The sequence below is a fragment of the Marmota flaviventris genome, chromosome X, assembly GCF_047511675.1.
Source record: "Marmota flaviventris isolate mMarFla1 chromosome X, mMarFla1.hap1, whole genome shotgun sequence".
Taxonomy (NCBI): domain Eukaryota; kingdom Metazoa; phylum Chordata; class Mammalia; order Rodentia; family Sciuridae; genus Marmota; species Marmota flaviventris.
The window spans coordinates 99,806,823-99,951,001 of NC_092518.1; positions in this window are offsets into that span (position 1 = coordinate 99,806,823).

Genomic DNA, 144,179 nt, shown 5'->3' on the forward strand with positions numbered 1-144,179 from the left:
TGGTGTTTATGCCAACATATTGGAGTGTTGAGCCTATATTTTCTTTTAGAAGTTATTTCTGGTCTAATTCCTAGGTCTTTGATCCACTTTGAGTTGATTTTTGCAGAGTGAGAGATAAGGATCTAGCCTCATTCTTATGAATATCCAGCAACATTTGGTAAAAAAGGTTATCTTTTCTCCAATGTACATTTTAGGCACCTTTGTCAAGGGTCATATGAATGCAATAATGTGGATTTGTCTCTGTCTTCTACTCCATTGGTTTTCACGACAATACCATGCTGTATTTGCTATGTGATATATTTTTTAGTTGTAGTTGGACAATATCTTTATTTTACTTATTTTTATGTGGTGCTGAGGATTGAACCCAGGGCCTCACATGTGCTAGGCAAGGGCTCTACCACTGAGCCACAATCCCAACCCCCATGTGATATTTTTAATGTGATCAAACCTTCCATTTTTTTTCCTCATAATATCTTCTAGGTTTTAAATGTTATCTTCAAAGAAATATAATCAATCAATAAATATATCAGAAAATGTTCAACATCTCTAGCAATTAGAGAAATACAAATTAAAATTACACTGAGATTCCATCTCAATCCAGTCAAAATGGCAATTATCAAGAATAGAAGTATCAATAAATGTTGAAGAGGATGTGGGGAAAAGGCATATTCATACATTGCTGGTGGAACTGCAAATTGGTGTAACCACTCTGGAAAGCAGTATGAAGATTCCTCAGAACACTTGGAATGGAATCACCATTTGACCCAGGTATGCCACTCCTTGGTTTATACCCAAAGGACTTAAAATCGGCATATTAATGTGATGCAGCCACATCAATGTTTATAGCAACTCAATTCACAATAGCTAAACTATGGAACCAACCTAGGTCCCTTCAATAGATGAATGGATAAAGATACTATGGTATATATACACAATGGAATATTACTCAGCCTTAAGAATAAAATTATGGCATTTGCATGTAAATGGATGGAACTGGAAAATATCATACTAAGCAAAATAAGCCAAAACAACTGCAGGCTGAATGTTTTATCTGATATACAAATACTTATTCACAGTAAGGGGAGATTTAAAGAAGAATATAGGTACTTTGGTCTAGACAGAGGGGAGTGAATGGAAGGGAGGGGGCATGGGGGTAGAAAGGATAGTAGAATGAATTGAACATATAACCCTATGTGCATATATGGGTATATAACCAGTGTAATTCTCTATCATGTTCAATCAGGAGAAATTATACTCCATTTCTATATGATGTGTCAAAATGCATTCTACTGTCATGTATAACTACTTAGAACAAATAAAATTTATTTTTCTCCAATATTTTATCCTAGTTCAGGTAATTGGTGTCTACCTTGTCGCAAGGACTTTTCTGTACTGATAAGCTACTGAGATCTGAAGGATCTTGCCTGTTTTTTTTTTTTCTGAACTACATTCCTGTGACTTAAGCCCTATTACCAGGTTCCAGACTTCTCTTGGTGCTGCCTGCTGGCTTAGATCTTTGAATATTTTGCTCCTAAACTCTCTGTAGGTTGTTTTGTGTACACCTGTTGGGAAACTCTTTCACCCACTACCATCACTATGTCAACAGCACAACTATACCATATGGCTGTTATTGCATTTCCTTGGAGACCATATTTCTTCTATCTGGCAAGGTCTATTCCCTTTGTTTGAGAATCAATTCCACAGAATATGCAGTATGCAATGTATCCTGCTTTTGCTAATCCTTTAGTTCCTAGTCCTGGGGCCGAAAAAATCAGAATGCCACACAGGAGTGTCATAGAAAAGCTGCATATCCAGACCCTTTGAAGTTGTAGAATATATAAAGAACATCATTTTTTCACTATGAAGAAGTTTATAAGGGAAAAATGATGAAAATCAATATTATGAGGAAGGTAGTAGAGAGAAGGAATTGGGCATGTTTAGAAGAAGAGTTAAATAGTTAGAAATAATTGTGTCTGTGTAAATTAACAGAAAACAAGGCTGGGCACTATGGTACAAACCTGTAATCCCAGTTACTTCAGAGACTGAGAAAGGAGGATCATATATTCAAGGCCAGCCCCAGCAACTTAACAAGACGCTGTCTCAAAATAAAAATAAGGAGAGTAACTAAGAACAGAGTAGGGTCGAAGAGCATGAGAAGAAGATTAACATTAAACAGGGATGAGAGGTGGGAGGGAAAGGGAGAGAGAAGGGAAAATGCATGGAAATGGAAGGAGACCCTCAGAGTTATACAAAAGTACATACAAGAGGAAGTGAGGGGAAGGGGAAAAATAATACAAGGGGGACAAACGAATGTCAGTAGAGGGGGCAGAGAGAGAAGAGGGGAGGGGAGGGGAGGGGGGATAGTAGAGGATAGGAAAGGCAGCAGAATACAACAGACACTAGTATGGCAATATGTAAATCAATGGATGTGTAACTGATGTGATTCTGCAATCTGTATATGGGGTAAAAATGGGAGCTCATAACCCACTTGAATCAAATTGTGAAATATGATATATCAAGAACTATGTAATGTTTTGAACAGCCAACAATAAAAAATTAAAAAAAAAAAAAAAAAACTCTACAGGGGTGTAGGTCCATGGTAGAGCATCCCTCTCCATTACCAAAAGAAAATAATGAAGTCCTTAGAAAACAATCAGAAATATCTTAGGCAGAAAAAGGAGAATTTGTTATAACAAGTTATCTCATGGAACTCAAGGATATGAATGCAGGTCATCTTAGGAACGGAACTTTTGGCAACTCTCATGTTTGTTTGGAGAATGAAGTAGATGGGTAAATACAAAGACTGGCTTTCTTGACTTTTGAGATGATGAAACAGAAAAATGATCATTTAAAAAGAAATCAGTTTTTGTTATGCAACTCTCTGATTTAAAACCCTCTCATGGATTCCCCTTGCCCTTAGAATAAAATCTAAAATCTTTAATATATTCTATAAAGCCCTATATTATCTGATCCACACCTACCTCTCCAATCTCATTTACTACTACTTTTTTATTTTTTTAACTTTGCTTTTTCATTTTATGTTTGCCTTGCTCTTTCTAAAGTTACGCTATTCATGAATATACCTGTTTATTGTCTAATACCTTCTTGGTTGTGAGCTACATGAGAACTAAGACAGTTTGTCCTTTTCACTCTTGTAGTTCAGTATCTAAAATTATGTGTGGCATATACTAAGGACTTAATAAACATTTGCTAAATCAGTTTTAAAAGGGCAGTATGATTGAACACTGAGAGTTAGACATCATTAGAGTAACCTGGCATTAAGAAGAAAAAAAGGCATAAATAATACATTTTAAGTCATATTATCTTGCATTTTTTGAATACTCATTGGCACCATTTAAAGAACTTTACCTTTGTTAACTCATTTATACCTCTGAAGAACGTTATGAAGTGTATGCTTTTATGATTCCCATTTTAAATTTGTGGAAGATGTGGTGTGAAAATATTGAGTGGCTTATTCAAAGTCAAACATCTGGTGAAAGGGAAAGGGGATTTGAGAGATGGACCTTGGTATTCAGAGTCCACATATAACACGATACATTAACTATCCACCTGCCTTCCTTGGTTGCACAGCAACACAGGTAGCAAAACAAAACTTGATCCTGAAGCAAATACTCCTTTGTACATTCTCTAGCCAGAGTTACCTTTAAAACACAAATGTGAGTCTTAACTTAAAAGGATCATATAAGTAAGCATACCCAAAAGAAAAATTAAATGATATGAGAGGTGGGAACCAAGCAGTTCTCAACACAAGTCTCCAAAATGGAAGTCACCAACTTTAGGAACGATGAGTGAGCTCATTGGAAAAAATGTGATGGTAGATTTCATTTTACTGTCTGTAATTGGTAGCCTTTTAGAATAAAGTCAAAGCTAAGATCTTAAGGAGGGTTAATTTCGACCATTGGAACATCTTTTGTTTATACATATGTAAAGCACAATTGGTGTTATAAAAGAACTACTGTATAACATAAATTATAAGTGTTGGAATTACTCATCCATGCAAACAATCCCAGACAGGAAAAATGAAAAAGTGAAAAGGGCAAGTGGAAGAGATACAGACCATCCTTTAAGAGGAAATTAAGATTGAAATCTGGACTTTTATTGTGAAATGCTAAATATTTTTTTTTTTAGTGTGTGTTGTTTGCCACAAGATGGCAGCTAAGCAACTGTCATTTCAATATGGCAGAGGTAGGTAGGTGGTGTAGTATAGAAATCCTCACTTTCTTTAATGAAGTACAAGTTGAAATTAAAAATTTTCCTCTAATATAATATACAAATTTATAAAAAGTATGGTACATAGGGCCATACTATCAAATATATAGATTGCTAATATTTTTCCATGTTTCTAGAACTTTAATGTTCTTAGGAGGATGGTATTGATTGTGAGCCAAGAAAATTCATGGGTTAGGCTTATTAAAGTAAAACAATTAAGGCAAAAGCTATGTAAAGATGTGTCAATATCTTGGATAAGAATGGAAATGCGTAATTTGAATGAGGGAAGCAGGCTACATTACAGCTAATTGATCATTCTTGCAATGATGTTCAATCTGGTGTTGAATCAATGTTTCAGGAAAGTGCATCAGTCGTTAAGAGAGCTAAACTATCAGAGGAAATCCATTTTAGAAATGTCAGGCACAAATCATTTCTTTTTAAAGCACAACATCTTACATTAAGTCCTTTCTCTCCTCTGAATTCCTATTAGAACTACTGACCAAACCACTCACTTTGGGATTTAATCTTGTAGACTATAGTGTAGTCTGTATCTTTTTGTGTTTATTTAAAAAATTAGGTTATAAGAATTATATTTTACCTTTTTGCTAAATATATGGTAAATATAGCACATTCTCAGTTACAAAATGATTATAGTAGTATGGATAACATAGCAAACCATTTAAGAGAATGGACTCTGATGTCATACTACATTGACTTATATCCCATGTCTGTATAACTTTATATAAGTTTTTAAACGTATTTGAGTATTTATTTCCTAAAATGTAAAATAACATTTAATATAAGTAAAACACTTAAAATGTTGTCAGGTGTGAAGTAAAGTCTTTATTAACCTTCGTTATCAATGATTAATGTGTTGGAGGGGCCCCAAATATGAGGGACCTCAGTTGCTTCCTGGGTTGCTTTCTGGATTGGCTCCTAGTGGAGTGACTTAACTTGATGCTGGGGAAACCATCTGCTGTCTCCTGATAAGCCTTCTTGCTGATAAGCTTCTGGCCACAATCTTGATGAATGATATTTCTTAAGAGCATGAAAAAGTTTAGCTATCAGTATCTGAAAGTCTTATAGCCTGCTCTATAGGGAGTGGTTTCTGTTGTCATAGTTCCTGGAAGGGATTTATCTTCATATTGGAATTTATCAGTTGGTGCAACATGTCTGTTGATATGGAGAACCCTGTTCTCTAAAGGTGAGGTATGTTGTCTTATGAGGCAGCCAGTTTTGCTGAAATATAATTTGACTGTTGTCTCTTGGACTGTGTCTTGTCCTAGCCATATGATGGGGAAGAGGAAAGGTAGTGGTTTGAAAGAGTTAAGAACATGCCATCTCAAAATATACCATATTGATATGTTGATTATTTCAAGCTGAAATTCCTTCAGCAACTGAAACTTCAGAAAGGGCCATCTGATCTTTGTTTTCCTACATGCAGCAAGCCATAAAGATTCTTTTGGGAGGGATGTTCTTCACATACCAAGGTCACAAAATAGCCTTGATTATTATACACTGGTAATTGTGGCTGTAATAAATCTGAATAAACAAACTCTGAAGTAATTCTTATCTTCCACTAGCTTCTATATTCCCTCCCCATATAATATATATCTTAGTAATAGCCCTAGAATTTACTACTCTAGTCCAGATATCAATTTGTTCTGTCATTCCTTCACCCAGCTAAAAGTATATATGCATCATACTTTGGTCATTTCTTCAGACTTTGCTTTCTTTTGATGATCTTCATACAAATATAAAAATAACAAAATGTTTTATGCTTTTTTTGGGGGATACCAGGGATTGAACTCAGGGGCACTTGACCACTGAACCACATCCCTAGCCCTATTTTGTATTTTATTTAGAGACAGGGGCTCACTGAGTTGCTTAGTGCCTCGCTTTTGCTGAGGCTGGCTTTGAATTTGGCATCCTCCTGTCTCAGCCTATCCAGCCTCTGGGATTATAGGTGTGTGCCACCATGCCCAGCTTGCTTTTTTCTTATTATCCATCTTCTTCCTTAGTTGGATTCCTAGATCTAGTCAAAGAGCTCACATAAGAACTAAAGAATGAGAGGTATAAGAAGATCTCTTCCTCCCTACCTGTGACCATGGAAGGTGATTAATTTTCATTGAAATTTAGTATGCATTAAACGGAGATCCAGGCTGATAGCCACGCCCACCAAAAATGGGTTTTCCAAGATGGAGTTGGTCTGTTTCCAGTGCCCGGGTGTCTGGTGAGGTGGGGGAGTTGGGATGGCTTTGTGCTGTGGCTAGATTGCAGTCCTGTGGCCTGCGTGGGAGCAACACGCAGCTGATTGGGTGTTTCTGTTATGCCACTTGAGCGCCCTGTGGGCTAGAACTGCGGGCTTTGGGTCCGGAGTCTTACTGGAAAACAGAGGCTCTGATTTCTCCGCAGGTGGTCGCAGCTCTGATGGTTTCTGGGAAAATCTGCTGTGTAGGGGTCCCTTCTGCACTCTCTGAGATGTTGTATTCCCTCTAGGTGAGGCCTTGTGGAGACTCCACCTGACTGTTTTCTTGGTTTAATTCCACAGAGCAGCCAGAAACAGGACCTCCTCTATGCATTATGCCTATGGTAGAAGCTTTCATATATAATTTCACACATATTCAACACAATTACTACTGGAGCTCTTGCCTAGATGGCTACCAACATAGAGTTATCCAGGCAAGAGCTCCAGATAAAATAATATTGTCATGGCAAAGAGGTCAGTAAAATACTTTAAAAAATGAGACATTAAACAAAAGAGATGGACACATGGTAACAGATACAAAAATCTTGCTCCTGTGCATATATTTGTAGTGGCAGGGCAGGGGAGGGATTTATTATAGAAGAAACTAATAATATTAACCTCAAAGAGGCATTCCCTAAATTGGAACATTGTTTTAAAGTAATAGCAGAATTGGTGGCAGCATTGACTAGAACAGGACAGAAGTCCTGATCTTTCTTATTAGATAATATATAAGATGTTGCTATAGCTTAGAACGGAACTGTTCCTCAGAGGCCCATATGTTACAGGCTTGATCACTACTACTATTGGGAGGTGATGAAGCATTTAAGAGGAGGGCCCTAGCAGAAGGATGTTAAATCACTGAGGTTGTGCCCTTGAAGGGGTTATTGGGACCCTGGTCCCCCCTTCCCTCTTTCTCTCCTTCTGTTATCTTTTCCCAGCTGCCATGAGGTGAATAGGCCTGGTCTGTCCCATGCCCTTGACATGATGTAATGTGCTACCACACAGGTCCAAAGCAACTTTATTAGGATGATAAAAATGACTATATGCTAACTTGAACAACGAGGCTGTACAAAACAGAACCTGAAAATTCCCTTTCTGATATCCTCCAAGACTCAGACCCCATTTGTTTGTACTTTGTTCTTTCCTCTGAACTCTAATTTCAGTCTGGAGTTGATCAGAGATATGGCTTATTTTCCCTCAAATCACTCCTGATCTACAGACAAGATGCTGGATGTTTGAGCCAATAAGTAGATTGCTAGTAAGAAGGCCTGGAGAAATACAAAACTGAGGGTGAAAAATCATTTATGCCATGTACAGCTCTGATTTCTTATAGAGGCAAGTCATACATCCTTACCAAATGGAGAAAACTTCACAGAAAAAAAATTATTTAAAAGAAAATGATTTCATTATTTCTAATACTTTATAATTACTTTCTGGTTTTCAATATTCTCTGTTCTACCCCAGAGCATGGTCACCAGAGTTTAAGCAAGTAAACTTGCACAATGCAAAGTATCTAGACATAGTTATCATTAGGTACTATTGCTCAACCCACTCACTTTTAAAGGAAGTATGATGTAAATACTTATTGATACTTAATGTATATACAACACTATGCCAGGCACTGAAGTCAATTCAAAGATGTATAATATAAGTATTGACCTCAAACAGCTCACATGCATACTTGGAGACATGCAGTATATGTTATCACATTAAAATCTATGGTATAGATAGAATGCCCACAGACTGGTCACAGTTTTTAATGACTGTATATTAACACTCCACATTTGTGACATGAATTACAAGTCATTTATTACTAATATTTTTTATATTGCTGAAGGTTGTAAATAATTTACTTAAAACATAATTTTGTTTATATTACTTCCTCTGCCACTTGCAATCATTTACATTTTTAAGAAAGAAAATAATGTATTAGTTATATAAATCTTACACCCAGTGGCTCCTAATCCAGTTGCAGGTAGCTTTCTGGACCCTATGACCAAGTCTGGCACAGATGTCAAGAACATGCAAGGCAACTGAAAAAGAGAAAAAAAGTGAGGGTCAAAAACAGAGATTGAGATGGAATCTTGCCTATATTATTGTGAATTTTTTCTTCTCCAAGGATTTTATTTCCATACTTTAATTTTTCTTTCTTGGTTGTTTCTTGGATCCATGTTTTCAAGGAAAGTGGCCAAAAGCCTCCAGTTACTTCCCAGTCACCTGTAGACTACACTCAGTCATATTATAAATATAGCACAAAGAGTAAAAGATAACAAATGAATAGAAGATGCCAGACCCAAACTTGGGCATGTTGTGTCTTTTCAAAGTTTGGGGTTTATCTAGTAATGTTTCCACATAGGCATTGTTTGATGTGTGTGTGTGTGTGTTTTTTGTGTATATGTACATTTTTGTGTCTATGTGGGGGGTATGGGAAGAGAGGGAAAACTTACATCAGAATCACCTGCTTTCCTCCCTTAAAGTTACATAAATAACTGGAAGTAGAACTTCATGAGTGTCAGAAAAAGCAAAAATGCCTTACATTTGCAGGGGCTGTGTTTTCACAGAGGACCAAAAATTATCCTTATAACTATTATTTTTTGTAATACACTAAGATTCAGGGGTATTAAAATTCTTCCCATATATCTTATAGAACATGGCTGATCAGAATCTTTCCACCTTCGAGTCAGCAGTAGAACAAATGGTCATTCTTCTGCCATTGCAGTTTCACTCCTCCTCCTAGCCTTCTCTTTCTTAACTGACCACACCTATAATTCACTTTGCTGATACTGGCAGACACCCAGGCCTGGGGTAATGGCTAACAATGAAGTCCCTTTGTACTCACAGGTCTTTTTGTTTATGGCATTAGTGAGGCATATTCTTAGACTTTTCCTGGATACAATTAGAGTATCTTTTTGAAACAAGGGATATATCTACCTTTCTCCTTCCTATCTGATTTTCCGAAAGGATAGTTGTACCTTCCCAAGGCCACCATATATGGCTAACTTCCTGACTACTGTTATTTGGAATGTTCTTCGTTTCAGTCTGGTCTTTCAGTGTGGGTCCTATAAAGGTAGAAGTTGTTGCAGGTGATCACAGATGAACTAGTACTTGATTGTAGATGGCATCTTTCTTTAATCCTTGAGTGGCAGACTTCCTGGGACTCCTGGCTGGTGCTCTATTAACCTTTATGCAATTTTCACTACTCCTACAAGATTAGTTCACAAAAGTGGTCCAGAAAGCCTTGTGGTTTTTTTTGCCTTTACACTTAATATTTTAATATCAAGCCTTGTTTTGACTTGTTTTTTTCCTTATATTTGAATCACCTATGCATGTCTGAAATTCTGAAGCCATCTCTGTTGTCTTCAGTTTTACCTTGTAGAAATATAATTTTTAAATACTTTTTACATATTCAAAGCCTCTGTTTAAATGTCATCTCTAACATCTGTCTTGTTCTATACAAACTACTGCAGCACATTACACAAGTACACTTAGTTTAATTTCAATTAGATCTGGTTTCTTTAATATGGGTGTAGCAATTTTGTAGTGTACAAGGGAGAGTGTCTATCATTAAAAGGGATCAAGTGGGGAGAGATTAAGATGTTGAATCAATAGAAAGCCTAATAGATGGAGGATCTCTGCCTGACTTTTTATTCTGTACTCTCAGTCTAAAAATTTCCTTTTTTTTGGTGTGTGTGAGGGGGACATTGACTTGTACTCCTTTGATCCTGATAATGCATTGCATAGCAAGAATAAGTAAGTGGCTTTATGTTTCTCTATTCATACCAAAGTTCATTCTGTCTTAAATATCTGTAGAAATCTTGATAAAATAGAACTATTTCCCGTTACTATGCTAATAATCATCCTGGTAGATTTTTGTCCTAAGATTCTGGCACTGCTTCTTTTCACTATGAGACAGAACAGTTCCAATGGGGTGATAGCAAATGGCAAGAACAGATGAATATATGCTCAGGTGATCCTTAGCCAGTGTCAGCTTTTCCAGGATTTAGTCAGAGCCCTGTTGCCTTTGGACAAGGAAGGTCAACCTGGGATCACTCAGAAGCTCTGGGTAGCATTGCAAAAAGATGAATTGGTGAGAGCACTTTGGGTTTTTCAGTCAACTTTTTGGAAGCTAGGTACTTAAGTTGAATGGGAAGACTGAGAGGGCTCAGGTCCCAGCATTTGTGAACCAAGGCAGTCATGTATTGAGGTATATTTTATTGGTTACAGTAGAAGGTTGATGGTGGCAGCATGCTATCTTTCTCTTCTAATTGGCAGAGAAAAGCATTAAAGAACAATTAAATGTCATTTAACCAGTTTAGAACATGTTGAGCAAGAACTGTACACAAGAGTGGAGAAGAATGAAGAAAATATTTCACTCTTTGCTGTTAATGTGAGTCTTGGTGGACAATATCAGTATAGTAGTATGGAAATGGGTTTTTCTGATTGATGTATGGTATTTGGAGATACAGTTTATGATTGATGTATGATATTTGGAGATACAGTGGGACTCTGAGGATCATGTAAATATTTATTAAAGACAATTGTAGAATCAAACATTCTTTTTTCAGCAGATCAAAAATCTGTGCCACTGCCAAAGAGTTGTTAAATAAATACTCCTGTACCATTGGAGAATGAAGCAAACAAATTAAGATGCATTTCCAGACTTCTGGCAAAATATCACATGATAAAACTGTCAGGGTAGGAATCATGACTGAATATGAAGATAGAAGACAGAGATACTGGGCTGTGTTTGTATTAAATGGCCAACTAACCAAAGCATTAATTTTTTTTTTTTTTTAGAGAGAGAGAGAGAGAGAGAGGGGGAGGGAATTTTTTTTATTTTTATTTTTTTTATAATTTTTATTGTTGGTTGTTCAAAACATTACATAGTTTCTTGATATATCATATTTCACATTTTGATTCAAGTGGGTTATGAACTCCTATTTTTACCCTGTATAGAGATTGCAGAATCACATCGGTTACACATCCACTGATTTACATATAATATTTATTTTTTTTCAGTTTTCGGTGGACACAACATCTTTATTTTTATTTTATGTGGTGCTGAGGATCGAACCCAGCACCCTGCGCATGCCAGGTGAGCGCATTACCACTTGAACCACATCCCCAACCCAAAGCATTAGTTTTTTAAGTAACAAGTTTACTAGGGATACTATCTTAATAGACAAAAGGTTTGCTTTAAAAGTTGTGGTACACTTCACTGAATAATGTTTAAAAAATTTAGTAACTGTTCAATTTATTGTAATTACAAATGCCCCTTTTTATATGGGAGCTATTAAAATAGATATTTTCAAAGTATTTCTGTTTGACTTCAAATAGGAAACTATTCCCAGTTGAAGCAAATTCAGAATTTTTACCACTTCAAATATAAGTAACAGTAAGAGTGCACTTGAATTATGATGAAGAATGGTTTCAGTTTTTTGTTTTAAATGCATATTTCACATCTAAATTTCAACAATGAGAATGTACTGTATTTGAAGTTTATCTTAATAAATGCATGTAAATATAGCTGTAGATTTAGGGAAAGTGACACTGAGTCAGAAAGTATAACAATTAGCATCATAGGATTTGAAATATGACGGATCTTAGTTCACATTTCTTCTCCACTATTTATAAATTATATGGCATAGTGCAAATTACCTATCCTCATTTATAAGATGAAGATAATATCTACTTTGAAGGATTGCTGAGAGATTGTGATAATGTAGGTAAAAGAGTGTTTAGCATAGTACCCAACATAGAAAAATATCTAATTAATGCTACCAATTTTTATATTGATATTATTTGTACAGTACTCTATAATTTTCAAGTTATTTCAAATGTCATTTTATTAAAATGTGCTAATTATAATGAGAGAGGGAGAGGGAGAGAGAAACTAAATGGAGAATTTTCAAGAACTTTGACACTTTCTCCAAGTAGAATCATCATTGACATACATATGTACTACCATTCATATGTCTGTTCTGTTTCCAATTTTGTCCATTGAGTTATTGGCTTTTTAAAAACTTTATTTGTTTATTTTTATGTGGTGCTGAGGATCGAACCCGGTACCTCACGCGTGCAAGGCAAGCACTCTACTACTGAGCTACAACCCCAGCCCAGAGTAGTGGCTTTTATGTTCAATAGTTAGTAAATTGCAATATACCATTTTGAAAATGGTGACCACTGAGTTCACCTGTCATTCATTATCTAGAATATAGGATAATGGACAAACTACTTTTGAAGTGTTTTAATTTCTCTGAAGAAAGTAAAGATCTATTAGAATCAAGAAGGTTTAGACATTTATAAAAAGAAAGCTCAAATTCACCCTCATTAGTAGATACTTGTTGTGAAGAGGCAGGTATATGGATCATTTAAAATGGCATCCATAAGCAAGATATATTGATCCAGATCTAAGATTCCATGCAAAAAATATGCTCTGAGAATGCTAAACAAAGCAAACTCTAGGAAAGGCAGTAGCCATTTCTCTATTCTTGACTTTTCTGAATTTAGTTTTTATACATTTACTTCTTTTTAGTTTTCTGTTTTCAAAAAGACTTCATTCTAACATTCTCAGAGACTTTACTTGTGGAAAATAACTTGGGTTATACTTGTGGCTCTTTAACATCACCTGGAGGGCTTATTAAAACACAGATTGCTGGCCTTTGCCCCAGAATTTCTGATTCATTAGGGAACTACTAACAAGTTCCCAAGTGATGCTGACATTGCTGGTTCACAATCTACATTTGAAGAACCTCTGAATTTAAATAAGGAAGGGTCACAGACTTCTTGTGATTATAGCTGATTAAAAGAATTGATTATTTTTTCACATATATCATGTATGCATGTTTCCACCCACATTAGGTAGTCACAAAAGAGGTTATGCCTTTTGTTTCTTCTTTTTACTGGATCCACTCAGGCAGACTGACAAACATCTATAATTCCCTCTGTATTTTAGAGGGAATGACTTTTGCTTTCCTTTCTTCCTAAATCCCTACATGAAGAGTCCAGTGAAGATTCCTAGGGAAGTTAGCAGGTAGAGCTTGAAATATCACAGAATAACATGCTTAAATATATTCAGGATATATGTTCCTGGCTTTCAGAAATCCACATCCAAAGATATGACTCCATAGGATATTTTCAGGGCCCAAATCAACAAAATGAATTAACAGTTAATAACATTGTGAGTTGGGTAAACAGAGGGGCAGGAGGGTATACACACTAAAGACTTTAAACCTGTGGGTTATAAGTTCTGGGCACTATAAAACTATCTGTTAGTGTATCATCAGTAATAAAACATTAGTTCATTTGAAAATATTACTAAATGTGTTTGAACATTTTTGTCATCTATTCTTTTCATCTGATACATACCCAAAGCATAAGTAGTATGATGTAAAAAACCAAAAATGAACCTGAAGATCTTAAAAGCTTGAGGGATCACCAATCTATAACCATTTTCTCAACTCACAGATGAGAAAATTCTTACAAGTAAGTGAGGTTATTGAGGGCCCAAGATAAAATATAACTATGTGAAGTTCTCCTTATTTTAAGCATATACATTTGTACATACTTGCATACATATTGATCTATGTTTTATATATCTGGTATAAGCTTAGGACTGGACTAAACATTCAGGGTTGAGGTAGAAAGACAAAAGTATTAGAAGAAATGGTACTTGTGTTTAAAAAAGTCACATTTCTAGCTGAGAAGATTTTTGTATTATGTTTTTACTTGTATGATGCAGACTGCAAATGTTCTAGGAGTTCAGATATGGGGAGAGATGATGAGAGCTAGTATAGGTAAGGGAAACTTTGAAGAGAAACTGGGTCTTAAATGGTGGGCAGGGTAGAGAAAAGAGGTAGTAGTAGTAGCAGCAGCAACAATAACAGCAAAATGTAGGGGAGTAAATCAAAGAAAAGTTAATAACCCTATCGCTTGCTAAAGATAACTTTTAAGATGCTGGTACACTTATGCTGAGCATTTTTGTTTTTGTATAATATTGATAGGCATATTTTACCTTAAATGTTTTTGAACCACCTTGGACATTGAAATGAAACTATATCAATGAAAATAATCTATTGATGATTTTTACTTCTCATGTTTTAACTATAACGAATTGGGTCAAATGCTCCCTTATATACTAATCCCTTTATGAGCTGTTATACACACACTTCTTGCATTATCTCTGTAAAGAAACCCATACCCAATTTCTTTTTTCTTACTGGGTATTTAATCCAGGAGCATTTTACCACTGAACCACATCCCTAGCCTGTGGTGAGCCGCTTCTGCCGTTTCTGCAGACTATGGACGCCATTACAAGATGGCGCTGGCTCCGCTGTGGTCTGTGACAAACAACTCCTTATTTGGGAGAGTTGGCACATGATTTTTCACCACCCTATGAGAAAGCTCCACGTGGCAGCTTTGCATTGGGGCTTGAGATGCTTTATTAAGGCTGGGAGGGGCATCCGAGAGGAGGAAGAAGAAATATCAAGGACCTGAATAAACTGCTGAAAGAAGATTCCCGAGTTGCGTCTTCCTTGCGGGCAAGGGGTCGCGACACTAGCCCTTTTTCTGTTTTATTTAGAGACAGGGTCTTGCAAACTTGCTTAGGGCCTCCCTAAATTGCTTAGGCTGGCCTTGAAGTTGCAATCCTCTGTCTGCATCAGCATCCTGAGCCGCTGGGGTTACAGGCATGTGTCACCATGACTGCCCAAATCCTTTTATTTTTAAGCAATAGTGTTTACTGAGTCCCTTAAATGTGCCAAAAACTATTGTAGACACCATATATTCATCATCTCTTGAATATTCACAACCATTTATCCTACTGAATCCTGAATTTCATTAAGACAAGAACCATATCTATTTTGTTCATTGCTATGTATCTATTTCTTAGCAGAATGACTAGCACCTAGTAAGTGGTTGATAAATATTTTTTGGGTGAATGATAATTTCTATTTTCTCTATGAGGAAATTGAGGCTCAGGGATATTAACTAGCCCACCATCATTCAGTTACTAAATGGAAGAGCTAGGCTTTCAAATATGATCTGCAATGAGCCAGTATGGTATAGTATTTAAAAGAACAGACTCTAGAGCAAAAAGGTCTGTTACTGCATAACTACGGGACTTTGGAGAAATTGACTTAACCTCTGTGTGCTTCAGTTTATCTGTAAAATGGGGCTGATAATATAATGGTAAATTAATGATGATATAATAGTGATTTCCTCATCAGGATATCATGAGGACTAGATAAGTTAGTATATGTAAATACTTATAATAATGCATAGCATATAGCAATTGCAATGTATTAAATAAACAAAATGACTAAAATCCCATGTTTTTCCTATACTATTAAACTAACTCACTAATATCAAAACTGATATACCTGCTTTGTTTTCCTGATAATATTCTCTATCCAAATAACTCTTTTGGTACACCTTTTAGCTGCCCCTTCTGTCTAGTTAAAAAACTTTAATTCCACTTTCCATTCTATTTTCCCTTACCTATAATTTAGTGCTCATATAGGGAAGTACAGATAATAGACAGGAGAATAGTCTTAAGAATTAATGAAGAAAAGGCAAAAAAAGAGGCCATATGGTCTGTATAAGATGGAAAAAGTGCCCCAAGTTCTTGATTTCTGTCCTCCCAATGTTATTTTCTATCCTCAAGACTCAAGTGATACCCCTATATGCTTTCAATAAACATAGTCATTTGTTTTCTGTTCTTTGCAAGAAAATAGTGACTCCTAAAATACATTTATAAAGGTAAGCCAAAACTTTCAATAACTGTTATTTTATATTTAAATAATATTTATCAAGGCAATAACTTTGGAAAGCATCATTCAGATTTCATTATCTAATAAATACTGATTGGGACTGGGGTTGTAGCTCAATGGTAGAACACTTGCCTAGCATTTACAAGATCCTGGGTTTGATCCCCAGCATGATGAAAAAAAAAAAATGGTGCTTAACAAGGGGCGAAAAATGCAGCAACTCACTTTCATTGAACATCTACTATGTACTTGAAACATCCACTATGCCTCTGAAACTGCTCTATATACTCTTCCTATATTATTTTAATTCCTTTTACCTGGATTTCGTTTCTCCCCAGTCTGGACTGGATGATAATTGCTAAGGAGAAACCAAAGAACATGAAATCATTCTGTTGTACTCAGGATAATTTTCTTAATCTCATCCAAGTGATGCATGAGTCTTTTTTAATGGGATTTATTGTTACATATTTGTACATGCACACAATGTAACCATTTTTATCTTTTTTAAATATTTATTTTTTAGTTGTACAGGACACAATACCTTTATTTTATTTATCTATTTTTTATGCTAAGGTTGAACCCAGTGTCTCACATGTGCTAGGGAAGTGCTCTACCACTGAGCTACAACCCCAGTCCCCATGAGATAATTTGAGGGAAGCCTGGATGCAGTACATGATAGATAATCAATAGTCTAAACAATTTGTTGAATGAAGGAATGGATCTTTGAAGAGCACAATGACTTGCTAGTGGGATTTTAAATCATTTATCAGTCCAGTGAACATTTATTTTAATATCTACTGTGTGTTAGTGTTCTGGGTGCTAGAGATCTAACAATAAACAAATTAGACAATATTTATGGACCTCATGGTGTTTTCATTTAGTAGGAGGTGACAATAGAAAATATGGTAATATACTAAATAATGATAGGTTCTCAGGAGAACAATAAATCAGTAAGGAGATAGAAAATGACATAGGTAGGGATGCTATTTTATAAAAGGTACTCGGGGGAAGAGACATTAAATAAAGATCTTAATGAATTGAAAGGTGAATGATGGTTTGAATTTATTCTAATTTACATGTTTTGCTATTTTACATAAACAATTATTTACAGAATTCTAAACATTTAAATATCACAAATATCTCATTTTTATTTTTCTCCACCAAGGAAAATTCTAGACAAACTTTAAATTTAACTTTTAGTTAGTCTAAGCATTTGTTAAGGGTGAATGAAACAGATGCCATTTTCCCTGAATGGTTGCAGTCATGTTTCTGGTATTTCTTTAATTTGCTTACTGTCTTTTCTGACACTTGTTTGTTTTTTCCCACAGTATAGCCAAACTGAAGAGCTTACAGACCTTAGCTGGAATTTCTTCTCCTAGGCGATGCCAATTGCTGTGTTGTCTTTTCTCCAGGGATCTGGAAACTAGAACAATAAGAACATGCACAGTAATTCCTCAAGTACAGAGAGTGGAGAGTTCTTTGGGGGGAGAATCCTGACAAACCCCTATGTGAGTGAAGAAATAATTAAAATAAGAATACTTCCACTTTAAAGTTTTCCTGTTTTGATGTCCATTGGTAATGTAGCATTTCTGGAGTTTAAAAACAAACTGATGGAGGGCTGGGGTTGTAGCTCAGTGGTAAAGCACTTGCCTAGCACATGTGAAGTATTGGGTTCAATCTTCAGCACCACAAAAAAGTAAATAAATAAATTAAAGGTATTGTGTCCAATACCTTAAAACCTTAAATTTAAAGTTCGTCTAGAATTTTCCTTGGTGGAGAAGAATAAAAATGAGATATTTGTGATATTTAAATTTTTAGAATTCTGTAAATAATTATTTATGTAAAATAGCAAACAATGTAAATTAGAATAAAAAATTCAACTAAAAATTAAAAAATACTGATGGACTGACAGAAAGATAAATTCCACGTGGTTCCATATGCATGAAGCACCTAGAATAGTTGAATTCATAGAGCTAGAAGTGGAATGGTGGTTTCCAGGTTCTGGAAGGAAAAAAAGTTGTTGCTTAATAGATATAATTTCCCTTTTGCAAAATGAAAAGTTCTGGAGATGGATGGTGGTGGTAGGTGCACAACAATATTAATATACTTAATACTATTGAACTGTGAACTTAAAAATAGTGAAGATAACAAATTTATGTATCTTTTATCTGCAATTAGAAACAATAATAATATGGAATCTAACCATAGCAGTAATGAAAATGAATTGGTAATATAACCCTGCTATGTAATGAAAAAATCAGAGTATAGATAAAATTATGTCCCCATTTTAGAGTTACATTCAGATAAATTCAGTACTCATTTATTTAGTTCTTATTGTATATTTGAAAGAAGGCTAGGTGCCATGGATATAGATAGAAATAAGATGATATTTTTGTCCATTAAGAACTTGGAGTCTAAGGGCTGGGGTTATGGCTCAGTGGTAGAGTGCTTGCCTAGCATGCATGAGGCACTGGATTTGATCCTCAGCACCACATAAATGTAAAATAAAGATATTGTGTCCACCTAAAACTAAAAAAATAAATATTAAAAAAAACTTGGAGTCTAATGGGGAGAGAGAGATTCATGAACAACAATAACAACAAGAAGAATAAAACAGTGATATTAATGTTATATTAGAGGCATGACCAGATAACTTTGGAACCCTAGTTCCTATGACCATACTTGGTCTTGGGTTGTAGCTCAGTGGTAGCGTGCTTGCATAGCATGCATGAGGAACTAGATTCAATCCTTAGCACCACATAAAATAAATAAATAAAATAAAGGTATTGTGTCCCTCTACAACTGAAGTTTTATTTATTTATTTATTTAAAACACGTTACTTATCCCGGTAAGTTATTTAATCTATATATTTCAGTTCTTTTAATTGCAAATGGGAGCTAATCATAGTGTCTAAGTAATTTGTTTCTTGTAGGATAATATTAAATATTAAAAATAAAGAATTTTTTCCCAATTCTAGGAAAATGATAAGCATTCAAAAAGATGTTAACATTTGCTCATATTAGCAATGCACGTAGGGTAGATTTAGGGTACCTGTAGAATCACTGGGAGTGCCAGGAACCAAACTTGGATGCCAAATGGCCAGGAGCAATGATGCAGCAAGGAGAGATGTACAACCATTACTCAGAATGGTTATAGTGAAAAGACTATTCCTGCTGCCTCCTGCTTTATACTTTGTCTTGCTCATTAGAATTTCTTGGCTTTTCATTAAGGCTTGTTCTCGTGTTTGGTCTAAACAGGCCAATTTCCCTGAACAATGCACAGCAATTACAATCTATTTTATGAACTCAATTAAATGAGTAAAATCCCCAAATAAAAGTAAATAAAGGAAAAAAGAGATAAGAGAAAAAGGGAAGATGGCTCTCAGTTTAGCATCACCTAAAGTCTAAACTTGTATCAACCTATGAACTTTCATGATAGCTCTTAGAATTTCCATGTAATTAACTGTGATATTTCAGATGCTATAACTATTCTTAGGTTCCTTTTTGGATCAGACAGCTGATCACTTAGTTTCTAGTCTGAGGATTCAATACCTTATCAGTGGGTAAAATGGGCAAAAGTTGAGACAACTTTCCTCACAATGGCCACAAATGTCCTTTCATCCATGTCCAAGGGGCCTCATGGATATTTGCCCAATTGTACCTATGTTTATATATTAATGAGACATATATTAAAAATGAATGCTCTTTGGAAAATCTTATACATGGTTTGTGGTTCTGCTATAATTTAAACTATTTTTAGAACTTGTCTTCAGGGATCCACACATAGTTGTTATTTCATGATCTTTGGAGTTTTAAACTTTATTAATATTCTATCAAATTCATCACCATTTGACCCAGGTATGTTTATTTAAGGCTACCTTTTAACTCCAAGAAGTGAGCCAAGGTATACAAAACAACTTATATATGATGGTTAGTTCCTTCCAGGGAAATTTCTGTATCTCTATTAAATTAAGAATCCATTTCAACCCTTCTGTATATGCTGATTGCATAGACAATCCTTATATTTCCTTGATTAGATTTGGAGGGTTATCCTCATCTTCATCATCCTGTCTTCACTTTACATATTTGAAATTTTTTCCCGAGAATTGCCACCCCCTTTGACGTATATATTTTTCTATTTAGGAAATTTAATAAATGCCTAAGAACTTCTGATTATCAAATAATATCATCAGGAGTGAAAAGGTAAGCTACACTGTAGAAGAAGGTATTTGCAATCATTAATCTGACAAAGAACTTTTATCAGGAATACATAAAGAATTCTTACAAATCAATTGATAGTCATGCCAACAAAAAACACATGGGCAAAAGAGCTGAACATACACTTAACAAAAGGATTTGTCCATAGAAGCAATAAACTTAGAGTGCTCAACATCATTAGTCACCAGAAAAATACACAGAAGTATAACCAAGGACCACTGTACACTATTATGGTTAAAATTAAGTGGATGAATGATATAAAGTTCTAGTGAGAATATGGAAAAATTGAAAATAACATACATTTCTGGTGGAACTATAAATTGGTACAACCATTTCAGAGAAATGTTTGGTAGTCCTTTTTTTTTAAAAAAAATATTAATTGTGGCCAGGTGTGGGGGCACATGGCAGCAATCCCTGAGACTCCAGAGGCTGGGGGAAGGAGGATCCAAATTTGAGGACAGTCTCAGCTAATTAGTGATGCCTTAAGCAACTTAGTAAGACCCTGTCTCAGAATAAGAAAATATAAAAAGGGCTAGGGATGTAGCTCAGTGGTAAACTTCCCCTGGGTTCAATCCCAAGTACTTGCCTCCAAAATGTTATTGTGGTAAAATACACATAAGATACAATTCACCATTGTATTCAGTGTTATTAAGTGTGCTCACATTATTTTGCAATTATCTCCTCCATCTATCTACAAAACTCTTTAAGTTTAGTAAAACCGAAGCTCTGAACCCATTAAATGCTGACTCCTTATTCCATTCCATTCTCTGACCATGGAAACTGCTATTCTACTTTCTGTCTCTATGAATCTATTTTGAATATCTCATTAAGTAAGATCTTATAATACTGTTTTTCTGGACTGGCTTATTTCACTTAGTATAATGTCTTTAAGGTTCATCATATTGTAGCATGTGTCAGAATGTCCTTTCTTTTTATGGCCAAATAATATTCCATGATATGTACATACCACATTTTGTTTATCCATATACCTGTCAGTGACTAGTTGAGTTGCTTCCAACTTCTGGCTTTTGGAAATAATCTTGCTTATGGGCATGTATGTACAAATATCTCTTCAAGACCTTACTTTCTGTTCTTTTGGGTTGCAAATATTTTTGAAAAGCTAAATATAATTTTATATAATGTAATGATTCAACTTTTGGATAAGGAGTGCTTTTGTACAGAAGAAAACCTGTATAAGAGTATGCATAGTGGTATTTGTAATAGCTCTACATTGGAAACACGCCAAACATCCTTCCCTAGTAGAATGCATAGATAAACAGTGGTATATTCACATAATGCAACATTATATAGTAATAAATAGAACTGATTATCTGTGCAAGAATATGGATTATTGTAAACACATAATGCTGAGGAAAAGAAGCCAGATACCCAAGAGTACATAATGTATGATTCTATTTATATAAAGTTCAAAAACTGTCATTACAAATCTATGTTGATACGGTTCAGAAGAATGCTTTTTTGGGGGGAGGGTCATGACTGATAGTGAGCATAAAGGAGATTTTTGAGGTTATAGATGTGCTCTACTTCTTGATCTGGGGGATGCTTACATGACGTACACATATGCAAAAATGTATTTATCTGTGTAAGATTTGTGTACTTTGATGTGGTTTGATATCAATTTTAAAAAGGAAGGAAGTTGATAATCAGGAGTTTGGGCATGCTTTGTTGAATGATAACATGACTGAAATAAATACACAAGTTGCTACTTTGAAGAGACAACTTTAATAAGGTGATATTTATTCATATGTTTATTAGAGACAGGCATACTACTATATAGTCACTCCTGGTAGATTCTGTCCAAACAAACAAAAAGCAAGTCTGGTTCTGGTGGTAATATCAGAATATGGTGATTTAGGAGCTTACCTTGGGCTTTACCCTTTGTAAAACATGAATAGTTACTGTTACCTGGTTTAATACCCAATACTAAAGAACTCAAGAAAAGTTTAAAACACTTCCATCCTACTGTTGTCTTTATTTTACCAGTAATTAAAAAAAAAAAAAAGCACTGTGTTTCACTCCCTTTAAGGTTGAAAGGTGACCATCTGAATTCTATTTAATGCTGCATTTGTGTTTGGTTCTGGTTCAGAATGTTCCTTTAATCATGAAAAGGAGAATTATTTTTGGATGCCAAACATCATATGCTATTCCAGGCCATTTCCAAATTGTGAACATTAATTTTTCTTGTATATCAACCTTTCCTCAGCTGTTTCATTGATTTGGCTTTCTTCCCATAGTTCACTAAGAAAAAAAGTTGGCATTAGTTATTGTTTGTGAAGAACTTTCAAGTTTCAAATACCAATAAATGTAGAGAAGACTATTAGATGTAATGTTGCAACACATGTTAAAGAGAAAATGTTAAAGACGTTAATATGCTACTTGAGATCTGTACATCTTTCATTTAGTGTTTTAAATTAATATTTAGATTAAAAACCACTTTTCTTACATGTTGTGCTCTCCAGAAGAAGGGCGGAAAGGTACTTAATAAATGTTACCTCTCTTCTACCCTAGGTTATAAATATTTTGGGAAATCAAAAAACAAAATTATAGTCTGGATGCTCATATATCAATTTCACTAGTGTAAGGTCTGGTTTGAGGATTTGGCTTTAGGACCATTATTGCTAAGCAATCTCCAAAATCAGGCAAGTTTACCCACTCAGTCTTAGACAGAACACCTGAGATAGGCTTCCGCTGGATAGGTAAGTATGTGTACAATCAATGGCATTAAGAAACAGGATTCATTCTGTCTTCAGACAGGCGTGCTCCCCAGGGGAAAAAGGGCATAACCAAGTTAACAATGTACAGTCATTTTTCCTAAATGTACCCAGTCAGCTGTGCCTTTCTATATCTTCCTAGGCAGCTAGATAGCATAAGTAAATGATACATAGATGTTGGTAGGCCTGATTCTGGACCTATGTGGAGGAATGCTTATCTTGCTCATTGTGAAGCAGGAAAGTCCTAACATAGAATGCTATGTTTTGGGACAAAGTGCTGTAAGAACACTGGCAAGTCCTATTTCCTTGCTCCTTTGACAAGAAGTTATTCCTGTTGGTGCAGGGTGGGGCTATGTGGCAGCTTCTGGACTCTTTGTGTCTTGGCTTCCATAAGGTGATGTGTTTGCATCACCCCTGCCCTATCATGACTGTTATATGTAAATTGGCACATACCCACTATAAAAGCTATTTTTGCTGCACAATAAAGCAGACACTGTTCTCTGAAACCATCTCCCGAGGGGTTTCTCCATGCCCTTAAGCTCCGCACAGTCAATGCTGGGGGGAGGGCAGGACCCCAACACAGAGAGAGATCCCTACTAGACTACCTGAGCTCACTTGCAAAAAGGAAAATCAGAAGTGATTGTTTCTAACTCTCATAGCTTTTCCCCTGAATATATTTTCTTCTCTTCCTAATTGCTTAAGAAAAATGTAAATAAAAAATAAGGCATAATAAAATGGCGAATGGGTTGCTATTCTTTTATTATCAGCCATGACCCTATACTTGATTTTTAATGTACATCTCCAAAACTATAAACTCTGAAATCGAGGACAGCAGAAGAAATTTAAATTCTATGTTGAAAACAGATTTGTTTTTAGAGAAAGAATTTTTTAATATTTATTTTTTAGTTTTCGGTGGACACAACATCTTTATTTTTATGTGGTGCTGAAGATGGAACCAAGCGCCCTGTGCATGCCAGGGGAGCACGCTACAGCTTGAGCCATATCCCCAGCCCCCCAAAACAGATTTTGATCATATTTGTTTTTAATGAGCCTATGAATATGAAATGTGAAATATTAAGATTATAATAAAAACAAACCTTCAAATATCTTTATATCATTTTATTATTCAATGCAAAGTATAATATTTAGAAAAGTTCAAGAAAACTATTCCATCATTAGATTATAAAGCATAAGCTATTTTTCTCCAAACGTTCTTTTTTTATCTAAATCTCTGTTCTTTCCCAGAAGACTTCATTACAAAGAGATTTTTTTCCTTATTATATAACTCTCAGAGCCATATTGCTAGTCTGCTCCTCAAGTACTTTTCTATGCTATTTTCTGATAACATGCTGACAGAAGCAACACAAGCAGATTGTATTCATATATTTCCTGAATCTTGATCTTGTGTATTATAGTCTGTCAGCTATTCTAAAAGATGGAAGTCCTTTTACGATTCTTAGAATGCAAAATCACATGTATTAGATGCTTACCACAAGAAATATGAATATATTTCTCAAAGGTTTGTTCATTTATTAGAAATAACAAAATAAATTGCTCTCCAAATGTAATTAATTTCTACATGAAAGTAAATGAAAAATAGAACTTTAATAATCACATCCCCATTATTAAAAAAAGAGCACTAATATTCAAAAAGTGCATTCTAGGAGACAGACACTGGGTTCCAGGGTTTTTTCATAGGTTATTTTATTAATAAAAAATATTATGAAGGAGGCAGCATTATTCCCACTTGAGTGATAAAGAAACTAAGGATTAAAGAAATTAAGTAGCTTATCTAAAGGTTACTACTAAATGGTTGAAACTGGAATATGAACATGAGTGTGTCTGGCTTGAAAGCCTATGCTCTTTCTTTATCAGGTTAAAATGCCATAGATAATGATAATGTACTGTGTATTTCAAAAAGCTAAAAGAAAAATTTTGAATAATTTTACCATAAAGAAATGACAGATGTTTGAGGAGTAGATATGCTTAACCTAATTTGCACATTAGATGAGGTATACATATATTGAAACATCACAAATTACCCCATATATATGTATCATTTTTATGTTTTTATATCTCAGTTCAAAAATAAAGAAAATAGAATATTGGGGTGAAAACATTTTTTACTTAGTCTAGAGGAGAGTTGAAATTCTTGACTTTATCAGCTATAATTCTGGTTTACTATGTGTTATATATAATTTTTTTGGCAATTTAATGAAACAGATGCCACTTCCTAAATACTACTGGCACAATATTCTATGCTCTAAGAATATTGTATCAGAATAAATGACATTGTGAAATCCACAAAATTTACTCTAGGACTCTAAGCAAATGGTTGGTAATGACAAAGTTCTGTCACAATTCCACCAAACACAGGAGGAACTAAATACTATGTTACATTTAGGCCTTTTAGCCAAATGTCATGAACTCCCAATTTCCACCTCCGTGCTTCTAAAAATACTCTTAATATTTCTCAGAAACGTGATAATACCTTTTCCAGATACCAGGATTTTCAGTAGATCTTTCTGGATTCTCTAGAAGTGTCGTCTTTGTTGCTTTCCCTAATTAACTCAAAGTATGGTAGAATTTATGCCCTAAGGGAAATCATGACTCACTTGAATTGGCAAAAACACATTAAAGTTTAGCTGTGTTTGTACTTTTGGATCTGCTGGTAGAAAAGAAACAGAAAATCTATCATGACACCTGATAGTTTTAACCACCATAAGTTATGCCAGAGAGTTTGTTGCTTTAAATAAACTGAGCAGTTCAATTACCTAGATATCCAGTTAAAAATGAGTAGTCAAAAGAAAAAAAACAAATCTGTTTGTTTGACTAGATTATACAATTCCTGAAAATTTTGTTTCACAACTGCATTTGATAAAAAGCTATTACAGAGGATACCTCGTTTTGAAATGGTTCTGAGTCAAAGACTCAATGTAAATGAAAATTATCACACACATTAGCATTCTCAGTTGAAAGTAGCAGAAACTAACTCTGGCTTGATTTTTTTAAAAAAGAGAGGTATACAGAATGGTGAGGAAGACTGGAAAACTAAGCTAATAAGTGTGAACCAAAGAGTGCTAATCAGTATGAGAAAATTGCAATAAAATTCAAAAGGAAAGAATGATTGCTTCCGGATAGAATGAATGTTCTACTTTATAGAAGAAGTGATGTTTGAACCACGTGCTGTATCTGCTTAATAATCATTCAGATATGTGGCTTATTTTCTCTGTTAGATTGAAGTTTCCTCAGAATCTTCTATTTTGACTCACTTAGTGTCATTCTTCACATAAATATATTTTAAAAGATTCAACATGTGTTTATCAAATATCTACTAGAATCTGCCCTCCAAATCCACGGGTTCCATATCTGCAGATTCAACCAACTGTGGGTTGAAACTATTTGAAAAAAGAACTGTGTTTCCACTGAACATGTGCAGACTTTTTTCAACGGTACAGTAAAACAGCTATTTACACAACATTTATATTAGGTAGTATAAGTACTTTAGAGATGATTTAAAGTATACAGAGTATGTGCAAGGGTTATATGCAAATACCATGTCATTTTATATAAGAAATTTGAGGATCCACAGATTTTGGTGTCTGCAGGGGATTCTAGAACTATTCTCCAAAGGATACAGAGAGACCACTCAATGTGCTGGGCACTGTGTACTATATATAGGGGACAAGGAAATGAGTGGGAACAGTTAGTCAAGAGATCACATTAATGAGTGCATGATTGCAAACTGCCAAAAGTGCTGTGAGAAAAGGAAATAGAGCTACAGAAACACACAGCAGAGTTACCTAGCCTTGTCTTTGAGGAGCCTGAGGAAAGCTTCCTGACAGCAGTGAAGAGTGAGCAATCTGAATGAATAGTGAGGATCTGATCTAGTGGGAGTGGGAGAAGAGCACCTCAAACACAGAAGAGTATCTGCAAAGACCCCTGTATGTGGTGGGTGCTGCACATTTACTTTGCACTCAACTTAAACCTCCTTCTGTCCAGCTTCAGGTTGATGACTATCTTTTTCCCTGTCAAAATTTTATTTTTCTTCCTGTACTTTCATTTGTGTCCTTCACCTGCCTCCTTGGAACTTCAATCCATCAGTTAATTATATTTTATTTCTCCTTTATCTCCAACCACACTTTCCATTAGATGTTTCTCATCAGTATATGCTATGCTCAAATCTATGTGACCAACAAAAACCAAAAGAATAAACTTGTCTTTGAATTCTATATTCCTCTTCAATACTTCCTGCCTTAGCTATTTTTGATAGCAAAATTTCCAGAATAACAGTATTTTTCACACACATTGTCCACTTCCTCAATTTCCACTCACTTTCTAAGCCTACTAAAAATGTCACCCACCACTAGCACTTCACTAAGGTTACCAATAATCCCATTGTTGTGATTTTGATTGCATTGGTTATTGTTTATGATTCTCTCTTTCTTTGATGACATGATACTGATCTTTATTTATGTCTTACCCATCAGTCTACTTCAAAGTCTCCTTTATGTCTATCTCTTAAATATTGAAACTTCATTTTTGGCCCATGCTTTGCTTATACTATACACCATGGCTGGCTGAGCTCTCCCATTTCACTTCTTAGCTCTTGGGCAAATCCTTTCTCCTTTGTCAAACCTTTGTTAAAACCCTATACAATGTGACTGCTTCTCTAACTCCCTTAGTTATTGCTAGGGTTTACTTTTCCTAAGCTTCATTGCATTCTCTGCATATAAACTTCCATAAAAGCAAGTCTCATTTTTATTATGTTTATCTATTTCCTAACCTGTATCTCTGACTAGATTGGCAGTTCCTTGAAAATGAGGACAATCTTTTTATATCTAGCTTTTAGCACAGTACGTGGCAGAGAGTAGGTAATCAATAAACATTTATAGGCAAGTGAATAGATGGGTTTAGACAAGCTCTTTCCTCTTTATAGCCCTGTGGAGAATGTGGGGGGAAAGCTGTGACTACCTGAAGGTTGAATAGGTAGTAAGTGGTAGAGTCAAGTTTATGCTGTTTCCATGAACCACAATCGGATGCAGTTTTTTTAGCCTTTTATATTGTCTTTTAATGAACACATAATACTTGTACATAATTCTATGATACTGGCACACAATGTGTTATGATATCAAGATAATTAGCATTTTCATAATCTCAAATATTTATCATTTCTTTGTGTTGTGTTGGAAACATTAAAATCCTTTACCATCTGCAATCTATAATAAATTATTGCTAATTATAGGACCCTACTATGCTATGGAATGTTAGAACTTTTTTCCCTATATAACTGTACTTTGTATCCAAACACCAACTTCACCCTACCCTTTCCCCATACTCTCTCCTGCCTCTGGTAACCATTGTTCTGCTTGCTAATCCTGTAAGAGCAATTCATTTAGCTTCCACTTATGAGTAGGAATATATGGCATTTCTCTCTGTCTTTCTCTTGCCTCCGTTCCCCTCTAGACATATTATTCCATTCAAATCTGTCTCTGCTTTGTCCAACACCAAAGCCAGAGGAGAGGCGTTTTGTACTTTTTGTCTCTGTACTTTGGAAAAGGTTTACAAAGAACTATTTCTAACTCATCCCTCTTAAGTTTGTCTTGTTCATCTTAATGCTACGATATAGGTCCCAGGCATATCTTGTCCTGCCCTAAGTTAAAGTGCTATTGAAGGAAATAAACTGTACTTATTTTTCTGTCACTGCTCCTACTACCCTACATATGCCTGTCCCCATAATTGATTCCCATAACCACACTCTCCTAGTAGAAAACTTCTTTTATTCTCTACCAATTTGAATCCCACTCACCCTTCAAATTCAGACAGCCTGTCTCCTCCTGGAAGCCTTCTCTGAATTTATGAGTCCACACTGAGCATAACCTTCTTTAGGCTTCTAGCACAATTCCAGTTTATGGCATAGTTTATCTCTTCATATTGTGGGGATACAGGATGTTTATTAGACATGTCTTCCCTACCAGAGTGTGAGATTCTGAAAGTACGGTCTATCTTGTGTCTCTCTAGCCACCACTCATGTCCTCACCAATCCCTTAACTGCTGTCAGTACTGGTGCAGGGCTCAGTACCTAGAAGGAATTCAGGAAATCAAACTTGTGGTTTGATTCCTCTTGCATCCTTCATTCTTTTTTTTATTTGTTCAAATTACTGCATCCTTCATTCTTAATGTCAATAGTAGAATGAAGGGAACTTCACAAAGGAAGCTTGTGAAAGCTACATTAAAAGGTGCGGAGCTGAACACAATGGCTTGCATTTATGCCAAAAGTCAAATGAGAACCAATGCACAATAATCCTTTTTAGTTTTTGTTTTTGTTTCCAGTTCTGTAACCTGATGTGTGCATACTTCTGGGAAGAAATATGCTATCAATCATGTTTAATAAACCAAAATAAATAAGTCCCTGAGTATCTGTTCTGTGTGCTCAGGAAAGGATAGAAAATGGATATTATTTGCTTTCACATATACATCAAGGGTTTTGAGACTTTGCTCATCTGTTTCCTGAAAACTACTTCCCTACTGCCTTTTTGTCTTTCTGATAAGATAAGAAGCCTTTGGACCTGGGATGTGCTTTATGATTTTCTACATGTCCACTGCCAGTACCTTAGTCCATATCACTATCATCTCACACATTATTGCAACACCTTCTTAACTGATTTCCATAGCTCAGTCTTTTACTCTTTACAATCCATTCTCCACAATGCAATCAGAGTGATCCATGTAAAACAGAAATCTGACTATGCCACACCCTTGTTTAAAACTCTTCAATAGCTTACTGTGTCTTTGGGATAATGTTTTACTCCTTTACCATGCCTTGAACTACTTTTCATGATTTGCCTCCTGCTCAGCTCTTTAATTCTATATCCCATATCCTCTACTCTAAAATACATATCCATAAAAGCACTCTGTTTTTACAAATCCTCATGTCATGGTGCCTTAACACATGCTGTTTCTTCTACCTAGATTATCTTTCTATCTTCTTCTGGCCCATAGTTTGTGAACTTCCCACCCCCTCTGGTAAAATTAAACTCAAACCTTTACTTTCACATTGAATCCTTTCCTAACATACCATTGATTATGATTTGTTCTCTATTTTGCAAATAACTGCATTATAGTACTTTCCATATTGTATTATAAGTATGTGTCTATATCTCTGCAACCTGTGAGTTTCTTGAATGTAGGAGCTATTGCTGACATTCCACCCACTTTGTTCTCTTAGCACTACACACATAGTACATGATCACAAATACTATTTAAATATTGTATTTCCTAACTTAAAAGGCTTGGCTGAACTAGCTTAACCTTTTACTTGCAGCCAGATAACCCAGTTGTTCAATTATCCTCAGGCTTCTTCTCTGGGTTAGGTGTAGTCCTTTCTTGAGAAAAGATTAATTTAAATGTACTGAGTGGAATAATACCCTCAGCAATGCAGAAGCACTGAAAGATCTTTTTCTTTGCTCTATATCTCCTGATTTTTTTCTAAAAATATTGTATCCTCTAGCTCATTGCCTTTCCTAATAAATAGGAGATTTTATCCTATGATTATTACAAATATCCTATGATTATTAATATTTTTATCTTATAGATGAGAAAATCATTACTCAGAGAAGTTAAGTAAGTTGTTTAAGGCAGAACAACAGAGAAGTGCTGGAGAATGGACTTAAATTTAGGAGTATTTGGTTTTAGAGCCTGCAGATTTTTATAAAAGTATTCCTCTGCTTTAATGAGGTATAATTGACAAATGTAACCTACATTTTACCCATTATACCACACTATCTTTTAAAATAGATCATACAGTATGGTATAACTAGATCTGTGAATCAAGTGGGAAGGTGTTATTCTGCAGATTCGGGAGCTGAAACAAAGAGATACAGGTACTCAATAATCCTTTTTCTATAATGACTTTTCCCTTGGCAAACACTATAAGAATGCATACAATGGCATATCCAATAGTGATCTTTAGGAGTTGTGGTTGCTGCCACTCATTTACCTTCTTTTTAGGCAACTCACTCCTTTTAGCTAAACTCTATCCACAGCTAAATAATGAGGTAGATAAAAATATAACTCTTAGGAAGCATTTATTAAAAATGTAAAATGCCTAAAATGTGGACTGTTTCTCTAAAGAAAGGAAGACATAACACCGGGCAAAATAGAACCATGTTCTGAAGGAAATGAGTAGAAAAGGGAATGAAACCATGTTCTTTATTTCCCATTGTGTCACCCCTCAAAATCCCCAAACCAATTGTCATTGTGGATATCTTGTAGAATAAAACAAAGGCACTGGATGTGAAGTCAGAGACCTGAGCTTATTTTTCAAATCTACACCTTACTAATATTGCAATTTTGAAGAGGTGACTGAATTACTCTGAGCTTCAAAATTCTCATTGTTTGTTAAATTGGAGATAAAAACAGGATCTTCCTTGATGTGTTCTATGTTAGCTTTCCATTACTTGAAATAAATCAATGTACAAAGAGAAAATATTTATTTTGGCTCACAGTTTTGGAGGTTTTAGCTCATGGTCTGTTGGTTGTGTTGTTTCTGGGCCTCTGTGGTGAGGTGCAGTACATCACGGTAGGAGTGTGTGGCAAAATTTCACCTCATGGCCAGAATGGAAAAGAGAAAAAGGAAAAGTTGAAGGTCCCACAATTCTCTTCAAGAATACCTACTCAGTGATTTAAGTCCTCCCAGTACATGCCACCTTTTAAAGTTTCAATCATTTCTCAATAATGCTAAGCTCTGGACCAAGCTTTTAACACATAGGCCTTTGGAGAACATTCCAGATTCAAATTATAGCAGGTTGTTCTTAAGATTAAATTGATTGATAATGATTTTTGTACTTCCATTCACATCAGATATTATTACAATTGTCCTGTTTCAGTGTAAAGTCACCAATCTAGTTACCCCTCTTTTAATACTGGTCATTCTCTCTCTGACCACAATCAGATTGCATCACAAAACCCTCTACCCACACCACACTCCAGGCTCACTGAAAAAGTAGCTCTATGACTGTTCTAAGAAAACAATCCCTTCAGCCAATGTAAGCAGCTAACATTCACAGTGAACTGTGGCAGTGATACTAATTATGATAGAGAATATCTGGGTGCCAGGAGACCTACATCTAAGCATCCTTACTGTTTATTTCTACACAGGTGGAATGATACCAGACAGAGTAGTTGGACTCAGCCATTCTACAGTGAAAGGAAAAAAATATCATTTTGGGGACAATTAGACCTCACAGGAGCTTGAAACTTAATATTAAAATAAAATAAATTTCTTTATGTTTGAATTTGAGAGTTACTGAGAACCCAATGAAGAACGTGAAAGTACAGCTTTGACAATGGTATGTTTGCACAAATAGGCCACCATATTTCCCATGTCGCAATTGCCCAAAGTTGGTTAACCTGTTACTGACTTTCCAGTGTTCGGATTCCACACTCAGAGTTAGAGCAGAATGGAAATTAAAGAAATGCAAGAGTAAATTAGAAAGCTGAATAAAAATACATATACATTCTTTTAAAATTTTAAAACTTTTATATTTAGCAGTGCTGAGGATCAAATCCAGGGCCTTGTATGTGCTAGATAAGTACTCTACAACTAAGCTATATCTCTAGTCCCAAATTTTCTTTGACACATATTTGACACATAAAAATGTATGTGGTAAAATGAGATGTTTTGATACATTTATACATTGTGCAATGAACAAATGAGTATAATTAGCATATCCATCTCTAGTGATCAGGTTGAGCATCAGGGTTGAGCAGCATAGCTAGAGCTCAACATCTAGGGTTAACTATTGCTACAAGAATAAAACAAGCTAAATAACAGCTTGTCCCATAGCGTTTACTTTGGTGGACTTTTTCTTTTGTATCATCTTTTAAAAAATAGTATCCTTCTTATGATCTAGCAGAAATAATTAACTATATTTCAAAGTGTAAGATAATTCTTATTTAAGAAATTTTTTTTTAGTTGTAGATGGACACAATATCTTTATTTTATTTATTTTATGTGGTGCTGAGGATCGAACCCAGTATCTCACACATGTGAGGCAAGCACTCTACCACTGAGGCACAACCCCAGCCCAAGAAAATGCTTATTGATGAACAAAATAAAAGTTGAAAAATTAGGGCATGTCAGAGGAAAGTCAATAACAAAGCTAGCCCTAAGTGTAAGAATTCTCTCAGGCCAAAATGATTACATAAGGGTTAAAAATCAAATGGTATGCTTGTTTACTAACATATTCCAAGAAATTTGTTCCCTCTGCAGATTTCAGAAATGAAAAAAACTCCAGGGCTATGCTAGCAGATGGAGGTGATTTGTTCAGATGTATGACTGGGCTGGAGCCATAAGTAATCCAGCTATAAATTCCAAACCCTTTGCATTTTCTTATTTCAAAATATATTCTTCTCCATTTAAAGACAAGAATTAAATCGGAATTGTTCTGAAAGATATCATGCTGTGGGTAGAGAAACATATCACTAGCAACAGTTTGAACACTGTATTATACCAAGTCCGACTAACTTAAACTCATGAACTCTCATATTGAAATCCAACATAAATCGTTTGGTTTTTTAAGTTCCCTTAAGCTAGGAAAATTAAGACTTCCTGTTCTTCAGGGAGAAAAAGGGCTTAAAACCTTGAGAGGTTAGAAAATGTCTTGAAGCTCTTCATAATTGAGCATAAATGAATCCAAACCATATGGATTGCATTTCCTTTTTTTACTTTGAACACTGAGGGGAAAAACATGTTTGGCAAAATGATTCTTTTTTTTTTTTTTCAAATCCAAATATGTTACTTTCACCCCTGATTCTCCTTCCCAAGCCATGCAACATGCCAGGAATGTTCCCAGGGCTCTTCAGTGTTTAAGTCCATGGACTCTGAGAGGCCTACCTCTTGGAGAAGCCATTCCTGGGTGACTAAAAGAGACATTCCAAATGCCTCCCAAACCTGACTGAGTAACATAACTTTCAAGACTCCCTTTCATTCAGTGTTTTGCTTATGTATGCTGTCACTTATGTTTGCTAAAGGCTTATTGTATTCATATATAATAGCTCATGTCATTTATTTTACTTTTAACAACCATTTACCATCTAATGGGTCCAAAGTTTTATGAGATAAATGGTTAGGTTAGTACACTCTTTCATTGTGCTCAATGATGCAATCCCATTTGGAAGACTGAAGGTAGCCCGGACTAATAATCCTCAATTAAGACACAATCAAGCAGAGGAATTGGAATTCACTTAGTAGAGGAGGAATTTCCTTGATGATGGGATAAGAAGGGCTCCAATAAGACTTCCTCAAAAGTATCAGTTTCTTAGTTTTGAATGAATGAATCTATCTGAAAAGACAAACAGCTTCACAAATACATATAGTAAAAATGTAAATCCACAGTTTGCTTTCTTTTCACTAGTTCCCTAAGTGTTACACACATAAGGGGATACAGTTTCAATAGAGATGGTAAGGGACAATTTGGGGGTTTTCATTTTGAGATATATATCACAGGAACTTGGTGTATGCGTTGTGGTTGGGAGAAGGAGGTGGAGAGCAGAAGACAGAGGGGCTTGGGGAGAGAGGGAGCGAGCAAACATTAGGAATTTAGATAGAGATGGAGGGATACTTATTTTAATTAGAATTTAATTTTTGTTTAGGACTTTAAGAAAAATACACAGAAATGTAACTTAAGCTCTGAAGAAGCTTGCCTATTATAAATATAATATTTTCATATTTGCTTTGTTTCCTTAGTGAAATGCTTAATTTTATCTTTAGAGGCCAGGGATTTAATTACACTAATCATCTGCCACCCATGCCATTCTCACACCCTCACCTCAACACCTAACCAAGTTTTAGCCCAGAAGGGACATTGAATTGTTGGTTGATTGATTATAAAGCCATTAAAACTTTTATTGAACACAGAGGATGCACTCAGTACTATGTTAGGCATTGTGGAAGATGGGAAACAAAGGAAGAGAACAAAATAATTGTGTCTATTTTCATTGGAAAAGCAAAATCTATATGTAGAAAAGTCCTGTATGTCAAATACAGAGGATAAATGCAAGATTTTCATGCAAAACTTAGGACCTTATAAAGTGGAAATATCTTATTATGACTGAAGGAAGTTTCAAAGAATGGAAGGTATATTACTTTGTATGAAATAATTTAAACCTAGGAAACTTGTTACCTTGAAGTAATGTGGGCCCAAAATATGTATATAGACTTTGTTTTACTTGCTCCAGTTCATATTTCTAAGAGGCTTTCTCCTTTTATTTCTTCCTCTACTCACCTCCTAATAACTTTGTGAAGACCCCTCCGTAAGAACTTTAGGAAGAAAGGAAGATATAGACTGATTAAAAGTTTTAATAAGGGGTGGGGCTGTGGCACAGTGTTAGAGTGCTTGCCTAGCATGTGTGAGGCACTAAGTTCAATCCTCAGTACCACATAAAATAAATAAATAAATAAAATAAAGGAAAAAAGTTTTAATAAGTTGATTTGAAAGTGACACATTAAGAAAGAAGAAATAAATTATTTCAGATATAGCCCTAACCTCTAAAGGCTTTTAACTACTTGGGGCATATTTCCACACACAAAAACTTTAGATAGAAATAAGTTTTCAGTCTTAGTGGCTTCTTTCTTTAAATTTCCTTCAGGGTTTCAAGAGAAAATGAACCTCTGAGGAGGAGGTGGGTCTTTGCCAAACCATGAAATGAAAATAGTGAGATTTGATGAGAACACATTCGAATTGTGGATCCAGAAAGAGGGATTAAAACCCTGGTAAAATAAAGATGAGAAAGAGGTGTGCAGGGCCTAGATGAGATACTGAGAAGATAATGTTTATATTATTTTGATTGAAAGTAAGAGACATATAGCAGACTCTATGCTAAGCACTTTATATGTATCACCTCATTAAATGAACACAAGTTTATGAAATAGGTACTACGACAACATCCATTTTACCCAAGAGAAAACTGAGTTTCAGGAATCAAGTGGTTTTGCCAAAATCATCCAGTTAGTATGTGAGAGAAGTAGGGTATAAACCCAGACCTCTCTAGCCCTATTTAACCACTTTGGCATACTATAAATAGCTTTACCTCTTCTGGGTCCCAACATATCCTTGAGTATGAGGAGTAAATGATCATAGTGCAGGATTTTATAACATTACTTTATGCCTAGTACCATTTTGAAAATCTAGTAAAGCTTATAAATCCTTCTCAGAATAATGTCTTTTTTTCAGAATAATGTCTTTTACGTGCAGAAAATAAAATGGATAAGAGCACAAGGAAATGAATATATTAAAATGTAATTATTAAAATCTTAAAAATTTGAAGATACCCCAACAAAGTGGATGAAGTGGTATGAGATGTCTGTTTTTATGTATTGTTTATACAACTGAGGTTTGTTGCCTCAATTCATAATGGAAGCAATGGCAAGTTTCAATTAGAGATTAAGGACAATAAAGACATTATTTTTCTCATCAATATTTATGATATCTCTAAGGACTCTGAGGATTCCATGTTCATCTCTCCTGATTAAAGCTGTCCAATAGTGGAGTGTATTAATATGTTGTGTTTTATTCATCATTGATATAGTTTTAAAAGGAAGAATATTAGGGATGTTTAAATAGGATTCCTACTTTAGTTACATATTGGATGAGATCAGTTCTCTAGGGTACTAATATTCTATACTCAAAACTCTTTAATAGTTTTTATTATCTATAGCAGGTATTTTCAATTTTTAAGCAGCAGAAGTAATGTCTTACACAATCCTTTAACACATCAAAAAAGTGGGATCAGTTTGGTTGAAGTGGAAATGAAAGATTCAGATCCTTACCTACTTAATCTCCCCACTGACCGATTCTCCCTTCCCAACCTGAAGGTAGGAACTCTAGGGCTCTGAGATATAGACACAGGATCAAATACAAATTTCCTTGGTTTGCAATCTTACCTTTCAGATGCTGCTAGACAGTTACTCATTGTTTCAAAACAACCTACAAACATTCCTGACACTACCTTTGTTTACACTGCTCCCCAGTGTGGAATGCTCTACACACCCTCCTCCTCTTTGCCATTTCCCTAAACTATAGCCTCCTTCAGGTTCCTAATAGGTTCCACTTCTTCCAAGAAATATTCCCTGATGAGTCACTTTCTGTGATTATCTCTGCACTCTGATCCATTTTACTACTTCTCATTTTATTACTATTTGATGCTTTAAGTGATGTTGCCTTGATTTTATTCCTGGGTCCATTCTGTCTCCCCACCCAAAGTGCAGGAAACCAGAGCTCCTGGACTACTGTGTGTCTCTGGGGCCTGGTAAAGTATCCTGTGTACAAAAGATGTTGAATTTTAGTTCTTATCTATGAAATTTATTTTCTGTGTTTGTCCTATTTCCCTAAGAACATTGTATGCCTTTTGTAGACAGGGACTTTCTTAGATATTTCATCTGTCACAATTTCTCTAGCATCTAGCATGATCTAGAGTTCATAGGAGACTTGAACTTGCTATGGGAGAATCTGGATAGAAAAAAAATACGGGCAATTTAGAAGGGAAGAAAACATGATTTGATGTAGAATGGGTACTACCTGTTGTTCGGGAAGAAGACACTCTAGCAATCAGGTGTGGAGGGGTATCCTTGATAATAAAAGAGCAAGGTGAGACATAAATAGGAAAGGCAAAGAATAAGATGTCAGCAAAAAGCTAATGTGAATCACAGTGAGAGAGATCAACAGAGATTAACATGGAAACTTGAGGTCAGCTAAACAGCAGGATATGTAGGACTCTTACCACCATTCACCAAAGGTGGAAGAGAGTTACATGGTCTAAGCTCAGAGTCTACTTTTTAGTCTCGATTCTGGGTTAAGACTCTGGGCTTTTGACTCAGTCCTCAAATTTTAGAGATTTATGAATTCTCATTTAAAAACACATGGTGAGAGGAGTTATCTCTGAGCCACTGACATCCTAATGTCTGTTTTGTACAGCATGTTCAGAAATCTAATAATAAAAAGAACTATTTGTTGTAGACTTATCATTGTAAGACACTGTGATAAGTGATTTAGATGAGGGAGGGAAGTTGCGGTATTTAGGAAGAGAGTACGTAAGGTAGGATACATTTACATAAAAAGATAAAATGCTTCCAATAAGAGTGTTGATAATTTAAAAATAAATAACAATAGTTCACAGTGCCAGCTGCTTTCCCTGTGACATGTAGTTTCATGTATTTAGCAAGTGTTACCTCATTTAATAGGCATAACAAACCTTTGAGCTAAGTATTATTATCCATGTATTAAAGATGATAAAATTGAGATTGAGAGACTTTAAATAATGTGTTTTAGATCATACAGTTGATGTGAATGGCAGAGTGGTAGAGTTGGAATTTGAACCTAAGTCAGACTGGCTCCCGCTGATGCTCTTTTCTATGGTTTACACTGACCCAGTATATCGCTACACCATCAAATACCATTCCTAGTTGATTGGCAAGAAAGAAAACAAAATAACTCATTTAGTGCATTTGCTAAATGTACATAGAAATAGGGACCAGGGGATTTGATTATAATAGAAAGCCAGAAAATCCAGAAATCTCACTTGAGCCAGATGTTTCAGTCTCTTTCTCCCTCATATTTCAACATTCCTCCCAAGATTCCTGGAGAAGCTATAAAGAAATGGCTATTAAGTGGCCAATAGAATTTTAGGTCTTCCTTCTCATTTCATGCAGGTGTTGGGAACAAGAAACTAACCAGCCAGCATAGCAGATCTTAGAAGGAAAAAGATCATTTAAAAGATAGGAAAAATCAGCTGGAATAATTAGAAGGTGACTGACTATTTGTTTAGGCTGGGGATGTTCCAACTAGGAAGTTTGTGATTTACACTGGGTCAAAGCAGAAGCCAGTGGTAGAGAGGGGAGAGAATTCTGCATTTTTCCCCCTGAACATTATGTTCAAACAGCAGCCCTATCTCCTCACTAAGCTAGAGGTATCAGCAGGATTCACCTCAAGCTCTGAGGCAGTAATGCATCCTAATTTACCTTAAGAGAAGATACATAGGTAATGACAAGTGTTTTGTACTTCAGGAACCGATTTAAAAGTTTATACCAATTCAGTTGGCCTCAGGGCCACTTATATTTGGTGAGATGGCTCCTGCCTGATATCCGAGGCACTTTATAGCTAAGTCTCTTCATCAGGGCAAGTCACTTCCTTCTGATCTTTTCCTACCTATCTGCACAGTCAGAATATCTTCTTAATGGATCTTGCACAGGCATGTCCTTTTCTAAAACTGTAATATATCTTCACTACCCCACCCTGCTGTTTTCTTATTTCCCCCCATCTGCTTCCTTAATATCCTTTGCTCCTTTTCTGACTGACAGATATTCTCCCCACCCATTTAATACCTTGAGGGCATACTACTTCCTCTTTGGCATCAGGATAGAAGCTGACATTTGTTTATAAATAAAGCCATCACTTTTCAGCTTGAAATGAGCTCATGCTGCTCTAGGGAGGACAGTACATATTTCTCAAACCTGGAAGGCTCTACTTCCTTTAAAATATCAACTTTATTGAGGTAGAATTTACATAAGAGAAAATGCATCCAGATTAAGTGTACAGTTCAATTAGGTTGACAAATATATACACTAAAGTAACTTCCGTTCCCATCTACATATAAAACATAAAATAATCCCAGAGAAAATCTTCTTACTCTATGTTCAGGCAGCTACTAATCTGTCTGATTCAGATCGTCACAAAATAGATTATCCTATTCTAGAACTTCATATATATGAAGTCATTCAGTATTTACTTTATTCTCGAGTCTGGAGATTCATCTGTGCTGTTGTGTATATTAGTAATTCGTTCCTTTAAACTTACACTCATTTTAATTTTTGCTCATGTTGATTGCTTTCTAAACCACATAGACTATACAACAGTTTATTCTACATTGATGGACATGTGAGTGGTTTCCTGGTTTTGGTTACTATGAATAAAATCACTATGAACCAAAAAAAAATTTCTGTAGTTTTCTTAGTCTGTTTCTTTTGCTATACCAGAATACTTGAGAGTGGGTAATTTATAAAGGAAAAGTTTACTTGTCTCATGGGTCTGGAGGCTGGGAAGTCCAAGAGCCTGGTGGCAGTTTCTGGTGAGAGTGTTCATACTGCGTCATAATATGACAGAAAAATGTGAGGACAAGCAAGCAAATGAGGAAGAGAGAAAATACAAGGGGTGACCTCATTTTATAACTGGATGATGGTAACTAATCCAGTCTCATGAGAACTGCATGAATCCCTCTTAATTACCTCTTCATTTTTTAAAGTTCCCTTTTCCTAACACTGCTGCAATGGTAATCAGATTTTAATGTGACTTTTGGAGAGAACAAACCAAATTCAAGCCAGAGCAGTGGTCACACACAAAATTCCTAGATACAGAATTGCTGGGGTCATAGGGTAAATAAACATTTAACTTCATAAGAAACAGCAAAAAATTTTTCCAAAGAGGTTGTCCCATTGTATGATCCTATCTACAAGGTATGAATATTTCAAATCTTCACCAACACTTCATTTTAGTCATTCTGGTGAGTGTATATTTTTAGCTCACTTGGGTTTTAATTTGTAGTTCTGTGAAGACTGAAAATGTTGAACATCATTTCATGTTCTCACTGGTCATCCATTTATCTTCTTTTATAAAATATTCAAAGTCTTTTGCACCCTTTTATTATGTTTTCTTTTAATATTTTATTTTAGTTGTTGGCAGACCTTTATTTTATTTATTTATATGTGGTGCTGAGAATCGAACCCAGTGCCTCATACATGCCAGGCAAGTGTGCAACCACTGAGCCACAGCCCCAGCTTTATTTTGCTTTTGTTGTCTTGTTAATAATGAGTTGTGAGAGTTCTTTACATATTTTGGACATTAGTAGTTACTCAGGTGTATATATTATAAATCTTTTCTAGGACTTGAATTTTTATTTTCTCGTGGGTGTATTTTGAAGATCAGAGGTTTTTTATTTCCATGAAGTCCATTTTAGCACTTTTTTCCTAGTACCAATACATATTCATCCTAAGAAATCAAAGTCACAAAATTCTATGCATTGTTCTAGAAGATTTATTGTTTCTTTTAAAGTTATACATAACATTAGGATTCATTTTGACATAATTTTAAAAAAGCATGGGATATCATTTGCTCTAATTCAGTTCCCAGCATTTCCCCTTTCCCTCTCCTACTCACTACTCTTGTTCCCTTCTCTTTAATCTACTGATCTTTCTAGAAATTTTTAAAACTCTTATATTTAGGTACCTGTACATTTCATGTTAATTTATGTCTATGATATGAAATATAGATATACTTTTTCTCCATTTGGAAATCCAATTGATCCAGTTCTATTTATTGAAAAGAATATCATTTTCACTTTGAATTTCCTTGACCCTTGATTAAGACTCAGTTGAGCATATATAAGTAGGTCTATTTCTATATCATATTCTATTTCATTGATCATACTTTAATAACTTTTCACTAATGCCATACTCCATTGATTACTATAGCTTTATAGTAAGTCTTGATATGAAGTAGCGTAAGCCTTTCAATTTTACTCTTCCTTTATAAGGTTAATCTGGCTATTTTCGTTTTTTGTATTTTCATATTAATGTTAATATTAGCTTATCAGTTTCTACAAAGAATTTTGCTAAACTTTTGCCTGAAATTATATTGAATCTATAAATCAATTTGGGAATAATTAAAATTTTTAGAAAATTGATTCTTTGAATTATTATGATGGCATATCTATTTGTTTCTTTAGGTCTCCTTTACTTTCTCTCAGGAATGTTTTATATTTTCAGTATTCAGGTTCAGTACATATCTTGGAAATTTTATCTCTAAGCATTTCTGTGCATATTAACTAGATTTACTTATAAAAATTCATTTACAGTTGTATTTTAGTATATAAAACACAATTAATTCTTCTATAAATTGACAATATATCATTGTATGCAATCTGTCATTCTCCAGCTGCTTTATTTAAAAAAGAATTTCTGTCTTTGGTTTTTAGCTATATGTATACAATGTGCCAGAATGTATTTTTCCTTTCTTTTTGGTACTAACATGTCTCTTTCAAAATTAATTTTTAAAAATTAATGCATAAGAATTGTACATATTAATGGAGTACAATATTTCAATACATGTATACAAAGTGTACTGATCATAGCAAGGTAATTAACATTCTCATCTATGTATCATTTCTTTGGCACATTTGAGCTCCTTCCTTCTGTTCTTCAAAGAGTATGCAATAAGTTATTGTTAACTATAGTCATCCTATTGTGCTGTAGAATATTATAAATTTTAAATTTTTATTTGACCATACAAATTACACAGAATTGTGGATTTTATTGTGTCAAATATAACAATATATACAATATACATACTTTAAAGTTTATATATATATATATATGTATAACTTATTTTGATTATTTCTACCCTTAATTACTTATCCTTTCCCTTCTTTCTTTTTCTTCTGATCCCCTTTCTTTTCTCTATTACTCTCCCTTCTATATTCATCTCATCTTTTTTTCTAGATTCTACATATGAGAGAAAATATGTGGTGTCTTTCTGTGTCTAAATTATTTCACATAATGTCCTCCAATTTCATCCATTTATCAGCAAATGCCATAATTTAATTATTCTTTATGGCTTATTAAAACTTTCATTGTGTGTATGTACCTTATTTTATTAATTCTTTTATCTGTTAATGGATACCTGGGTTCCATAACTTGGCAACTGTGATTATACTGGCACAACAAACATGGATATGCAGATTATCTCTGTAGTATGTTGATTTTAATGCTTTCAGATATATACTGAGGAGTGGTACAGTTGGATTATATGGTCATTCTATTTTTAGTTTTCAGGAACCTTCTTACCAATTTCCATAGTGACTATACTAATTTACATTCCCACCAACAGTTTATAAGGGTTTCTTTTCCTCATATCTTCATAAGCATTTATGTTATTTGTATTCTTGATGTTTGCCATTTTAAATTGAGTGAGATACAATCACAACATGGTTTTGATTTGTACTTTCCTGATAGCTAATGATGAACATCTTTTTCATATAACTTTTGGCCAATTTGTACTTCTTTTGAGAAATATTTGTTCAGTTCATTTACCTATTGACTGAATGGGTTATTTGTTTTTATGGTGTTGAGTTTTTGAGTTATTTATATATTCTGGATATTAATCCTCTGTCCGAAGAGTAGTTGGCAAAGATTCCCCCATTCTGTAGGCTCTCTTTCACCTCTCTTATTTCCTTTACTGTGCAGAAGCTTTTTAATTTGATGACATCTCATTTATCAATTCTTGATACTATTTCCTGAGCTATAGGGGTCTTATTCAGGAAGTTGTTAGCTTTGCCTATATCATGAAGTGTTTCTCCTATGTTTTCTTTCTTTCTTTTTTTTTTTTTTTTTGGTGTTGGGGATTGAACCTAGAGCCTAAGGCATGCTAGGCAAACACTTCACCACTGAGCCACATCCCCAGCCCTCCCCTGTTTTCTTCTAGCAATTTCAACATTTCAGATATTATACTTAGGTATTTGATCCATTTTGTTTATTTTTTCCCTTTATATTGATGCATTATAATTATATACAACAATTGGATTCATTGTTATATATTCTTACATGCACACAATATAATGGTTTGATTTGGTCCTTTGATCCATTTTGAATTAATTTTTGTACAGGCTGAGAAACAGGAATCTACTTTCAATCTTGTACAAATGAATATCCAGTTTTCTTAGCATCATTTGTTAAAGAGGTTTTCTTTTCTCCAGTGTATGTTTTGGCAACTTTTTCAAGAATCAGATGGCTGAAGATGCATGAATTTATTTCTGTTCTGTCTCACTGGTCTATATGTCTGTTTTTAATGCTGAAACCATGTTGTTTTTGTTACTATGGTATTGTGGTATATTTTGAAATGAGATATTGTTATATCTTCAGTATTGCTCTTTTTGCTCAGGATTGTGTTAGCTATTCTGAGTCTTTCGTTTTTCCATATGAATTTTAGGATTGTTTTCTCTAGTTCTGTGAAGAATACCACTGGTATTTTGATGGGGATTATATTGAATCTATGGATTGCTTTGAGTAGTATGGATGTTTTAATAATATTAATTCTTTCAGGAGGTCTGTCTACCTTTTAGTGTCTTCCTCAATTTCTTTCATCATTGTTTTATAAATTTAATTGTAGAGGTTTTTTATTTCCTTAATTAAGTTTCTTTCTAGGTATTATCTTCATGATTTCTTTCTCAGCAAATTCATTATTAGTGTATAGAAAAGCTACTGATTTTTGTATATTGATTTTATATTCTGCTTCTTTCCTGAGTTCATTATGGTCTTTTGGTTATTCTATGTATAGTACCATATCATATGCTGCTAAGTTCTTCCAATGAATTATTTTATATAAAACACATTACTTTTAATTCATAGATTTTTGAATTTTGTTCTTCTATATTGTTTCCATTTTTTTGCCAAGATTTGCTAGCTGTTTTCATATTAAAATCATATTTTCCTTTATGTCTTGGGGCATATTTTCAAAAGCTGCTTTAAAATCCTTTTCTGTTAATTCTGAAATCTGGGTATTTAGGGGCATTTTTATTGATTCATTTTTCTTAATTTAGAGTCATATTTTGTTCTCTGCATATTTCAAACTTTTAAATGTGTTGCTAGATATTTTGATGAGATATACTATAAATAATCAACTTTGTATATTGTTTTTCTTTAAATAATATTGTGCTTTGCTATGGCAGTTTTCCTTGCATTTGTGGAAGCTTGGTTATAGATTTTGTTGGGGTAGGTTTAATGTAACTGTAATTATATAGCATAGTGCTTTCCCTAATGCATAGCTTTTCTGTTGCCTTAGCTAAATGCTGGAAATTTTATTCAGATCTCTCCATTCTGGCCGTGGTGAAACTCCAATATTTTTGAGTACTGTGCAAGTTTTAGAATTTGTTTCACTTTCAACCCCAAACAGTATCTTTCTGCTACACCTTGCACAATCTTGTCCTGCATGTATATAGCTCAACCCTTGTCCAGTGACTTATGAGAAGTCTAACAGAAATACCTTGAACCCTGCCACACAGCTTCCTCCTTTCTAGCCTTCTGATCTAAACTTCAATATCCTTCCAGCTCAGCTGGACTGTCAGGCTGCTTGCATTATACTTCCCAATGTCTTATTCTGGAAATTGTCTCAAGGCAGCTAACTGACATAAATAATGGGCCCACCTTGTATGTTTTCCTTTTCTTCATGATCAGAGTCCCGAACTATATATTGTCTGATACCTTAAAACAGTTGGTTAAGTGGGAAGGCATGTTTGTTACTAGTTACTAAATAATAAATAAAAGTAGATATTTCTCTGCTTTCTCATGCTTCAGTAAATTTATTTTTCAAGTTGTTATTAGTATTGATTTTTTTTACACATTAGGAGATGCTAAATGAATGAGCCAGGATCCAAACCCAGGCCTTTTAACTAAGTCTCATGTGTTTTCCATCACATCATGCTGACTCTCATTTAAGCACTTTTAAAAATTATTAATAGGTGCTGAAGAGGTAACTTTATACTCAAATATCTTCCCTCAATCTCTAGTACAGTGATCTGAAGACTTTATCATCTTACTCGCCTTTTAAAAAATTAAATACCCACAAATATTGTTATAAACGGTTTAGCAGCGATCAGCCATCTTACATAGATTACAAGGGACCTTAGCAATTATACATAATAACTCTTTCATTTTGAGAAAAGTGAGACAGGAAATAAAACAAATTATCAGCTGAAGATCAAACATCTAGTTTATGTAAGAACCAAGACTAAAACAAAGTTCTCTGATATTCTTACTACCTGACTTATATGTCTCTATAAGTGCTTGGAGTAAGATTTTTGGAAAACGGAGCCTAGGAAAAGGAATACCATTTCAGTTATAATTGTTCCATATATTTGAAGTCAATGATACAAGTCATCCTCTATTTTAGATACTTTCTGGAAAGCTTCTGTTTCCAGTTCATAGAACAGCTAGGCCTTAGAAGGAAACTCTGTTTTACCTACAGGAATGTGAGACATGAGCCACGCCTCCATTCAGGAAGTATTTCTTTTCAACACAGTCATGACATAGCAGTGGAATTAGGTGTTGAAATTTACATATACTCATGGGATTTCCTACATTTCAGTTGTGATAGCCACAATTGGTATTTTTCTAAGCCTTTCTGAGTATCTGGTAAAATTATCTGTGGAAACTACAATGACAAAGATGAAGTTGACTTCATTGGAGTTTTCCTCCATTTAGCTTTCAGCCACTCAGATGTCAGAGTCAAATAGGTAAATATATTGCAGCTCCTCTTGATCCCAGTTTCATTTGTTTCCTTTATTTTCATAGGCTTATGTCCTTATTCTTGATATAATCTCTCCATCCTCTGGAATTTTTAATTTTTTCCCTTATTTCCAAATAAGAAAAGGAAAGCGAAATTTTAATCTAACTGAGTTTGGTCATCTGCTAAAATAATTTCAGTCCTTCTTACTTTGGATATTGTTGACTGACACAGAGTAGACATCCAGACAAATTTCCTGCCTCAAACGTCAAACCTGAGCAAGGGCTTATGAATGTTCTTCCCATTTTTAGTTTCAGTAATGAAGAAACACGGGGAATTTTTAAGTCAACTTTAGCTAAATATGACTCACTTTCTAAAGCCAGATTCAATCTAATGAGAAGCTGCTTGATACGGTTTGGCTTAGCATATGTGATCCTGTAACCTCAGTACGAAATGTCATCTCCTAAACTCGAGGCAGAAATTAGTTTGAGGACTGCCCATTTACATAATTGTACTCCTCAAATTTCAAATAGGGATAAAGAACAAATATGAAGTGATCAAAGACCTATAGATTGAATTATCAAGTATAATGACAATAATAATAATAGCTTCTATTTATTGTATACCTTGGTTCTTGGTACCTTACATATATTACTTATTTTAATCCTTACAACAACCCTATTATATAAGCACTGCATCTTCCATTTTATGGATGAAGACATTTTCATAGATTGGTTAAGTAACTTGTACAAGGTTATGTAACTAAACCTAGATTGCACCTAGGTAGCCCGCCTCCAGAACCATACTCCTAACCATCATCATTAGATATCTGTGCCCATATACAAACTATGGTTTGAATTCTAAGTCATTGTCCTTTAAAATGATTTTAAAAGGCATTAAAAATTGTTTCATTCTTTATTTTAGTTTGATTACTAAACTAGCAAGCAGATGTGGCAATATAGGGTGGCTGGTGACCTGGGTTTGACTCCAGTTCTGCTATTAGCTAGTCTTATACATAGTCATACTTGAAGGCAGTTTCCTCACTTGCAAGTCCAACACATATTGTGCACTTAGCATATGCCAGGCATTATACTTGGTACTAAAGAAACAGTGATTAACAAGATAGATATCTATTATGAAAACTGAGAATGCCCAACTAGAAAATCCCTAAGGTTCCTTCTGGAACTAAAAAAGTCAAGGCCATCAGTATTCTAGATGCATTGTATACCAGAAAGGTGCTGATTAAGTATAAATACTTAACAAATGGGAAAAAGTGTGTCAAGCCTGGACTCAAAACTGATTCAGACCAGAAATGCTTTGTGACCACAAGACTTGGTACCTCATCTGCCTGTTGCCAATGCAAATAATCATCTCCAAGGCAAGACTATTGAAATGTATCCTCCCTGATCAGTGCAGGCCCTGGAACCAAAACCTTAATGATGTTTATGCTTTTCCTCCATTCTCTCTACTATCTAGCTTGGCAAATGGTTCCCTTTATGAGTATTTGTGGATTTAAAGAATAAATACAATCAGACTTCAAAAGAAGCATTTAGTAACCAAAAATTGAGATAGGTGGGAGAATAGCAGTCAAGTTTTGAAAAACCACATGACTATTTCCTTTCACAGGATATGTACTTAAAAGCCAGTGTCAGACCAACTTAAAACTGTTTTATTTTGCTTTCTCACCAATCTATAAGAATTGGAATACCATTTTCTATTTCCCACATATATAATCATTCATATCACCACACAATGATATTATCTACTCATACCCCTTCATTTTACAGATGAGGAAGCTAAGGCCTAGGAAAGGGAAGTGACCTGTCCAAGATCACTGTTTTCTTAGAGGAAGACTGGATATTGTTGCTTCCAAAACCATTTGAGTCTATTTCTGGGAAAATATAATCTCAGGTTTAGATTTAAGTTATCTAATTTTTTTAGTAGATAACTTAAGATAGCAAGTAACTTTATAATTATCCTTTCTTTTCAGAAAATATTGTCTCCTTATTCTCTTTAAAAACACCTACATTTTATATGGAGGAATAATTGTATACTTCTGTTGTTATGTTTTTTTGCTGTATTGTTTATTTCACTAGGTTTATAACTGTTGCCTCACAGCCTTCATAGGCCAGGATTCATGTTTTTTTCTCAAAAAGAAATTAAGGCCCATGTGGTTTCACTAGACCTGGCCTTTCTGGGAAAACACAATTTGGAATAAAAGGATGTGTTTACCATTAAAAAAAGTTACCCAATTGCTATGAATACTTACTCAGACTTCACTTTCCTCAGTGTGGAGAGAAGGCAAGACTATAGGAGTTTGACATTACACCGTCACATTTTAGTGGCTGAATAACAGAGAAGATGGATGGCATCTAAAATTATTTGTGGTTACCCAAAGAGAGCAACTATTTCATACACTATAAATATTCTGTATAGACTGAGATCTAAGGTCTTGTATCTTCTAGTCCCTGATCCATGCTAAGTGGCTAAGTGTTGCAGCTGCCAGCCTGTGCCATATTTATGCATATTGCAACCACCAGAAGATTCTTTCAAGGATTTACTTATCGCCTCAGTATTGAGTCATACTGACCAGTTGAGGTAAAGTACAACAAAACTATCTTACTGTGAGTAACGTTAGGGCCCTTGAGGTGCCACCTTTATGGAGGCAGTTAAAATATGCCAGTGGATATAGTCAATCCTTATCCATGGTTGGAAAACTGCTTTAAGTAATGTGGATGATCACATTCCAACCCATGTGCAGCCAACAACATTCTCCGTTTCACTGAATGAGAAGTTCTATTTTCATCCTTGTTTTACTTTTTTATCTAGCCTCCATCTGCAACTTGGACTAGAACTCTATTCTCCTTTCAGTCACACTGGACTGAGTAAATTTAGAATGACTGAAAATTCCCGGGCCTTTAAGCACTAGTATTCTCCAGATCCATATGACTTCCAGCTACTCTTCTATCTGTTGTTAAGCCACTCTGTTTTGTCCCTTTATTTGTTCTGTTTCTCTTTACTCATTATCAACTCTGTTGCTGGAGTTACAAGTTTTTCTGTTCTTCTTTTGTTGAGCCATATCAGCTGAAATTAAGCACTCAATTTTCTTTCTTACTAATTTTACACTTTAACAAATATAGCCATATTCCTTAAATTGATTCCTCAGAGGCTGAAATTTTTCTCTCTAAAAAGATTCAGCAAGGACATAGATAAGAGGGAGTTTGTTTCTCATGTGTTAAATAACCCAATCCTGAGGAGGTATAGAGTGCAGATAGATAGCAATATAGTTGGCACTGTGCTAGCTTCTGTTTGTCCAGGTTTCTTTGGGCCCTTTTTAATGAGATGTGTCACCATTTTGAACATGGCCTTGAGATCTGAATTAACCTTATTCACAGACCTTGAAGACAAGATATAGCACTATAGGATACCAGCTGAAAGCAGTTTCCTTCACTGGCTCTATTTCCATTCAATTTACTTACTTTGGAGTCAAGTAGCACTAACTGAAGAGCACCAGCGTGCATAGGACATCATCACAGCTTCTTTCTCTTCTTATCCTGATAGGGTAATAAACAGCAGTTTACTAGCTTTGCTTTTGGCTTTAGTGGAAGCAGATTTTGGAAATAATCAGAAAGGCAGACAACTGAGACACCATCTGTGTGCTTAGTACACCAGCCCCCAAATTCAGATGGCAAATGTAGATCTGAACATCACCAGAAATCTGTTTACAAAAATTTTAAAAGTTAGTCAAGTCTCTGAATATTCCATATATTTTCCTTGCAGTACTCAGACTGGAGCCATATTTTACTTTGAACCTGGAGGTTCCTCAGTAGAGCTCAAAGAGATGACTTTGCTCAATAGGGATAGCAAATGAAACTCCAGTATCACAGTACTGGGAGACTCACTCACGTAGGAATTTGTATTCTGGAGACAGTATACAAAGCCCATTTTGTTACAGAGAACAGGATGACCACTAGCATTGTTCACTTTTTTAAGAAATAATATTTAATTTTATTCTGCACTCTGGGGTAAATTTTCAAAATTTGAAAAAGGACAATGAGTGAAAGCTACTTATATCTTATATTCTAAACCCTAATGAGCAATTTCTCTCTCTCTCTCTCTCTCTCTCTCTCTCCATCTATATATATATATATATATATATATATATATATATATATATATATATAATCTATTTTATACTTAAATGAGATTATACCAGGAATGTGATCTTATATATAGATTTGAAAGAATTATAACAACAATAATAATAATTTTGTATGCTCCTTTTTCAAGAAATTTCTTTTTATTGAAATAATAATTATATATTTATGGAGAATGGCATAATATTTTGATGTATGTATACAAAGTATAGTGTTCAAATAAGGGTAATCAACCTTTTTATCTCCTTAAACATTTATCATTTGTTAGACATGGGAAAATTAAAACTTCTGTTTTTTAGACCTCTATAAAATATGTGATAAATTGCTGTGAACTATAATCATTTAACAGTAGATGCAGTAATAGTAGTAGTGCAGTGTAGAGTATTAGAACGTTTCCCTCCTGTGTAACTATATTTTGGTATCCATTCTTCAACCTCCCTCTCTTTCCCCTCTGCCCACCTCCAACCTCTAGTAACCATTATTCTACTCTCTGTTTTTATGAAATCAACGTTTTTAAAGCTTTTATATGGGTGAGAACCATGGTATTTGTGTAATGGAATATTATTTAGCAATTAATGAATGAAAAATAATAATATCCTGTCATTTGCAGCAAGATAGATGGAACTGGAGGATATTATATTAAATTAAATACTACGTATTTCTTTTTAGTTAAATTTAAATGACTATGATGACCCATTTCTCTATTTGCTTTATATATTTAACTTCCCCCACATAGCTTGCTTTTATGAAAAATGTAATGAGCATTATTGTGCATAACAATTTTCCTGTGTTTTAATTTTTTTCTCCTATAATAAATTCCTAGACATAATTCTGCTATTGAGGAAAGACTACCTCCATGACATGATTGTCTGAAGTGTGGAATTTTACTCTATTCTTTTTTTGGAGGGGCATACTGGGTATGAACCCAGGGCCTTGTGCATTCTAGGCAAGCATCCTACCATTGAGCTACATCTCCAGCCCTTCTCTGTTATTCTAGGGTATAAATCCACTTGATAATTTGATCTTCATGTAATTTCTGGGCATTTCATAGTTCAATTATTAGTTAAACTTTAGTATTTCTCTTAATCTTGTCTTTAAACACCAGCTTTTGATCCTAGTGACAAGATGATCCATTAACTCATAAATGGTATAAGTAGTATATATGATAGATAGCAACTTTTATAAAGTACATAAAATACATCAAGCAGAGTGCTAAAAAGTATATGTGGATTATTGAATTCAATATTTTTCAAGCTTTCATAATCAGAAGAAGCCCTGGGACTTTAAAAAATATAAACAAGAGTCTCAGTCCAGGAAGGTATGTAATGACTCTGGGTTTTAGTTAATTCTATAAAACAGGCAAAAGTACTTGCCTTGCCCAATTTACAGGATTGTTGGGTGATTGTAAGGAGATAAAATATTTACTCTATATTAATAAAAGTTATAAAATATATGCAAAGAAAGTTATTATTATTAATTTTATTGGTGATATGTAATATATCTTTCTATACATTTTACAGTATTGAAAGTCTTTGGTAGTTTAAACCAATGTAATTAAACCTAGATCTGAGAAGATTATAATTTCACATTTCCATACTTTTGAAACATTATTAAATCTTGTATGGAAAAGAAAAATATAATTCTTAATTCTATCATCATTGTTCCTGATCAGGAAAATCAGGTTGATGAATATATGAAGAATCATGTGATTTCATACTAATGTATTGGAAACTCCATATAAGAGTTATTTGATAGCATTTAAAGCTTATTGTGACCTTTGAGATAATAGGAAAGTTACTATTCAGTTATTTTTATATTTTCTTTAAAAAAGTATTTAAGTTACTGTTAGGAATTTCTTAAAATTTGCATTATCCTTGAATGAAAAATTCAAGCCATCCGTGAACCTTTGTAAAGAATTTCTTTGTGGTTTTGCTTAGGTTGATCCTTCTGATTGGGGCATTATCTTCTCTGGCCTACCTGATAAACTTCTTTTTACTATTTAAGATTAAAAGGTGCTTCAGGGGCTGGGGTCGTAGCTCAGTGGTAGAGCCTTGCCTAGCACATGTGAGGCACTGGGTTGGATCCTCAGTACCACATAAAGAATAAATAAATAAAGGTTAAAAGAAGACATTTCTTAAAAAACAACAACAACATCAACAAAAACAAATGTGCTTCAGGAAGCCTCCCATGACCTCCATAGAAAGATAATTGCTTAAAAAAAAAGAAAGATAATTGCTTCCTTTTCTGTGTTCCTATAGTACTTCATTAATACCTCTATTAAAGTACTTATCATATTACTATAATCATTTGTCTCCTCATGGTCTCCTTTACTAGCATGTGTGCTCTGGAATAAAGGGACTACATTCTAGTTTTCTTTGACTATTTAAAAAAGAGAAAACATTCATTATATGTTTTTTGAGTAAATGTATTACTATCTTATACCTAATTGATCTTGTCAACCCTTGAATTTACTAACTTCTGTGGGACAACTGAAGGCAGTGTTGCCTGGTGCTAGGAGAGTGTAAGAGGGTCTTACCTCTGGGGCCAAGGGTAGTAGAGCAGTTTTTTTAAAATGTAGAGTCCATAATTATTTTGGATAGGAACAGAAGCTAGAATGGTAGTTTTCAAACCTGACTGCAAAGTGGATTCACCTAGGAAGCCTTGAAAACTACCCATGCCTAGTCCCATCTCAAAGCACTTAAATCAGAGTCCTGGGCATAAGACTTAGGCATTGCTAGATATTTAAATTTTCCCAGATGATTCTAATGTGCAGCCTGTGTTGAACACTGTTGAGCTAGAAATTGAGGAACCAAAATAGGGTCCATGCTGAAACAAACCAGGACAACAAATGAGGAAGAACTGAAAAATTAAGAACCTAAACTCAGGAATGAAATCAGAGTTGATATAAATACATGAAACAGGTAGGGTCTAGAACATTTCACAGGTAATAGAGAGCAAATGTAATAAAAGACTGAGTTATGTCAAGTTCAGTAAAAATACGTAGAGAAGAATCAGAAGTCAGATATGCAGAGATCAAAGATGGTCAGAGGGAAATTTCCAATTGTTACAATCAGTTGTCATGAACCATGGTTTTGGTCCACCCAGCTTGACAAATTTGTGGAGTCCTACTTCTGGGACCAAAGAACTCCAAAACAAATTAAATTTCTTATAAAATCAAAGGTTTTCTATGTCCATATAGTCATTTTTATCATATCATTTTCCTCATCAGCATTGGAAAGTTTTGAAAAGAAACTTAGGAAAAAATAATTACCCACAAATTTTCTCCTTTGTCCCTACTGTGTGTGTGTGTGTGTGTGTGTGTGTATGCACCTGCATGCATGCACATACATGCACAACAATCACATCAGGCCAAATTTGTGAAAGAATACTTAGAAACAAAGATACAATGGCTGTAATAAAACATGTTGCAAATTTAATCAGATCAACAATGCAGTTAAATCTTAAGAGTCAAAAAATTAAAAGATTTTACTATGTGTGCCAATCTTTGTTATATTCAACATTTCTCTTGGCAGGTTTGTTACTGAATTTCACATATATTTGGGTGAAATCTTATTGAGTGATGGTCAAGGAGACATATCTAGAGTGTTTATCTTTACATTAATTTCACAACAAAAATTATTAGGACATACATTATTGAATCAAAATATCCCTCTTAATGTCAAGCCTTTTGGGGTTGAATTCAAAATATAAGATCCCTGATGGAAGACTATTTCCTTTAATAGTCAACTACTTATTTGCCATGTTTGTTTAGTTTTTACCATAGTCTCTTGAATGTGGACAATAAATATTTAACAAAGTATTACAAGGATTAAAAAGTCATTTGATTTGAGAATAAGGAAGTCACTGGTGATATAGCAGTAAGTAGTTTCAATAGCATTTGGGGTCTTAACCAGATTATAAAGTGCTAAAAGAAACAGATTTTTGTTGTCTCACACATTTAGAAGTAAGGGAAGATGCAAAATTGGGTGGTAGCTGGAGAAAGAAATAGTGTCAAAGTAAATTTTTGTTTTGGAATATTTATAAATTTGAATGAAAAAATTTGGAGAAAATTGTAGATTAAAGGTAAATATCAATAGAGACTGACGATTAACCACAGGGACTGCTAATTGTGCCTCAATATCAACTCTTTCTTGTTTCAGAAATGGAAATCTCAAATTTTGTCTGAGCTCATGCAAAGATATATTACCCAATCCCCTTTGCAGCTAGATATGGCTATAACACTAAGCTATTATCTCTGGGATGTAAGCAGAAATGATATATGCACTCATAGAAAATGTACTCAAAAGGAAGAAATATACCTTTTTCCCTCCCTTTTTCTGCTTCCTGTTGGCTGGAATGTGGACCTAATGGGTAGAGCTCTACTTCATAGTCTATGAGATAGACTTTGAGATGGAAGCACTAAGTTTGGAATCAAAGAACAACAAGATATAAGGAATTTGGGACCTGATGATTATGGGGCCAATATACAAGTCCTAGGATACTTACGATTACCTTGAAATATTCTATGTTGTTCAAACCACTATTTGTTTAGGTGTTTTTATATCCTGCAGCTGAATGTAATTCTCACTAATCAATTGATCATTGACACATGGACTGAAGGTGTCAGGGGTTTTATTTGGTCAGTAGGAAGGATAGAATGGAGGGAACAAAGAATGGCTGGGAATCTGGAATGATTTTGAGGTTGAAATATTTCATGTTAGATTGCCTCAATATTTCGGTAAAAAGGGAAGATGTCATCTGAAGGTAGAGATAATATTAGGAATTAGAGAAGAGAATTTTAAAAAATCTTTTGATTAGTGCTAATTCAAAATGTGGTCCCCTGGACTAGTATCATCAACATTACCTGGGAATTCTTTTTAGAAATTCAGAATTCCCACATCTATTCAATCAAAATCCCTGGAAGTGTAGGGTCATAAAATGTATTTTAACAAGATGTGCCAAAGATTTTTATTACATTAACCTTTGAAGCACACTGATGGAGGAGCATTCATTAGTAACATACAATATGCATCTTTTGAGATGTATATAATATCATCGAAGTTCTTCTTTGAAGATGATAATGTTGATAATGAACACCTATCCAAATTGTAGGTTGGGGAAAATTCTCATGGGTTACAGGATTTCTCTATGACCAGATTAACTGTGCATAACAGTTTAATTTTCGACTCCAAAATAATATAGCAAAACAAATGGAGTGGGAATTGTTTCCCAAATTACTTTAACTCTTTGTCTTATCTGGGCTAACCTTAGATGATGGCTCTATTGAAGGTATAGGTCCTGGATTGTTTGCATTGTTTCAAGGTATTTGTGTTTGGACACTCAAGTGTACATAAGCAACATATGAAGCCAAATTGTTAAACTATAATTTCAAACAATTTTCTATCCTCTTCTTTTTGGTTGGTTGTGGTAGAATGCTGGAAAGTTAGGATCAAACATTGACTTTCCTTTCCTGACATAATCTTATTTATAGCTAGGATTAAAGATTAATGGTCAAGGGGCTGGGGTTGTAGGTCTGTGGTAGAATGCTTGCCTAGCACTTGTGAGGCACTGGGTTTGATCCTCAGTACCACATAAAAATAAATAAATAAAATAAAGATATTATGTCCATCTACAACTAAAAATATTTTTTAAAAAGATTAATTGTCCAGAGTACTAATCTTGTGCCTATTTTGATTTTTTATTTCTCTGTAATTGAATATTTTGTATTGGGCTGTAATCAACATTGCAAAGAGTTTGTTAAAATTGTAAGTTCAAAAATTACAATTGTTCATATTTATTTGCAAAGAGTTTAAAAATGTCATGGGGCCTGAAAAATATGTATAGATTTATTCACATTTATTCCCTCCTGTAATGTTTAAAAACAAGATAATGTGAAGTTTCTACTGCATTAGCTTATATAAACTATCCAAATGCTTTACATTTCCAACTACTAAAAAGCACATAAAACTAAATTATACCAAGATGACTCCGTGTTTGAAAAAAGGAAAAAGAAATGTGAAAGTAAACTTACATCTCTAAACTCTTAAAAGTTCCATTTGTCTTTGGCACGGGACCCAGGTGAAAAGTCAGCTATTTGATCTGAATCAGTTCACTCATCTCATTTTGCCATAAACAGTGTATGGGGGCATGTCAAATCTGAATTAATATGGCAAAGGGAACAGAAAGATAAGGAAGAAGAATTATTTTGTTTATGTGAAACTATTCTCGTCACAAGACAGAAAAAAAGGAAAGGAAGTCTGACCTATGGGTAATATCTATTTATTTGTGATCATAATCAGCTTTCTTTTTCTGAGTTTCTATGGATATAGGCCTTAAGTTGTTGTAGAATTACTGTGATACTCATTAAGATACCATTTACTTTTATTAGTATTTTAAATCAATCCTTTGCTAATTTAAGTAAAGGTCCTTAGTAGCCAAAATGTACTTAAATTGAAATCTATACATCATGGAAAATATATAATGACTTAAATAAAGATTGCAAATGTGATACTAATGGCCTCTGCAGACCCAGGAAGTATTGTTCCTCAGCAGGGACTCATTTGTGACATGATCATTGATCATTGAGTCATACAAAAAAATAGTTTAAATAGGGTGGAGTGGGGTCAGCAGTGTATCAGTCTCCTATAAATCTTTCTTCCAATGCTGCTTTTCTTTCCAGTGGCTTGCCTAATGATTCTGGTGAAACATTTCACATGTTGCCTTATAGAAGAAATATTTTCAATAAAATAATGTGGCTTTAATTACATGTTAAACTTATTTCTCTAAATACTGGCTGGAATCATGTATTCAAAGAACTTATATTAACTATAACAAGAATGGGAACCAAGTACAATATAATAATATATGCTAAACTGGATGTTTTACTTTCAAATATGTCTTTGGAAAATGTTTGACCCTATAATTGTTTAGTGCCCTTTGCATCTAATTTCTAATCACTCTATAGTTCTGCTACTAAAAAACTCATCCTCACTCTGTATTTAATTGCCTATGATTTTGTCTATTCTCTTCCATCCGAATGCAAACTACATGAGGATAAGGGCACTGTCATTCATGTTTACAGTGGTATTCTCTGCAGCTGTTATGGGGCCTTAAATAGAGTAATCACTTAATACTTTTGAACCAATAAATGAGATAGCAATGACAATTTTTTTTGAGTGAAGAATATTTTCCACCTAGAGTTGATATCCAAAGTATAGAACACAGAGTGGCATAAGCAGGAACCTGAAGTGATTTTCAACCCTAGATGCATCTTAAAATCACCTGAGAAGCTTTTCAAAATATTTTGAAACAAACAAACAACAGACCTATGTTTTCCCAGATTAACTGATTCTGAACCTTTAGACTGATTCTAATTTGGTGAGGTCTGACAACTTCTGTTGTGCACATGAATCGCATGGTATTTTGTCAAAATGCAGGTTCTGATTCAGTAGGTTTGGGTTAGAGCCTGAGGTTCTGCATTTTTTGAAAGTACCTCAGTAATGCTTTATGTTACTGGTTCATGAACCATATGATATTCAAAAAAGAGAGGATTTAAACTCTCTATTGACCTTCAGGGTCAAGTGATATATTTAGGGTCAGAAAGATAAGCTGGAAAAATGCTCATTTGGTATGTTTTAGGCACTGAACTAAGATTACATGCATTTTCTCATGTCTAAGAAGAGCAAGTGTGGGATGCTACTTAAAGTGAGGCAGAGTGTTATAGGGATAGAAAATATAGCATTGACCTGAGGAGGTTTTTGAGTTTCTCAAATATCACATTTTCTATATCTTTTGTATTCCCAGTCTGACTCAGCATATGACTCTGTTGCTTAATGAAAATATGTATTTGGTATCTATCCTAAGCATTTGAGGGAAAATTGGAAAAGAATGAATATTTGGATATTCTCTAATATTAGGATTTGGCAAGCATAGACACAGCCAGAGGCCCAGCATCTGTTCGTCTGATTTAGGGCCTCAGTAAGCATTTCCTGTGAGATTAGAACTTATTTGCTCAAACAGAGACATCTATTCTCAAATAAAATTTGTTATGGAGGAAAAAGAACAGACAATAAGCAGGAAATATCTCTTTTCTCTGGACTTGATTGGTTATTACTTGCTTGGAATAATGCTTAATTCAGGACAATAGAATCATAAGTGGTATTTTGGAATCACACTTTTCTCCATGTGTAAAACTCTACAGCATGGCACCCACAATAAGGAGAATGGAACATAAAACTTCAAGGCACTTAATAAAATCAGGTTTTCACACATTATCTCTCCTGCTCTCATAGTCTCTCATCAGCCTACCATCTGTGTCTTTGTTATCTTTCCTTTGTTTTTCTGCACAAAGTCACATACTGGATCACTCATGTTCTTCTGCATGTGGTTTGAAAATTTTTGTAAGTTTGAGTCTATATATGAATCCATCTGTAGGATAAATTTCAATCCCAAGTGGAACTGCTGGGCCACAGAATATATGCAAATTGTAGGTAGATTAATTCTCGTGCCCCTTTTTTCCAGGTAATCTGACAAATTCAGTTTTATTTCTAAATGTGTAGCTCCTCAAATTCTCATGAATAGCATTCCTCATATATGGCTTTACTTCCTTTTCTTATACTTTTAAAAAATTATATATTCAAACGTGTATATACTTTCATTATACATAGTTTCATATGTACTGTTACTTAACTGTATAATAGTGGTCATATGCATGCTGTTTGTTATGCAGTTCTTTTGTCTGTACTCCTTTAACTCCCTTCTGCTGCTTCCATTCCCCCCATGAATGCCTCCTTTAAGCATTCCCCTTAATAAAATCATTAAATTTTTAAACATAGAGATTCAGACTTAAGTTATACATAACAATTTAATGCTATGGCCAAACTTCAGGTTTGATAGATTTTTCAGTAAAGCAAATATCATATCTGTAGACTTTCTATATACGTCTAGTCCAAACTGATTTCCCCAGTTTATGAAAACTTATTGTACTTATAGCCTAAAACAGAGATTCTCCTACATATATCACATATGACTGATGAATCTACCTATAAGACAAAGTATTATGATGAAATAAAAATAAATAAATAAATAAAATAAAGATATTATGTCCATGGATACAGGATTATGAACAATTTCCAATGAGCTAATAATAACTTTTTGTAGTCAAGTGTGCTTCTTAAATTACAAAGAATAAGTGATATTACCAAAGCAATTATATTAAAATTGCTCTTATTTAAGATAATTTTCAAATATCAATATTTTTAGTAGTACTAGATGATTCAACACACTTCATAACTGGTCACAACACACAATTCAGAACTATTGATCTGAACCAAAAAAAGATAGTACTATACATTCTCTATTTTTGTTTCCCAACACAATTGTAAGGCTATTAAAGGTAGCAGTTGTAGCTTTTATATATATATATATATATATATATATATATATATATATATATATATATATATATATATCTTGTATTTTAGGCATATAAAGAGATAGGTAGATAGAAGACAGATAAATACAGAGTATTCCCAACAACATATATGATGAAATACCCAGTACTTTTGTAGAGTTGGAACATATAGTTTTAGCCAGAAGTGACTAGAGAAGAAAGGAATTAGTATTTTTATGGCCACAAAATATTATTCTTGCAAAGAAAAGAGTCTGATATTGATTTTTTAGTACTTCTATGTTACTGTTTCAAGACTGGAAAATGCTAAGGACCTGGATATTTATTCATGTATTTAATTCATATTTATTATGTACCTACTATGTGCTAGTTACAGTTGCATAGGCACCGTGAGTAAGATATAGGTTCTTTCACTGATGATGTTGCCTTCTATTGTAATTGTGGGGGATAGTGTAAAGCAGTCAATTGCGTTATGCTGTGTGCTATGTTAGGATAAGGATAGAGTGATGTAGAAACATGACAGGGGAATTAATCCCTGACTTGATCAGGGTAGTTATGGAAAGCTTTTGGAGGGAGGTGACATTTAAGTTGGGATCTAAAATGTGAGTAGGATTGGTGGAGAGGAGGTCCAGACAAAACAATAGCACATGCAGAGGTCTAGCTATACTGCATTTAAGAAAATGACACTTTCTTTTTTCTTTTTTCTTTTTTTTTTTTTTGAGAGAGAGAGAGAGAGAGAGAACTTTTTAATATTTATTTTTCAGTTTTCGTAGGACACAACATCTTTATTTTATTTTTATGTGGTGCTGAGGATTGAACCTAGTGCCCCGCGCATGCCAGGCGAGAGCGCTACCACTTGAGCCACATCCCCAGCCCAAGAAAATGATACTTTCAAGGAACCAAAAAAGGTCAGCAGAGCTGAAATACCGGGTATTATGTCAGGAGTGACCAGAGAGGTTAATCATAACGGGTCTTATCTGTCAAGCTAAGAAATTTGAGAATAATGTATATAAGTGTCAGGGATTTATTTATGGATGTGTCATGATTATATTTACATTTTAATAAAGTATTAACTCTGGCTGCTAGGGTTGAATTAACTGAAAGAAAGCAGGTTTAGAAGAAGGAAAATTAGTCAAGAGGTCAGTAATTCAGATGATGATGATTCAGATGAGATTTGATTTTTTAGTCTTTTCTAGTTTTCATGTCTTCAATGTAGGCCAGATCTTTTTGTTCCCTCAAAATCAGCTGTCCATACCTTCTCATCTAATCTATTACTCTTCAGCTGGCAGTCTTAATTCCATGATTTTTAAAATAAGTGGAGGTTCATTGTTCACTCTGTGTTTTCTATTAAGCTTCTTCCAGAATCTGGCACATTTTCTTTTTACGCATGATTTAGCACATTCCCTCTTTCCTTGTATCAAGAGTCTTTATTACATCTGTGTCATAAAATGTTTTATAGGGTGGGTTCTTTCAAAAGTAAACTGTGAGATAGAGATAAGTGTTCATGATATTTATTTGGCAGTACTCTCACGATCAGCAACTGTTCAAGGGAAGACAGGGAAGGAAAAAACGGTAAAGAAGGCAAGGAAAACAGGAGTGGAAAGAGAGAGTTGAGTAGAACAGTCTCAAGGGAGGCTCAGCCAACTCTATAGTGAGCTCTGAAACTGGAACTTCCCTTTAGAGTTGTTCAGCATTGTGGTGAGCAGTCAGGATTTTATACTTCAGTCTTGAGTAGTCCTTGATTGTAGACTGTCCCTGTGAAGTGGTTATGGAACTTGTAAAAGATAGCCCTGTCCAACTAATGGCAATTTTTGGAGGGGCTTGGCAGCTGAGGGCAGTTAGTCAGAAGTGTTCCAGGAAAATGGAGGGAATGAGCCCTGCAGTCCTTAAGGGGTATATGGGCAATGCTTCCTAACATCCATTGTCTATTGTTCTTGGAATAATCATCCTATGAGATGTTAATTGGTATTTAAAATTGACATCTATGGTAAAATAAGTTTATCAAAGACTAGGATAAATAGATTTCTTTACTGGAATAATTTTTAGAAGTTTAAATATGCTGGTTTGCATGATGAATCTCTATAGAAGGTAGCAACCACAATTGACCAGAGAACACATTTTTGAGACATACCCATTAAGCATAGTGCCACTGAACATCACTTTGAGAAATTCTGTTCTAGAGGGAAAGGAGACAGAATATTTTTTATGGTCAGAGGGGCCCAAAGATCTAGTAGCTTAGATTTTGTCTCAACCAGTTAAACATGACAAATCACTCAACTTGGGTCAACTATTAGCAAGGTCTATTACCTATGATGAGATCGCTGTAGACTGTTAAAATCAATACTAAATCAGACAAGACTTATCTATTAATGAAAGTCTACCTGAGTATAAATACAAAATCTTTGTGTTGTTGTTGACTACATTTCTTCTAATTCTGAGGAGACTATAGGGTAATTTTCTTGTTTTAGAAATTTATACTGTTGACAAAAAATGCAAAATTGTTTTCAAGAAAAACCTATCACATAATGGTAGTGCTGTATGAAACAAGGAGGACTTGGAAAATATTCAGAATGAAGCAGAACTTTTTCAGCTCAACTCCATGTCACCGTTTGCATTTCTGTGATGATTGATTGAGTTGTTTAATCTATTTTCTCACTGCCCTCTTCTTGAAATAGTTATCACCTTGGGATATCTGCTTATCTAATTCCTATACAAATCAATTCAGATTAAATCAGAATCAGTCATAAGGCATTTTCAGAAAGAAAAAAGAAACTTTCCACTGAAATACACAACCTATACTCAAGATAGGTCACGAACAGGAAGACATAATACTGTACGAATATACTTGGAAAGTTAGAGATCAATGTTTAACTTCAAAAATGATAAAAAAGTCTCCACATATCCACTGTAATCTGAAACTACTTTTTTTCTATCATACTGATATTAAGCTTTCTCAAAGTCAGTAGGAAATAACATGTGATTTTGAACATGAATTTTTAGTTATCACACAAGTGTGTGTGTGTGTGTGTGTGTGTGTGTGTGTGTGTGTGTCTGTCTAGAGGAAGAAGAGGGAAAGAGAGGTAGGGAAAGAAAGAGAGAGAATCTTTTCACAGAGGTGATCTCTACTATAGTGTAGTATAATATAATAATATAATATAATAATCTGTAGCATAGTAGAGGAGCATAGAAGAGGTAACCTATTCTACTAGAGTACTACTCTACTATAGTAACCTAGAGTATAGTAGAGGTCACCTCTACTATACTATAGTAATCTATTACTCTACTATAGTAGAATAACCTATAGGATTTTATCAGTGGGATAAATCTTGGCTGGAGAAATCATTTTATATTTTGAAATTTAACTATAATACTTATAGATCCTAGTATACATTTTTCCCCAGAGATTATTTGAACCTGTCAACATGAGTTTGTTAACCTTTGGAAGTAATATTTCTTTTATTGTTGTTGCTGTTTTTTTTTTCAACACAATTGGTGTTAGCCATTCTTCCTGACCACATTTTCATGTTCAAAAACGTTTCCTGAAGATTGAATTTTTTTCAGGCTGTATTTTCTTACTGCTGAGACTAATGGGAGAAAAGAACTTAATTCATTAGTACTTAACTAAGTTGAAATGCAATTGAAGTTACAGGTGTACTTGCTCTTTAAGATATCAAAGATAAGGTAGACTATATTTTAAGAAAGTACAAAAGTATTTTTAAAAATCAATGAATTATTAGAAGTAGGAAGTAGAAGAGTGGTTACTATAGTTTGGGAAGTGTTGGAGGAGAAGGGAATGCAAAGATGATTATGAGCAGGTGCTGAGCAGTTGGATAGGTGGAATAACTTCTAATGTTCTATAATACAGTAGGACAATTATGACTTATAGCTTTTAATTACATATTTCAAAACAGCTAGGAGAAAGGATCTTGAATGTTCTCAAGACAAAGAAATGATAAATATGTGAGGTGATGGATATGCCAACTACCTTGACCTGATAATTACACATTATATATGTGTACTGAAATATAACACTGTACCCCTTAAATGTATACAATTATTCTGTGTCAATTGAAATTCATTTTAAAAACATGCAGTGGAAAACATAAGTAAATTATTCAAGTTCTATTAGGATGTGATACTCAGAGGTTTGGAAACTTACCCCCTTCCATTCAGAAATTAATTTTGATTGATAATATGCTGTATACATGTTTTTGACCTTCCCCTATCTTTTTCATAGTCATCATTTAGTGGAGCCAGAATATTTCTGAGAAATAGAAATAGTGACAAGTCTAGGGCATCAGAAATATGGAGATAGAAAGATATCAATAAAAACACAAGTTGCCTGGAAAAAGGAAATGTGGTTTTAACCTTCCTTGACTTCTCATTTACTTTCTAAAGAAGTGGTTTTTATGTCAAAATATCATCACTCCCCCCATTCCTACCTAGACAAGAAGAAAGGAATAAGTTAGTTTTTCTGCATTGCAGATACTTTTAATATTTATTTGCTTGCTTTAGCTTTACTATTATTTTCTCTTTATATGATCTATTAATATTATCCATAGAAACCAGGGCAATAGGAAATCAAAGCATTTATTGGACAAAGTATGTACCATGAAATTTAAAAATAAGAAAGTAAATCCCTAAAACTAGGGCAGCAGCTCTTAGCACAAATGAAAGAAGCCCAGGCTTTCAAATAATCAATTTACAAAAGAGATACACAAAGAAGATAATGAATCTTAACCTTCTATTCTCAGTCTAGAATCCTGATGTTACTTATTCATTGGGAGACGTTGTGAAGAATCTTTCAGGCTCAGTTGTGGGAGAAAGGAAAGAGGTTTTCACAGCAGGATAACAGGCAAGTTTAGGAGAAGACATTCCAGAACAAACTCCCAGGAAAACTTAGCCTACCTATGGTTGGTCGTCTGCCCTAGATTTTGTCTCTTTCTTTCTACTACCTTACTACTTTCACTTTAATTTGTCCACTGGGGAGGGAGGAGATATGTTTTGAAAATTAAAATATCTCTGGGAGTATTATTACCATTTTGGTATGAATTAGTTCAATAATATATATTGTTCCACATTAACTGGTTAACATCAGCTTTTTTCATTCTGATAAATGAATGTAGTTGATTTTGGCTCAGTGCTGGAGAGGGAATTCTGGGGCAACACAAGAATGCAGGATTTCTATGTTAATCAGCTTTCCATTACTATAACCAATACTTGAGTTAATCAACTTATATAGAGAACAGGTTTATTTTGGCTCACAGTTTTGGAGGTTTGAGTTTATGAGTGGTTGATCCTAATGCTTTTAGGTCTCTGGTGGGGAGGCAGAACATCAGAATGGGAGTGCATGAAGTGCTTAACTCATGACCATGGAGGGAAAAAGAAAAAAGAAGAAAGGAGTGGGATCCCATAATCCATTTCAAGGGTATGCCCTCCAGTGTCCTAAAGACCTCCCACTAGCCCCCACCTCCACTACCTCCCAATAGTGTCTCCATGGGGACCAAACCTTTAATACACAGAGCCTTTGGGGGCACTTAAGATCCAAACTATAGCAACTTCTAAAGTGAGGAACATTTTGGAAATGCCTTAAAAGGGTAGTAAGAGACCATTCTTTTACTTTTTATCATCATTTACCAATTAAATACCACATGGCCTTCTACCTCCTACAATTCAAAATTCCATTAAGTATCATTAATATAGCTATATTGTGAGTTAAGTAGCATCTGCTGTGTAGTCAAATAAATTCACAATAACTTACAGTATCGTATATTAATTAATAATGACACACAACTATGATAGTTGCTAAGATACTTGAAGTTTGCACAACTAGCATTTTCTGTCCCAATAAGCACTTATATAGGATCCAAACTGGAAAATTACTTGGTGAAAATTGGGAAACAAAAAAAGTTTTAAGGGAGCTAAAAATTTTCTAATCTAACCCTTTCTGATACCCTCAAAAGTCTAAACCTTATTTCTGTATTTCATTCTTATAAAGAAGTCTCGATTTTTACTGACAAATTTTATTCAATAGCAGAATATAAACAGCTATATTTTTGATCAGTTTTTCCTAACTAGTTTTGGATATAGAAACTATTTTATTCATTTTCCTATTTATTTGAATGATGAGAATTGATATCAATGTAGCTTCAATCCAATTATGAATTTCATACAATGTGCGAAGTGCTACAAGGAACTGAATGCCATTTTTATCAGAAGATTCTAGTCCACCATTTTGTCACAATCCCTAATGTACAAATAAAATCAGGTAGACCTTAGGGAATGTATTTTCCTGGCCCTTCCTTGATCACAGTCTTGCAGTTTACAGAGTATTTTTAGGAGCTAGTGACAACCCAGCTCTATGTAGTAATTCATAGTTAGTATTACGAAATTCGCAGGGATAAAGGCTCAGAATCTCCAGTTAGTTAAGAAAAATGTGAGATAAAAGCTGCTTCCAATTTCTTATAACTTGATAGCTCCTAGGCTCAGACCTGGTTTATATGAAATTTAAGCCCATGGATGTCTCTGCTGAGAAGACAAAGGTGAGATTCTTGATTAATGTAATAATTAATGTAAAAATTAGGCCAAATTCAATGTATCTTAGGTAACCCCTTGTGTATTTCATGGGTGAATTCAAGAAGGTGATCAGTATTCCAAGGGGATATTAAGGTGTTGAACAACCCAACCAGTGCCTCAATTAAAGGCTGAAGTTTAGCTGTGGGATGGATGGGGTCAGTCAGAATGAGAGTCTGGGATGCTGACTCATTTAATAATGCTTCCCCCAAAGAACCAGTTTCAGGAAATAATTCATTCTGTGTTCAGACTCTCAATGTGGAAGTTATCCAAGATGTTCTGAATTGAGGACTATCTGAACTTGTAATTCAAGACCCTCTACCAAAACAGCCACTATTTCTAATAACTCCTATCTTTCTATACAGTCATATAGATGCTTCCTCATCTGAGAGTGGGATTGTGCCATGTAACTCTGCTATCTACAACTGTATTTATCCTTTCTTTGATAAACTTTGGATTGATACATGTTGCCTACCTCTATTTTTGTATCCATGTTTCTTATTTCTGACCTTGGCATTCCACTGAAATTGTCTCTGTAGCATCTAGAATATGTTCACATTCCCTTTCCCCTATCATCTTTTTTCATTCTTGTCACTACACTGTAATAGTGACAATCCATCTCCTTCACTATTAAGAATAAAAATCACTATTATTCTCCCATCATCCTTTCTAACTAATAGAGACCTGTGATCTTGATCATTATTTTACAATCTCTCCCCCAAAGGCTTCATATACTCTAATAACTTCAACTGTCATTTTCTTTCTTTTTTTATTGGTTGCTCATGATAATACAGTGATCTTGACATATCATACATTTGATTCAAATGGGGTATAAATTCTCTTTTTTCCATGTGTACAGATTGCGGGATCACATTGGTTATACAGCCACGTTTATACATACAGCAATCCTAGTGTCTGTTGTATTCTGCTGCCCTTCCTATCCCCCCCTCCCCTCCCCTCATTTTCATATAACTAATCCTCGAATCTTAATATGGAAATCCAGTGTCATTAATCTAATCAAATAATGAGCATTTCTAAGTTTTGATATTAAGCCCACAAAGAGATTCCATAGAAGCTGGATGTGAGAAGAATGGAGAACCAGTAGAAGGACAACCAATAAGATCTTTCAAAGATGGGGATCCTGAAAGTTAAAAAGTACTACAAACATCTAGATAGAATATCAAACAGTATTATTATTCTTGTGATTATCCATAGTTTGACTCAAGTATTTTGATAAGGCTCTACTTCCTTCCAGTTTTTCTGAGAAAGCAAATCTATTCACATCCTGACTTCCTCAAAGGTGATTTCTTGTAGACAAGGCAGTGCAACCATGGCAAAAAAATTCCTTTCCACCAACCTCAATCTCTGTGCTCCTCATGGAAGATGAATTTTCACATATTTTTTATTTTATCGGTTCTTTTCAGTAGTTTTCACATCATAAGATGAATGCACACACACATGCACATGTGCTCACATATATGTATGTATACACATTTATTAACATATAGGCTAAAAAATTAAAAGGGATTCTCCTTGTCAGGAGAAATTAAAAGGAAACAAAACCAGTAGCTGTTTGTTTCATGTAATCAATTTCTGTTAATAACCAAACAAAATCTTTTCTGCTACAAGGAAGCTGGCCTCTGTGTGATCTTATATGAGTTGGTGAAAGATAAACAGTATGTATTACTAAATATAGAAAAACATCTAGTAACTATGTAGCTGAATGGTAATATTTATAATTTCAGTGTGATAAGATTGTGGAACATGGTTTTAGTTTCTGTTTTTCTTCAATGAACTTTTATTCTTTTGGTAACAAAAATAATTAAGGCTTAAAATTATAGGTGATTATGGCTATAATCTCCATTTTGAATATCCTACTGCCTAGAATCTTAAAAGACACATATCCCTCTCCCCCATCAATTTTCTGTGTAACATTTTTTAATTTATCTTGTTTTTTTTTAAAAAAAATTTTAGACATTGATGGACATTTATTTTATTTGTTTATTTATATGTGGCACTGAGAATCGAACCCAGTGCCTCACACATACTAGGCACCACCCCAGCCCCGGATTTAGCTTGTTTTGAACACAACAATTATTGTAGGAGGTGTTGGAAGTTCTATTTAGGTATCCTGATGATCCAAGGCTAGGAATGTCAGAACCCAGTACCTTTATATGAGGTGCTTTTGGGATGTTTTTCTTTTCTCATCATTATTTCATATTCAAGTTTATCTATTAGTTTTCAATTTTATTTTAGTGACTTATATTTTGTTAAAACAAATGAGCAATTCTAGTGTGATTTATTTGATTATACATAGGAGTTTCATCTTATGGGGGAGAAGTTGATTTCTATGTTTTCATGTCAGCAATTAAGGTAAAATTATACTTAAGCCAAAAATATCCTTCAACATCTCTTAAATTGCTGTTATGTAGGCCCTACAAAGTTCAAATTCCATGAATTAATTTATCTAGTTCTCTCTGCATTTTAGTTGTGATTTTCTTTTTTTTGGGACTGTAGAGGCCAAGTTCTAGTTTGGTCACATAAGTAGAAGTTGGAAAATAAATTCCCATTGCTTAAGTTTGTTTATGACAGGACTTTGTTTCTCCAGGATAAATTTCTATCAACATTTCTGGGTCAAATCATATGTGCAGTTTAAAAATTTTATAAATAACACCTGCCTTTTAAAGACCTAATTTTAAAATTACAACAAAAGTTTTAAAAATAAATTAAATTGGAGACCAGGCCTGAAGAATCTCTGAGCAGAGAGACCTAATTAGGTCACATAAGTAACCTTAATCTTGTTTGATTTGAAGACATAAGCAAAACTTGATATTTTTCTTCTGAATGTGTGTTATTAAGAAAAATGAGTGGGCAGGGGTATCACTCAGTAGTAGACTATTTGCCCAGCATGTGTGAGGCCCTGGGTTTTATTCCTAGAAACTAAAATAAATAAGCAAACAAACAAAAACTTAAGCTCAACCAACTAGAAATATTCAGTTAACTAAGTTATGTAACTAGGGCCTTTCCATCAGGATAGATTAAATAAGGCAACTGTAAAACTGTTACTAATCAAATACTTTCTTTACCTCTGTGTTCACACTTAAAAAGCCTTCTATTTACTTTCTCTCAAAAGAGCCCATGAATCACTTCTGGATTGGAACTGCCTAATTCATGAAACTGTTTGCTCAAATGAACTCTCTAAAAACTTCATTGTGCCTCAGTTTACCTTTTAAGAGATTATATAAGCATACTTATTTTCTCATATCTTCATCAGCACTGTATCTATCAAATAATTAAACTTTACAAATATGCTAAATACAATTATTTGAATTAACCTTTCCTGAATTGTGGATGATTTAATATGATTTATAATATTAAATGTGGATCACTTAATATGTTTTATGATATGATTATAAACAATGAGAGGCAATATAATATGATGACTAAAGAATGTTGTATCTTAACACTGGTTGCAGACATTTATTTAATCTCTCCATGTCTCAGTTTTCTTATCTTTACAATTGTAATAATAGTAGTATCTTCATTAAAGATTAGTTTGAGAATCAAAGAGATTAATGTATGTAAATTTCTTAGAAGATCCCTGATATAGGTTAATGCCATTTCGATTTTATCTATTATTTTTTATAGGACAGAACAAAATAAAACAAAATCTCATGGTCATAGACTAGCTGATCAATATTGTTAAAACGTCCATACTATGCAAAGTGATCTACAGATGCAAAGAATTTCTATCAAATACCAATGACATTCTTCACAGAATTAGGAAGAAAACAATCCTCAAATTTGTATGCATCACACACACACACACACACACACACACACACACCCCTGAAAAGCCAAAGCAATCTTGAGCAAAAAGAATAAAGGAGGAAGCATTACACTGACTGACTTCAAAATATACTACAGAGCTTTAGTAATCAAAACCATGTAGTACTGGCATAAAAACAGACAAATAAACCAATAGAGTAGGATATGTATCCTAGAAGTAACCTGATGAATCCTCAGCCAACTGACTTTCAACAAAGGTGATTAGGATACACATTGGAAAAGGATACTCTTTTCAATAAATGGTGCGGGGAAATTGGGTATACACATGCAGAGGAATGAAATTGGACCCCTATCTCTCAACAGTTACAAAAATCAACTGAAAATGGATTAAACATAGATGCAAGACCTAAAACTATGATACTAATAGAAACAAATAAGGGAAATGCTTTAGGACATTAGAATGAACTAGGAATTTTTTGGAGAAGATGCGTAAAGCACAGGAAACAAGGCCAAAATAGACAAATGAGATTACTTGAGATATAAACTTCTACACAGCAAAGGAAATGATGAACAGAGTCTACAGAATGGGAGAAATATTTGCAAACTATACAACTGACAATAATATTTAGAATGTATAAGGAACTCAAAATAACTCTATAGTAAAAGAAACAAATCATCTGATTTTAAATTTGATGAATGACATTAATAAACATTTCTCGAAAGAGGACATACCAATGGCTAACAGGAATATAAAAATGCTCAACACCTCTAATCTTCAGGAAAATGCAAATCAAAACCATAGTGAGATATCACCTCATGCCAGTAAGTTTGCCTTTTACCAAAAAGTTTAAAGATAACTTGTGCTGGCAAGGATGTGAAGGAAAGGGTACCCTAGTATTCTGTTGGTATAAATTTTAATCAGTACATTTACTTTGAAGAACAATATGGAGGTTTCTCCAAAAATTAGAAAACTATCAGAATATCCAGCACTCCTAGTACTTCATATATATCCAAAGGTGCCGCAGTCTGGCTGCAGCAAAATAACCACCGGGGTGGGGGGGGTGTGACGAACAAATTGTGTACGTTGATACAGCAGGAGTGGAAGCCGTTTATTGCAGGACAGGAGCAGTATTTATACATTCCACACAGCTTATCTAATTAGCATAAACTAGATACATCAGTCAATCAATAAGGAATCTCCACACTTAATGGCTCGCTTTTGTTACTTCTCAAACCACTCCCTCTGGCATTTTGCCAGGCACCATGCAGACTTGTTTACGAACTCTAACATTCCCCTGGCAAAATGCCAGGTGTTATTTTGACTTGTTTACAGACTCTAACACAAAGGAAATGAAATCGCTATCTCAAAGAGACATCTGGCCACCCATGTTCATTTTAGCCCTAGTCACAATAGCCAAGAAAGGGAAACAATATAAGTATCCATTGATGAATGTATAAAGAAAATGTGGAACATATACACAACGAAATACTATTCATCCATTAAAAAGAATGAAATCCTGTGATTTGCAATGACATGGATGGGGCTGGATTTCATGAAGCAAAATAAGCCAGGCACAGAAAGACATGTATCACATGATCTTACTCATGTGGTATCTAAAAAAGTTGATCTCACACAAGTTGAAAGTAGAATTTTGGTTATCAAAATGGAGGGTTGGGGAAAGTATGTACTAAGCTGCAGTTAGATAAGAGCAAGAAATTCTAGCATGTTATTGCACAGTAGGGAAACTAGAGATAATAATAATATTCCATATATTTCAAAAAGCTAGAAGATTTTAAACATTTTCACTATAAAGAAATGATAAATGTCAAGTAGATATGTTTACCCTGATTTAAACATTTGACAATATATATGTGTGTTGAAACATGACATAGCAACCCATAACTATGTATAATATTTGTTATGTGTCAGTTTAAAATAAACAAATGAAAATTAATCTTCTCTCATATTTTAAAAAATGAACTGCATATTCCCGTTCTTTTAAAATTTATTTTAATTGACAAATAATAATTTTATACATATAATATTTAAATAATATATATCTAAGGGTTACAATGTGAAAATTCAACACATGCATACATTGTGAAATGTTCAATTCAGCTTAGTTAGCATAAATCTCTTATCTTTCATTAATATCACATATTTTACTCATTCTTTAATTTGACATTTCTCTTTAACTATGGTATGTACACTTAAAGTTTTACACTTAGATTTTTGATGCATTTTGTTATTTATTTTGGTGTACAACACCTATTAAAGATATAGTCTTTATATTAGAGCTTTTGGTTATTCACGGTAGTTAGGTTCATCCTGACAAATTCAAACATGCATGGAATTCAATTTCAGTTCATGGTCCCCCCTTTCTCCTGTTTTCCCTTCTGTCCTCCCTCCCCTCTCCCATTGTCCTTCTTCTACTCTACTAGACTTCCTTTCACTTGTCTAATAGATAATTAATACAAATTAATAATTTGTATTTGATTGGTTCTTTATGATATCCTATCCTTCCCTCCTCCTTTTCTTAATTTTTTTTTTCTGAAATACAGTCCAGTGAGTTTCACCGATCTTTTTAAAAAATTTTTTAGATGTTGATGGACCTTTATTTTGTTATTTATTTATATGTGGTGCTGAGAATAGAACCCTAGCACATGCTAGGCATGTGTTCTACCACTGTGCCACAACCCCAGCCCCATCCTTTCCTTTATTTTACTTCAGGTTCTGCATATGGGAGTAAACATTCAATCTTGGAGTTTCTGAGTTTTACTAATTTCATTTAGCATGATATTCTCCATTTCCATCCATTTACTGGCAAATGCTATAATTTTTTTATGGCTGAGTAGAACTCCACCATATGTATGTGTGTGTGTGTATGGAGATATATATATATATATATATATATATATATATATATATATATATATATATATATATATATATCACAATTTCTTAATCCATTCATCTGTTGACAGGCATCTGTGTTGATTTCATAATTTAGCTACTATGAATTGTACTGCTATAAACATTGATTTGGCTGTGCCACTGCAATATGCTGAGCCTAGATCTTTTAGGATAATACCCAGGAGTGGGATAGCTGAGTCATATGGTAGTTCCATCCCTAGATTTTTGAGGGATCTCCCTAATGCTTTCCAGAGCAGTTTTACTAGTCTGCAGTCCCACCAACAGTGTACAGGTATTCCTTTCTCCCCTCAACGTCACCAGTATTTATTATTGTTTGGATTCTTGAGCATTACCATTCTGACTGGAGTGAGATGAAATCTTATTGTAGTTTTGATTTGCATTTCCCTGAATGCTAGAGATGTTGAACATTTTTTCGTATATTTCCTGGCCATTTGTTTTCTTTTAAGAAGTTTCTGTTTGGTTCCTTTGCCCATTTATTGATTTGGGATTTTTTTTTTTTTGGTGTTAAGTTGTTGTTGTTTTTTTTTTTGTTCTTTGTATATTCTGGATATTAATCTCCTATTGGAGGAGTAACTGGCCCAAATTTTCTTCCATTCTGTAGGTTCTCTCTTCATGCTCTTGTTGTGCAGCTTTTAAATTTGATGCCATTCCACTTATTGATTCTTGGTTTTATTCCTAGAGCTTTTGGGATTCTTGTTAAGGAAGTTAGTGCCAGTACCTGTATGATGGAGTACTGAGCCTATGATTTCTCTGGCAGTTGTAAAGTTTCTGGTCTAATACCTAAGTCTTTGACCCATTTTTATTTGAGTTGTGCAGGGTAAGAGATAGGAGAGGAGTAAACTTATAGTCTTATTATTCCCACCCCCCAATAAAGGCTAGTCAATTGATCCAAAATAATTTATTTTATATTCAACCATTTACCCTTTGATATTAAACATCATCTCTCACACTGAATACTATGCCATTCTCATTTATTTTTGGACTCCCTTTTGAGTTCCATGATTGTGTCTGTCTCTTCATTCACAGTATAAAAATATTTTAATTATTATGGCTTTATGACTTTTAAAATGTGCATTTAAATATATCTGATAAAGCTAGCCCACACCCTTGTGGGTATTATCTTGGGAATTTCCCTGGAGGTCCTCATGTGCTGTTTTCTCTTTGATCTTTAGAACCAGCTTATCTAGTTCTAAAAATAACCTGTTAGTATTTTATTGGGATCATTTTATGTGGATCATTTCAGGTATTTACTCTTCCAAAGCAAAACAAGATATGTTTAAGTTAATTTACATTTATAGAAGTTTTATATTCCCTGTAGGATTAAAAATTTTCTCCTCTTGCATTTATTGTTATTTTTCTAAAACTTTTACTTTTTCATTGCCTCCATAGCTATGTATACATTACCTTTTTCATTCTATACATTGCATATTTTATATTTATGTATATTACATTTGATTAGTCTAGGGAAAGTCATATATTTTGTTGTAATTTTCATAGAACTACCTATTTTAGTTCTTATGTCTTTTGTTCCTTAAATCCTACATTTCTGATTTAATCTCTACTAATTACTTCTTTCTCACTGACTTTTTCAGTTTGAGTCTAAGTAAAATACGTATTTATTTTGCATGTTTAATTAAGAAGAGCACTTACAGTTATGAATTATTGTGAGCATAACTCTAGTAATATTCCATACTTTTGATATGTTGTTTATTGAAATCACAATATTTCTAAACCATTGCTTATTATTTTTCTAAATCATTGATAATTATAGTATACTTTATATTCTCTATATGCAGTAAGTTATTTAGAAATGCAATTATTATTTCCATATTTCAATTTAAAAATATTTGCTCATTTCTATTTTTATTGCATTGGGTAAGAAAATGTAAACTGTATGCTTTGCAGTTTGGGAAAGTGATCATAGTCTAATTAATCAGAAGGAAATTGCACAGAAATTGTGTAAGGTATGGTGCTCAATATCTAACCTTATTAAGTGTTTTTATTTTTTATAATTTTTAGTTGTAGATGGACACAATATCTTTATTTATTTTTATGTGGCTCTGAGGATCGAACCTGGTGCCTCACATGTAGGAGGCAAGTGCTCTACCACTGAGCCACAGACCTATAGTGTTTTTATTTGTAGGATATATCCTTATTTATTTCTTATGAACTTGACAGACATAATTTAAAAATCCAATGCTTCTGATGATGGAATTGGACAAATTATGTAATCCTCCTGTACTTCATTATTAAATTGAGCTCAGCTCATGTTATGTTTAAAATTTATGAAGTTTATGTAGTTTAGTGTACATAAAGTGTTTTCCATGCTCTTTAAAACATAGTATTTTTATCCTAAAATTGTTTACTGATTTTTTTTGCCACTCTTATTTTGATTTTTAATGCAATGTGAAGATCTTTGTTCTTTAAAGGATAGATCTTAGGGCTGGGGTTATGGCTTAGTGATAGAACACTTGCCTAACATATTTAAGGCACTGGGTTTGATCCTCAGCACCACATAAAAATAATTAAATAAAATTAAGGTATTAAAAAAAGATAGATCTGAACCTTTCAGTGTTATCATTTTAATGGTTCCTCTTCTCCTATCCTTCACTCATTCCTTCCTCACTTTCTTTTTTCTCTTTCTTCTTCTTTTTGAAGTTCATTTCATCTTTTTATTATTTCATATATATTTTATCTTCTAATAAAACTTTTTTGTGGGCTCTGAGTTTTGAGTTTCATATAATTTTCATATGTTAAAAATATTCTCTTGATTCTTTTCAACATTTTAAAGATAAAAAAATCCATCCCTAGTTTGTGGCCATACAAAATAGATGGTGGAGTGAATTTGGCCATGGACCATAATATGCCTGCCTCAGCCCTATTGCACTTCTGAATCTTCCTTATTTATCTTCTTTCAACCTATGTGAGTCATTTCCTAGGTTGAGTATTAAAGCAAATACATTTATTATCTCAGTAGTTTTTTTCTCTTGTCACTGTAACAAATTACCACAATTTAGCAGCTTAAAACAGCAGTTATGATCTCACAGTTCTATAGCTTGGAAGTCTGTGTTGATTTGACTCATTTCTCTGCTCCAGGTTCTACAAGGTTGAAATCACTGTGTCAGCTGGTTGAACTTCTAAGAAGAGATTCTGGGAAGAATTCACTTCCCAGCTCATTCTTCAGAGCTGAATTCAGTTCCCTGTGGTTGTAGAAATGAGATCCCCATTTCCTTTTGACTGTTAGCTCCTATGGCCTCTCTTTGCACTCTGATTTAAACATTACACAATATATACTTGTGTATGATGTACACATGTTCTGAAATAACACTTGGTTTCTCATAAATATTCACACTCCTGTTGTGGTTAGGATATGAAGTGTACCGCATACAGCTCTTGTGTTGGAAACATGATATCCAATGTAGCAATGTTCAGAGGTGAAATGATTTCCTTATGAGAGCTGTAACCTTATTAGTGGGTCAATCTATTAGGTGGATTAATCATTTGAATGGACTATTGGGTGGTAAGTGTAGGCAGGAGGTGCATGGCTGGAGAAAGTAGATCATTGGGGCATATTCTTGGGGATTATATTTTGTCTCTGGCTTCTGGTTCCTCTCTCCTCCTGTTCCTGGTTGCCATGAGCTGAGCAGCTTTCCTTCACCAATCAATCTCCTCAGCATTTGCTAAAACTCCCTAAACATAGTGGCATAGACCCTTGCCAAAAAACAAAAACAAAAACAAAACAAAACAACCCCCCCTCAGATTTGCAGTGGATCTGTAGCTACAGCTCTCTCTCCCCACTAAACCAATGGCAGAAAGTAGTACCCAGCATAGTGCCTGGCACATCTTAGGCACTCAATAAATGATATTTCCTTTTTCTCATTTTCTAAGTGGTTTATAGTTGTGAGCTTAGGGCTTTATATTTGTTACAGCTTTAGTGGGGCCTATATAAAGAGCCTTTAGTTAGATACCTTAACATCAGAGTTATGATTTACTGACATATAGAATATTAGAAAAACTATGGAATTTGAGTAAGCATTTGGCCAATGTCCTCATTGTAGAGGTGGGAGGGTCTATGTTGTGAGTGCTTATGTCTTGATCTAATTAGCCTATTTATCTTGATGCTAGTTATTCAGCAGTTAGAAGCCCCCCAAATCACATGAAATTCGTAATGCTACTAAATGTCCTAACTTCTATGATATGGTTTGTCTGTCCTACAAACATTGATTGATACCTGAGCCAGGCTCTGGCCTTAAGAACTGTATAACTTTGGGCAAAGTAGGTATCCTCTCTGAATATCCATTCCTACTCTGAAAAAGTAGGATAAAATTATCCCTCCCCTATGGTTGTTAGGAGCTCACATTTATAAAACAAATCATAGGGTGCTAGTAATACATGATGGTTTGCGTTGTACTCTTTTCCTCACCTACACTATAGGCATTTCTGATCTCTAGTCAACTGTTAAATTTTTTATTTCTTCTCATGTGTTTGCCAAAAGCCCTGGCCATTATTGGTTTGGAGCATGGCTTAGAGGTCAATGCTTTCTTGTTTTCTACTTGGTTATCTCAGTTAAAACTCTTGAAGTAATGTAAACAGATGATGTATGCCAATATTTGTATTGCAATAATGGGAAGAGTGAAAGGTAAAGATGTATTAATGGACTTCTCTTAAGAAGCATACTGAAGCCACTTGTTTGCCTATTCTTCATTTGGTGCTTCATAGGTTTAAAACTATAGTTTTCAAATTGTGATTGTGGTCTAAGAAGATATGGGATTTCTTAAACCCTTTCAGGGGTTCCTTCTACTTACATGTTTATGTGAAGTTGGATCTTCTGTATATATTTCAGGCAAACAACATATTGAAGGCAAAAACAGTTTTGAAAATTTAGCTGTCTTCTAAAAACCATACAAGCATGAGAGTTGCAAATATGTGAAACAATGACATTCTTTCTGCTAATATTTTTTTGGTTTTGGAAATATCACTTTTCAAAAAAAAAGAAAGAAAATGTCACTTTTCATGAAAATGTAATTTGTGTTAATATATAATAGGTTTGTGACTGTTAAGTGAATTTATAAATATTTTATAAATTTATAGTGCATTATATTTAGACATAATATTGGGGTTCATTTTGACATAATAATGCATGCATGCAATAAAATTTGCTCCATTTAAGTTCCCAGTACTTCCTCTTTCTCTCCCCTCCTCCCTTTCCCTATTCTCCTTCCTCTACTGGTCTTCCTTCTATTTATTTACAGTTTTTGAAATTGGTGCTTTATATATAAATATAAAGGTGGAATTCGCTGTGGTATAATCATATATGCTTATAATATAATTTAGTGAATTTCATTCCCATTCCTCCTTTTTCCTCTTCCTCCCTATTCCCTCTCCTCTTGCTCTCCTTCACTGATTTCCCTTCTTTTCATGGGACTCCCCCCCCCCCTTTTTCATTTATTTTGCTCTAGTTTCCACATGTGGGAGAAAACATTTGACCCTTAACATTCTGACTCGAGCTTACATATCACATATTCTTTATCCATTCATCTGTTGATGGGCTAGTTCCATAACTTGGCTATTGTGAATTATGCTGCTATAAACACTGATGTGCCTATATCACTTGAATATTTTGATTTTAGTTCTTTAGGATAAATACCAAGGAGTGGGATGACTGGGTCATATGGTGGGTCCATTCTTATTTTTTTGAGGAATCTCCATATTGATTTCCAAAGTGGTTGTACTAATTTACAGTTGCACCATAAAGGTACAAGTATACATTTTCTCCCACGTCCTCACCAGCGTTTATTATTATTTGTATTCTTGATCATTGCCATTCTAACATGTGAGACAAAAATCTCAGTGTAGTTTTGATTTGTATTTTCCTGATTGCTAGGGATGTTGAACATTTTTTCATATATTTGTTCTCCATTTGTTATTTGTTTTGAAAAATGTCTGTTAGTTCTTTTGTCCATTTCTTTCGTTTTTTTTTTTTTTTTTTTTTTGTACTGGGGATTGAACCCAGGAGCACTTAACCACTGAGCAACATCCCACCTCTTTTCTATATTTTATTTAGAGACAAGGTCTCACTGAGTTGCTTAGGGACTTGCTATATTGCTTAGGCTGGCTTTGAACTCTCAATCCTCCTGCCTCAGCCAACTGGCCCCATAGTCCATTTCTTGATTGGGTTATTTTGTTTGTGTGTGCTAAGTTTTTTGAGTTCTTTGAATGTCCTGGATAAATATTTTTGAAAATTTCTTCATTTAAATTCTAATATGGTGAATATTAATAGATATAAACCACATAATTTAAAAAGCTTCTAGAGTCCTTAATAATTTTCAACATTATAAAGAGTTCCTGAGAACAAAATATTGAGAATTGCTGGTCAAGATAAAAGAACTCAAATTACAAATTTACAGTTCTTCTGCAAATTCCTCTGTAGCAAGGACAAGCAAACTATTGCCCACAGGCCAATGCAGACTTCTGCTTGCTTTTGTAAATTGTTTTATTGAAATAGCTATACTCATTTGTGATATACTGTTTATGGCTGCTTTAGCTCTATAATGACAGAGGTGAGTGGTTGAGACATACAGGATGTTGTCCACAGAGGTGAAAATATTTACTATTTGGCCCTTTGTAGAGAAAGTTTGCTGATCCTGCTCTATAAGAAAGAATGGCTGTGTCTAACTACTTAAAGTGAAATGTATTTCTTTTATTTGATTCATTCCAGTATTATCTGTATCTAGATATACTAAATCAATTTTGGTGATCACTGAAAAGACATGATAAAGCTATACTGCACATGATCACTCAATGAATTCTGATAATCTCCTATGTTGCAGATATTGTGCTAAGAAATTGGTATATGGTGTTGGATAAAATAGGTATTGATTTATCCTTATGGAGCTTGTATACTATTTACTCAGGCTTATTTTTGGATTTGAGTACACTATGATTTATAAACCTTTGTCTAGAGACACAGACAGTTGTCAGAAATATGCAGGTTTTCTGATTGAATGTGGCCTCTCAATTGGAAGTCTAAATGCTATCAAATTTAAGTTTGAAGAACATATGACATTTGGATTCATATTCATATCTTCTCGGGACAAGATAGATTCATGTGCTAGGAGAATTCAACAACATTCATTTATTAGTTCAGCAAGAATGTATTAAGAAGTCTGTGCACAGGACACTGTGCTGGTATGTGATCTATAGCCACCAAGTAATTACTGAGCATCATACCACAATTAGAAAGAGAGAGAGAGGGACTATCATTATTATTATTACTAGTGCTGTTATTGTATTGGAGTACTATTACTTCTGAACTACAGCCTCTCAATAAGCTATGTAGATGATCATAGAAAAAAGGATCACTAGATTTTTTTCCCTTTCTCTCAGCACCCAGAAGAAGATGATAATTTATTTCATATCTACTTTTGAATTTCAATGGTGGGCTTCAAGCAGAGCTGTTTACATTTAGATGTGATTCAACTTGCTCATATCTGAAACTGAGAGGTTAAGTGGGTTGCCCAAGATAACACAGCTAGTTTTGTGGTAGACTGAGAACTAGAATCACAGACATGGGATTTTTCCATTGAGAGACCCTGTTCTCTTTTTTCTAAGGTGTTTACTGTGAAGGCAACATGAACATTACATGGAATATACTTCTTAGGACAAAAACATGAAATTAAAATCCATTCATGATGAGATCATGTCTCTGAGCGGTTCAGAATAATTCTATGATATACTCATTCATATGGGAAGTTGATTCCAAAAGTAATGACAAGGAGAGGTTAAAATAAGCATTGTTTTCTGGATTAGGATAATTGAGGTAAGAAAGGTAAGGCAGGAGTCACACTACTGAAAAAGGACACATGACCAGTAAACTACTTAGCAATAACACAGTCTTTTTATATTTGTATCTAGAGAACCGGTTCAAATTGTGCTGGTGGGGAAATTAAGTGCCTCAATATTTCTAATATTATTTCTTATACATAAAAATTAAGGGGCTGGGGATGTGGCTCAAGCGGTAGCGCACTCGCCTGGCGTGTGTGCGGCCCGGGTTCGATCCTCAGCACCACATACAAACAGAGATGTTGTGTTCACTGGAAAAAATAAATAAAAAATAAATATATTAAAATTCTCTCTCTCTCTCTCTTTATTTAAAAAAAATTAAGCTGATAGATATACTATATCCTAGGGCTGCTGCAAGGATTACAGATGACAATTGAAAACACTTAACTAATTCCTGGCATAGAGTAAGCATTCAGTTAAAGATGGTTATTATCACTAGTATAAATTATTTTTTAATATTTATCTTTTAGTTATAAGTGGACACAATATCTTTATTTTTTATTTTCATGTGGTGCTGAGGATCGAACCCAGTGCCTCATGCATGCTAGGCAGGTGCTCTACCTCTGAGCCACAACCCCAGCCCAGTAAATTAATTTTTTTCATAATCACTTTGAGTGATCCAAATATAACTAGGTTTACACAGATAACCAGGTAGTCCTAGTATCCTGAGAAAGAATCTTCTTTTTTTATTAAAAAAAAAAAAACAACCCTATAACTCTTTTTTAAAAAAGAGACTTGCATCTCCATGTAAGTTTTGCAACGGATTTGGGGAAAGAGTACACATGCAAATGTATTCAATAATATGTTATCACTAACAATAGAATGTAAATTAATAAATTGTCCTTCTGGCTTTCACATGGAAAAGAAATGATAGATCATACAGAAATTTATACATAAGTGGCATGTAATCTCTATGCTTCGTATGATAGACTACATTATCACATCTTACTTTTCTTTTTTGGCTTTGTAATATAAGTATTTTCACTTGTACCATTTGATGTAGGCAAACAAAATATAGTGATGGGTTTGGGAGGGGGAAAGTTGAAGTGAACTTTTAGAGACTAGAATGTCCTGCTCAATTTGTAGACTTCTAGACCTTCATGGAAAACCTGCTCTGGTAAGCCATCATTTCTTTACCCCAACAAAATTCATTAAGAAGCTTCAAGTTACACATTTATACATTTATGGTGACCCCTGATCATTGGATAACTAGGAAAATAATCCAAATGTCTCTTATTTCAAGGCCCATTGATAGTCTAACATTTGTTGAGTACCTATTAAGTGTCAGGCACTGTGCTAGGCCATAGAAAATGCTGAAAATCAGACCTTGTCCTTAAGGCTGACTGCTAGTACATTCATTTGAAAAAAATATGTGTTGACTGCCTGCCATGTGCCTCATGCAGGACATGTTGTAGTAAATAAGACTGATTGGTTTCAGCCCTTAAGGTTGTTGTAGTCTAATGGGAGAGACAGATTTAGTCAAACAAGTTTATGATTGTAAACAGTGGTGCATGCTATTAGTAAAGAGTGCTTTGATATCCTGAAAGCATGGAAGAGGTGAACTTGATCTAATCTTAGGCTTCCCTGAGGAACTGACATTTGATTTAAGATATGAAGGCAAAGTAAAAAAGGAGAAAGGGAACCATTCCTAAAGAAGGAGCAGCATGGGAAAAGCACCTGCAACAGAATGAATCACAGCAGATCTTAAGTGCTGAGAAAATGGTAAACATGGTTGGAAAGCAGAGATCAAGAGAAAACATGTTGTAAAATTAGGCTGGAGAGATAGTCATGAGTAGGTTTGCATAGGCCCTTGTAGATCATGAAAGAGTGAATTTGGGGGCTGGGGATCTGGTTCAGTGGTAAAACACTTTCTCATCATGTGGGAGGCCCTGGGTTCAATCCCCAGCACCACAACAATAAAAAATTAAAAAATAAAGAGATAGAAATAGTAATTTAAAAAGAGGAAAGCAGTTCCAGAATTTCAAGTAGCAAAGAATATGATCTGTTTTTCTTTCTTTCTTTCTTTTATTTGAACATAATTTTGAATCATGAATAGAGGATGATTTGTTGGTGGGAAAATGCTCAAGGACAAATAATCAGATAGGAAGCTTTTTTTTTTAGTTTAGGCAAGGAATGATATAGGTACTTCAACTAGAGCGGCAGCAATGGACATAGATAGCAAGAGATGAATTTGCTTCAAATAATCACCCTATCACCCTCTCTTAAAAAGTCTCATCCCTTAAAAATACTCTGAAGAGTTTTCTCATCCAAGAATCCTATATTAAGCTCATTAATCATTTCCCCTTGACCTAGGAGGTATTAATTGCTTCCTTGACTATTATTATCACTATCCCCTTTTTGCCTTTTCACTTCTCTGATAGTTTTTACATCAAATTCTCTCCTCACTGGGTTTGGGTTGGTTTGTTGGTTTAGTACAATAAACATTTAATTTTAACAATATATTTTATAACAAAATCATGTATGCTGTGTGATAAAGACTAGTAGCTGTGAAGTTGCATTATAAATGCTCTGATCCTACTACTTGTAATTTAAGAGAAAATAAAAAGCTTAAAAATCCAAAGTGGAAAAATTAGTTCTGATGCCCACAGATTTAAGGGGTAGTAGAGGGAAAAGGAATTTAGTCAAATTCTCAAAACTTTCCAGGTTTTTTAAGGTGAAAAATCCTGAGGTCCAGAGATGCTAATTCACTTGTGAAAGATCACAGAACTACCTAGTTAGGAGAGGCAATTCAGTAAGCAGAGAGCCAAAATTTAATTTCTTGAATCCAGTGTTTAGTCTAATATACCATGACATATTTGAACGATCTTCACTGATCCTTATGTTCTGAGAACAGAAAAACAAATCAAGAATGATTGAGCCAGTGATATTTATTTTTATTTAGATTTTCATTACCTGAAACATAATAATGCAAAAGGGAAGGGAAGAATTTTGCATCATTAAAATTTTGCAAACAGTGAGAGTAAACATGATAAAAGCAGCTTCCTTAAACTATATTTTATAGCTTGATAACATTGTGATTTTTCATGACAATATTTTGATGGTATACATTAACATGTTGAAAAAATGTAGTTTACTTTGAAACAGAATATTGTAGTTTCTGCTTAGTAGAGGGAAAAAACAAGGTTAGGGGATTAGGGACATAAAATAGAGCCAAGAATGAGGCTAAAATAATAATGCATACCTCAGAGTACTTATACACTGGTTATAGGGAACCACAGTTTGACTCTAAGCTTTCTAAGCATTTTCTCAAAGAAGGAATGTCTAAACTTGATCATCTGCATCAGTGATTCTCAAATCTGGCTGTGCATTAGAACCACCTAGTGAGACCTAAAATATGGACTCTCATGCATAAATTATATAGAATGTATCAAAATTTTGGGTCTTTGGGTCCAAGCATCCATATTGAAAAAATTTCCCTGAGTAACTCTAATGCTAAGCAAAATCTAACTAATGTTCCCTGGAGAAACACCACTATTTCTAATAGTAAAACTATGGAGAAATTATCTCCTAACCTCTTCTTTAAAAGGCCACTGTGTAGCCAGGTGCAGTGGCACATGCCTGCAATCTCAGCTGCTTTTGAAGCTGAGGCAGGAGGATAAGTCCCTTAGCAACTTAGTGAGACCCTCTCTCAAAATAAAAATAAAAAGGCCTGAGAATATAGCTCAGTGGAAGAGCACCCCTGGATTCAATCCCAAGTATGGAAAAAAGCCACTTAGTAATGTTTAAAAAATGCCTTTAGAAAAAAAAATAGACCTCTATAAATATTTTTTTTTCTCCACTGAGCTTTTAATGGATGTTGGATGGTAGCTATTCCAAATTACCAATTAAATAGATCTTTAAATGTCAATTTAGTGTTGGCATTCTGTTGCGAAATTTGGCAGCCAAAAGAACATGTGCTTAACAAGAAGGCCATCATCAGGACCTAGCCTTAATTGTTGTGTTTTTCCCCTTGGGTGGTGATGGATTTGCTGGGGCCACCCACATTCAGGTCCTGCTATGGCTAATGATACATATTTGTAAAACAACTCACCCTAGACTATTCTTGTAATCTGTGAATCAAAGGAAAAATATATATATAATAGCTAAAAACATGGGGTTTAAGAAATAAGACAAACTAGTGCTCAAATCCTGACCCTTTGCTTGCTAACAGTGACTTCAGGCAAGTTGACTTCTTTGATTCTTTGTTTCCTCATATCATAGGCAATAGTACCTATCCCATAGGTTTGGGTAACGATAAAATGTGATAATGTACATCATTTTCTCATCATGTAGTATGTGCTTAATTAATATCAACAATTTTAGGGTATCATTAATTGATTAAGCAAGGATTGAGTCTTATATTAATCCCATTCTAACCAGGTAAGCTAATCATATGGCTAGGTGGGCATTTTGGCCAAGCCGTTTTACTTTAAAAAAAAAAAAAATTCTTTGTAGTAGTAGATGGACAGAATGCCTTTATTTTATTTGTTTATTTTTATGTGGTTCTGAGGATTGAACCCAGTGCCTTATGCATGCTGAGTAAGTGCTCTGCCACTGAGCTACAGCCCCAGCCCACCCTTTTACTTTTTAGAGTACAATCTTCTCAGAAGGCACATACCCCAATCTTGTATCTTTAAATCAGCAATTCTCACTAAGTATCCCATCTAATGCAGAATGTCTTTTTTTAACATCATGGCCATGTTTTTTTCTCAACTCACTCATGACCTTCTCCTATTGTGTTCCAGTCCTTTCCTGCTTGTTGATTCCTGGCATTTTACCTAGTTCCCAGTCCTTTGGACTTAACAATGCCTCTGATTCAGACTGAGAGCTCTTGAAGTACTCTAAGTCATATTCACCCTATATTTTTTTCTACTCCTTACTATCTCAAGTAATACACTCTGATGTGACTAGCCTTTCGGGGTTGAAGCCCTAGTAGAATCTCTCTGAACTGTTGTAAATTTTCCCCAGATGTACTATTCTAACTAAACAGGACAGAGCTAAAACAAGGCAAGGCAAGTGGTTGGAATATATGAGACAATCAATCTTGAACACATTACGAGATGGAAAATAATTCTTATTTTTCCTCAAGTATGTTTCCTAATAGTGTGTTACATGGACAGTTCAGATATGTCAGTGCTGCTAAATAATCTGTTTACCTAAAATAAAACTTTTATTAGCCAGGCATGGTGGCTCATGCTTGTAATCCCAGTGGCTCAGGAGGCTAAGGCAGGACGATCACACATTCAAAGCCAGCCTCAGCAAAAGCAAGGTGCTGAGCAACTCAGTGAGATCCTTCTCTAAATAAAATACAAAAAAGGGCTGGGAAGTGGTTGAGTGCCCCTGAGTTCAATCCCCAGTACCCCAAACAAACGAACAAACAAACAACAAAAAAGAGTCTCGGATTTGCCTAAGTAAAAAAAAAAAATCTTTATTTTAATAATTGATTACTGAAAGTGATTGCATTCTAATGGCCAGAGTTAACCAAGTAAGTCTGTTTAATTTGAAACCATGATTAAATATTAGTTATTTCCTCTAATTCTGGTTCCCTTCACAAAATGTTTGCTATACTGTTATTTTAAAAGTTTTAAGAGCTACCATTTATTGAGCTTCTATTATGTGTTAGTGACTGTGGGACCAAAAATCCCTCAAAATTTTTCCACTAATATTCAGATTAGTTTTTGAGATCCCAACTTATAATGCAGCAGGCAGGAATGGTTGGCTCTTCGAAATCTGTTTAGCTAATGGAAATGCCTAGTTACTGCTTGACTATCTGTCTGTTTGTTTGTACCTATGATCAGATGCAGTCTTAGTTCATAGGTCACTTTAGGCATGTTTAAAATAATAAATTGACTCATATACTTAGGATATAATAAATTTCAATGATTACCATTGCTACAAGGAAGAACAAGCTAGGAAATTGTTGTACCAGTATTTTCTGAGTATGCTAGATATTCCAAGTTCTTAGCTAGTCTTACTTATACTTTCACAGACACATAAACATTGTGAGCTCTAGTGGCACTTTTTAAATTCTTTTTAGTTATATATAATATTAGGATTCAATTTGACATAATTATGAAAGCATGGAATATAATATGTTCTGATTTAGTCCCCAGTACTTCCCTTTTCCCTCCCTTCCTCCTTCCCCCTATTCCCTTCCCTCTACTGATCTTTCTGCTATTTATTTATAGTTTTTAAAATTAGTGTCTTGTGGATATACATAATGATGGGATTATATATGTGCATAGGAAGGTTAGGTCAGATTCAATCTGCTTTAGTGGCACTTATGAAAAATCAGATTAGGAAAACAATCATTTGCTATCATTGTACATTAAAACTTTATTATAGAAATTGTTGGTGTACAGAGAAAATACATTCAAATCTTGCCTAGGATAGTTTTTTACATCAAATTCTAGGAAACTAAAAGAAATGCTTGCAAGAGGCTAAACATCCAAATTCAATATATATCTAAAAGTGTGTTTTAAGCATATATATATATATATATATATATATATATATATATATATATATATATATATATATATAAAACCATAAAATGTCATGAGTCTTAAGAAAACAAATATAAAAAAGTACTCATCTAATTCTCCCAACAATGTCTCACATTCCATTTCACTAAGGATTTCATCTCTTGAAAGAAACTTGCAGGCCAAACTAAATTAGGCAGTGCCAAATACTACCTGTGATTCCAAACCAAAATGCTCTGAAACAGGGTTATTAATAAACATAAGATGGATGTGCTCAGTGTTCTATATCTTATTATCTGGTTACTTTTAGTCTCTGTTTCCAGAAATATTCTATATAACTCTCATTTGACCAAATTGATCCTGGAAACAATCATGAGAAATTGACTCTGGTCACTTATTACAAAGCATATTTGCATCTCTGAAGTTTGAGAATGATTTACTTCAGATCTACTTTATAAAAGGTTCAAGGCTGTTTCTTTAATAGCATCCCTTCCCTCCTTTGTATTTTTTATTATAGCAATAAACATATAACATAAAATGTAACATCTTAACCATTTTTAAGTGTACAGTACAGTCTTGTTAACTATATTTACATCGTTGTGCAACAAATCTCTAGAACATCTTTAAAGTTCGAGGAAAACTGAAGCTATGTACCTGATGAATAGCAACTCTCCATTTCTCCCTCATCCAAGTCCCAATCCTACTTTATGTTTCTAAGATTGATTTCTTTGGGTTTCTCATAGAAGTATAATAATGAAGTACTTGAAATTTTGTGACTGGTTTATTTAACTTAGAATAATGCCCTTACGTTTCATTCATATTGTAGCCTGTGTCAGAATTTCTTTCTTTTTAAATGTTGAATAATATTCCATTATGTATACCACATTTTCTTTATCCATTTATCTGTGAATGGGCATCTGAGTCGCTTCTACTTGTTGACTACTATGGATAATGCTTCAGTGAATATGGGTGTGCAAATACCGCTTCAAGACCCTGTTTTCAATTCTTTTGGATATATACTTAGAAGGAGGATTACTGATGATAGGGAGGTTCTATTTTTAGTTTGTGAAGAACATCCACACTGTTTTCCATAGTGGTTGTACTAATTTACATTGCTAGTAAAAGTGTGCAAGGGTTCATACTTTTCTACATCCTCGCCAACACTCATTATTTTCTGTTTCTCTGATAGCAGCCATCCTAATTGGTGTAAGGTAATACCTCGTTATGGATTAGATTTGCATTTCCCTGGTGATTAATGATGTTGAGAGTATTTTCATATGATTTTTGCCTGTTTGTGCATCTTCTTCTTTGGAGATATGTCTACTTAAGTTCTTTACCACTTTTAAATTGGGGATGATTTTCTTGTATTTGTAGGAGTTCTTTATATATTCTGGATATTAATTATTTATCAGATATATGATTTGCAAATATTTTCTTTAACTCCATTGGTTGACTTTTTACTTGTTGATTGCTTCCTTTGCTGCAACCTCCTTCTTTTTCTTAAAAAAATAGATTTATTTATTTACTTACTTTTATGTGGTGCTGAGGATTGAACCCAGTGCCTCACTCATGCAAGACAAGAGCTTTACCACTGAGCCACAACCCCAGCCCACCTCCTTCACTTGATATGTTTTCTTGAGTACACAAGAAGAGCGTAGAGTTACAGTTAAGGAACTGGGTATTGCTCATCTGTTAAGAGAAAAATGAAACCTACTGACTTAGAGTTTTGGAACATGGTAATCCCCCTATTCTGCCACCAATTATAAGAACTATTAGATATTTTTTACTATTTCCTTCTGCTCCTTATGGCATGTATTCATTCATTTATTCACCTAAGAGATAGATATTAAGCATCTTTCATGTTCCAAGCACTGTTTAAAGTATGTCAGATATAATAGCAAGCAAAACATACCCAAATACTTTCCTTTATGGATGTTATGTTCTATGAGTTGGGGACAGACAGTAAAGAAATGATGATAAAGAGCGGTGTGAAGAAAAAAAGGAGCATAAGGCAATAGAAAGGACTCTTTTGGAGGGTTATTATTTTAGGTAGATGTTTTGAAAAGGCCTCTTTGATGAGATAGCATTAAATAGAGAACAGAGTAAAAGTAGTTAGCTGTATAATTTTAATGGCTTGTAGCACCTTATTGTAAATGTGTACTTCCATCTATAGGAATGTAACTGACAAGAAAACTCAAGCATTTAGAGAACCAAGGCATTTGAGTCTTCCAGTTCAGACTGCTCTCAAGAGATCTCTAGAGATTTCTCTTTGGCTTTCCTTTCCTAGACCTCTTGTACATGATTCTTCTGCTAACACATTATTTCTTTGTATGGGTTAGAAACATTGCTCTGCAAAGGGCCGATGGCCATTGACCCAAGAAGACTATGAGGAAGAGAAAAAATAGTTCAATTCTCTGTGCTCAAAAACAAACAGATATTTGAGACTTAGCCCTCTGTTCTCTACACTTCCTTTTAAAAAAAAACATGTTGCCCTTTGTGACTTATTTACACTTTCAAAGGTTTTCAAGTATGCCTAATCATGTTTCTGGTTTAGGAATGGAGAATTACAATAATATATGTTCCAAGACTCCCACTAGGAATAGCTCTATGATCTGACTTCCTCAATTTTTCTGTGGGTTCCTCACAACTGTCTTTTCCCTGCTATATTTCATACTGATTTTACTATCATTGTTGCAATTTGCTGGATTAATGGGCTCCTTTACTTTCTCCTGATGCCAGTTACCTGCTCCTCCAGTGACATTTTATTTCTCTACCCATTCCTGTTTGTGATATATGGTCAGACTATTCTTTGATCTTTGATCTTGGTTGGTAAGAATCTTGATTTCTCATCTGCTTCCAGACCGTCTTTCTTCTCACTTTCCCTAAAGTCTCCTTAGAGTTCTTTCTTTCAGCTCTGGATCTCTGTGAGATGCCATAGATTTTGGCAGAAAATAAGGCAGTTGTCTGCCTTATGTCATCTTTAGAAACTAGCTGTCTGTTATGAACATATCATTCATGGATATCTATTTTTTCTTTGTGTATCCCCTTGAAACAATAGGTTCTAGTGCATCCTTCAAGCTATGTAAAGAAGTACTTCCTCTTTGTCATAAAACCAAGTTGTTTGAGCAATAAGGAGTGTTTCCAAGATCTACTGTTAATATGTCTAATGGCATCAAAATCATTTTTAATCCATGTTTACATTAACTTCATGTGATCACCACCCAAATATTATTCTGTTGACTCAGATATCACTTATGCCTTAGGTCACAAAGGAAAATTATTTTCTTGTTATTTGTAATTTTAAGTTATATATGACAGTAGAATCTATTTCAATATATTTTATACAAACATGAAATATATCTTATTTTAATTATGATCCCAGTCTTATGGTTGTACATGATGTTGAGATTCACGGCGGTGTATTCATGTATGTACATAAGAATGTTATGCCAGGTTTTGGGTTCATTCCACTATCTTTCCTATTCCTATTCCCCCTTATCTTCATTCCCCTTTGTCTAATCCACTGAACTTCTTTTTATTCTTCCCCTCTCTCCCTTGTTGTGGGTTAGCAACCACATATCAGAGAGAACATTCAAAATGGAAAATTATCTTCTGTGTACACAAATGATTCTACCCAAATTAGCCTTAAAATCCCCATCCAGGTTTTCCAAACTCTCTACAATAAAATTCTCATCTATTTTCTTTCTTTGGGGTACTGGGGATTGAACTCAGGAGCACTGGAACACTGAGCCAAATCCCCAGCCCTATTTTGTAATTTATTTAGAGACAGGGTCTCACTGAGTTGCTTAGCACCTCACTTTTGCTGAGGCTGGCTTTGAACTCACGATTCTCCTGCCTCAGCCTCCCAAGCTGCTGGGGTGACAGGCATGCACCACCACACTGGGCTCTCACCTATTTTCTGAAATCATTTTCTATTACTCCCTGACATGCGTACCTTTCTTTCAAGCCAAACAGGATTATTTGCTCTTCCTCAAGCATTTGTTTCTGAGCTACACACCTTTGTCATTCCCTCTTGATAGAAGAGAAATACCTACCACCTATTAAACTTTGCATGATGGAAAACTACTGATCTTAAAAAGCTTTGTTCAAAGTTATAGTGGGTGTGTTGCCCTTGAAAACCTCCTCCTTTATTCATTATAAAAAAGCCTCTGCTCTAGCCTAAACCCTCTACATATTTTCTCACAAACACCTAATATTATGTGACTTTGCTTATGATGTTCCCTCTGTTAGATTCTTTCAGGGAAAATAATCAGAGCCCACTGATGATTATGGATAAAAGGAAAGAAAGGTGTTTGGGCATGAGAAGAAACTTTTAGTTGGGAGGATTCAGGAAAGCACTGCAGATAAATTTGAACTATGGATAAGATTTTAATAGGCAGATCCAGGTAGGTTCCCTTGTGGGAGGACATCAGATTGTGTCTAGCATAATACCTTGTATATAGAATGTACTTAATACATGTTTCTCAAAGAATGAATATGTGAAGAATAAATGGATCAGTATATTTTCTTGTATCTGTATCACTGTGATCAAGTTGATCACATTTGTTATTTTTCCATTAGCACAGACTTGGGGTAATACAAGGGAATTAGGTGCCTCAAGAGAAAAGGGGTTCTGAAAATAAAGTATTATCAGTAGTAAGTGAGTTGCCTACCTCACAATTTTTATAAAGTCCTAGTCCAGCTGAGATAATAATTTACGTGTCTGTTAAGCCCAAGAAGCACAATTTTAGACATATAGGCCTTGTCATATTTTTCAAGGTAGGCCTCACTATAGGAGCACACCAACTATTTGCTCTTAGCTCTAGACCTTCTCCCCTTGAGGTTTTGAAACTGCTTCATTCAGACTTTGCAAGAGAACTATACAATTTCATCACAATCACTGTATCCAGAGTTCTTGAAATAATTCACATTGCTGAAAACATGGAATCCCACTCTAGTGATTATCTGTCTTTTAAATTTTTAAAATGCATTGATATAAATCATATCTAGTGCTGCCTATATGCCAACCTTATTACAGAAATAATCAAAATAGGCAAGAGAGGTAAGAAGTATAAGCAAGGGATGTCATGATATTATCTTAATTAACAACAAATAGGCCCGAAGAGATGCTATGGAAAGAGGAATGAAAAGTGGATTTCAAGCCCTTAGGATCTTAGTGATTTAATAAGCATGAAAATAATAGAAAATTCAACTGGCCAATAAATATATGAAAATATGCTCTCCCAAAGGCTAATTAAAGAAATGCAAATTAAAGCTTTAATAAGACACTATAATTCATCAGAATTGCAATAATGTGCCAGACGTGGTGGTGCACTCCTGTAATCCTAGTGGCTCGGGATGCTGGGGCAGGAGGATTGCAAGTTCAAAGCCAGCCTCAGCAATTTTCTTTTTTTTTATTAATTTTATTTTTTAAAATATGTGACAGTGGAATGCATTACAATTCTTATTACACATATAGAGCACAATTTTTCATATCTCTGTTTGCATATAAAGTATGTTCACACCAATTCATGTCTTTATACATGTACTTTGGATAATAATGTCTATCACATTCCACCATCCTTGCTAATCCCCTGTCCCTCCCTTTCCCTCCCACCACTCTTCCCTATCTAGAATTCAACTATTCCTCCCATGCTCCCCCTCCCTACGCCACTATGAGTCAGCCTCCTTACATCAGAGAAAACATTCGGCATTTGTTATTTGGGGATTGGCTAACTTCACTTAGCATTATCTTCTCCAATGCCATCCATTCACCTGAAAATGCCATGATTTTATTCTCTTTTATTGCTGAGTAAAATTCCATTGTGTATGTATGCCACACTTTTTTGTATCCATTCATCCACTGAAGCAGCCTCAACAATTTAGCAAGGCCTTAAGCAACTCAGTGAGACCCTGTCTCTAAATAAAATATAAAAAAGGACTGGGGATGTGGCTCAGTGGTTAAAGACCTCTGGGTTCAATACCCTGGTACCCCAAGGAAGAAAGGAAGGCAGGAAGGAAGAAAGGAAAAAAACAGGACAGCCCCACCTCAAGGCCTTGGCACTTGCCATCGTTCCCCTGTTGGAGTGCTCTACCCGCAAGTCCCCTGGTACTTGGCTCCTTTCCCTGTATTAGGCCTCTGTTCACAAGTCATCCTTTAGAGAGGTTCTCCCTGGGGAACCTGGGTAATGTCCACCCTTAGCCCTCTTCTCTCTGCACCTTTCTCCATAATGCATCCCACCAGGCAGGGTACATTTTCTTTGTTGTCAACTTTGTCTCTCTGTAGTGGGAACCTGACTTGGGCTGCTGCATCCCCAGTGTTTGAAATTAATAATCAAAGGGAGGGGATGTGGTGGTGCATGCCTAAAATCTCAGCAGTTTTGGAGGCTGAAGCAGGAGGATTGTGAATTCAAAGCCAGCCTCAGCAACTTAGTGAGGCCCTGTCTAAAACAACAACAACAACAACAAAACAAACAAAAAAACAGGGCTGGGGATGGGCTCATGGGCTAAGCACCCTGGATTTAATCCCTGGTACAAAAAAAATGCAAAAACAAGAAAAAAATCTGATAATGCCAAAGACTGGTAAGAATGTGGGGTACAGGGAATACTCTGGTGGGAGCCTAAATTTGTACAAACATTTTGGACAAAAAATGAAATTCAAAATGTATACAATATACTCTCAGCAAGTATAAATAGTTATTGTAGTATATCTAGGTATATATTAGAGGGAAACACCCATGAACTCACAGAGGCATGTACAATAATGTTAGTATTTTAATAATTATGTTATTCATTCAACACATATTTGTTGAATGCCTACCATCTGCCTGACACTATTCTAGCTGCTAGGGTTATATCGTTGAACAAAGCAGAAAAAATTACCATTCTTATGGAAGTAATATTCAAATAGAGTGATGTACTCTTGGTTATTTGGAAAAAATAAAAATTGTCTAAATGACTATCAAGTAGAAAATGAAAAATAACATGTCATTTTCAAACAATAGAATATGGTAAGATACTCAATGCACAGTAAAACTACGTATTTATTTTTACTTTTTGTGAGGAAGGCAAGTTGTAGGATGACATACAGTACATAGGACTATGTTAGTGTTTAAAACAAAATTATGCTGTAGACTTTGCAGTTACATGCACATGCATGTACATGCACTATAATAAAAAAATGTATTGAAGGATGTTCTCTAAACTCATGGTGGTGGCTATCTCTGGAAAGTAGATGTATAAATGGGGGAAATAAAATTTGAGAAAAGAACAAAGACTACTTAAGTTTTAGTTTTAGTTGCATTTTTTTTATTTTTTAAAGGCAAAACTACTGGGTATGTATTCAAAGGAAATGAAAATCATATGTCAAAGATCTACCTGCACTCCCATGTTCATATAGCACTATTCACAATAGGGATACTGCCACATCGATGTTCATAGCAGCACAATTCAAAATTGCTAGACTATGGAACCAACCCAGATGCCCTTCAATAGATGAATGGATAAAAAAAAAAATGTGGCATTTATACACCATGGAGTATTACGCAGCACTAAAAAATGACAAAATCATGGAATTTGCAGGGAAATGGATGGCACTAGAGCAGATTATGCTTAGTGAAGCTAGCCAATCCCTAAAAAACAAATATCAAATGTCTTCTTTGATATAATGAGAGCAACTAAGAACAGAGCAGGGAGGAAGAGCAGGAAGAAAAGATTAACATTAAACAGAGACATGAGGTGGGAGGGAAAGGGAGAGAAAAGGGAAATTGCATGGTAATGGAGGGAGACCCTCATTGTTATACAAAAGTACATATAAGAGGTTGTGAGGGGAATGGGAAAATAAACAAGGAGAGAAATGAATTACAGTAGATGGGGTAGAGAGAGAAGATGGGAGGGGGGGGAGGGGGGATAGTAGAGGATAGGAAAGGTAGCAGAATACAACAGTTACTAATAGGGCATTATGTAAAAATGTGGATGTGTAACCGATGTGATTCTGCAATCTGTATTTGGGGTAAAATTGGGAGTTCATAACCAACTTGAATCTAATGTATGAAATATGATATGTCAAGAGCTTTGTAATGTTTTGAACAACCAATAAAAAATAAAAATAAAAGAAAAAACAAAAAAGAAATGGAAACAACCTAGGTGTCAATCAATTGATGAATGTGGTACATAAATAGAATGAAATACTATTTAGCTTTATAAAAAAGAATGAAATTCTGGAGCCAGGGTTGTGGTTCAGTTGTAGAGCACTTGTCTACCATGTGTGAGGCACTGGGTTCAATCCCTAGCACAACATATAATAAATAAAATGGAGGTATTATGTCCATCTACAACATATATATATATATATATATATATATATATATATATTACAAATAATATATACTACATATATTTTACAAATAATATTTATTACATATATTTTATAAATAATATATATTACATATATTTTACACTATATATATATTTACACTATATATAGAAAAAAAAGTATTCATCTCACTCATATGTGGAATATAAAAACAGTTGATTTCATTCAAGTTGAAAATAGAATGGTGGTTACCAGAGACTGCAAATAGTAGAGAGAAGGGAGCCACTAGGAAAGGTTGTCTATGGGAACTAAATTACAGTTAGAAGCAAGAAGTTCTGGTATTCTATTGCAGAGTCAGGTGATATATAGTAACAATAAATTGTCCAATTGGGAAAGCTAGAATTTTTATTGTAAGTATTCACCATAAATAAATGATAAGTGTTGGAAAAGGTAGTTATGTCTACCCTGATTTAAACATTACACAATGTATACACTACTAATTCAACCCAGAATGAAGGAGGGATGCAGAGAGAGGAAAAAGGGTGGCTGAAACTTTTTCAACACACCTAGTACCGACCATTTCAGTTTTTACCTAAGAAGCACCAGATACAGACAATATATGTGTCCACATTATAGGCTTATGAAACTGAATCAGGGTTTATAGACTGTGGAATAAAGTGAGTTGCAGGGAATTGGATTTCATTCCCTACCAGTGCAATGCTCACAGAGAGCTCTTAATAGCTACTGCTGATGGTGAGGATTGCTTATAAATATTTTGGTAGGGAAAAGCCTTTAAACTGATGAAAGGACAACAAACCTTCATCCTTATCTATATTATCAACAGGGGTCCATTTAACCAGAAACAAGTTGACATTTAAGATGGATTCTCAATAAGTTGTTAATATTTTTGTGTGTGGATGGGTACTTTTAAAGACTCACATTTCATTAAAGCTACGTGACCAACCAATAATCCCTTCTGGTATAAGCCCCAAAACACATAGGAAAGAAAGGGTAGGTCCATAAGTCAAGGAGAATTGCTCTACAATGCTCATGGGAAATATCTGTCTCCACATCTTTGAGGTTGTATGTTGGCCTTCTCAACTCATTGTTGCAAAATTGTGACCCGACCCTATAGTTCAGATTTGCTACCCTGGAGCTCAGAAAGACACCAACAAATTCCAAAGCTGAATATAGAATGGAGAGATGGAAGCAGCAGAAGTATTGAGAGTAAGCAGTAGTAATATGATGTTCAAGGCATAAAATTTTACACAAGCCAAAGCATGACATGGCAAATAGCCAATTCTCTGAGACAGTGCTTTAACTATTGTGAAGAACGAAATGAATTCAACTTGAAAATGGTCACATTGGTATGCACTCATACATACTGTTGGTTCTTTATATATGAAATTGTTTTGCTGCTATGTTTGAACTGCCCTGACAGATGGTGGTTATTCAAGCAAGAAATCTATTTATGTCATGGAGGAATCTTATTTGCTGAAGGGTGTTTAGTTTGTATGGAGACCTTTGAGGTGACTGAGATCTAGTTATCTTACCTCTAATGTGTAGACCCAGCATATTAGGCTTCTTCCTGTCTATTGATGTCTACAGGGGTTTATATGTTATGGCATGGGTCAATTTACTTCTGTAACTAGCCAAGGTGATGAAAAACACCTTAATGAACTTGGCAAACCTTGTGGCTGGAGAATAAAAGGGCTCAACTCTAAGCATCCTATAAGAATTAGAACACTATAGATATCTTTTAAACTGTCACTTCTGACCCCTACTATGAGAAAGGAACCATCTTCTTTTTTTTTCTTTAATTTTTATTGTTGGTTGTTCAAAACATTACATAGTTCTTGACAAATCATATTTCACACTTTGATTCAAGTGGGTAATGAACTCCCATTTTTACCCCGTATACAGATTGCAGCATCACATCGGTTACACATCCACTGTTTTACATATTGCTATACTAGTGTCTGTTGTATTCTGCTGCCTTTCCTACCCTCTACTATCCTCCATCCCCTCCCCTCCCCTCCCCTCCCCTCTTCTCTCTCTACCCCCTCTACTGTAATTCATTTCTCCCCCTTGTTTTTTTCCCCTTTCCCCTCACTTCCTCTTGTATGTAATTTTGTATAACCATGAGGGTCTCCTTCCACTTCCATGCAATTTCCCTTCTCTTTCCTTTTCCTTCCCACCTCTCACCCCTGTTTAATGTTAGTCTTCTTCTCATGCTCTTCCTCCCAACTCTGTTCTTAGTTACTCTCCTTATATCAAAGAAAACATTTGGTATTAGTTTTTTAGGGATTGGCTAGCTTCACTTAGCATAATCTGTTCTAATGCCATCCATTTCCCTGCAAATTCTATGATTTGTCATTTTTTAATGCAGAGTAATACTCCATGGTGTATAACTGCCACATTTTTTTTATCCATTCGTCTATTGAAGGGCATCTAGGTTGGTTCCACAGTCTTGCTATTGTGAATTGTGCTGCTATGAACATCGATGTAGCAGTGTCCCTGTAGCATGCTCTTTTTAGGTCTTTAGGGAATAGACCGAGAAGGGGAATAGCTGGGTCAAATGGTGGTTCCATTCCCAGCTTTCCAAGAAATCTCCATACTGCTTTCCAAATTGGCTGCACCAATTTGCAGTCCCACCAGCAATGTACAAGTGTACCCTATTCCCCACATCCTCGCCAGCACTTGTTGTTTGACTTCATAATGGCTGCCAATCTTACTGGAGTGAGATGGTATCTTAGGGTGGTTTTGATTTCCATTTCTCTGACTGCTAGAGATGGTGAGCATTTTTTCATGTACTTATTGATTGATTGTATGTCCTCCTCTGAGAAGTGTCTGTTCAGGTCCTTGGCCCATTTGTTGATTGGGTTATTCGTTTTCTTGTTGTTTAATTTTTTGAGTTCTTTGTATACTCTGGATAATAGGGCTCTATCTGAAGTGTGAGGAGTAAAGATTTGTTCCCAGGATGTAGGCTCCCTATTTACCTCTCTTATTGTTTCTTTTGCTGAGAAAAAACTTTTTAGTTTGAGTAAGTCCCATTTGTTGATTCTAGTTATTAACTCTTGTGTTATGGGTGTCCTATTGAGGAATTTGGAGCCCGACCCCACAGTATGTAGATCGTAGCCAACTTTTTCTTCTATCAGACGCCGTGTCTCTGATTTGATATCAAGCTCCTTGATCCATTTTGAGTTAACTTTTGTGCATGGTGAGAGAAAGGGATTCAGTTTCATTTTGTTGCATATGGATTTCCAGTTTTCCCAGCACCATTTGTTGAAGATGCTATCCTTCCTCCATTGCATGCTTTTAGCCACTTTATCAAATATAAGATAGTTGTAGTTTTGTGGATTGGTTTCTGTGTCCTCTATTCTGTACCATTGGTCCACCCGCCTGTTTTGGTACCAGTACCATGCTGTTTTTGTTACTATTGCTCTGTAGTATAGTTTGAGGTCTGGTATCGCTATACCGCCTGATTCACACTTCCTGCTTAGAGTTGTTTTTGCTATTCTGGGTCTTTTATTTTTCCATATGAATTTCATAATTGCTTTATCTATTTCTACAAGAAATGCCGTTGGGATTTTGATTGGCATTGCATTAAACCTATAGAGAACTTTTGGTAATATCGCCATTTTGATGATGTTAGTTCTGCCTATCCATGAACAGGGTATATTTTTCCATCTTCTAAGATCTTCTTCTATTTTTCTCTTTAGGGTTCTGTAGTTTTCATTGTATAAGTCTTTCACCTCTTTTGTTAGGTTGATTCCCAAGTATTTTATTTTTATTTTTTTTGAGGATATTGTGAATGGAGTGGTTGTCCTCATTTCCATTTCAGAGGATTTGTCGCTGATATACAGGAATGCCTTTGATTTATGCGTGTTGATTTTATATCCTGCCACTTTGCTGAATTCATTTGTTAGCTCTAATAGTTTCTTTGTAGAGCCTTTTGGGTCTGCTAGGTATAGAATCATGTCACCTGGAAATAGTGATAATTTAAGTTCTTCTTTTCCTATTTTTATGCCTTTAATTTCTTTTGTCTGTTCAATTGCTCTGGCCAGTGTTTCGAGAACTATGTTGAACAGAAGTGGTGAGAGAGGGCATCCCTGTCTTGTTCCAGATTTTAGAGGGAATGCCTTCAATTTTTCTCCATTCAGAATGATGCTAGCCTGAGGCTTAGCATAGATTGCTCTTACAATTTTGAGGTATGTTCTTGTTATCCCTAGTTTTTCTAGAGTTTTGAACATAAAGAGATGCTGTACTTTGTCGAATGCTTTTTCTGCATCTATCGAGATGATCATATGGTTCTTATTTTTAAATCTATTGATGTGGTGAATAACATTTATTGATTTCCATATATTGAACCAGCCTTGCATCCCAGGGATGAATCCTACTTGATCATGGTGCACAATTTTTTTGATATGTTTTTGTATCCAATTCGCCAGAATTTTATTGAGAATTTTTGCATCTTCGTTCATTAGAGATATTGGTCTGTAGTTTTCTTTCTTTGAAGTGTCTTTGTCTGGTTTAGGAATCAGGGTGATGTTGGCCTCGTAGAATGAATTTGGAAGTTCTCCCTCTTTTTCTATTTCCTGAAATAGCTTGAAAAGTATTGGTATTAGTTCCTCTTTAAAGGTTTTGTAAAACTCTGCTGTATACCCATCCGGTCCTGGGCTTTTCTTAGTTGGTAGTCTTTTGATGGCTTCTTCTATTTCCTCAATTGATATTGGTCTGTTTAGGTTCTGTATATCCTCCTGACTCAATCTGGGCAGATCATATGACTTAAGAAATTTATCGATGCCTTCACTATCTTCTATTTTATTGGAGTATAAGTATTCAAAATAATTTCTGATTATCTTCAGTATTTCTGAAGTGTCTGTTGTGATATTGCCTTTTTCATCCCGTATGCTAGTAATTTGAGTTCTCTCTCTTCTTCTCTTCATTAGCATGGCTAAGGGTCTGATGATTTTATTTATTTTTTCAAAGAACCAACTTTTAGTTTTGTCAATTTTTTCAATTGTTTCTTTTGTTTCGATTTCATTAATTTCAGCTCTAATTTTAATTATTTCTTGCCTTCTACTTCTTTTGCTGTTGTTTTGCTCTTCTTTTTCTAGGATTTTGAGATGAAGTATGAGATCATTTATTTGTTGGTTTTTTCTTTTTTTAAGGAATGAACTCCAAGCAATGAATTTTCCTCTTAGAACTGCTTTCAATGTGTCCCATAGATTCCGATATGTTGTGTCTGTGTTTTCATTTATCTCTAAGAATTTTTAAATTTCCTCCTTAATGTCTTCTATAACCCTTTGATCATTCAGTAACCTATTGTTCATTCTCCAAGTGATGCATGATTTTTCCTTCCTTCTTTTATCGTTGATTTTCAGTTTCATTCCATTATGATCAGATAAGATGCATGGTATTATCTCCACTCCTTTATATTGTCTAAGAGTTGCCATGTGACATAATATATGATCTATTTTTGAGAAGGATCCATGTGCTGCTGAGAAAAAAGTGTAACTGCTTGATATTGGGTGGTATATTCTATATATGTCAATTAAGTCTAGGTTATGAATTGTATTATTGAGTTCTATAGTTTCCTTATTCAACTTTTGTTTGGAAGATCTGTCCAGTGGTGAGAGAGGTGTGTTGAAGTCTTCCATGTTTATTTTATGGTGGTCTATTAGACTCTTGAATTTGAGAAGAGTTTGTTTGTTGAACAGAGCTGCACCGTTGTTTGGGGCATATATATTTATGATTGTTATGTCTTGTTGGTGTATTTTTCCCTTGAGCAGTATGTGGTGTCCCTCTTTATCCCTTTTGATTAACTTTGGCTTGAAATCTATTTTATTTGATATGAGTATGGACACTCCTGCTTGTTTCCGAAGTCCATATGAGTGATATGATTTTTCCCAACCTTTCACCTTCAGCCTATGTATGTCTTTTCCTATCAAATGCGTCTCCTGTAGGCAGCATATTGTTGGGTCTTGTTTTGTGATCCATTCTACTAGCCTGTGTCTCTTAATTGGTGAGTTTAAGCCATTAACATTTAGGGTTATTATTGAGATATGGGTTGTTCTTCCAGCCATATTTGTTTATTTATGTTACTAAACATGGTTTGTTTTCCTCTTTGATTATTTTCCCCCCTTTACTGTACTACCTCCCACTGTTGGTTTCCATTTCCTCTTCCTGTAATGTTTTGCTGAGGATTTTTTTGGAGAGATGGTTTTCTAGCTGCAAATTCTTTTAACTTTTGTTTATCGTGGAAGGTATTAATTTCATCTTCCATTCTGAAGCTTAATTTTGCTGGATACACAATTCTTGGTTGGAACCCATTTTCTTTCAGTGTTTGAAATATGTTATTCCAGGATCTTCTAGCTTTCAAAGTCTGTGTTGAAAGATCAGCTGTTATCCTGATTGGTTTACCCCTAAATGTAATCTGCTTCCTTTCTCTTGTAGCTTTTAAAATTCTCTCCTTATTCTGTATGTTGGGCATCTTCATTATAATGTGTCTAGGTGTGGATCTCTTATGATTTTGCACATTCGGCGTCCTGTAGGCTTCTAGGATTTGGGATTCTGTTTCATTCTTCAAGTCTGGGAAGTTTTCTCGTATTATTTCATTGAATAGATTGCTCATTCCTTTGGTTTGGACCTCTATACCTTCCTGTATCCCAACGACTCTTAAGTTTGGTCTCTTTATGTTATCCCATATTTCTTGGATGTTCTGCTCATGGTTTCTTAACAGTCTTGCTGAGCTGTCTATGTTCTCTTCAAGTTGAAATACTTTGTCTTCATTGTCTGATGTTCTATCTTCTAAGTGTTCTACTCTGCTGGTAGTATTCTCAATTGAGTTTTTAAGTTGGTTTATTGCTTCCTGCATTTCTAGGATGTCTGTTTGTTTGTTTTTTATAACCTCTATCTCCCTGTATAGTTGATCTTTTGCTTCTTGGATTTGTTTATGTAATTCATTGTTGAAGTGATCTTTCATTGTCTGATTTTGCTGTCTAATGTCTTCCTTGAGACTCCAGATCATCTGAAGCATGTATATCCTGAATTCTTTATCTGACATTCCATCTGCTGCAGCTATTACCTCTTCTAAAGTTGAGTTGACCTGCATTGCTTGTGGTCCTTTCTTTCCTTGTCTCTTCATACTGTTCGCGTTTCTTTCTGCTTGGTGAAACTGTTGTGTTATTGAATTTTCCCCCTATATATTTATATTGCTCTTGTATAGTTGCAAAGTCTCCCTTGCAGGTGCGGGTGGCGGCTCTGCCCCTCCTCCAATTGGGGCAATGTGCCTACCATGCCGGCAGGCCGCTGGGCCTGTTCTGCCGGTCAGTAGCAGGTCCGCCTACCTTGCAGGCGCGGGCAGCGGCTCTGCCCCTCTGCGGGCCGCTGGGCCTGTTCTGTCGGTGGTCACAGGTCTGCCTACCTTGCAGGCGCGGGCGGCGGCTCTGCCCCTCCGCGGGTTGCTGGGCCTGTTCTTCCGGTGGGTCACAGGTCCGCCTACCTTGCAGGCACGGTTGGCGGCTCTGCTCCTCCGCGGGCCGCTAGGCCTGTTTTGTCTGTCTGTTGCAGGTCTGGCCATTTCTGTTGGTGGTTGCAGTTCCGCCTACCTTGCAGGCGCGGGGGGGGGGGGCAGCTCTGCCCCTCTGCAGGCCGCTGGGCCTGTTCTGCTGGTGGGTCGCAGGTCCGCCTACCTTGCAGGCGCGTGGGGCTGCTCTGCCTCTCCGCGGGTTGCTGGGCCTGTTCTGCTGGTGGGTAACAGGTCTGCCTACCTTGCAGGCGCGGTTGGCGGCTCTGCCCCTCTGCGGGCCGCTGGGCCTGTTCTGTCGGTGGTCACAGTTCTGCCTACCTTGCAGGCACGGGGGGAGGGGGCGGCTCTGCCCCTCAGCAGGCCCCTGGGCCTGTTCTGCGGTGGGTCGCAGGTCCGCCTACCTTGCAGGCGCGGGGGCGGCTCTGCCCCTCCGCGGGTTGCTGGTCCTGTGCTGCCGGTGGGTCGCAGGTCCGCCTACCTTGCAGGCGCAGTTGGCGGCTCTGCCCCTCCGTGGGCCGCTGGGCCTGTTCTGTCGGTGGTCACAGTTCCGCTTACCTTGCAGGCGTGCGGGGAGGGGGCGGCTCTGCCCCTCAGCAGGCCGCTGGGCCTGTTCTGCATTGGGTCGCAGGTCCGCCTACCTTGCAGGCGCGGGGGCAGCTCTGACCCTCCGCGGGTTGCTGGGCCTGTTCTTCCGGTGGGTCGCAGGTCCGCCTACCTTGCAGGCACGGTTGGCGGCTCTGCCCCTCTTTGGGCCGCTGGGCCTGTTCTCCATCTTATTTGTTAATAGCCATCGTGACTGCATTGGAAAGCATTGCCACCACCATTACTTAAAGCCTTCCTATGATCATCTGTATAAATCAAAAGTAATAGGAAAGTCCTTTCCTTCTTAGGACTAAAAAGCCAAACATAACAGTGACATAATTGGTCACTGTCTACACAGTAGTCAAATTTAGACAGACAATTTTTAATGAATACTCATATTCCACAAGTATATGATATGAAAATAACATTTTAAAGATATAACATATTTTACCTTTTGTATTACTACACCAAAACCTCAAGATAGACACACATATAACTGAATTAGTGATTGGCTCACATACCCCATTGGGCTCCATTCTCATGTAAGGGTGGGTTTTCTTCCTCAGGCAGACATGGGAGCACTGAGGGAAGAGAGAAGGTATTTGAGTGGACAACCTCCACTAAGAGGTGCCAAACTGCATATAGGAGCCAGATGGATTTTATTAGTGCAGCTGGACCCTTAAAAATGGAAGACTGCTGGCTGTTCATATCACCTGGTCATTATAGTTTTCCTCTCAATGATTCAGTCCTACATTTCACAAGATTGAATTTTGGACCTTTGTTGGTTGTTTATGTCAGAGATTTTTACATCATGATTATTACTATCATTATAACTAGTACTATTTCTAAATCTATTTCTATTATGTTACGTATATCAAGTGCTTTAGAGTGTGTTAGGAATTGTGCTTTAACATAGTCATCTCACCAAACAGCATCCTTAAGGGATAGGTGCTATTATTATCCCAATTTTAAGGGAAGAGAGGCTCAGGTTAGATCATACCTGGTCACTCAGTGATGAAGTTACATTCAGGTCCAAAGTTTTAGATGTCAAAATTCCAGTGCTAAACAACTACTATACTACATTGTAGTCTTCCTTTTCTTGTACTTTCTTTTCCTATCGTCTATTACAAATCTAATTAGAAACAGAAATGTAGCCAGGGTGGACCCCTCCCGCTTGCCCTGTTTTTTCCCCTCTCTTCTCACCAGAGTTCAAATGCTGGCCAAGGAGACTGCATTGCTGGGAAACTAGGAAAGGAAGAAGCCTGTCTCCACTAAGGATATGTTTACATGTTTAATTAGCAAAGTATAATGAGACTCTTTCTGACGTGTTTTCAGGACCCAGAATGGAAATTTATACTACTACATGCTTGTAATGGAAATGTGTTCTTTCCTTAATAACTTCAGAATGAAACACATTATTGATGCAATATGGACCAGAAGTGTGGCCAAACACTCAACTGGAAGAAAAAAAACAAACTAAAAACAATGAACCAAATGAAATAATTAGACTAAAATTAGTTAATCATAAATTGGCAAACCCAAGGAAAACTTCTAACCTCCTTTCCCAATCAAATTAAATACACATATGTAGCTGGTTAAATATTTAATGTCTAAATTTTAACAGAAATATTATTATCATTTATATATTGGTGATAGGCACTAGAGTCCTGCTACATTGAAATGCAGTTTGGCCTTATATGATCTAGACTATGAGAAGGTCCAGAATTCCTACTGAAATTTCAGTATGTAAAATCATTTCAATGTTGTCTTCAAACTTTATAATCCAATCTTAATACAAAAGGAACAATAAAATGTCCCTTACTGAGACTCTTTCCCAGAGTGATAGTTAAAAAGATGTTGTTTTGTTTGGATTAATTTGTTTTGTTGGACTTAAAAGGCTAAGGGTTGATTTTATCATATCCCTCAGTCACAACACTCATCACCGCTAGTGCCTGCAAGGTTTTGCTATCTATCTATTTATCTATCTATCTATCTATCTATCTATCTATCTATTGTCTATCTAGTATGCATTTCATTTCCTGTCTTCTGTTCTCCTCCCCTTACTATAAGCATTCTAATTCATTTGATATGGGTGGTTCATTTTATTTTTTTGTAAAATGCCTATTGTTATTTTGTATGTATGTATTTTTAATTTACATAAATATTAGTATGCTATAGACCTTATTTGGCATATATTTTCTCTCTCAGCATTACATATATATGTGTGTGTGTATATATATATATATATATATATATATATATATATATATATACACACACACACACACACACACATTGTATATGAATATATGCACATATATTCACACATATGAATATGTCCACACATAATTATATCCTAAGGATTAAATCACAAAACAAGTCTTTTCTTTTGCACCACCTTTCCCAATTATTTTTCCCACTGTTTTAAGGGAATGAGCACAGAAACTATGCTTTGTAGAGAGTGAAGTATGGCCAGATCAAACATCAATTTTATTTTGAAAAATGTGGTGCTATCATTAACAGAGATACATACATCTTCTTGAAGCAAATCCCCTTTATTTCTTCCAAAATAGGATCTTTATTTACCAACTGACATTCGCAGTTCTGGGTCTCTTTGCTAGATGACTAAGAAACCTTGGGGCAAAATATAGGTTTCTTGTAATTGTGGGTTTTAATTGTGTTGTGATGTCCGTTTGCACAGCTATATGATTACCCAAACTTGTCTCAGCCTGCTTAAATGAATACCAATGAAACATTTTGTGAAAATTGAGTATCATTTAAGAAGGCAAAATGGACAAAATCCATATATTTTTGTGTTAGTAAATCTGAATTCCAGTCCTAGCTCAACTTCAAACTCACTGTGTGACTCTGGGCAAGTACTCTCTAGGCCTACACCTATAAAATTAGAAGAGTTGGACTAGGAAACCTCTACAGTCACTTGCAGCACTGTTATTCCAGACTAATATGATTTATATTTGTGGGCTTCCAATGAATACTCTATTTCATCTCCTCCCTACCTATCCCACATTTTTTCCAGGAAAACTTGGTAAAAACAAAAGATTAGGGTTTCCTAAATTTTATTTTATTTTATTTTTAATTTTTTTTAGTTATAGATGGACACAATACCTTTGTTTATTTTTATGTGGTACCAGGATTGAACCCAGTGTCTCACGCATGCTTGGCAAGAGTTCTACCACTGAGCCACAGTCCCAGACCAAGGGTATTTTTTTTTTCACAAGAGTTGGAAGATGAGAGGACTAGGAGCAGAACAGGTAGCAATGAATACCTTTGAGAAGTTATGCCAGAAGCTAGAGGCAGCCACAGACAGAAGCTATACTTGATTTAGAGAAAGTTATTGTTGATTGTTCACAGAACTAGGAAACAAAAGTGTGCACTATTAACAGATAATAAAACTGATCCTGGAAGAGGAACTGAATCTGCCAGGCAGGACTAATGACTTTTCAAAATATTATGTTTGAACAGTTCTTTCTGTGGAAAAACTTGAAAACACTCTCTGCCTGTGCTTAAGGGAAGTATATATTCATTTGAATGAATATGCCTGATGTCTGTTGTACACGTATCTAGAAACTACTCAGATGGCTCAAAACAGATGCAGTGACATATTTCAAGAATAATATTAAATTTGTAGCTGAATTTTCTCCACGGATATTGCAACATCCTTGGTCTAATTCTCAAATGCCTTTTGGGACTGGAGGGGGTTGGGAGATCATTGATCCAAGTCTGAGACTGGCTTCAAGTCAGGAAATGAACTGAAAATGCGTCATCGTCTTGGCTGAGGAAGACCTTCTGCACGGCAGGATTTAGCATCACCCCAATACAACCTTAGCAGGGTGCTTTCCAAGATCATAAACTTTGCCTTTTCCAATTCTATCTCCAGACCACTGCAGCCCTCCTGTGTTTCACCAGCCCCACCCCATCTCTCAGAGTACTGGGTTCCTAAAAACTTCTTATCTAGGATAGCATGTGGTCTTGTTGGGGTCTGGTGCCAAATCCTGAGCTATTGGGAATGTAAGTCTTAGACCAGGGTCAAAATCTGGCTGTGGTAGTGATTGCACATGTGTCCTTTGGAAAAATATGATCCAATATCATAATTCAATTGGAGAGATCACTGAGGTCCAGAGAGGTTAAATAATCTCCTCATGCTTGTATAGGTAATCAGGAACAGGCGGGATCAGAAATTCAATCTCTTTTCTGACTGCTAATTAGGAGTTCTTTAGGTGGGGGGTGACTTTTTCCTTGAGAATGTTCAGTTACAGTTCTCTAAGAGACAGTTAACAAAGGACACCCTGGTGTAATATAACACAAAAACAATTTCTGAAATAAGACAGATCAGGACTCAAGTCCTGGGTAGATGTGCGAACTTGAATAATTAAATAAAACTCTGTTCTATAATCTGCTTTGCCTGATATTAATATAGCTATTCTAATTTCTTCTGAGCAGTGTTAGCATAAAGTTTTAAATTCTCTTTCTTTTAATTTCTTTGTGTTTTTACATTTAAGGTGTGTTTCTTGTAAGCAACATATAACTGGATATTGTTTTAAAATCCAATCTAAAAATTTCTGCTTTTAAATTAGGATGCTTAGATTATTTATATTAAATGTGATTATAGCTATCATTAGGTTGAGTCTATCATTTTATTGTTTGTTTTTTATTAGCCTCATCTTTATTATTTTTTCCTTCTTTTTAGGGCTCCCCACCTCTGTTTTTGGTACTAGGAATTGAACACAAAGGTGCTTTACCACTGAGGCACATCCCCAGCCCTTTTTATTTTTTATTTTGAGATAGGTTTTTGTTAAGTTCAGTGGTAAAAGTGCCTCTGGGTTCAATTTCCCCCCAATTATTTGGTTGTATTAATAAGACCTTACAGCATTATACCTTCATTTCTCCTCTCTGGCCTTTATGCTCTAGCTGTGATGCATTTTATTTTTATGTATGTTTTAAACTTCACCGTACCTTATTCTGACCTTTGTTTTAACAGTTAATTACCTTTTGCAGAGGTATCCTTCATATCTATCTTTTCTGTCTCTCTTTCTACTCATGTAATTACCATTCTGCTGTTCTTCACTCTTTTGTGTAGATCTATGTTTCCATATGGTGTTTTTCTTCTGCCTGAAGTAAGTCCTTTAACAATTCTTGTAATGAGGGGCTTCTAGTGATAAATCATTTCAACTATTTATTTTTGGAAGGTATTTTTCCAGATACAGAATTCTAGGTACACAGGGTTATCCTTTCAATACTTTAAAGATGTTGCTCCAAAACTCCTTTCTTGCTTTTATTATTTTTGCGTTGCTTCCCACATTAAACATGCTGTCATCCTTATCTTTGCTTCTCTGTACGTAGCAAGTCCTTTTTCTCTGGATGATTTTAAGATTTTTCTCTTTTGAGGTGAGGCAGGTACGAGGGATTGAACTCAGGTACACTCAGCCACTGAGCCACATCCCTAGCCCTATTTTGTATTTTATTTAGAGATGGGGTCTTACTGAGTTGCTTAGTGCTTTGCTTTTGCTGAGGCTGGTTTTGAACTTGCAATCCTCCTGCCTCAGACTCCCAAGCTGCTGAGATTACAGGCATGCACACAGGGTCTGGAAAGATTTTTCTCATTATTAGTGCTTTTAGGCAATTTGATCATAATATATCTTGGTGAAGTTTTCCTTATATTTCTTGTGCTTGGAGTTGATTGAACTTCTTATAGAAATACATATATAGTTTTTATCAAATTTGAATTTTTTTTCAGAAAATATTTTGCCATTTTTTTGTCACTCACTTTCCCCCCTCTTTTTTTGAATATGACCATGTATATTTGGGACATATAATATTCTCCTCTAACCCTATTTCTTTCTTTTTCTTTTTTTTCTGTGTTTCATTTCAGATAGATTCTATTACTATGCCTTTAATTTCACTAATCTTCCTTCTATAACATACAATTTGTTCCTATTCACTTCTAATGTCCTTTACATTTCACATATTTAAGTTTTTATCTCTAGAAGTTCCATGTAGGTTTTTTTATATCTATGTGTCTATTCAACTTTTTAAATACAACAAGTCCAGTTATAGTAGTGTTTCAATGTTTCTAAGCTAATTCCAGTATGTGTATCGTTTTGAGTGTTTCAACTAATTATTCTTGTCATTATGGATCATATTTCCTCACTCTTTGCATGCCTGTTAATCTTCAATTTGATGCCAGGTACTGAAATTACATCTTCTTGGTTGCTGCTTTTTAAAAAATTTCTACAAATATTCCTTCACTTTTCTCTATGATGCAGTTAATTTCATTGGGGCCATTTTGATCCTTTTTTGTTCTTGCTTTTATGGTTTGCTACGGGTTCTAGAGCAGTGCTCAGTCCTATTTGGCATCCCTTTGTGTACTCTACCTAATGTCCCATGAATTATGAGATTTTTTTCCAGTCTGGATGGTGGGAACAGGTACTGTTTCTTCTATTGTTTTCAGATGGTTCTTTCTCAGTCTTGATTAGTTTCTTCGCACATGTACTGATATATATTCTATTGAGTATGATGTTTATGTATAAATATCTCTCCTTTGATTTACTGTCCTATAAAGTCTAGGTGCATTAGTCTCCCTGGACTTTGACCTCTATCTGATCAATGCAAAGAGTCATTGACTTTTGCTTCAATTTTCCCACCCTATGCTATATCTTGGAAAATATTTTTAAGATTCAGTAGTAAATTGTGACAATCCTAGAGCTTACCTTAATTGTTTTTTATTCTTTAGCTATCACTGTATTTCACCGAATGCTGTCCAGTTCCTTTAAAATGTTTTAAAATTTATTCTGTCTGTTTTTGTTGTTGTTTTCGATGAGAAGGTAAATCCTGTCCTCGGTATTACATCTTGGCTGGAGTGTAAGTCTCAGATGAACATTTCAGAACACTCATTTCTCCATTTGTAAAGTGGAAATAACAGTGGTTCCCATGGAACTGGGTATTTGTGAAGATTAAGTGAGATAATACATATGGGCCTTTTTTGTGATATTGGGAATTGAACCTATGACCTCACCCATGCTAGGCATGTGCTCTACCACTGAGCTATACTCCCAGCCCATTTTATTTGATTTTGAGCTGGGAGGTGGTTCTCACTAAGTTGCCCAGGCTGGCCTCAAACTTGTAATCCTCCTGCTTCAGCCTCTTGAGTGTCTGAGATTACAGACATATACCATCATGCCTGGATAATACTTTTAAACATTTTTCATAGTAGCTATTTAATAAAATAAATAATTTCCCTTCCCCTTTCTCAACTCTAGTATATGTCCATAACTTTCTTACCATCCCAGGCCTAAGGCCTACAGGGGTTGTTTGAGCAATGTCTGTAACCAACACAAACTGTCAGTCTTTTAATGGTTGAACTCATTACAAAAACTTTATATATTGGGGAAAGAAAAGAGAACCACACCTGATCTGTTTTAAGAAAACAAATTGAAAATTGTTTCATAATTCCTTCAGTCTTAAGAGTATAAGAAAATCTAACTCCATCATTACTTGTAAGGATGGTTAAGTTTTTGTAAGAGGATGAGACAGAAAGAGAGAGAGAGAGATGCAGAGGGAGAGAAAAATCCATCATTATAACACAGGCAGGGCTTTATAAAGCTCTGTGCCATTTCAAATTTAGTATTTGCTGTGCTCATGCTTACTTTTATAGCTTAGTCTATGGATCACTTATAATATAGTTCTCTATGCCTTCTCCAAGAAACAACATATCTTCTAGTGAGGAAGTTCCACACCCTCCTAGAAAACTGGATAGAATGATTGAGAGAGTCTCAGATGGAAAATAAGGGCAGACACCCAATGATGGTGCAGGCCAGCAAGTGAGTCAGCTAGCATACAGTGTCCAAATATACTACAGAGTATAACTTGACCTTTAAAGAAGGAAAAGTCTTTCCAAAGATTGAGTCAACTTATATTCTGCATTTCTCCCTTGCTCATTTTAGAGTGCTGCCTTCACTGCTTCTGCTGAATAGCAGCCCATTCATTCAATTATTTATTCAATTAGTAAACATTTACTCAGCATATACTATGTGAATATCACATTGCCAGGGCTGACATAAAAAAAATATTTTACTTGTCCTTATGGACCTTTTATTGTCAAACTGTTGCCAAAGGCAAAGAACGACCCTAAATGTTGTCATTAATTTCAGCCGAATCTTATAGTGCCAATTCAGTGTGGAAGTTGGGAAGGGAAATGAATCTTTTAAAATTATGGTGGTTCTTTTTAGTCCTGACCTTGTCGTTTTACTTCAGTCCTACCCACATTATATACTGAACAACCAATAAAGTTAAGCTGCAGAAACCACATTGTCAACATTCACATAGGAAATACCATGCATTTCTTTGGTCTTTTCTGCCATTCCATTCCTATGCCACTACTACTGCTTCTTGACATCACTTCCTAGTTTTGGTTGTTCCTATCCTTTGGATTTGTCCGACTTCAACTGACTGTTGCCTATTAAGCTTGATCCTCTAAGGACTTTAGTTTAGCTTACCTCTTTGAATCTTTTTTATTCCCAGGTGGGGCAACCCAGCCTAGCTCTGGCACTCAGGATTTACATTCTCACTAGGCTTTCCCTGGTTCCTGGAAGATGAAACCATTCTGGCATTACAGAATTTAGACAATGGGGAGCTTACTCAGGAGATATATTGGAAATTTATTCATTCCTATGGCAAATGTACACCAAGCAACTATTATGTACTGGGAGTTCTGCTCTCATCAAAATATAGTCTAATGGTGGGCAAGAGAGCTAAATTAATTTTTAGAAAGCATAGGCAAATGTAATATGATAATGAGGGTAAGGAACCTTAAAGGATTGGCAAGTACTGTGATTGACTAATGGCAGAAGGAGATGGCTAATTTAAATAGGTTATTTAGGAATGTTTGCTCTAAAATTTGGTTACTTTAACAGATCTGTAGAATAAGTAGGAGCCACATATGCAAAGATTCATCTGGAGGAAGAGCTTTCTAGGTAGAGGGAACAGTAAATAAAACAAATGTCCTGTGGTATGTTAGAGAACCAAGGCCAAAGGGGCTGAAGGATTGTAAGCAAGGGAAGAGTGACAGGAGATAAGGTAGGATATTTGGGCACAGATCAGATTTTTGGTTTGACCTCATGATAATAGTAGATTGGGAGCTTTCATGCTGTGTGTGGTTGAGATTAAACTCCCTAGCAATAGCTTTAGATCTAAAGTGAGGAACCCTGTGTGAAATTGTTATTTTACCATGAATTTGTCCTTTAAAATAAGTCAGTTCTTTTTTACCCCTCTAAGCTTTCTTTTCTGGAAAATGAGAGGATTGGGTTGGATTTTCTTTAAGTTCTTTTTAAACTCCAAAATTCTATGAAAATAATGTAAAATTCTGACGGAAAGCTGTGTGTTAGTTTAAGTCCAGCTACTTCAAATATTATCATTTACTTCTAGAGATATAAATCATTAAAGCATCTATTCCAATATAGATTTTGAATTCTAATAATTTTTCTTAAAGTTAATTTCTCAAAGTTAATTACCTCTCATGCAGAGGATAAGACACAATATTTTTATACTCAATTACCTTCAAAATGTCTTAGAAAAATGTATCATCAGTCTGAAATTTTGTCACTGTATGTACATAAATGATTGAAGAAATTATAATACAATTTTCATAAAAAACAGCTTTATTGATATATAATTCATCCATTTAGAGTAAATGATTCAGCGGATTTTTAATATATTCAATTGTGCAATGAATGAGCACCACAACAAATTTCACAATATTTTCAATATTGCCCTGCAAAAGACCCTGTGAATTTGCATAAATCACAATTTTTCCAAACCCACAAATACTTTTAAGTTTTAGAAAGTGTCATGAGCTAACATTGAAGAGGGTGATACTTTCTCTTGCAAGTGTATTATGATAGTTAGTTTTTGCTGAGTTGGTTTGTTTCATATCACTGTGAGTTATATATTGAGCATAACAACAATAGCAATATAATGAAGAATTAATTCATCTTGGAAATGATACATTTTAAAATCTATGTATGTGGGCTGCTTAGAATGTATTTGTGTTGCTTTAATAGATGGTAAAAAACTATCACATGAAATTATATTTCTTGCTGAATGGTTTTTTAGTTTGCATGGAGACATTTAGGGAAATTGATAGCCTTAGTTATCTAACATCAATATAACATGAGCCAAAAAATGAAGCTTCTCTTGCTATCTACAGGGATGTTTAGATTACGAAACATTTTTGTTGTTGACCTGTGATCTACCCAGTGTGACAGTGTGGTCAGCCTGGGTAATGAGAACATCTAATTCTAAAATTTGAAAAGTTACATTTCAAATTCTCATGCTGTCATCATTTTATCCATATAGCATATTTTGTGTTTTTCCTTGATATCCACATTCTTAAATGTTTGGGGAACTCTTCCAAGAATGTTTATGATAAAGGCAATGATAAAGCAAAGTTGAAATCTAGTAATCATGACAATAATAATGGTTTGTGCCATAACCAGTGATCTTTCAGCTAATTACACTGTCATCTATCTAAGTACCCAAATCACCCAAATAACCTTCCTCGGGGACTTGGCATTCCTATCGATCAAACTATGAATAAATAGTTGAATATACAGATAATTGTACCATACTTTGGATAATTTAGAGGTACCTGAAATTACACTTACTTGTTTATCAGTCCAACTTTGGTCATAAAGAGTACTAACTCAGAAGTTTTCTGGGTTCTCTCTCCCAGGCACATCCCAGCAGCAAGTTTACTTCAAGGCAAAGAAAAAATACTTCTCAGAGATGTACCAACTTGAAGGTGTTCCTATTCTAAAGTGCCAGAAAACATAAAAGATCATCTTGAATATTTAATAATTCTCCTGAGGGAAATGCCAGTCTCTATTCCAGACCTACTGAATCAGTGCCTGATTTTTTACAAGATATCCAGGTGATTTACATGTGCATTAAAGTTTGAGAAGCACTGTAGCAGATGATCTCTAAAGGTATCTACTGTGCTAGGTGGTATTTCTAGAACTTTCATATAGTAGAACTGTGTTGGGACCTGTGAGTTTGCATTTATGAACTCTCTAAGATCACCAGTGCACATGAAATATGAGTAGTTATGAGCTGGTCTTTGAATTGGTGTTAGTCTGTTACTAATAGATTCCAAAAGCTTAAGTGCACACATATTTGCTTAAATTATTCCCTGAGTTGACTTATAATGTATCTAATATGAGTATGTGCTAGCTAGCAAATCTTTTAAACATTTACTTTATTTTAATTTTTGATTAACATGTAATACTTGTACATTTTTATGGCATAGAGTGTAATAATTTGACACATTTATGCAGTATATACTGATAAAATCAGGGTAATTACCATTTCCATTTTCTTGTCATTTCTATAGATTTCAAGCTTTTATCCTGTAGTTATTCCTGAAATACATAATATTTTATTGTGAACTATGGTCACACGACTATGCTGTGGAGCACCAGAATATATTCCTTCTATCTACCTGTTCTGGTACACGTTATCTGTCTTCCCTTTATGTCTCCATCCTGTCTTTCTCAGCTTCTAGCACTTATTCTTTTACATCCAGACTGATTTTTTAAGCTTCCACATGAGAGAGATAATAATTTCTTTCTGTGTCCAGCTTATTTCCTTAACATAATATTCTCCAGTTCCATCCTTTTTGTTGCAAATGATAGGATTTAGTTCTTCTTCATGGCTAATAGTCCCTTGTGCATATATACCACATTTTCTTTATCCATTCTTCTCTCAATGAATATATTAGTTGATTTCATATCTGGCTATTGAGAATAGTGCTGCAAAAAACATGGGAGGGCAGGGTTTTTTTTTTCATATGATGTTTTCAAAATATATAATGTTCAAGTGAGTGTGAAAATATCTATTACTTCAAACATTTATCATTTCTTTGTGATTAAAATATTTAAAATCATTTCTTCTAGCTTTTAAATAGTGTTTGGAATATTATCATTATCTATAGTCACTCTATAGTATAGCAGCAAAACAGAACTTGTTGTTATCTAATGAGAATTTAGTACCCATGATGAACCATTCCCCATCCTTCTCTCCCCACTATTCTCCCCAGCCTCTGGTAATCATCATTCTACTCTCATATTCTACCAGATCATTTTTTTAAACTTCCACACATGAGTGAGCTCATGTGATACTTGGATTTCTGTGCCTGGAGTATTTCAATTAACATAATGACTTCCATTCGTTGTCATAAATTACAGGATCTCATCCTTTTTTATGTCTGATTAGTTATTCCACTGTGTGTGTGTGTGTGTGTGTGTGTGTGTGTGTGTGTATATATATATATATATATATATATATATATATATATATATATACACATACCATATTTTCCTTATCCATTCATATGTTGATGGACACTTAGGATGCTTTCCATAATGGCTGTACTAACTTACATTATTACCAACATCCTCTACATCCCCACCATATTTTTACATTTTTCTTTCTTTTCTTTTTTTTGGTAATGAGCATTTTATCTGGGGTGAGATATTATCTCATTGTAGATTTGAGTTTGCCTGATGATTATTGAGAATTTTTTCATATATTTGTTAACCCTTTGAATTTCTTCTTTTGAGAAATATCCATTTAGATCATTTGTCCATTTTCTAATTGAATCATTTGTTTTATTGCTGTTGAATTTCTGAGTTCCTTATATATTGTGGCTATTAATCCTCTATCAGATGAATAGTTTGCAAATATTTTACCTCTTTCTATAGGTTATCTCTGTCTCTTTACTCTGTTGATTTTTATCCTTTGCTGTGAAGAAGCTTTGTAATTTGATGTAATCTCATTTGCCAAATTTTGCTTTTGTTTCCTGTGATTTTGGAAACTTATTCAGAAAATCGTTGCATGGATCAATATCTTTCAGTGCTTTCCCCTAGTAGTCTCAGAGTTTCAGGCTTACATTAAAGTCTTTGATTAATTTTGAGTTGATATTTGTACAGGTTGAGAGATAGGTGTCAAGTTTTGATCTTCTGTGCATGGATATTCCCAACAGCATTTACCGAAGAGGCTGTCCTTTGACCAATGTACATTTTTAGCAGCTTTATTGAGAACCAATCGGCAGTAGATCTGTGCATTTATTTACAGGGTATTCATTCTATTGTCTTGGTCTGTTTGTCAATGGTTTTTGGTTACAGGGATTAAACTCAGGGGCTCTTGGCCACTGAGCCACATCCCCAGCCCTATTTGTATTTTATTTAGAGACAAAGTCCCATTGAGTTGCTTAGTGCATCATCTTTTGCTGAGGCTCGCTTTGAACTCGTGATCCTCCTGTCTCAGCCTCCCAAGCTGCTGGAATTACAGGTGTACACCATGCACCCAGCCCCTGACCATACTTTTGCAGCTCCTTGAGGGTATGCCCTTTACACCTTGGGCAAACTATCTTCAATATGCCCTGAGAGATGTACCTCTGGATGTGGAGTGTTCCTGTGCCTCACCATGGTTCTGTAAAGCAAAGTGAGCACGAGGGGTTGGCCATCATGTTAGCAACACATACTCAACCACCTTGCATTGCAAAAATAACTAAGGAGATTAAATAATGGGAGCCAGGTTGTTGAGGAAAGCCACTAGTGCCACCATAGCTCAAGGAAAGTGAAATCTGGGGTAGGTACATCCCCACCTTGAATATCTTCCCTTCTTTCCACCACTGTTCTAGAGGTGTGAATTATGGATCATGATTAATTTTCTTTTTTATTTAAATTTTTTTTGTAGTTGTAGATGAACAAAATGCCTTTATTTTATTTGTTTATTTTTTTATGTGGTGCTGAGGATTGAACCCATTGCGTCATGCATGCTAGTAAAGTCCTCTGCCACTGAGCTATACCCTCAGCCCTCATGATTAATTTTCTTTCAAAACAAATATTGAATTCAAATTTTCAACTCTATTGAAAAGATGAGAATGTGCAGTTATAACTTTTTATGCATTCCTTATATTGATAATCAGTATTTTTGCTCCAAAATTTTTCATGGTCACTCTAGCCAAGAGTTTATCGGTTATATTTATAAAAGCAACTTTTAAAAATTCTCACTATTGTTTCTTTTCTCTTTGATTGATTTTTGCTTCTACATGTTTTATTTTCTTCCTTCTATTCATTTCCTATATCTTTAACTTCTTGAGAATGATTTTTGACCATTGATTTTCAGTCTTATTTATATTATGATAAATGTATTTATACATGGATATAGATTTTTCTCTAAGCTCTAACTTAGTAACATACGTGAGTTTTGATAGAAGTATGTCCGTTATTGGGGATGCAGCTTAGTGGCCTAATGTGCGTAGGACCCTGTATTTGATCCCTAGCATTGCAAAAAAATATATTACTATCATCATTCACTTAAGTTTATATATTTATTTCTACCAAAATTTCTTTGGATTATGGTTTATTTAGAAACATATTGCTGAGTTTAAACGTGGAGATTTTCTATTCTATTTTTTTGAGCTTTATTCCACTGTGATGGAGAACATACTCTGAATGATTGCAGTCCACATTTCTCCCCAACTTCATTGAAGTAAAATTGTTGCACAAAAATCAGCACAATGTACATAGTTTGGTGAGTTGGACATATGCAAATACTCATATTACTATCACCACAATCCAGATAATAAACATTTTCATCACCTCTAAAAGTTTCTTTATGTCCTATTGCCATAGGAACACTTACTGTGAAATCATTCCTAAACAATTTTTAAGTAATAATACCTTATACTTAACTATAGGCACTGTATTATACAACAGATCTCTGAAATTTACTCATCTCATATAACTATAAATTTATATCCATTAAACAATTTTCCTTACCACTTTCTCCCCACCATCTAACCATCATTCTATTGTGTACTTCTGTACCTTTGACTATTTTAAATACTACGTACAAGAGGAATCATGTGGTATTTGTCTTTCTGTGACTTTTGACTAAATGTTTTCCACTTTCATCAATGTTGTTGCAAATGGTAAGATTTCTTTCTTTTTTAAGCCTGAATGATATGAACATTTCATTTATTCAATCATTTATTGATGTACATTTGTGTTGTAACCGTCTCTTGGGTATTTTGAACATTGCTGCAAAAACAAAACAAAACAAAAAAATATGACTACATCTATCTTTTTGAGATCTTGATTTCAATTCTTGGGCCATATTTCTAGAAGAAAAATTGTTTGATCATATGATAGTTCTATTTTTGATTTTTTTCAGACTTCATACTATTTTCTACAGGGACTGCTGCACATTCTCACCAACAGTGTACAAATGTTCCAATTTTTCCATTTCTTCATTGATACTACTTATCATTTTCCCCCCAATGATAGCCATCCTAATGGGTATGAGGTGATATCTCTTTGTGCTTCTGATTTGTATTTCTCTGGTGTTTACCAGTGTTGACCATATTTTCATTATATTCTTTATTTCTTCTTTGCAAAAAAAATTTATTGAAGTCCTTTGCCCATCTTTAAATTATTTTCTGTTTGTTTTTGTTTTGTTATTGAGTATTTAGGAGTTCATTATATATTTTGGAAATATATATGATTTGTAGATATTTTCTCCTATTCTGTAGGTTACTTTTTTTATATTGTTACTTGATTCCTTTGCTGTGCAATTTTTTTTTTTTTTTTTTTTTTAGTGTAATTCAATCCCACTCGTCTCTTCTGGCTTTTGTTGCCTATGCTTTGGTATTATATCCAAAGAACAACTGTGCAGACCAATGTCAGGGACATTCCCCTTGTATTATTATATTAATTTAAAAAAAATATTTTTAATTGTATATGGACACAATGCCTTTATTTAATTTATTTATTTATATGTGGTGCTGAGGATTGAACCTAGTGCCTCAAAATTGCTAGGCCAGTCCTCTACCACTGAGCCACAACTGCAGCCCCTTATATTAGTCTTTTAGTTTCAGATCTTATGTTTAAGTTTTTATTCACTTTTTGATTTTTAAATGGTGTGATATAAGGGTAAAATTTAATTGTTTTGAATGTAAATATCCAGTTTTTCCAATATCATTTATTGAAGATACTGTCCTTTCCCCACTGTGTGTTTTTGGCACCCTTGTTCAAGATCAGTTGACTAAAGATGTGAGGATTTATTTCTGTGCTCTTTATTCTATTTCACTTGTGTGTATATCTATTTTTATGCCAGTATCATACTGTTTGCAGTTCTATAGCTTGTAATATACTTTGTAATCAGGTAGTATGATGCCTCTAGCTTTGTTCTTGCTTACTATTGCTTTGGCTATTCAGTTTTTCATGGTTCCATATGAATTTTTAAAAATATTTTTTTTAGTTGTAGTTGGACACAATACCTTTGTTTTATTTATTTATTTTTATGTGGTGCTGAGGATCCAACCCAGTACCTCACACATGCTACGTGAGCACTCTACCACTGAGCCACAACCCCAGCCCTCCATATGAATTTTAAGATTGTGTTTTCTGTTTCTGTGAAAAATGTCTTTGGAGTTTTGATAAAGATTGCTCTGAATCTGTAGATCACTTTGGAAATGATAGATATTTTAACAATAAGTCTTTCAATCCATGGGATGTCTTTTCATTTATTTTTGTTTTCTGTAATTTATTTAACCTAAATTTTATAGTTTTCAGTGTAAAATTATTTCACATCATGTTATGGTTTAGATATTAGGTGTCCTACAAAAGCTCATGTGTGAGACAATGGAAGGAGGTTTAGAGGAGAAATGATTGGCTTAAGAGAGCCTTAACCCAATAAATAAATTAATTCCCTGTTGGAATTAACTGAGTGGTAACTGAAGGAAGGTATAATGTGGCTAGAAAAGTCAGATCCGTGGGTGTGTGCCTTTGTGGTATGTATTTTGTATCTAGCAAGTGGAGACCCCTCTCTCTGCTTCCTGATCACCGTGTGAGCTGCTTCCCTCTGCAACACTCTTCCACCATGATGTTCAGTCTCACCTTGAGCCCTAAGGAATGGAGCTAACTGTCTATGGGTTCAGACCTCTGAAAACATGAGCCCTCAAATTAATTTTTCCTCCTCTAAAGTTGTTCTTCTCAGGTATCTTAGTCATAGCAGCAAAAAAGTTGACTAAAACACCTAATTTTGCAGGTTTATTCCTATGTATTTTATCCTATTTTCATGCTATTGTTAATGTGATTTTATTAATTTCGATGTTTGGAATTGTCTGTTTGCAAATGGCACTATTTTATATGTAGAAAACCCTTAAGACTTCACAAATATCCATTAGAACTTAAAAAATGAATTCAGTAAAGTTGCAGGATACTAAATTAACACAAAAATCAGTTGTTTCTATATATCTGACTTTAGTCCTTCAAAGTGTGTTGAGAATGCCCTTATGAGCCTACATGTGGTCAATTTTTGGCAAATGTTTTTTTCTATCATGTTTCCAGTGTTCAGAAAAGTGAATAAGACCTAGTATGTCACTAATGATGTTCAGTCCTTCTGTATTCTAATACTTTATTATATACTTGTCTTATTATTTTATTTCCCATGTAAAAGTAGTTTTCTATCTTCTTTTAATTCTTCTGTATTTTTGTTGTATATATTTTAAACCAATTTTATAAGAAGTTTACAAATTTAGAATTTTTTCATCTCCCAAATATGTTGATTCCTTCATCATTTTATAGTATCCTTTATCTCTAGTAATGTTCCTTGCCTATGTGGTTTGAAAATGTTTTTATTTTGTCTTTTATAGTTTCATGTTTTGGTAACTTGGTCCTCCATGTGGTGGTGGTGGCAAGGTAGTGGGACCTTTAAGAGGCAGGGCCTAGTGGGAGGTCCTGATGTCATTGGGTCATGCCCTTCGAAGGGATTAAGGTAGTTTATACAGAACCCTGAGCTAGTTCTCACAAGAGTAGGTTGTTGTAACTTTGACTTTTGGTCTTACCATGTGATATTTCACTCTTATATGTGCTCTGGCCATTGTGATGCATCTGCCATGGTACTCACTAGAATCCAGCTGATGTGGGCATGATGTCCTTGAACCTATAGAACTGAGAGATAGATAAACTTTTTATTGTAAGATATCCAGCCTCGGTTATTTCATTATAGTAATGGAAAATGTACTAACACATTGTCTGATATTAATAGAGCTATGCTAGCTTTCTTTGGTTTGTGTTTACATAATATATTTGTTCTATTTTTTTATTTTTAATTAACATTTTGTGTTCTTATATTTAATATATACTTTTTGCAAACAATGTTTAAAGAACCCATACTATCAAATTTAGTCTTTTAATTGGTGCCTTGCCCATTTATACTTAACATAATTACTCACTTACTATCTATCTTATTATTTTGTATTTTTTCCATGTGTTTATATTCCCTTCTCTGACATTTATAAAAGGATAAATTAGCCTTAATTATAACTAAAACAATTAATTATTCTCTATATTCCCATTTATTAACTTTTTTCCTTTGGTACCAGGGATTGAACCCAGGGGCACTTAACCACTGAGCCACATCCCCAGCCCTTTTTATATTTCATCTTGAGGCAGAGTCTTGCTAAGTTGCTTAGAGACTCACTAAGTTGCTCAGGCTGGCTTTCAACTCACAATCCTCCTGCCTCAGCCTCCCAAGTTGCTGGGATTACAGGAGTGCACCATCAGTCCTGGCCCCTCTATTATCTTTCTATGTACAAATTATTTCAGTGGTTACTTTAGGACAGTGGTTTTTAAAGTGATATCCCGAGGCTCCAAGGGGTTCCTAGGAGTCTTTCAAGGAGTCTGAGATAAAAAAATTGTTTTTAATAATATTAATATAGTTTACTTTTTCTCTCTCTTTTGTGGATATACAATGGGATTCTCCAGAAACTACCAAAGATGTGATATTATAATAGACTAAATACAATACCAGATATGAGGATGAAACAGTTTTCTATTAAGCCAGATATTTAAATATTTTACAAAAATGTAAAACAATGCTATTATTGTCGCTAAATGTTTTCTTTCAATAAATATACTTATTTTTCATTGAAATGCATGATTTTGGGTTAATAGGTAAACATTTTATTACTGTTACTTTTAATGAGTCAGTGAATGAATATCTTTAAAAGTTTCTCAGTTTTAATTTCTAATATGATAAATGTCAACAACATAACTTACAAAACAGAAGTTCACCAAAATTCTCAATAATTTTTAAGAATGTAAAGAGGTCCTAAGAAGCACTGCTCTAGAGATTCCAATATTCATTCTTGATTTCATGCAGTTTAATATATATTAGTACTTTCTTCCCCTTCCTTGATGATGCTATGACCTGACATTATTTTAAATCCATTTATGTGCTTCAGTCTTTGGTGGTATTGTCATGAATCTTAATTCTCCCTATATTTTTTAGCCCAGAAGACTTTATTATTAATTTTTTATACAGTCTATATTAATTATCATTTATCAAGACATTAATCTTTTCTATCATTCCTTATGTTTTCCTGAATTGATTTTTTTTTTTTTTTTTTGAGGGGAAGGGGGGAGGGATGATTTCTCTGCTACCTGCTTGAATGCTGGACATTATGTATGAAGAATTGTTAGACATTAAACATGAAAAACAACTGGACATTTTATGTGAAAAGTTGTAGAGATTCTGTATAATGTCTTCCTCTGGAGTAGGTCTGCCTTATTCTCTGGTGGCCAGCCTGTTTAAGAACAGATTCCTATGATTTAATTAGGGGCTGAACAGAATCCAGGCTGTGTTTCAGGGTATTTTCTGACTGTCAGCCTGTATTTTGTCCTAGGCCTAGAGTGTAGCTCTCTAGGGATCACAATAGAGAGCAGCTGTGTTTACTAGTGCCTCTCATATCTTATGGGAATGCAGATTTAAGAAAGTACTTGAAAATTTGTGTTTACCTTTCTGCAGCTTTCTACTTAGCTTCTTACTTAGCACAGCAAGTAAATTTTACAAATCATCAAGGTGGAAAAGAAAAATGATTGGCTCATTGTTCTTTGCTTCTCTTCTCTCTGAGATGTTGGTCCTTAGAGTTCTGGTTCCCTTGAAGGCCCCAAACTCCATTTTTGCCCTTCTAGTTCTGTGAGTTTTCCAAAAGCTTCCTTAATTTCTTTGCTTCTTAACCACAACCCTCTACCTTGTTTGCTATTCTCTTACCCTATGTCTAGAATAGACAAATACCCTAGAGGGAAAAGCTTCTTGTAGAGTGTTGATTTACTTCCCTGTTCTTCCCTTTGCTGAGGTATTGGTTCCTCAAATTCCAGTTGTCTTCACATCTCTTAGATGCCCTCTGGTTATCCTGAGTGGAATCATCAGTCTGTAACAAGATAATCCACCATAACAGGCCAGTGGAAATGTGGACATAATGCAATCCAGCTCATCAGGATAAGAGGTCATAGCCTTCTGCTCCTGTATCTCATGCCTGAGTAGTACTCAGCACCTTTAAGAGGAGATTGTTATGAGCATAGACTCCTGAGATCTGAATGTCTGGGTTTCATTCCTGGTTTCTTTGTTTTTCAACTTTGTGACTCTATGAAGGGCACTTATTTCTTTCTAGGATGAAAGTTTCTCATCTGTTACATGGGGTTGATCATAGAACCTATCTAGAGGTTTGTGAGAATGAAATAAAATAATCCACCTGTACTTCATAGTATATGGTAAGTAGTATGTGTTGAATAATCATTAACTTCTATAACTACTAGTAGTAATAGTAGCTATAGATTTTGTGTAAATATAATTATGACAAGGATTATTCAATATGACAAATTTTGCAATTACTGATATTCTTTTGCAATGAATATTGATAAATAAAAACTGAGTTAGAACAAGTGAAGGAGAGCTTAATGTATTTATATAAATGCATTTTCATTTGTTTTCTTGTCTCAATTTTATCACTATTAATAATTTGGCCCCAAAGCTTGAAAGTACTTAGGTAGGGTGTACATATTATCATATTCATCCTTGAACTGATGTTTTATGTTTAAAGTATATATAATTCATTATACATGAATAATCAGAAGTCTTCCCTTCTCCTTCCACATGTTCCATTTCTAGATGTATAAGTAGGAACATTTTCTTAAACCTGCATTGTGTTTTTTTTTCTTTCTGAGAATTTATGCACATCTGGGAAGATCAACAGACCTTTTGGAAAGCGCCCAGTAAGAGGCTAATTTGAAAGAAACTCTGGAATAGAATACACTTAAACTGAAAAGAGGTGAGAGGCACATTTCCTTGGTTAAAGGAACAATGTGTCATGATGTGAGAAGAAAAAGTATTTTCTCAACAGTACATGTGTTGTAACTCAAGATGTCCTCTGGCCAGGTCCACCTGGGATCCTGCCTGAGTTTTAGCCTGAGGGGATAATGACATTGAGTGAAAGCTAAAAGAGTTGTTTCATTCCAATCTCTTAGGTAGATAAGAGTGCTCTGCATCAGCAGTGGTTGTTAATAGTATCTCCTGCAAAGACAATAGACTATACTAGTGGTTTCAAAAGTGACAGGAGCCAGGGCTCTTGTGGATTTCAACTCCTTCAAAAATGAATGGTGGCAGACTTGAGGCAGATATGGTTAAACACTGGAACTGGAAGCAGTGCCTCTGTCAGGCATTAGCTTCATACTTTCCTTTGGTGAGCATTTGGAAGTGTAGCTGTGACTTCCTGGCATTTGTGGTAATATGATACTTAGTCAAGGAGAGCTGGAGTAGGAAGGATGTTTGTGGGTAGGAGAATGGTTAATGCCATAGGGTAGCTATAGAGCTCATGGGAAATACTGTAGATTTCCAGAACTGTTTGGAAACTGTCTGAGGGAGTTGGAGTTGTTATGAAATGGAAAGAGGCAGAACCCTCCTTTGTGACTGTTGTGCTATATGATCATACTTAGGATAGAGTAGTTTGAGAAATACAGGGTTCATGAATAATGATAATGGTGATGATAAAATAGGAGGGACTATGATTTTCCAATTATATCAACAAAATATAAAAAACTTCTGGCATGACAATGTTCATCATTAATTTATCTCCCAGGCTCCAAATGAAGCTGGTAAGTATACTAGATGTAACAATAAGAAATATGGCTTTTCATTTTCATTTCATACATAGTGATATTTTAAAATAGACAAAATGTGTAATGATCAGATCAGGGTAATTGGCATATCTGTTACCATAGACATTTATTAAGAAATAATTTTTTAAAAGACAAAGCATCAGGAACTAGACAGTCTCACGGGAATGTTTAATTGTGTGTATAACATCTATGGTAATTGTCCTTGGAAGCTGATTATAAGCCACAAAAGTATTTTAGTCTCATTTTAAGAACACGGCTCAGTTCAAGACTTAAATGTTGTCAATGTTCCTTATTTACATACCTTTCTACACCTTGGGCTTCTGTAAGAAATAATAACAAGCGATAATTTTTGCTGTTGCTAAAACACAGTTCTACCCTTAAAAAGTAAATAAACTTTAAAAACCTATATCATTATAAAGAACTCAAAAAACTTAGCACCAAAACCCCCAAATAACCCAATCAATAAGTTGGCTAAGGAACTGAACAGATACTTCACAGAAGAAGAAATACAATCAATCAACAAGTACATGAAAAATTTTTAACATCTCTAGCAGAGAAATGCAAATTAAGACTATATTGAGATTTCATCTCACTCCAGTCAGAATGGCAATTATCAAGAATGTAAGCAACAATAAATGTTGGTGAGGATGTGGGGAAAAAAAGGTACACACTCATACATTGCTGGTGGGACTGCAAATTGGTGCAACAACTATGGAAAGCAGTATAGGGATTCCTCAGAAAACTTGGAATGGAACCACAATTTGATCATTGGCATATGTCCAAAGATCATATATATATAGTGACTCAGCCACATCAATGTTTTAAATGCAACTAAATTCACAATAATTAAGCTATGGAATCAACCTAGATACCCAACAGATGAATGGTTAAAGAAATTGGGATGTATACATACAATGGAATATTACTTAGACATAAAGAAGAAAGACTTTCTTTCATTTGTCAGTAAATGGAAGGATCTGGAGACTATCATGCTAAGTTAAAGAGCCAATGTCCAAAAATCGAAAAGTTGAATGTTCTCTCTGATATGTGGATGCTAACATACAATGGGAGCGGGGGCATAAGGAAGAATAGAAGTACTTTGGATTAGACAAAGGGGAATGAAGAGAAGGGTGGGGGAATGTGATTAGGAAAGATAAAAGAATGAATTGAACATAACTTTTCTGTGTTCATATATGAATAAATGATCAATTTAATTCCACATCATGTATAACCAGAAGAATGGGAAGTTGTATTCCATGTATGTACAGTATATAAAAATACATTATGCTGTCATGTATAACTAAAAATAACATATAAAAATAAATAAAAATAATACCTATATCATAATCTATTGAAGAACATTTCTCAATAGGGAGTTTTAGGCAGGTAACTAGACCAAGACATTTCTCCTATTATTGTAAGGAAAGGGTTTTTTTTTTTGTATTTATTACTAAAATAAAAACACAGAACAAACAAACAAACAAAAAACTCAGGCATATTGACTTCTTATGTCTCATATATTTTTGATGATCACATAAATTTGATAATTTATTCACTAGGTGTCTTTTGAATGAATACTTTGTGTCATATAGTAATCAGAGAAGCAAACAAATGAATTTAAAATTGCAATTATAATAAATACATTTTGGCTTTCTTTAAAGCTACATAGTACTATGAAAACATGTCCATGTCTGATAGGCTAAGTAAGACTTCCTGGGTGAAGTCACATCTAAACCATGAACTGAAAGATGAATATGGATTAACCAGGCAAGGGAGAGTGACACTGAATGAAGCAGAGGATATAGCATGTGGAAAGGTCTTATGGTTAGAGGAGGGGACTAGCATATTTGAGGACTGAACAAAACTCAATGAGCTAGAGATACATTCATTTCTTCATTATCTGAAGTCATTTTTTCTCATAAGGTGAAGTAGGATAATGAAAAATTTCAGAATTCATATTTCATAGAAGCAATTGGGACTAGAATTTACCATTATTTCCCCCATACCTACTCCTTTTCACTTGTGGAATCAATTCAATTTGCATGTTTCCTTTAATTCTCATCATGATCTGTAATCTATTCAATCTTCCTATTTATCCAGTGCTTCATATTTATTGGTTTCATTTACCTCTCTCCTCCATAGACCCTCCATGGCAAATCATTCCAGCCACACTTTGCTAATTCCTATTAATTTTTTACATGCTTGAGCTATTCCACACTTCTTTGTTAAGTTCCTACCCTGGGTAGCCACCACTGTACTCTGTTCTCATTTTAGAATTCCAAGACTGTCAAACTAAAGTCCAAGCTAATATGATTTAATGAAAATTTATACTACTCTTAACGGGGTCTTCAGTACCACTTGGCTATACTTTAACTAATATTTTATTGGTACCCTTGGAGTCAATTTCCAATTTTTCATTGAAAAAAATTCCCACATAAGCTCCACTAGGTTCTCTCAAATTAAATGATCATGATTTCTATTCTGTGCAACACATTGAGTGAAGCAATGTGTTGTAAACTCCTTCATTATATCTCTTCCCTATTTCATCTACTTCTTTATATTTCTTCTATTCTGAGTGCTTGAGATCTTCAAATATTCTCTCTTCTTTCCCACCCAGCCAATAAAAGAAAACCCAATGAGTACCTTTCAAAGGTAGTACCACTTCCTTTACCTGCATTCACTCTTACTTCTTTTACTTTGTCTGGGATCTTGCTTCTCCCTCTCTTACATGTTTGATCTCTTCATCTCTATTGGTGACTCCTTCTATGCTAAAACAACAAGTGAAGTAGAGTGAAATGTCTGATATGGCTTTACTAGTTCCTGAAGCTACCACCCATCTTCTTATTTTAAATACCTTACAATAGCAACCATAACAACAATAATTCCTGATAAGAATTATTGGTATTGTGCTAAGCACATTATAAACATAATTTCAGCCTCATATCCACCTCTTCTTAAATGCAATATTATTGCCCCATTTTACAGATGAAGAAACTGAGATTTATTTTTAATGTTTTTCTTCTTACTTTTAGTCCATTCATTCTTCAACTCCTTCTAATCTTAATTCTACCCCAAAATTTCATATGAAGCAGATTTGTTAATAACTTAGTAATTTCAAATTTAACAGTCTTTTCTTTGGTATTAGTGATTTTTTGTTCTAATTAGCAGTCTTTGTTATTGATCAATTTCAATACTGCATTTTCTTCTGTTAATAAACTCCCTTAGCTTTCACATCATCATACTTTACCAGTTCTTGTGCTTTATTTGATGTTACCTACTGAGACCTTTGAAGTGGGCATTCCTGAGGTTTTTGTCTTTGGTTATTTCTTCTTCTCTTCTTATACTATTAGCCACTGTCACTGATCTGAATGATTCTAACATATGTTTCTACCTCAGATCTCTCTCTTGTGCTTCTTGTGCTCTAGCTCAATATATTCCATTATCTAGTCAGCATTCCTACTCATAAATACCACAGACACCACAAACATAAGCAAGTACACAACAGAAACTCTCCTCTTCAACTTTCTCTCCTTTATCTGAAAAAATCTTTCCTCTTTTGACCTCCATATTTTGATTCATAATCATTCTTAATTTTACTCTCCTTATTTCTGTGTCTCCCTCATATAGCCAAAATACTTCTGGCACTTAAAATGTTAGTATCTTCCATTAGAATGTAAGTCTTAGGAGGGCAGGGGCATATTTTTTCACAACTTTATTTCCTAGAGCCTAACAGATTAATGCTTAATAAATGCATGTCAATTATCTGAATGAATGAGTTCATTCATCATTCTCCTTGGATGAATAAATCACTGGCTGGAAAGTGCATCTGCACCTCTTCAATTTCTAAGCCTACCACATTAAATTTGGCGCATATTGTCTCTGGCTTGGATCATTGGGCCAATCTTCTAATTTGCTTTTCCACCTCTGGGTCTACTTGCCAGAGGACACAGGTGTGAGATGAATCTTCCTGATGCACAGCTCTGCTTATTTTCACTCTCTTGTTTAAAAACCTCAGTGTATCTGCATCCTCATCCAAATAAACTAAAATGCCTTAGGAGGTGTTCCAGGACATTCACTTTGTCTATTTTTCTTTGTCTATTCTCTTAGCCCCTGGTTCCCAAATGTGAGTTCATATAAAAACCATCTGGAGACATACAAAGTACTGATGCTTGGGGTTCACCACAAACCAATTAAATTGGAATCTCTGGGTTGGCACCAGCATCTGTTTTTGTGAAAGCACCTCAGGCGATTGTAATATACAGTCAGGCTTGAGAACTCTAAACCAACTGCACCATTTTTTCCCTAAATTTGGCCTATACTTCTTTTATTCTTTGCCCTTGCTTATACTTTTTCTTTGACAGATATTCTCTGTGGTCATATGGAACATTTTTGAGGTTCTAAGTAACACAGTAAAATGAAGAAATTTGAAATGTTTGTTTTGACACATTTTGAAAATTATATGCATTCATGTAACCACCACTCAAATAAAAACATTCTTATCAATCCAGAAAGTTTATTACCTTTTCCAATTAGTTTTATTCCCTCCCATAAATCACTTTTGGGAACTAACAATATAGATAGTTTTGACTCTTCTTGAATAACATAAAAATTGCAACCATAAAGTATATGTTATATTTTGTCTGATTTCTTTCTCTTAAAAAATGCCTATGAGATTTATCTATGTTATTGTGTGTACAGCAGTTGGTTATTTTATTACTAAGTATCCCTTTGAATGAACAAACTACAATTTTTATTTGTTCCTTGATTAATTGACATTGGGGTTTTGATACATTAACCATTTGAAGTTCTACAGATGTTTTAAGGCCAAAGTCAAACTTTGTTAATTTTTTTCTCATTCCTCGATTATTATTGTTCACTCCCTTCTCTGAACTCTATCACATTTTTCCCTGTCTAAAAAAGTGTAGAATATGAGTCAAATAAAACTGTACTAATATATATGTGAGATATATATATATATATATATATATATATATATATATATATATATAACTCACTATGTTTGTCTTCTATTGTTACAGTAACATATTGCCACTAATTTTGTAGCTTAACACATCACAAATTTATATGGAGGTCAGAAGTCTGACATGAACCTCACTGGGCTAAAATCAAGGTTTTCAGCAGAGATGCATTCCTTTTTGTCAGCTGAAGGAACATTTTTTCCCCTATGCCTTTTCTACTTTATAGAGACTACCCTAATTTTTGGCTGGTGGTCCCTTTTCTCCATCTGCAAACTCAGCAATAGAAGGGTTAGTACTTTTCACATTATATCACTCTGACCTTTTTCTTATATCTCCATGCCTTACTTTTTATAAAATTTATTTTTCCATGTATGTATTTATGGGATACAATGTGATTTTTTGATATGTGCATACATTGTACAATGGAAACATCAAGATAATTAATATATCCATTACTTCACATACCTCTTTCTGTGGTGAGAACAGTTAACATCTATTATCTTAACAATATTTAAGTATCTAATACTTGCAAAGCAGGGTAATCATAGATAATGATAATATACTATGTATTTTTAAAAAGCCAGAAGAAAGAATTTTGAATGTTTTCACCATAAAGAAATGATAAATTTAGCTCAAGATAGATAGCTTTACCTTTATTTGATTTGAATATTACATAATGTATACATGTGCTGAAATGTCACATGGCACCTCATAAATATGTATAATTTTTATGTATCAGTTAAAACTTAAAAAATGGAAGCTTGTCACAATCAATGAACAGAACTAGTGCTCTCACTTTTTAAATAGCTCTCTATTTATATAAAGCAAATATTTTATATTTATTTTTTTACCAACTGAAATATACTTGAGTTAAAGGTATGCAAACAGTGATAGCTAGTGAATTCCAAAGGAGTCTAAAGAGGCCAACTCTGTGGAACACAGTGTGCCTGCTTTTATCTCCTAAGGAATGCAACACAAATCTCAATAATTTAAGGTATTTTATGGGACAGATGTATAGTGGTTTGTGTAACCATGATTCTGGTAAGAAATGGGGGACATGTTCAACTTGAATTTTGGATTAAATTTATTGAAGGAACTACGTACACAGGCATGGGCAGGGTTAAGAAAACCCTAAAGTGATGGTGATGGTGAGTGATGGTAAGCCCTCACACTTAGTTCTGGGAGAACTGGATCTATGGAAAGTGATGAGAAGCACCAAATAGGAGCTGAGGTCACAGAGAAACAAGGCCACTGCTGGCACAACCCTATGTATCAGAGAAAGGGGTTTATTAGACTTGGGAAGGTGATTCAGAAGGAGGGAAAGCAACATATTTTAAAACTGGTTCATTTTTGGAAAAGGATTTTTTTTTTTTTATATTTTTCATGCTTGTCACCAAGGGCCAGATCATCTAAGCCAAGTCAGGTTATTATGTCCCACTACTGAAATACAAAGCTCTCATATTCTTATGGATGATTTTATTTCCCCTTCAGTAAAAAAAGTAGTAAAGTATGGTGAAAACAGTGCTAAATTGGGTCAGGGAAGTCAGTCATCTATGACTAGTTGGGTAGCCTTAAAACAAGTAATATTTTTTGGCTGTGGATAGGTTTCTTCATGCTTAAAATAAAATGATTGAGCTTGTGTTTTCATTTTTACTCATTTTTTGCATTTTATTGATTCTTTTTAGTTATATATAACAATAGGATTCATTTGACATAATCATAAAAGCATAGAATATAATTAGTTCAAATTCAGTCCCTAGTACTTCCCCATCCCTCCCCTGTTCCTTTCCCCTTCTCTCTTCCCTTTACCCATTTTTCTGTATTGTTTTTTTTTCCTAAGAATTAGTGTATTGTGGATGTACATGATGGTGAGATTCACTGTGATATTTGTATAGATAACATAAGAATATGAGGTCATACTTATTTCATTGTCTTTCCCTAACCCATACCTATGCCCTTCCCTTATTTCTCCTTCTTCTATTCCACTGATATTTATTCTATTCTTTTTTTAACCCCCTTATTTTGGATTATCTTCCACATATCAGAGAAAACATTCAATCTTTGACTTTTTGGGACTGGCTTATTTCACTTAACCTGATAGTCTCCAGTTCCATCCATTCACTGGGAAATGCTATAATTTCATTCTTCTTTAACACAAAGTTATATTACATTGTGTATATATACCTTTTTTTAAAAAAAGGAGGAGGGCATTTATAACCTCTCTTTTCCCTCCCCAACATTACTCTAGCATTTTGACATGTGAGCATTTATTTATAAATTCTAAAATAATACAAATATACAAATGTTGATGATATACAAAAAGTTATCATCAAATGATCAAATTCATCACTCTTTAAAACTGATTGCTTGTTTCATATGATTATTGATATGGGTTGTTAAACCTGTGACTGACCCTTATTACAGTATCAAATATCATATAAGATATTTCTTGGAAACAGGTTCTACCTGAGCTTTTATAAACTTACTATAAACTTACTTTTATAAACTTACATTCATCTGTTGAAGGGCATTTAGGTTGGCTCCATAAAATGGCTATTATGAATTGAGCTGCTATAAACATTGAAGTGGCTGCATCACTGTAGCATATTGATTTTAACTCCTTTGGATATGTACTCAGGTGTGGGATAGCTGGATCATACGGTAGTTCCCTTCCTAGTTTTTGAAGAATTGCCACCCTACTTTCCAGGTAGTTGTACCAATTTGTAGTCCCACCAACAATGTATGAGTGTATTCTTTTCCCATGTCCTTGCCGACATTTATTATTACTTATATTGTTTTTTTTTTAAAAAAACAATACCTTATTTTACTTATTTTTATGTGGTGCTGAGGATCTAACCTAGTGCCTTGAATGTGCTAGGCGAGTGCTCTACTGCTGAGTCACAACCCCAGCCTATATATATATATATATATATATATATATATATATATATATTATTTGTACTTGGACACAATATCTTTATTTATTTATTTTTATGTGGTGCTGAGGATCAAACCCAGTGCCTCACATGTGTGAGGTGGGTGCTCTACCACTGAGCTACAGCCCCAGCCCATGTTACTTATATTCTTGATAATTGCCATTCTGGTTGGAGTGAAGTGAATTCTCAGTGCAATTTTAATTTGCATTTTTCTAATTGCTAGAGATGTTGAACATTTTTTTTCATATATTTGTTGGTCATTTGTATTTCTTCTTTTGAGAAATGTCTGTTTAATTTCTTTGCCAATTTATTGATTGCGTTGTGTGGATTTTTTTTTGGTGTTAATTTTTTTGAGGTCTTTGCATAGCCTGGATATTAATGCCCTATCTGAGGTGCAGGTGGCAAAGATTTTCTTCCTTTCTGTTGGCTCTCTTTTCATGGTCTTGAGTATTTTCTTTGCTGCGAGGGAGCTTTTTAATTTGATGTCATTCCATTTATTGATTTTTGGTTTCCACTGCCCCAGGTTGTGAATGGTGGATGTTGATACCCTGTACTTAGCAAGTCTGATGCAAGGTCCTGCGAGTATCCAACAATGCTTTGTCACTTGCCAGTGGTGATCACAGCTTAGGCTGTGTACCTTTTAAGGCTGGGTATCAGCCCCTTCCTGCTGTGTAGATTCTGGTAATTTCCTGATAGTTTTCCATGACATTGGATATTCAGGCAGCTTCCTTGTGGCATGCCCATGGTATGGGGGCTATCCCTGAGCTTCCCATGGTGCTTCCCCCAGTGTCAGTGACAGGGGCCTGGTGAATCCACTCTCTTTTTTGGGACCAAAGCTGCTTTGTTGTTGTTTTGTCTGAATTCAGTCAGCAGCTGCTGTGTAGAGCTTAGTGGGGCTAGGGGCACTTCCTGGCACAGATTGCCACCAGGCTATTCCTTCTCCTTGTTAGAGGTAGAGGTGGGATGGAGAGAGTTTCAGCAATTTTCAGCTAGCTGTGGTCCTTCTAGAAGTTCTTTCTGGTCAGATTCTTAAGAGGTCCCATTTCAGGGGACTTGCCTGTGGTTTAATTTGCATCTCTCTTGTTGTGGGAAGATGCCACACTGATTTAAGGGGGTAACTGGTAGGCTGAGGACTCCATAAGATGGCTATAGGCCCCCCAGCTCAGTTTTCTTTTCACAATTTGGCTTTAAGTTATTTGTGCTGTTTTAAGAATATTTCTGTTACACTTTAAATTTTGTCTGCCATTCCAACAGTTTTTAAGTAGGTGGGCTTAAGAAATTGTCCATCCCCTACCTTTCTCTCTCTCTGTTGCCATTACATCCTTGTCATCCACAGGTTTGGGTTCTGGGCCAGGGAACTCTGCTTTTTGCTCTGGTAACCTATCTTCTAGTCTCTCCAGGTCTCAGATTATGTAATATTGAATAGAGTATTTATTTTGTCACCCACCTCGCAATTCTGCTTTCCTTCACTGCCTTCTTTCTATGTTGTGAGGAGATCAGGATTCACTGCCTAGCTTGCTTCCACCATCTTCCTACTGCACTGAACTTGTGTTTTTAAAGATCTTTTGGAACTCTAATATTCTTGTAATCTAGAAGAGTACAGCTGTTCTTCAGTTTCTCTGGGAGATCAATTCCAGGATCCCCCATGGATACCAAAATCTGTAGGTGTTCAAGTCCTTTATAAAAAGTGGTATAATATTGATATTGATATATAGCCTAGGCACATCCTTCTGGTATTCCTTAAAGACCATCTCTAGGTGACTTATAATACCTAACACAATCTAAATGCAATGAAAGTAGTTATTATGTGGTATTGTTTGGAGAATATTAGAAGAAAAAAGTCTGTACAAATTTAATAAAAATGCATTTTTTCAAATATTTTTGATCCAAGGTTGGATGAATCCACAGATGTGGAATCTGAGGATACAAAGGGCTGGGCATAATTACTAATATCCATTATGTTTGAGCAGTTTTCCCATAACCCAAAATTATTCTTTACTCTCTTGCAAAGGTTTGAATTATTTTTTTTTTAAAAGGAGGAGGGCATTTATAACCTCTCTTTTCCCTCCCCAACATTACTCTAGCATTTTGACATGTGAGTATTTATTTATAAATTCTAAAATAATACAAATATACAAATGTTGATGATATACAAAAAGTTATTATCAAATGATCAAATTCATCACTCTTTAAAACCGATTGCTTGTTTCATATGATTATTGATATGGGTTGTTAAACCTGTGACTGACCCTTATTACAGTATCAAATATCATATAAGATATTTCTTGGAAACAGGTTCTACCTGAGCTTTTATAAACTTACTGTTCTTCTATAAACTGAATTTGTATAATAATCCTTATTACAAAGGGCACTGAGAAATAAGTACTGATTTTCAATAGTTAAAAGGTTTTTAATAGTTAATAAGGTTTACACTAATACATGTAGCTGCAGAGGATATAGCTAGGACCAGGAGTAGAGGTGCCAATAGGTGAACACATTGGATGTTGCCCTAAAGACTTATGGTTTCCATTAAAGATAAGGTATCTCTGACAAAAGTGCCAGTAAGTTTAAATAATTAACCAACGTACTATATCCCAAGTGCTTTCTGTTAATTTCACTACCATCCTCAGATCAAAAGGCATTAACGTGAGCATGACTCAATTATTTCATAACAAAATACCTAATCTGATTCTAGTTAGTCACCTCTAAACTAGGAAATCACCCTAACTTTTCAGCCTTGCATGAGAAGTTAAAAAATCATACAAATAGAAATTTACATATACACTTTGATGATCATGTAAAATAAATGATATCCATAATAATATTGATCTGTCCTCCTACCCTGGCAGTTTTTAAGGATGAAAAGCATTGTATTTGTTTTCACATATTAGAGAAATACCTGATATTAGGTAATCTTGGTGTAGGAAAGGAGAATAATTTCTGAGTCTCTTCAATAAAAAAACTAACACATCTTTAATAGACAATATTTCCTTTTTTTAAAAAAACGGACTGTATATGAAAAAGATATTAAAAGAACTGTCATTTATAAAATGTCCATTTGGTAAAGATGCAGCAGTAGGATCTGTTCATTCTATCCTCTTAGCAATCCTCTAATATCAATATATTTTTTGGGCTGGGGATGTGCCTCAAGCAGTGGCGCTCTTGCCTGGCATGCGTGCGGCCCGTGTTCGATCCTTAGCACCACATAGAAACAAAGATGTTGTGTCCGATGAAAACTAAAAAATAAATATTAAAATCTCTCTCTCTCTCTCTAAAAATATATATATATAAATATTTTTATTTTATTGGTGAAAAATCTCAAGGTTACAACAAGAACTATTCTAATTTAATATTACATGGCAATAGATTGGATAGTGAACTTAGTGTTTATGAATTCATTTGCTTGTTCTTGTTATTATGATAGTTTTCCTAAGACCACGTTCAATTGTTTCACAAAGAATTTTCCCACATTATTTTCTATTTGAGCATTAAGGAGTTGATTTTTTTTTTCTTCTCAGATACTATTGTTTTTCAAACAGTTATCAATCCACTATCAGATCCATAATAACAAGCTCTCAATTATACATTAGGGAATTTCTGCTACTGGGGAAATCTACCAAAAGCAACCAGGAAGTCTGGGTGTTTACTTCTTGAACTCACTAAGTTACTGTGAGTTCAAGTGACATCAAGAAGATAGTGCTGTGGAAATAGGTAAATATCAAATATGTATGCACAAAGATATTCAGCATAATGCTGTTTATGATGAAAAAATTTGAAAACAACTTAAATATTCAATGAGTTCAAAGCATGGTACAACATTAAGGGAAATAATTCATTCATTAAACTTGATAATGTAGATCCATTATTGTTGACAGGGTTAGAACTCTCACATGTTATATTTTAGAAGTTTTCAAAAGAATCTACAATGGAAAATCATGACATATTATCAAATAAAATATAATGCTATATTACAAAGGATATTATATTTTTAAAATGTAGATTTCTTTCAGAAATGAAAGGGTGGTTTAATTTTTGTAAATCAGTGAATATAATTCACATTGACAGAATCAAGGCCATATTTATATTTTACCTCACTAGATGAAGAAAAAAATTGATAAAATCCAATATCCATTCAAAATTAAAATGTTAAAACTTTGAGCAAACTAAAAAGAGAGGAGAAATTGCTTAATCTGGTAAACTCATTGTTTAATCAAAAAGTGTACTAGAAGAGTAGATGAAGAAGATTGAGGAGGAGGAAGGAGAAATGGGAAAAAAGAACAGTGGAATGAATCTGACAGAAATTTTGTATGTACATACATGAATTAGCACAGTGAATCCCAACATCACATATATTCACAAGACACTATTTAAAAAAACTATAAATAAACTGAAGAAAGATCAGTAGAGTATAGTAGAGGGAGGGGAGAAGAAGGAGAGAGGGGAAGGAGGAAGTTCTAGGGACTGAATTAGAGCAAAATATATTCCACACTTTTGTGATTATGTCAAAATGTATCCTAATGTTATATATTACTAAAAAGAATAAAAAATAATAACAAAGCTTACTGGAAACAGTGGAATATTGAGAGACCCCCTCCATACACATCCACAATTGGATGCTCAATGTTAATTCTTCCCTTGATTGCTGTACTAGAAGTCCTAGCCAGTGCAACAAGGCAGGGAAAAAATGGTGTAAAGATTGGAAAGAAAGAATTCAAACTGTCTTTATTCACAGGTGAGACTCTGTATTTAGAAAATCCAAAATTATTTATAAATAAGCTATTAAAATTAAAACATGAATTTTCAGTGTTGTAGAATACAAAATAAAATCTATAATTTTATGTATGCCAGAAAAATCATAAAAATGAAAAATTTAAAGAAAACATTTACAATACCAGAAAAATGTCAAATACCTAGGAAAAATGAAATATATAATGGATAAATGCACATAATTAGATAAATAGAGCAATGGGAAAGAATAGAGACTTCAGAAACTGATGGATACATGTTTACTTAATTTATGATAAAAACTGGCACTGAAGTATATCAGGAAAAGATGACCTTTTCAATAATTATGCTGGATTTGTTACTGAATTGGAACTAATTATGTTCCATGTTTGTATAAATTATATTAAAATTAACTCCAATATTATGTATATCTATGATGAATTACTAAAAATAAATTAAAAAACAAATATAAAAATAAAAGGCAATCTCATTCCTATATTATAGCACATACAAATTAATTCCAGACAGACTGCAGATCTAAAAGTAAAAGATAAAACAAACATTTAGAAAAGAATATAGGAGAACATGTTACTGACTTTAGAAAAATAAATTAATTTATTAAAAAATAAATTCTTAAATTCTTAAATGATTAATAAAATGATGCTATAAGACTGAACATTAAGAATTTCTGTTAATCAAAACATTAAAAGAATGAAAAAAATTCATATATAAAAAGGTGTTTATAAAAATACGATCTGGAGTGACCAAAATATCTAAAGAACTCCTATAAATCAACAAAGACAGACATTGTAGTAGACAAATGACTAATATATCTGACCAGATACTTTTAAAGAGAGAATATCCAAATAGCCAATGAACATATGAAAAGTGCCTCAGCATTATCAATCATCAGGAAATTGCCAATTTAAAACACACAGAAATAAATACACACCCATTCAAAAGGCCAAAATGAAAAAGGCAGATAACTACAAGTATTGGTAAGGGTGTAAAGCATCTGGGACGCCCATGAACTGCTGGTGGGAGAGTGAATTTATATAACACTGGGGAAAACTGACATGCTATACTGAAGCCAATGTAGTTTACAATCCAGCATTTGTAAGACAAATATGAACATAAATGCACCAAAGATACATACAAGAATGCATTTAATAGCATTATTCATAATAGTCAAAACTAGAAACAGACCAAATACTCATCAAGTTTAGAATGAATAAATATCTCGTTGTATATTCATACAATGGACTACTGTGCAACTGCTTGGATGAATCCTATAAATATAATGAGACATGAAAGAAGCTAGATATAAAAACAAGTGCATACTCTATAATTCCATTTATACAAAGTTCAGAAAATAAAAGTAGTGGACAATGAAAGAAGTCAGGGTAGTGTTTTACCTTATGTTTGGATAGTTGCTGGGAGGATGTACAGAGCACTCGAGTGCCAGTTGTATTTTATTTCTTGACCTGAGTGAGGAATACATGGAACATTTTTACTTTGTGAAAATTCATTGAGCTATATACTTACAATCTGTGTTGTCCCCTATATGTTGAAAACACACACACACACACACACACACACACACACACGATAAACACTTGTTAAAAGAGTATGTCAAATGTTCCTCTTTGTTTAAAATGCACACCTTCATATAGAAAACTCTTAAATTACTTTTATACCAAAGTCTTATGTTCTGTTGGATGGGATTATTAATGATTCTGATTTTCTGCTTTATGGTTTGCATTTCTTGAGAGTGGGAGTAATGTGGAAAGAAACATAGGAACATCATGAAGTTTTAATTCAATCTTGGGTAAATAGTTACAGACCTATACTAAACCTCAAACTTGGACAGATTTGAAGCAGGCTGGCAAGAAAGCAAATGCCAGAGAACTATCTCAGGTTCTTAGTTGCAATTGTTATATTAGTCAGTAGAAGTTTTTGGGTTTCATGGTCTGTGCAAGAATCTATTGTCAAAGGTTCAGTATAGGTCTCCTCCTGTTTTCCAGTACAACACGGCTCGCTCTTATAGCACTGAAGTACTTGGTTGCCTTAATACAGATACTGCAAAGAGAGGGTGACTTGTGGAAGCTGAGATAGGAACACAATGTTCTCACATTATTTTCAAAGTCTTCATGGGAGCTTAGATATGGTGCCTTTATAAAAGAGAATGAAAGGGAGGAGCTGAATATAAAGGAGATATTTGTAACCAAACTTTTGATTGCCAAATCTCTATGTACATTGAAACAAATTTCCTTATTTTCCCTTCAGATGCATAACTGCCCACTTTGTGGTTGGATCTTAGATATTTAATTTGTTGTGATTCAATGGGGAAATACCTGAGTTTGGACTTTGATATTTTAATTCAATTGTATTTTTCTCGGTGGTCCTGAAAATGTCAACATTTGGTTTCATAATTGTATGTTTTGTCATAAGTCAGTTCAATCACACATGAACAAAACAGGTCTAACATGATTTTACTGGCAAAAGTCCAGTCAGCTTCTGCTGCACTGTCTCTTACCTTACAAGCTTTGAATAATCCTTGTAGTGGTTCCAGAGTGGCTGGGGCTCTCTAGTTCCGGGAGCATGAGTGCATATGAAGTACAGGTTCTTTGGGCAGCTTCAGTCAGTTCCAACATTGTCTTAGCCTACTTGATAAACATGCATAGATTAAAAATTCAGGAAATTATTTCTCTGGTACAAATAAGAAAGCTAAATTTTATTTAGGGAAGATCATGAGTAAGTTGTTCAGGAAAGTTATTTCTATGGTTGAACTCATAAAATAGACTTAGTAACACCTTTTTTTTTTTTTTTTTTTGTATTTCTCAAATCAAAACACCAAGGTGGAAAAAAAAAAAAAAAAAAAAAAAAAAACTAGTCAAACAGCTTTCCAAAGGTTTTTCTTTGTTGTTTACATGATGGGAGGCACCATTTGGGTGTGCTTTTCCTTTTGTCCTGATGGGCACTTTATTTACATTCTTTCTTTGAATCCTCACAACAATCTGGTAAAACAAGTACTAAGTTATTGTTCCCATTTTACAGATGAGGAAACACAGACAGAGTGCTTAAGGAACTTGTCCAAAGTCACTCACCTATTAAGTGGCAGAACTGAGATTCACATGAAGACACGTAGTATTGCGGAGTATAAATTCTTAACCATTCCAATATATTTCAGATATGTATGCTATCTCATAGTTCAAACATACCTTTTCTGATTGTTTGAAAAACATTCTGTTAGGAGAGAGATTATTTTTTGTCCATTTAAGAAGAGAAAATTGGCTTATTACAATGGCTTATTAACTTGCTTAATCTCATATAAAAGAATGTTGGTTTAAAAAAAAAACCCAGTAAATTATGACTTAGAATGGAAACCGGAAGCACACCTCACTCATTACAAAATGTTGGGGACCCTTTATTTATATTGTTCTCAGGGGAGATTTTGTCCATCACCTCCTACTTCCAGGCAGATTTACGAATGTCTGAAGACATTTTTGATGGTCAAAACTTGATGGTCATGGTGCTACTGGTATCTTCTGGCAGAAACTAGAGATACTGCTGAACATCCTACAGTGCACAGGAATTCCCTCCACAAAATGGTGTTTGCCAGGAGCTGAGGGTTTTCAGAAAATGAGAAAATATTGGTCAAGGGCACAAACTTTCAGTTTATAAAATGAATAGTATTACAAAATAAATAGTATATATAATATAATGTAATATAAAATACATTATAATATAATGTAATAATATAATAATAGTATGTAATTTAAAATGTACTATAAAATGAATAGTGCTGAGGATCTAATGTACAACATTATTGATTATAGTCAACAATACTATATTGTATATTTGAAATTTGCTGTTCTTGTCAGAAAAGTTAACTAGATGCATGTCTTTTTGTGTCGCTATGGCAAAATATCACAAACTGAGTAATTTATAATAAATCAAAAATTATTATCTTGTAGATTTGGGGATTGGGAAGACCAAAATTGAGGGCCAACATCTGGTGAGGGCTTTGTTACCCTATACATGACAGAAGTCATCACATGGACAAGACAGATAGGGCAAGGGGCCAAACTCATCCTTTAAAAGACTAATTTTCATAATAGAAACATTAATCCATTCATGATGTAATCACCTTTGAAGGTCCCACCTCTCAGCACTGTTGTACTGGGGATTAAGTTTTCAACATATCAACTTTGGAAGCCACATTCAAACCACAGCATTCTACTTCTGGTCCCCCATATTTCTGTCCTTCTCACATGAAAAATATATTTATTCAATCCCATTAGCCCTCAAAAGCTTAACATGTTCCAGCATCAAGTCCAAAGTCTAAATTTCAGAATCTCATCTGAATCACATATGGGTAACACTCAAGGCACAATGTATCCTGAGGCAAATTCCCCACCAACTGTGAGCCTGTAAAATCAAAAGTTACCTGCTCCCAAAATACATGCATAGGATAAATATTCCCATTCCAAAAGGATGAAGTAGGTAAGAAGAAAGGAGTAACAGGCCCCAAGTTAATTCTGAAATCCAACAACAACAACAAAAACATCTAACCTTCAAGCTGCAGAATAATTTCTCACTTCATGTGGTACCTCCAGGACATGCTGGGGTAGAGGTTGAGTCCCCCAAAGTCTCAGGCACACCCATCCCTGTTGTTTTGCTGGGCTTCATTCATGCAGTAACTCTCACAGTTTGGAGTTTTGTGCTTGCAGTTCTCTGAGACTAGAGTTGTACACAGGTAGTTCTAAAGATGTGGGGTTTCAGGGGTGGCCCCAATTCCATGGCTCTGCTAAGCAGTGTCCTAGTGGGTGGGGACAGAAGCCCTGGAGCAGGCTTCTGCTATATCCTATGAAATTTAAGTGGAGGCAGCCATGGGGTGTCCATGGAGTACTAATACCACAGCTCAGGTAATTAGTACTACATGGACACTGCCAAGGCTTATTGCCTGAATCCTCCAGAATGGTGTTCAAGCCATAACTGGGCCTGCTTGAGCCAAGGTTGGGGTGGTAAAGGAGCACTGTGCTGGGATGCCTATAGCAGAGACCTGACTTGGCTCTGGGCACTAAATGCCAGGGTCCCATGGGTGCCTCTCTGGAGTCCTTATCCTCAAAGTCCTAGTTTGCCTTAAAGATCTCTGAAATGTCTTTGAGGTCATTCTCCCATTTTCTTGATGATTAGCACCTGGCTCCTTTCTAGCTGTGCTAATCCCTTCATCACAGAGCTGCTTGGCTGTACCCTCTTGCATGTTTACATCTAGCTGTGAATTTTCCAAATATTTCCATTATGCTTCCCTTAAATATAAATTTTATGTTTTAAATAATTTCTCTCCTCCTGGATATT